Raw genomic sequence first — 144,179 nt, forward strand, 5'->3', positions numbered from 1 at the left:
TTGAGTTGCCACCCTTCATAAGAATTGAATAACCACCCTTCATTGTTGTCTTTAAGAATAATAATTTATTTTAAAATTCATTCCTTATTCCTAATTTATTTATTCCTTAACTCACCAAGTTAATATATTTTTTTAAAAACCATCAATCAAGGTCAACATTGAAGGAATGTGTGCTTGCCTATGAACACCATTCCCTTGACAAATTTGGTGATTCCATAAGCAACACTTCTAGACAAAACAACACATCCAGATAATGAATTTAGATATTTTCTAGTAATTATACTTCTTACATTGCATGTAGATATATCTTAGCCTCCTAATTTCATAGCATATTACCACTAGCAACCTATAAGACACCATTGTAGCATGATAACATCAAGTTCTCTAACATTACGTTTACGCCACTATAATATGCATGTAGAGATTTCATATGCTCCGTTAGGCCCAAGAATCATCTCGTAAGGAGCCTAAAGACTTGAGGCACTTCTTTCCCTACCACCCTACATGCTCAACCATGATGAGACTCTAACATTTTGTCTACCACTTCATCTTCCTCATATTCTAAGTTAATAAGAAGCTCAAACTTGGCTCCAATCTTATTATTTTCCATTGCCACCTTAAGAATATGTTTGAACTCCACCAATATTGATCCCTATAACCACACATTATCATTATCACAAAAACTATGGAGACTCAAAACTATATTTATCGTCTTAAGGGTTCTAGAGATGAGCAACTAAAGATTATTATAGGTCCATAATCAAATGATCCTCATGTCAATGAGTAATCCTAGCAAAGCACTCCTTTGTCCCATTCTACCCCCCTATCATCCATTGATAAGAAACTAAAACACCTAAGCTAGGAGCTCCAAAGTTGTCATACCAACTATTGCCATCCTTCCATTTAACATGCATCTTGTTGTCTACATGTACCAATCACAAAACAAACAATACAGAAGATTCAATTGGTAATAAAATTCATACGCACAAGCAGTTTTTTTTGCCACGTTGAAAAGAAAACTATCTTACTATCTTGACACCTCATAAATGTCTTTGAAAAGGGGATTGATCATGAAAAATCGTGATGTACATTGGCCTAATCACAAAACAAGGCATATGGAGGATTCAATTGGCAATAAACATCATATACACAAGTAGGATTTTTGTCATGTTGTAAATAAAACTATCTTACCATCTTGACACCTCATAAGTGCCTTTACAAAAGGGGGAGAGCTCATGAAGAATCGTGATCTAAATTGACCCAATCATTAACTACATTCCTTTCTATAGAGCTGAAATTATCAGTGTAAGCCCCTTGATTAGGAAGATAGTCAACAACTACATCACATTTTCTAAGGCATTATGAAATATACTTCTTTTTTTAGTTCCTTTACCCACCTCAATATTTTTTCTATTGTCCCTCTAAATCTACAATTCACATAATATTTCTCATTTATCATTTAAAAAGAAAATGAATCCCTTCTCTTATTCAAAACACGACATGATTGTTACCTTAATGCTTACTAAGAGAACGTCTCATGATGCTTCAATGATGGCTTTCTTAGCAAGATGTTTTCATTCGGCCTCTAGCATATAGCAAAAACCATGGAAATATCACATTTCTAATCACTACCATTCATGAGATGTATAAGTGTTAAAAGGTTGAATTGAAAAGATAAAAGGCTTGAATACTAATATTAGTAATATTGATAATCCATCTTTGAGGAATTTCTTAATAATTATACATAACATATAATATATGTAATTAGTGGATAAGTTTTTTTATTGTAGAATTGTCTTTTCACATTTTAAACAACTCCTGTCTCACGTCTCTATATCATTGTCTCACGCTATTTTCACGTGCTGCTAAACCATTTTCAATCACTAATTTTTTTAATCACTGTTTTTACACATATTCACCAACCCGTCCAAATAAAGCCACCTTTTAATTACTTTACTTGTTTCTGCTTTCTTTTTGGAGAACACAAAGTTTCTTGAAAAAGATATTCAAATAACTCTCCTATCAAAATCATCCGCCACTGAATGCGGAAGAAATTTAATTTATAAAAAATAAAATTAGAAAACGAAATTCGAATTCTAAACAAAGACTTCTAAAAACTATGGAACTTCTGGAAAAGTCAAGGTTTTCGTCCCTCCGGAAAGGTCGGAATAATAAAAGCAAAACTTTAGAGAATTGCCACCTGTCCATTTTAATTTATAGCGCACTCCACATCACTGTTTCGGGCATGTTATAATGTAGAGATGATATAACCAGTGTGGAAAATATGTCACCGTAACTTTCACGAAGGAAAATCTTTAAAGATTTAGTGAAACCTCTAGATTTTTGTAGAATAAAGCTTTGCAATTTTTTTTTAAATGAAATATTCTTTTCTTATATATTAAGCATTCTTTTTGGACATTATTAGTTCCTGCCGTGTCGGCAGGATACTATAACATCCGTTAGAAATTTTAACATTTTACATGTCTTTCTTTTGAAATTTTTATTTTGTTTTTTCATTTAAGATTATATATTTAGTTTTTGAATTTTTATATTATTTATTGAAGTTTTCATATAATCTATAATTAAGTTAGTTTAAGATGTATATATTAAATGAAAATTTATTAGTATTATTATTTAACTTTTAAAAAATATACAAAAGTAAATAATATAAAGTTTTTAATAATTCTAATTTTTTTTATTATATATTTCAATTTTCTTATAATAGATATAAGTTTTTTTTTCTTTTTTTTTTTCTTATTTATTTAAAAAATTATTAATTTACCAAAAAAATGTATTTATTAATTATTTTTGACATTATATTTATAGTTGAAAATTTCTCAACTCTATTGCAAACTCTAACACAATGGAATCCAAAAATTGTGAATTATGAACATAATGAATTGTGGAAATGTGATGTCATTAAATATATATTTTTATTTTTTAATAATAGTAAATTTTTAATAAATATGATTATTTTTAATAGTAAATATTAATAAGTTTTTAATAAATATAATTATATTTGACATTATATATTTATAGTTTTTTATATGTTTATTTTTAATTACTTTTTATAATTATATTAATTTTCTCTAGTTGATGTGATTGTCCATTATATATTGATTTAATTAATTAACATATTTCACATTAATTATATATAATTTTGTATAGTTTTAATTTTATAGATTATGTAATTTACAATAATAAATTATGTGCTTGAATTTTTAATTTTTTATCCTTTTATAGTTTAATAATTATTATATTATATCATCTATAATATATGGTTAACTGAATCTAAGATATATATTATATTAAAATTTTAATAATATTATTATTGAACTTTTACAAATAGAGATATATAAGTAAATAATAGTAGGTTTTTAATAAATATAATTATTTTTGATATTATATATTTAAATTTTTATAATAAATTATATGTTTATTTTTAAATATTGGTACACATATAATCACATTACTAAAAAATTATATATATATAAAATAATTTTTTCAATAAATAAGAAAACTTAAAAAAACAAAAATAAACAAATAATTTATTATTAAAAATTGAAATATATAATTTTATATATATATATATATATATATATATATATATATATATATATAAAGGTTTATATTATTTACTTGTATATATATTTTTAAAAGTTAATAGTAATACTAATAAAATTTTCATTTAATATATATATCTTAAACTAAAAACGGTTTTAATTTTCCTCATTAATTTCCAAATTAAAGTAAATCAAATACTTTTATCATTCTCATAACATCTAAACAACAACTTAAAATCTATCAGCAGGAACTTGACGCTTTGCGTCTCTTGTTTTATAAGAAAGAAAGGATTTCGAAGAGATTATAATTTATTGATATTAATTATTATTTACAAATATATTCGAAAGTGGTATTTTCAAAATAGTAATCATGATAAAAGCAACAAATTCATAAATATCTTTTAAGATTTATTTTTCGAATAATATTATAATTATTTCAATGATGCATTATGTAAAAATGTACTTTAAAAATATATAATTACTACAAAATAAAAGAGTTATAGATTTGGACCTTTCCTCTCCTATACACATTGATATCCATACATAATCACTTCTTGAATTCAATGTGTTGGTATAATAAATTATTAATATTGAAAACTGTTTTTTGTTAAGTCATTGACCACATATTATGATTGTCTTATAAGTAATTAGAATTTACCCATTGAATTTGTAAGAATAAGGCTTTGACTTAGCCATTATAAGTAATTAGAGTTGATTGTCTTATAAGTAATTAGAATACGGATTTGACTTTCAATATATATTCACTTGATTTTCAATATATATTTGGAATGTGACTTTAGAATGTGGCCTTAACTATAAAAGAAATTCGATTAATTATTAAATTTATTTATTTATTAAATCAATTATTTAATATTAGCTTTAATACCTCAACTTCAATAAATCAACTTCAATAGATTAAATAACTTTGATAATTAACCTTGATAGATGTTATTTAATAACTAATTTAAATTTTATTACTTCAATAAATTAACTTTCATAAATTTATTAACTTCTTTACCCTTAAATTTTAATTAATTTAAAACATTAATAAATGTTTAAAATCAATATTATTATGTTGTAACAATTAAGTTTAACCAATCAAAAAAAACAATTAAGTTAGCTTAATAGTTTTCACTATATGAATTGCTTTACATGAATCTAACTTAATAGTTTTCACTGTATGAATTGCTTTACATGAATTAGCTTAATAGTTTTCACTGTATGAATCGCTTTACATGAATTAGCTTAATAGTTTTCACTGTATGAATTGCTTTACATGAATCTAACTTTAAAATTATAAACAAATTGAACTAGATGCACCTTTTGTGGATTTGTCCTTGCACTAAAATTTACAAGTTTTAAGTGACTTTCAATCAACTTCATTTATATTTAAGATAATGTTTAGTCTTTATTAAAAAATTCATTGATTTAAGGTGCTAGAATCATTGCATTCTATTTTAATCTATTTTAAACCTTCTCGTTAATATCTTTTTAATCCATTGTATAACATCTTTTAATTATAAAAAAATCTTCATTACCAATAATTATAAACTATTTTCCATTATCATGCTCATGCAATTATTCAATTATCCAACCCTAACATATTACATTTCTTTATATACATATTTTCTTTACATAATGGCAATAAAACCAGCTTCAAATCATTCCAATTTATATGTTACCTTTTAATATCCTATCGGCTATCCCTTCTAACCTCCTAAGTGCAAATGCTAGAATATCTAAATAGAGCCTGAGGAAGGCCCTTCAGGCATGGTACCACAATGGGTAAAGTTCATTTCAGATAAGAGTGGGATCCTATGAAACTATAGTGATGAGATTTGGGTTATAGGCTTGGTCAGGCACGATTTTTTATGAGGCATAGGCCTTTGTGTAGGAGAGGTGCAGGGATCATTCACCAAGGTTGTCATCCTATAAAAATTCAACAAATCACTCCGTCTGAAGGGCAACAAATTACACGCTCTAATATATTCTATTTGATTCTTAACTAAACATGAAGTTGCGTATCTGAATTTTTCACTCTTACAACTTTCATAAGATGAATTTTAAGAAAATGTATTATGGATTTTGTGCATGCTTTGTGCAACAACTGGCCTCAATATCTACACTAACGATTACCCAGATAAGGATTCTTGAACGCCTTAAAAAGACCAACAACAAAAGCCAAAATATTGTTGGATGAACACATTAGTAAAACATGAGGACCTACTCACATTAGAAAATTGGCCAGCTAAATATAATGCATTAAGCCAGCTAAGGAGTATCGTTGCACTAAAACAATGCATTGCCAAAGAAGCTTTATTTCTTTATATTCATAACTGAAACAGAAAACAAAGGCCAAAACATTTATTGAATGAAATAAGAATTAACATAAAAAGTTGCTCTCGTTGAAAGTTGCTCTCGTTGAAGAATTAGACTGCCGTAATACCAAATTACATTTTGAATGCCCAATGACAAATATCAGTGCTTGAATAGTTTGTAACATTAAAGCACCCTTGATGGAGGAATAAAATATTAGATCAAGCCAGCCGAAGAAGCTTTCTGCCCAAAATATAGCACATTCTACAAGTAACTTTGTCCAAACCTTTCTATTCAAAACTGCTCTCCACTGTGAATAGCATTAATAAGGACCAAAAATTATTTCAACGCTTCACCTGTAAAAACACAAGAACTCGCCACTTAGATACCAGAGTAACAGATGTTGTAAGAAACTATTAGTTCAATATAACATATATGCTTCAGGGCCGAATTTTCTAATCTTAATTTATAAAATTGTTCCAAACTCTTAGAAAAACATCTCCATTAATTCTCTAGTGACAGTCGGCAGGCATACAATAATAGCTACTCAATCTTTGAATAGTCCTTGGCTATTGATCTTCTGCCCTATGTTGAACAGCATTGTATAATTCTTATCCTGTCTAGACCAACGCTTGGGATATCAAACACCCTTTTTAATAGAATTCTGAACCTTTTTGAAAATATATAACATCTTATAGCTTCAAATTAACTTCTGCATTCTTGGAAAGCAAAATGCAAATCACAAATATCATTAAGATATAAGAACTGCTCTTAAGCTAGATCCATAATAATCAACTACAATTTATAATTGACATACACTGCACCAGTAAGAAAGCCAAACTGGTAGGACAAAGAACAGAAAGAGATCATGATACTGCTAACTAGATAATAGAAGTTTTCAATAATGAATTCTTCATGACATACAGATGTACGTGACTTTAAATGCACTAACATATAGGGTCATACTTATTTCTCTTTAAATCAAACAATAAAATAAACGCTAATTTTTAATTCGTAACTCAAAATTCTTCAAATTCAATTAAAAACTTCAGCTGTGCAAGCAAGCAAATCAAAATGTAATAATAAAAGTAGATGCAACTAAAACTAGTTTTACACCAAGAGCAACGAAGTAAAAACAGTAACACAAAATTACTCTTCTGTGCAGGAAAACAAGAAACAAAAAGTTGAGAGAAACAAAAAGTTGAGAGAAACAAAAAAAAGTCGCACAAGAAGTCATCCCACCTAATCTTTACACTGAAATCTACAGGGAAACTGTTCTAAGCAAACCACTTAAATAAGAATACATGCAAAAAAAAATAGTTCCTGCTAATATTCAGTGTTCCCAAGGACACATCCCCAGGGTTTTTCATGCCATTCTGGGTACAGATGACAATCTGGTGATGTAGGGATTGGGATATCCATTTTTTCTGTTTTTTGGGGTCATAACAGGAATGCCCCCTCAATATGGGGGATGTGTCCCCAGGGTTTTTCATGCTATTCTGGGTACAGATGACAATCTGGTGATGTAGGGATTGGGATATCCATTTTTTCTGTTTTTGGGGTCATAACAGGAATGCCCCCTCAATATGGGGGTCTCCCAGGACATTCCCCATAGAGGGCCCCCAGGGGGGATGCCAAGGTGTCCCTGACATCTCAAGAAAGTCCTGTCATCCCCCACAGCATCCCTGTTGAGGTGCCACAAGGCCCCCAGTTTACGAAACTTATATTTTCTTCCTGTTTTCCTTAGCCCACTATCATTTTCTTGTTTCCATTTGCATTTTCAGATTTTTGGCATGCAATAAGAGAACTCAAGAAACTGAAAGTTAGAGGAAGGTGAAGGAAACGAAAGAATCTACATTTGCTGCAGATCTCTCCACAGCTTTCTGTGTATTCTATGCTTTATGGGGAGAGTAAACTTATTGTGCTTGCCAAATCACAATATTGACAGCAACTCCTCATCCTGCATATAGTGCACATTCTGCAATAGCTCCGGAAACAGTTGTTGCAATAAACAACCATGTTGCCTCTCTTGCTGATAATCATGAAAATCATCAATAAGTCAACACCAGAAGTGGTCTAAAACATCTTTTCTCTCAACCTTTCTAGGAACACGTCCCCTGTCTAAGCCTTATTGTTAATTATTTGTTTTCTACATCCCCCTGCAGTCCCCAGATTATAGCATTTTTTTTGCTATTCCTCAAACCTTGCCTACCCAACCTGGAAACTTGGAGAACCAAATACAAAAAAATGAAATTGTGATCATCAAAATGCAAAATAAACAATGGAAATGTAGACCTGATAAATAAATATCTTCAAAGAATATCTTCAAAGATGAGCTTGTTCATAAAATGCATACCCTCAATACACATTCCTAGTGGAGACGGAAACATCTCGTAGTTCTATCTTTTAGGTATAAGAGAACACTAGAAACATATCCAACCCATTTATACCTGAAACATGGGATTAACACAAACACCTGGGGTATGCATCATAATTACAAGACTCGCCAAGACTCAAGCAAACTTGGCGAGTCCCAAGGCAAGTACAGTAAACCGAAGTTTAGAAACTCAAAACCCAGGTACCCAATGAGTTTGGTCAAACTCACCAAACCTGGCAAATCTCAGCTGGAAAATTCAGCCATGAGAGTCGAGTGGAAATCTAGAAAAAGAGTAAAAAGTCAAAATGTTCAAACCTCAAACACATAAAATGATCTTTAAAATTCAAAATGATGTTCATTTTATTTGGAAGCAGAGGCAAAGAGAAAAAAAAAAGAATCGAAGCTAAGAATACAATCCATTAAAATAAAAAGTTAAAACCAACAAACATATTTGCAGCAAACATAGTTAGCGCTCAATTACTACTCTCTATTGCTTCAACACTTGCATTTTTTGGAGTTGTGGAAGACTCTTGGAGATTGGTTAAAAGCAATTAAATTATTAAAAATGGCTCAAAGAAATCAATTTGGGCTCAATGAAGTTCATTTCAGATAATCCTAGATGAAAGTCATTTCAAATAACGCTAAGACCACATTGTTAGACATTGTCATTGATGTCAAGTGCTTTTGTCAAGCCTGTGCTATTCAAGTTGGAAGATTACTCAATAATATTTGACTAAGTTTGAAGTGCTTTTCGAGCTACTGTTTATTCTTTATTTTTTCTCGATTTTGCTTGAGCTGCTTGAGCTGCCTGGTTGGCTGCTTCAGGTTTCTGGCTGTCAGCTTCAGCTAGTTGGATGATTACTTGTCTTTTCATCAGCTGCTTAGTAATATCATATGCCATGTCATCCTTTGAATAGTCAAAAAGGTCGTTAATATCTTTTTTCAATCGAAGTATGTCCAAAGCTTTTGGGTGTTATGTGAAGAGGCTGACTTTTCTTCAAGATTCGATTGTTGGCTACAGCTGGCACTTTTAATTCTTTACCAACTCCGTGAAACTCCTTTATACATGCTATGTTTAGGACTGACAGCAGCTGGCGGCAGCTACAGATTTGGGAAATGTTTCAATAGTGCTGTTCATGTAGACCTGAAAATATTTTGATGCTCATCTTTCAAGTGGGTCAGAATCTGTTCTTTGTAAACATTTATCAGTATATGAGAGTTGGCGCTCTCAAGAGGTTGGAGCCTCTTTCTCAAGAATCCTAGCTGATCAGAGATTGGTGTCTCATTTTCACTGAGTTGGTGCTCAGTTTGAAACTTGGGTTGTAGCCCATTGGGTTTTTGTTTTTTTTAAATAGGAGAAACTTTGAACTGTGATTTTTTGACCCGAAAGGGTTTTTCCACGTGATATATTATGTGTTCTTGTTGCGTGTTATGCTGTTATTTCTATATCTCTATGTTTGATAATCTCTGAGTTTGCTGCAAGTATTGAAAAATTTATAACACTGATCCCCACCCACCCCCCCCCCAGTGTTATCTGTGTGACTTTCACACATGGGGAGTGCTGCCTCTCAACCCTGCTGAGGACTACTGCCCCCAAATACACACACTAATTTTAGAGACCAAAAACTAAAGACCAGTTTCCCCCATACTAGATGGTAAAAGCAAGATTTTTTAGCCATTCGACTTTTTCCCAGTTAAATCCAAAGTAACAAATTTATATTTCTGCTTTTGGTTTGCCAAGTCGATCCCTATCCTAAGTAATGCTCCTATGTTTGTAGCAACATTTGCAGACTTGTCCAAGATACAAATGTAGGACCCCGCATAGAGCTAGTGATGCTAAGTCAAGTGATACAAGCTCCTCTCTACCATAGATCACAACTACGTGTTGTGATTTTTGCTTTTGACGCCTGGGATAACATAATCATGAATGTTGTACACCTGAAACACTTGAGACTATTTATATATTAAAAAAAGTGTTGTTTCCTTCAACTCAAATCCGCTTTTGTACTTGTTCAATCAATGTATACTTATGCATGCAATCAAAGTAGCTTCTAATTGATAAGTTCATTATATCTTAAGGTTGATTTATTTTATAGGGTGAATAATAAAAGCTTTAGATCCTTAAAAATATCTATATTTCATGGATATTCAATTTATGGAGTCAAAGTGCTCCACCTCCCTCATAAATGCATATAACAACTAATATCAAGATTCTAGGACAATCTAATTTACAAATTATTTCTCCACTTACACTCTAGGTGTCCAAGTACACCTTCCAAGACTGTTGGAGATGCAAAATATACATAGGATTGCAAAGTTAATTAAACTTTAGGCTTCCTCCTGAAGCATTTGTGACTTAGTTTCCCTTCCTGTTACATCAAGTAGAGTCGTGCTTTTAATTTGAAAGATTTGGTATCCAACAAATTTATAATTTATTAGCATAATTTTCTAGCTCACTTTAATATGACAACTGATTTGCTCTATTTTAGTCATCTCAATCTTCCGATCTCCACAATAAGTGTGCTCTCCTAGATAATGGTGTTTTATGGGAAGATTCGATCTAGAAATTGATTTATGTATTGATTTCCTTTTTCTCCTAAAGATGTATTCAAATTCCAAAACCCTTCCTATCTAGGTTAGGTTCTGTGATAGGGGCAGAAGTTTCTTAAGGTATGGCATGTTGCTCCAAATCTTAGCTGCCTAGGTTGGCTTTGTTGTGCCATGGTCCTCTTTGACTAAACTTATACCTAACATCTGATTTATATTCTCCTAGTCATAAGCACTCTCTATGTGCCCTTGACTATGGCATTTGTAGCATCTAATGGAATTAATTCCAAAATCCAATTTCCAATTGCAACTGAATTTTCTTGGTATTACACTTAATAGGCATGTGTTTACACATAACCAAGTGATGAAATGAAAGAATATTACAAGGTAGACTTAGCCCTACAAATAAATGTCCTTATACCTATACACTAAACTTTGAAGAACGTGAGGTTTCCAGTATTCTAAGATCTTGCATATTTCAATCAAAGGTAAGTGTCCAGAATCTGCAGTAAGGCCTGTGCTTAGTAAAAATAAGGTCCAATGCTGAAACTCACCTCTCTCTTCCACTAAGTTGAAAATGGCAAAGAAGAGACCCTTGATTAGGTGCATGATGCAAACCAAACCCTTATTTTCCAATTTCAAATAATCTAGGATTGAAGAAACTTTACAGAAGGCAATATTCCAGTGAACTTACAGATCACAACTTGTTTTTCCAATTGCTTGAAATATGACTTGTCCTTTTATGTAGGATCCATTGTCTTCTTGCCACTAAGGAGAAACTTTTCCTCATTTAACTATCATTAGGGATTCGCCCTTTCTCTTTATTAAGTGCTCTTCTTATGTTTTCCTTGGTTATCCTCAATCCAGGTACCTTGTACAATATTCTAGAATTGTAATGAAACAACTTTCACAAGAGAAAAATATAATAGGAAATATGCTACAAATACTTGAGAATGAGTGAGCAGACATCCAAAAATCTCAAAGAACACAATTCAAAATATGATGCCCATAAACTAATTACTACCTGATATATATGCTATACTTCTACCTTGGATGCCACCCAAGCCAACTTAACTACCTATATAAGACTATCTTAATCATCATATATATTGATTAAGAGTTAAAGTAACCAGAATTCGACTACTCATAACCCTACACACACTATAAGATTAAGGGTATAGCATGTCCCTCGTCTTCAAAGAAACATTGTCCTCAACACTAATCAACAGTGGATGCTTCTAAAAAATCCTCATTTCCCCATGTAGCCTCTTCAACTAGAGAGTTCTTCCACTTGTTCAAATACTTTGTGATTGCCCTTGTCAGCAACCTATTAAGTGTGTTTGAATAATTGCCTCTAGACCCAGAACTATATTGCTCTCCTCATCAAACTTAGGTAACAAATTTGTGCTAGAACTTTTTGCCCAATAACCTTCTTCAAACATGAAACATAGAAAAGTCAATGTATTTTTCTTGACATAGGTAACTCCAATTTGCGTGCCACACTTCCATTCTTCTACAATACCTTACAAGGGCCATAATACTTGGGTGCACAACGACCCAATCTCCCACTTCAAAAGTCTTTTCACTACAATGTTGATTGACATGTTTCATTATGTTTTGTCATTGCCAAGTCCTCTCTTAGACTAGCAAGTAACCACAAAGAAGAGGCAAATGATGGTGGCCAATACCCATATAGTGCCAAAAATGAAGACATCTTGGAGTAAGCATGGAAGGAAGTGTTATATCACCATTCTACTATAGGTAGCCATTGCACCCATCTCTTTTATTTACCTAAAGCAAAACATCGGACATAACCTTGCAAGCATTTGTTGACCACCTCAATTTGTCAATTTGATTAGGGATGTATGATGAGCTATGAACATGTTGAGTGTGCAAACATCAATCCAAGAATTACTTGCAAATAAAGGATCATGATCACTTACTATAACTTTTGGAATCCCATGTAATTTCTGAATAGTATTCATACACGGTCTGTCTTTACCATCAAATGTGTTCTCATTAGAAGGTCTTCAATGTTTGGCTGCATGCAAGATAGCCTACATTTCCTTCTCTTAAACTAGCTTCAACAATTTCTTACCTGAGTTGGTAGCAGTAAAATGTTATGGGCTTTCCTTCTTGCATTCCTCTAATGCCATCTCTTAAAACATCGAATTACATGATGAATGGTTTAGAAAAATCTAGAGTACCTTAGACTGGACTTATAAATGTGACTTCCTTTCATTACTCAAAAGCCTAAGTAGCCACCTCATTCCACTAGAAGGAATCCTTCTTCAACAAGGCTATGAGAGATGATGCTATGATACCATAATTCTTCACAAGTCAGCAAGAATAACCTATATGCCGTAAAAAACCCTATAGGTTCTTAAGGATCTTAAGCATTTGCCATTCTACAATGGCCTTGATCTTGTGAGGATCCACCTTAACTCCCTCATGTGAAACAATATGACCTAGGTACTTGTTGTGACCATTTCACACATCCCCCCATTAAAATGGGGACCCCCTCTTTTTGCTCGTTTTTCTCGCCTTTCTCTCCGCTTTTTAGGGTTTTGGTTTAGTATGTCAGTTGTCTGGATTAGGGTCAAGCCTTAGGGTTCCTGTTTTAGTGTTTTTAGGCCAAAGTCCAGTCAGTCTTGAGAGCCTTTTGAGCTTCCTTCCGTAGGATGCAATTTTGGAAATAAAGTGAATTCGTCAGAGGTCAAGTGAATCTATCTAGTTTCAGTCGGAATTTTGAATGCAAGTCCAAATTTGTCTGAGTGTTAATGATGAGATTTTGATTTTTGTCTGATTGAATGATTTTTGAGAATTTTGATAATTGATTCCGGGCATTGGAAATGACTTGTTTTTGCCTTGTGAAGTGATTGAAGTCCTGAAACCTTGATATTTTGACCTGTGGAAGCAAAATCGCTCCTGTCCCTCACTGAAGGACCGGAGCTTGTTTTTCAAAATTTTACTGTCTTTGCAGGATCAAGACGAATTTCGGATTGGAAGTGATAAAGGGAGGCATGTTCTTTCCGTTGAATATAATTTGAAGAAGTTCACAAGCATGGAAATGTGCCAGGAGCAAAAATCGCTCCTGTCCCTCACTGAAGGACCGAAGCTTAAAATCCAACATTACCTTGTCCTTGCAAGATTTGAACGATTTGACGATTTGAGGAGAACCAAGGAAGTGCATTTTATTAGTTGAATATAATTTGAAAGCGCAAACATAAGGAAAACTAGACCTAGAAGCTAAATCGCTCCTGTCCCTCAGCCAGGGACCAGGGCGAACTTTAATGGTAGCTCCCATCCCTCTCCCAGGGACCAGAGCGAATTTCCTTATAAGGTATGATTTGGACAAAAAATCAAGTAAGTTTTGAGTTTGAGGCAAGTAAAGGTAGCATAACGGACCCATTGAAGATAAATTGAAGATTGCAAAACGCCAGGTGAACTCCATATTGTCCTAGGCGCTCCTGTCCCTTAGCCAGGGACCAGAGCGATTCCTTCTTTAGATGAATTTCTCACTAAGTTCAAGCGAATTTCATGCCAAGAATACGTGAAAGGGAGCACAACGAGTCCATTGAAGACAAATTTGGGAGTTAGCAAAACATAATTGAGCCTACAAGTGCAAGTTCGCTCCTGTCCCTCAGCCAGGGACCAGGGCGAAATGTTAGTTATGTTGCCTTTCTTTCAAGTTTAAGGTCACTCTAAGTCAGGATACAAGGAAGCAATGATGTTTGAGGTGTCTCGAAGAAGAATGAAGTTGCAAAGACCGCCAAAGATGAAGGATTTATACTATATGCCCAAATTCGCTCCTGTCCCTCAGCCAGGGACCAAAGCGAAATCTCTATAAAGGCTTAAGTTTTGGATGTTAATCGCATTTCATACGTTCAAGAAGGATCAAAGGACCTTATTTTTCATTGTGAAGGCGATGGCGAGTTGATAGGAACAAGAACGAGCCCAAGACACAAAGGATCGCTCCTGTCCTTCAGGCAAGGACCAGGGCGATTTTCATTAAATCACTCATTTTCCTTCAAAAATCACGTCAAAGCAAGATTATACAAGGTTGAAAATATCATTTGGAAGATGATGAACGAGAAGTTAAGGTTAAGAAATGCCGAGTTTTGGCTAGAACACAGAGTTCGCTCCTGTCCCTCACCAAGGGACCAGGGCGAAAATCATTCAAACATCAAAGTGCCTTGTTAAGGACGAATAAAGTAAGCGTGGAATGGAAGGATGACGTTGTTGCTTGCCTCATGATGAAGATTGGTGATCGAAGAGACAAAGGTCAAGGAGAAAATGCAAGTTCGCTCCTGTCCCTCAGTCAAGGACCAGGGCGATAATGATCACAAGGGGCATTCGTCTACGAAATCAAGTCAATCAAGCCCAAGATTCTTGTTAAAGATGTCAGTTTCAACGTGAAGAAGGTGATTTTGAACGTAAAAGGCGAGAGATTCAAGACTAAAATGTTAATTCGCTCCTGTCCCTCTCCCAGGGACCAGAGCGATAGGGTTTGTACCCTTACTTCTCCCAAATTTTGGCGCTAACACATTTTTTTTGAATTTTATTAAATGCTAAAAAATCGATAAATTTGAATATTCAATTAATAGCATTTAAAAAATAGCGCATAAGCATTTATTAATTATTTATTGCCTTAAAAAAAAAAAATCGAATTAATTAAAAACGGAGGCATTAAATGAATTAATTATTATTTTAAATTAAAAATTGGGGCGCTTGGGTTTTATTTGTTTTATTTTACAAAGTCGGCCCTTAATTTTATTTAAAATTTGTTTTTTAAATTGCTTTATTTACAAAGTCGGCCTATGGGAATTGATGAGGTAAGCGCCTATAAAGGGGAGAGGTGATATTGCATTTCAAATCACCATTTTATCATCTTTTCATATGCGATTTTGGAGAATAAAGTAAGTGCGAATTTCATAAAGGAGAAGTGTGAAACATCATCAAGGAGAGTGCGAGTTTGGTTGAAGTTGAGCGAACTTGCCAAGATCACGTCAAAGACCCCCCAAAGGTGGCGAAGTTGCTAAGGGGAACGTTCGTTTGAAGGGAATCACGTTGAAATCTTCCAAGCTTCGATTTTTGCCTAGACGAATTTCTCAATTTTGCATTTTAAAGTTTAGCTCTCAAGAGAGGTATGAGGATGTGATTCCTTGTCTTTAATTTTGAATTTTGATCGTCATAGCCTAAAATTTTGAATTTTGAAATTTTGAATTTCAGTAGCTCAATCATATTTAGGAAATGATAACTCAAGGACTTATCATGAAGTTTCCTAAAATTAATCTTTAATCTAATCTAGTTATACATTGCAAAATCTGTTACTTATTATGAAATGTTGTGTAGGTGTTACAATGGCGAACCCGAAGGCGAGAGCATCCACCAGTCGTCCAGCTCTCATGAAGGAAGATCAAAAGAACGAAGAACTGGAGACCAAGATCGTGTCTAAGTGGAGCAACATTGGAGATACCAACTTGGGCAACTTCAGTACGAAGAAGTTTCGAGAGGTCCCTTACATTGGCAAGCCATCACCTGTCGCCAGGAGGATAATTGAAAGTGGCATCATTAAGGCAACCGGCTTCCCTCCAGCAGTACAGTGCCATGAGTTGATGATCGAATGTGCTCGTCATTATGATCCACAGTCCAGAACGATCGTATCCAATGAGGGAAACACTTTAGCTTATCTTTCAGAGGAAGCTATAAGTGAGGCTTTCCATCTTCCAGAACACAGAGATATGGTCTACAAAAGCATAGAAGGAGCCAGATCCATGTACGAAGATGATCCAGATGCTTGCCTAAGCATCATCAACAAGAATTGGCTACTCAAGAGTTGTCCTCGCCTGAGCAAGATACCGAACACACCACATAGGATCGATTTCCAAGAGGAGTACAGAGATTTGATAACGATGCTCAACCGAGTCACAGGAGCTCCTCAAGCCTTCTACTTTGAGAAGTGGATGTTCTACTTCATCCAGGTGATAGTTCAGGGAAAAGGAATAATTCATTGGGCTAGAATGATTAGCCATTGCTTGGATGTACAGTTGAGGAGACTGAAGGCTACCAAGTCCTTCCACATGAGTTCATACGTCATATATGCCTTGATCAGGAGCTTTGAGTACGCGGGACTACCTCACAGAGGAGTGATTGGAAGAGGACCCGACGAGGTCAGAGTTTGTGATTCCTATGTTCACTTGCATCATCCACCAGGAAGTAACTACAAGCTAGTAAATGATACCTTCACGATGAACATCACGAGGACGTTGCAAGGTGGGATTCACAATAGATTATCTCAGGATGCACAAGAACTAGTAAAGAGGTACGGTGCTTGGTTTATCCAATTTCCGAAGTTTACTTATATTAGAGTTCATGGATGTCCTTCACCTCCATACATGTTGCCGAGATATCCGACAAACAGAATTGTGTTACTTGAGGTAACAAGACAGTTAGCAGCTTATGCGAAGGCATTCAGACACAGACATGGAAATGGAGTTCCTGTACCTATCATCTTAGGCAATTCAGTTGAGGTATGTCATAATGCTTTAGCCATGGATGACGTAGAGAAGGAGTTAGCTTTGTATTCATTTTCATTCTTTGCTTTGAGAGAAAGCTTTGACCCACATGGATATATAGAGGAGACCGTTGGTAGGAAATTTAAGCATGAATTTCAGATAGAAGATTTTATGATGAATCTCTTAGACGATCTCGAAGTGAAAATAAAGATGCGCTCTAAATTCTCTTTGGATTTCATCAGGAAATGCAAGATTTACAGAGTGGCCGACCAAGCTCAGGACAGTGGCAGACATCTCCAGTCATCCTATGATCGAGAAAGCAAATCAGTAAGGTTAGATTGGAATGAGCCCGAGATTGTGGATCTAGATGCTTTGATGGCTCCAGTTTTGTCTTGTACTCGCAGATGGGTTGATGTGCAGCATCAGAAGTTGAGAGAGCAAGGCATAGCTATGACTTTCACTTTGGAAGAGAAACCAGCTGAAGGTGGAGCTAGTGTAAGCGAAGGTAATCCTAATCCCAGAAATACAAGTGAGGGCAACCTTCGAAGTGCAAGTGAAGGCAATCTCCATCCAAGAGGCTCGAAGAGGAAAGAAAGACCTGAGAAGAGAGAATCTTCCAAGAAGAAGCAAGGGGCCAACCGAGATCGCTCATCCGGCACATCTTCTCGACAAGAGAAGAGGACACTTGAAGTGGAAGAGTCTATGGAGTCGATGGTACAGAATGATAGACAGGAAGAGGGACAGGCACCTCAAAAGTCACCAAGTGGATCTCTCCAAGATTATGAGCTACATGAAGACAAGAACAATGACGAGGTAACATCTCCTCCCAGAGAAGAAGAAACATTGCATAAGGAGATACAGGTTAAAGAAACAAGATCTGCCATCCCAGATTGGTTGAAGGAAAGATTAACTAAGGTGATCGTGATTGAGGACGAAGACAATGTAATTGATTTGGAGAGCCTTGTTGGACATTCCCAGGAAGTGACAGAGAAGAGGAAGGCTACCAAGATGTCCAAGATGATTAGAGATGAGACTGGATCCAGGAAATTGCAGATAGCTACACCGGCCGTGGACAAGTATGAAGGTGAGATCCTTGCAGAAGAATATGATGTAGAAACATTTGAGCTAGGTCCATCCACAGCCGAACAGACAATGGATGATGCCACCGATTCATTTGAGGCCTTGAAAGACAAGCTTAGAGAAGAAATGGAGAAGAATAGAAAGCTTGAGAGAGAGGTCGGTGCATGGAGAACATATTTCAGCCATCTCAATCAGCCTTTGGGACGTCAGGATCTAGCAAGATCACCCGTACAGGCACTTCCCCTGCAATCAATTAGTGAGGCAGAGAGATTCAGGAGTTTGGTCCAGCGTATGAGCACTTGGATGGACAAATCTCATACAGTTGCCGTAGAATTTGCAACAAGGATGATGAAGACCATTCACCGAGCTATCCAGGTTCTTGAGATCATCCACAACTTGATGATAACAGTAGCTGCTTTTGCTCATACCAAAGAGGTTATCATTCCTGTCTTGCGAGTAATCAGACAAACATCGAGGAAGGTCTTAGCGCAGGAAAAGATCATGGATGGAGGACCTCACAGTTTACTTCAGTGGTCAACCTTACTCCAGATGAAGGAAGTTCTCTTCGAGGACATCAGTACTAGGTGCAATCATGTTGAGGAGGTTATCCACCGGATCCAGGACAGAGTATTTGAGGTACTACGTACCATTCTTGGCAGGAGGATCGAGATTGAGACAGATGTGGATTTGCAGGAATTGGAGGATAGAATCAAGGTCATCTTTTGCAAGGATGCAAATGTTATCACAGATGAGCATCAGGACCAGATGTTTGCTACCATGCTCCTGATTGAAAAGACTAAGGAACTTGAACCTGAATGGGATGCTGCTCTTCTCGAGGCATTTGATCAGGTCATCCACTTAGAAAAAGAATGAGGAATCTTCCCGAGATTCCAATTGCTGAGATCGAAGGAATCGTATCAAGATTCATTGCATATGCTAAAAAGGAGCATTGGAAAGGGAATAAGATTCTAGATGAGAGGTTGTTATAGATGACATGGCACCTTAATTGTCATTGGTCTATGTCTCCTAGATTTTTGTGCCAAATTTAATATTTGGCTATGCATTTAATATTGTTCAGTAAAAAGGAGGCTATTTGTGACAAACCCTAATTAGGGTTTAGGTGTCATAATCTTGGCCATTGATCTTCTTTTCGATCTGGACCGTTCATTGTAATTGAGGATGCTATTTATACCCTCATTTCTTTCATTTTTGTAACTAGAAAATCAGAGAGAGTTAGAAATCATTGATTAGAGAAATTAGAATTTAGAAGCAATTTACTTTTGTAGCAAGATTGAGCTTTGAGAAAGGAATTTAAACAATTGTTGTACATGATGGCTTTGAGATCAATGAAATATTGAAGTTATGGTGTGTTGTTGCAATCCTCTTGGTTATCTTCATGGTTGTTCATTTTTCTTGAATCATTCTCAATCAAAGTAGTGTGTTAATTCGAAGGACAAAGTGTTGGACTTGATCTTTGGTAGGATTCGCTTTCCAAACCACTAGCTTCTTGCTGATTGTAGGAACGCCTTGCGTGGTCGACTGGAGATATTTGAATCACTTATACCTTCAATCGTTGTTGTATCTTGGATATGTACCTTCGTGGTAATGTCCTTGATCTTTGATGTATTGAAAAATCATTTGTTACCTTAGAAGATCACATCAATTTCAATTGAGTTGTTAATTTATGGCAATATTGAAGTTGGTAGAATCTCACCAAGTCTTGTCCACATTGAGTCATTCTTAGGGTTAGACTAGATTAGACCTCTTGCAAACCCTATCCTTTTGATATTTTTTGAAAAAGCTTGTTTAGTTTAGAAGAAATCTTTGGCAACGTAAGGCCCCTTGATGACACAGCAATCACAACGACCACTGGTGCTTATCCACACGTAGAGACCCTACTAAAAAGAACATTGGAGTCATCCTAACTGATCCTTCTTGCGATATCTTCAGCAGTTAGCGACTTTATTCAAGAGAGGATAAGATGCCTTTGGGTATTTTATTCTGTGTATGATTGCGTACAAAATACACGTCAACAGTACTCCACCTCTTTGACTCCAAACACACACTTGGATGACTAAAATAAAATTTAGTCAAGAATGTCCAAAACCTAATTTACATGTTGCAAGCTTTCCTCCCATGTTTTGTTGTATATTAAGATTTCAACAAAAAATATGAAAACAAATTTTCAAAGAAATTGCTTGAGATAGAGTACATCAAACTTTAAAACGTAGATGGCACATTAGTGATACCCAAAGGCATTACCAAAAACTCATAGCAGCTCTCATGGGTTTGAAAAGTTGTCTTATGTACATCCTCATCTCTAATTCTAATTTGATGATAATCAAAATGAAAATCAAGTTTGGTAAAATAAACATCATTAAGCTAATCTAAAAAATCATCGATTATTGAAATGCAAAATTTATCTTTTATGTTGCACTTATTGAGCTCTTTGTAACTAGGGCACATCCTTCAAATGACATTTTTCTTTCGGACAATTATCATTGAAGAGGAGTATGCACTCTAACTATGTCTGATAATACCTACCTCTCGAATCTCTTGAACCACCCTCTCAATCTCACTTTTGCATACATATGGAAACCTGTAAGGAGTTATATTTAGTTGACTCCTTGATTCTAGTTAAATGGCATAATCATGATCTCTTTTAGGAGACAATACTTTTGGCATCTCAGCAAAAACTAATTAGAGCTTATCTACAATCGATTGTAGATCAAATGGAATAGAAGTCTTTAATTGATACGCTTCTAATGAAAACAATTGGACCACAAACCCATCTACCCTCATATTAAACATCTTTTGCATTTGATGAGAGCTTACCATCTATGCAGACTTTAACACATGACCTGAAATTCTAGAGCCATATATATATAACAATTCAAACAATTTTTTGTTGATGAAGTTGTGAGTACTTCCTAAGTCCAACAACACTATCACTATCTCTATCTTCAAGAAACCTACTACCTTGAGAAATTTGTGGAGTGCTAATGCTAGAAAAATGCATGACAGGAAATCCCTTTTTTTCTTCAATTTGTTGAGTTAATCGAGTGTGTTGATGCAATGGTTGTGAGCCATTGAACCCTTGCCTTCTTGGAATTATAAACATATATTCTAACTGCCATGCCAGAACAAAAGACTCAAATATAGAAGTACAACTAAACATCCATACCTCACATGTTGGATGTGATCCTTGAGACCACCTAGAAATAAGGCATTTGAGTTCTCTTCTAGAAGTATATCTACTCTCAAGGATAGCATCTAGAATTGTTGAATATATAACAAAATACGGGTAGAGGCAGACGATTTTGTACACAATAATAATATATTGCTTCTATTACACTCTTCAAATCTATCATTCAATGCACTACATACTTATAGGAGTTTTGATTCCTACATTATAGGAACCACTCCTAATTATATGAGTTGTTTTAACAACTCAAACAAACACACACGTACAACAAAATAATTCTATATTCCTAACATTCATAAATACTACGTGACTTACTACTTTAACTCACTTTACCTCACACACTATATCCCATGTGAAAACTAACATGAATTCCTAACACCCATGTGAACACTAATTACCAACAAAGTATAGTCATCGACGAATCTTGTTTGTAGTTTATCTAACTAGTTGAAGTGGCTGTCTGACACACTATTGCTATAGTGTGACTATAGATCTTCTATAAAAACCAATCATGTGACAATGAGAACCTTTTTCTTCCTTTGTGCACACAAACAACAATACCAAATGAATTGTCACTTTTAGCCCACTTGGAATTTGATACACTTCACAAAATTCTCCGTCTGATTCATCCACGTCAATGGATCCTTCGCATCAAACTTGCACATATCCACCTTTGCTATCAAGCTCCTAGATCCCATATAAATGTTAGCATTTGGATCCAAATTCACTAGCTTGGATGATCCACCTTGGTTGCTTGAAGCATCTGATTGTAAGCCTGATCAATTCTAGATATAAGCATTGATATTTGCCAATGCGCTATGGATGCTAGATACATCTAATATCTCCTTGTACATAATCCAATTTCTCTTGCAAGTGTTAAATATTCTCCTTCATCTTCTTGGTTTCTTCCTTTCCCCTCTTCCATGGCTATGGTATCCATCTCCTCTATTGATAAATCACCTTTGTCAAAAGTCTTTACCAAAAGTGTAGGAATTCCCACGCTTGCCTCTAGTCTATGGTCCAGCCATATAGCATAAAATCTAACTTTTTTGTTGACCAAAACTTTATATCGGATTGTTTTAGAATTTTTTCAGATCCAAAAATTCAAATTTCAAAGTCTACCCCAAATGATTTTTTCCAACCTTTCCAAAAATGTGATGAAAAAACTGCAAAATTCCACAAATTGCATTCTATAGAGTGAATTTATAACCCTAAAATTCCAATAACTTACTGAAAATGACTCCAAATGCCTTAAAATCAAAACTATGCTTGAATCAATGCGCCATAATTCAACCCTCTATAATTCAAAAAAAATCATTGATTTGCTTGCTTGGGAGCAAAATTGGTGGAAGCCCTAATTTTGAATAATTCACACAAATTTGTTCCATGACATTAAATCTGGACTGTAGCCACTTCAATTTGAACTTGCAAAACCCTTTTAAAATCAGAAAAAATTGCCAATTTGAGAAACATAAGTTATTCCCAATTTGACCTCTTGAACTAAGAAAAATTGTCACACTTCTTGCCCTCCAAGCGAAGACCATTCTTGATACCACATGTGATGATAAAAGCTTGCATGACAGAAGAACATAATAGAAAATATGTTGCAAGCACTTGATAATACTTGAGAATAATAAACCACTTCGAGGTGGCTAGCCTCCAAAAGTCTCCAAGAAGAACACACTTCACAATATGATGCCCATAAACTAACCATTACCTCATATTAATACTATACTTATGCCTTGGATGCTGCTCAAGAGACTGAACTACCTAAATAAGACTATAAACTAACCACTATCTACTATTCATACCATACTTATGCCTTGGATGCCATCTAGGCTGACTTAACTACAATAAAAGACTTTATTGATGATCATATAACTTAATTAAGAGTTAAGGTAGTATTGATGGTGTTTTTATGCACTATGCAACATAGAATAAAACACTAAGTATTCTATCCTCTCTTGAACAAAATCTCCTCTTATGCTAAGCTGCGTGATCATAGGAGGTGACTCCAAGGTTCCAAATGTCAGGTCTTGGCGTGCTCTTGGATAGACACAATTGTTTGATGTGATATTGCTGGAATCACAAGGTGGACTTACGTTGAATCTTGAATGCTCGAGTGTTGCTGGAACATGGAATTTCATGCTTCAACTTCTTCTAGTTTAAAACAATTGAAATTTGATAAAATAAAAGGTTATACTATTGGGACAAATAAAAATAAAGGAAAGACTCTTTGTGCTTCTACAGGTCATGGCTTCTAGATTCCAAAGCTTCACATCATATGTCATCTTCATAGTCCATGTTCTCTTCTTTTAAGTCTTGTGTTATGTTACCTATTTTGATGGGAAAAATGAATGTAACCAAGAGGGAATTAGGTAACATTAGGGATGATTAACTTAAAAAAAAAGAGAGAAAAAGAGATAGGGTTGGGGAAATTAATCTAATCCTAGGATTGTAAGATCAATGGACAATCTTTGATGAAACTCAACTAAGTTTTGCTTTGACATCCAACGAACATCTCCACAAGGCTAGTGCGATCTTCTAGGGATAGCTAATGATTTTCAAATCACCACTACAAGCATACATACCTTCAATATGAAGCATATCAATGAAGGAGTGATAATTGAAGTTAAGCTAGGCTAAGATAAATCCAGTTGACTAAAAAAACACACTTTACAATCAGCAAGGTCAGCAAGGTCAGCAAGGTGTTTGTAGTATGGATGTACATTGATCATGCACAAAGTTCTTCCATTCATCTAAACAACATGAAAGTTAAATAAGAAGTAGAGACCATGTAAATTGCTGAATCAACATATGAATTTCACCATATCTTCAATGAAATTTACATGTTTCTTACAACAATGTCTTAGCAGCAATCTTTGCTTTCTCCTCCTACTCTACTCTAACTATTTGCTTGCTATCTAACTTCTATCTACTATCTATTAACTATTCACTATTATCCTTTACAAATGAGAGCATAAAAATGAGAGAGTGGAGCCTTGTATAGTGCTCTCATTACAATGAGTGGCTCAAATTGATTCACAATCAATGGCCAAGATTGAAAGATAGAAACCCTAATTAGTGTTTGTTACACCCATTAAGAAAGCAGCTTGACCAATGATAAAATTATATTTTATGGGACACATGCCCGCCCTTGAATAATTGACCAAAGATGACGACAGTAGGTGCATTAGACTTTGTGCCCACATGTGGTAGTTATCTCTTTGATGGATGAATCAAGTACATTGAATATGGACGCCTTATCTTGGAATGATGTGATTGGATAAGTGATGACTGAATGCCACCTTAGCTTGCTTGATCTTTGTAACTCATCACAAGTGTGTGATTGTTAATTCTTCATGATCTTCTCAATTTTCATCTTCTTGTGATGCTTATGCTTATGCTTGATCCTTCCTTCTTGCCTTAAATGCATTAATCTTACTCCATCACAACTTATGCATTCTTATGAAGTCCTCTATCTTCATGTGAAGCTCGCTTGCTTACTTCCATCCTTCTATGACCAATTGCTCCTGTCTCCCAGGTCTGAGTGCATACCAAAGGGCTCCTTGTAATCATTCCTCTTGTGAACCTGAAAAAGAAGCATTGTGAATCAAGAGGGAGGTACTAATGAATTCAATCTTCCACAGAGTCGTAAAACAACAACCTCTACCAATAAAATCTGGAAATGAACAAGTAAGGTCTGGAAATGAAGATTTTTGACTTAAAATCTAATTAAACTGTGAACAAATCTGCTCAGATCAGAATGCTTTGACTCCGTGTTGGAAATCAGAATCAGGTCCTGCCCACTTTGCACTAGGGACTGCTGGCATTTTCTCCAAAAATCTTCACTCTGCTCCTCTACTTGTCAATGCTTGAAGTCGATGGAGGAAAATGATTTTTTTTCTCTTAAATTTCATTTTTCGTTTTGGGTCTAGGTCAGAAGATGTTTCAATTTGCCTTTTGCCAGGTCTGCCCTGCTTATTATTCGCTGCCTTGAAGGTAAATTTGCCTTGATATGAAGGAGATCGCTGCTGATTATCAAAACAAATCACTAGATATTGATGGTTGATCAAATGGAATGATCAACCATCCTTTAAATGCATCGATCCTAAAGGATGTGTTTCTTGGGTTTTTTTCTTTCCAATTAGGCCAACTTGACTTTTAAATTTTATTTCACATGAAACGTTCCTTCTTCCTACGTTGGCCCCTTCTTACAAGCTGGCACTAATGTTTAAATGTCTCTCCCTTTATCATGGGTGATAGCCAACACAATAATTTCGCACTTTTTCATAAGTAAAGGAAATGCTCAGTTCGCTGATTTGGCTAGGCATCGGAAGTAACAAGGCTTAGATCGCACTTTAAAGGCATCAAAGGAAGTCTTAGTTTGTGTTTTGAAGGGGCAATCGGAAGTCCCATTACTTAGTTCGTGCTTTGGAGTGATCAAAGGAAATGCCAATGCTTAGTTTGTGCTTTTTGGTGATCAAAGGAAGTGATGATGTGGTAGTTCGCTCTTTTGGATAGGCAAAGGAAATGCCCAATTGGAAGGTCACTGTTTTGACTAGGGATAGTTAGTGTTAGTTCGTGCCTTTTGGGGGCAATTGACCGAAGGTGATCTGACTTCCAAGGTGGCATTGTTAATGCCTTAAAAACTTTTATCTCCATCTTAGTGTTCGTGGAGCCCAAGCATGTGGCACGGTAGTGGAGGGGGTCGAAGGTGGTGAGTTGGAGAGGATGCGGTGAAGAAGAGGGAGTGAAAAGGAAGGTGTCGGGAGATGGGGAGGCATAAGGGATAAAGGAATGTCGTGGCACAGGGAAGAGATTAAGGGGGGTAGATTAGGATAGGATCGGGGTTATGAAGGGTGGGAAGTGGAAGAGTATGCTAAGGGAAGTAAGGAGGTAAGGAATGAAGTAAGGATGGAAGGGGAAAAAAAGATAAGGATGGAAAGAAGGAAGTGAGGGTGAATGGAAGGAGGTGAGGAGAAGTGGAAATGAAAGGTGATTGGGGAGAAGGTGAAGTGGAAGGGTAGGAAGGAAAGATGGATAGGTGATGAATGTGGTGAAGGCATAAGGGATGAAAGGAAGGAAGTGGAAGGTGGCGAAGGGAAGGAAGAGAAGAAGGATGGCTAGGAGGATGGAGGGAGACGGAAAGATGGAAGGAGATGGAAATGGAAGGTAAGGGTGATAGAAGGGTGGAAAGGATAGGGGATGGAAGTGAGAGCGATCGGGTTTAAGCACCTACTGGCAGTGCTGGGAGAGGCAAGAAGTGATTATGCCTTAGGTCACACATTTGGGGAGGGGGGTTATAGGAAGTTGAAATCCTTAGTTCATGGATTTGGGTCATCAAAGGAAGTGATCATCCTTAGGCCGTGCTTTTGATGCCTCACTAGAAGTCTTAGTTCATGCTTTTGAGGCCTCATCCGAAGTCTTAGTTCATGCTTTTGGAGCCTCACCAGAAGTTACCTCAAGGTGTCAACTTTGTTAACTTAATCATTTCCTTGAGCCTTTTCATGATGATTTAGACTTCTAGCCTATCCCTCTTAAGGTATCGACTCTCTAAAACGAATTTGCCTTAGCCAAATTTTAGTACTTCAACTCTGATTTTGCAAGTAAATGATGATGATCAAATGGAATGATCATCAAGAAAACATTCATTTCTCAAGCCTTGAGAACAAACTGACCTCGTTCTCACCTAAAGAGAGAGAGACATTACTTGATTACCTCCTAGCCACTTAGGATACTACATCTCTTCCAAGTGAAAGGCTAATAGCTAAAGACTCCACAACTAACCTAGAAAGCAAAAAAAAATTGGGGTCCCCATTAGAAATGGGGCAATGTGTGAAATGGTCACAATAGTTAGCCACAAGTCAACTACTCATAACCCTATGCACAATGAAAGATTAAGCACATAACAGCAATCCCACTCTTTATTTGGTCCTCAATTAAGGACATAACAGGAATCCACTCTTCATTTGGTCCTCCTTATCCAAACTTAATTGGGAATTCTCTTGAACACTAGGTTGCATATTCTAGCTATCTGAAATTTTGTTTTAGTATCGTAGGTCCTCTTTGCCTCTCCCATTGATGTTCCTACAATGCATACTCTTGATCTTATTTCACTCAGCTTTCATATCACCCCTGCCTTTTGTTTTCCCTTGTCATTAAGTTAAAAGGTTTCCTTTTTCACTTAAAAACTCAAGAGCCTTCTATTTTTCTTTTTTAGTTCTATACAAATTTCAGTAGTAAGAGAGAACATTCATTACTTAAACACTTCTACTGTGGGAAACAGTTTATATATTAGGGGCAAACGGATGTTTGTCATCAAAATCATATATATACAGAACAAATCACCAGACTCCAATTGTCATTTAAAGAGTCAAACAATTTCAACATCTCTAAACCCTTGAGGTCATTTGAAAGTAAAGCCTAAAATTTGCCACTCATTAGCTTTGGACTCAAAACCAACGAACATTTTGATTTTACTATATAAAGTGAAGAACTAGATATATCCAAGAAATGCCTTTAAGACAAATGTACCTTGCGTTTTTTGAACTTTTTTCTCCCTTCTGTCTGTCGACGAGAATGGTTGTCACTCCCATCATTTTTTTCCATTGCAATCAAACCAGATATATCATCATTAAAGTCATCCATAAGCCCCAACAATCTGTTAAATTAAATAGTTTGTTGAAACTGTGATCAGAACATTATATTATAGTAAACACAATACATACTAATGAGAACATAGTAATTCCTTACCCATATTTATGAGATACAAAAAGCAATAAATTATATAAAAAATTAAAAATCAAATGATATTCAGGCTACAGTTACCCACCCATTCCTTGACCGCTTAAGATGTTTAATCTTCTTCTTCTCAATCCTTGAAAGTGGAACGCGAGTAAACAGTTCCTCTTCTTGACGGGCACGTTCTACAAGCTTTGACTGTTCTCTCAGCATCTCTTTACTTTCAGCTCCAACAATTTCTCTTACCTATCCAAGTAAGGAAATAATTACAACAATGGCCATTCATAATTTACATCAAGAAGAGAAAATTTTGAGTTATATACCTCATCTGGCTTTCCTTCTAGCTTATTAGCAAGCTCTTTCACAAAAGCACTGCGTGACGCTTTGTGTAGCATCTCCTTCTGCTTCCGCATTTGTAATTTTTTATCTTTTGCATTTTTTTCCTCATCCATAACTGTTGGAGCAAACATTGGAGGCCGATAGATACCCTCACCATCCTAATCATGGGATCATAGAAATACAAGTTAAAACAGGAAAAATGGGAGCCAACAGAAACAATATTAGATAGCTCATATTTTTCATTCCATTCAATCAAACAGCTCCTACTATCAATTACCTGAGCTACTGGATCCAGTTTAGAGACGAGCATATCTGGATTTGGCCTATATTTTAATGCATCTTCTTGATGAACATTAAAATTGCCTTCACTTTTACTAGCAGTTCCTTGTGCAGAAACATTAGCATCCACCCTTGAAAGCTTCTCAATTAGATACTGATGCTTTTTATCAATTGGTCGTATCTATTTAAGCACAGAAATAATGAAACTTATATAATCAATGATAAGAAAAACACATTAAATCTATTAGATTTACAACCAACAACAAAAACACCACAAAATCTCAAAAAGAAGTTAGAGAAGAACCAAGAATCAAACCTTCTCCAGGAATAACCTGATTTCAACAAGATAGTTAGTCACTGGGTGTCCTTGAATGGAAGAACCTTCTGCTTTCCGAAGCAAATAGTATACAATTGATTGACAATAGCTCAGAAGCAACATATACTTCACATCTAGGTAGCTTATCCCATCTTTCGTGCAATAATAGTTTTCTTTCACCTAAACAAGGTCACAGTTTGAAATAAATTAGCGCAAGCAGTCTCTTTCTGTGGGAAGTCCTTTCTCCTTGTCAAAGTCACCCCCCATGAAATTTAACTCTTATCACATTCCCTACCTTCTGAACTAGCTGCTGCACTTTACTTCTGACCAGATCAAGTCCCTCCTTCATCTCCACCAGCAGAGTTGCTAACCGTAGGCTGTCACTGCTTGGTCACAATAGAAGTTACCAGTTTAAAAATGGAATTAATATCATTCATTTGAAAACCTGAAAAAAGTTCGTAATGCTCCAATTTACACAATCAACAAAAAGGAAATAAAGTCAAACAAGCAGAATTCAAGTACATCATAATTGACACCCCTCTCCCATCAGTTTAAATCTTAAATTTGTTTGACCCTGCAATAGGAGAATGGCGGTGTGAATGGTGTTAATGCTAACCTGGCAGTCAGTGTTGGTTCCTTACGGTTGTTTCACTAATGATCTTTGACCTTCCAAGCTGATAAATCTAAAACCCTTGGCATTGTTCTAGAAATGGCACCTAGATCAACAAACCCTAGGTGCAACTCCAACAAATGCTCTTGAATATTGATAAATCATAAAACCATCTCCACCTTTGGCACTTAGTTAATTAGACCCTAACAATTGCAGCCAACAAAATTCAGATCCACAGCTAGGCAAACAAGATAAAACCCTACAATCCGTAAAGGCAACTACGGAAGGAAGAATTGATAAGATAAGGTCAGGGGTCTCGTCCCAACCTTGATGTTAGCTCACGTTTGCATCCCAAAGCCAACCTTGGAAAAATGATTTGAAAATCATATCAAACTTCCAACTCTTAGGACCCAACACCCCAAAACAAAACATACCTGTTTGGAAAGAGCACTGGGGGCCAAAATTTAGCACCAGTCCGTGAAATTCAAATTTAAATTTAACTTTATTTTATATTTATTTATATTTTATTTTTCAATATTTATTAATTAATATAGTGTTAAAAAAACATCTTTTATTTCTCTGTTGGCTGACCTAGCCAAGAAGGGACAAGACAGTCCTCCCTTCCCCAAATTGTTTACACTCAAACAATTTCTAGAATGTTAATCTTGTTAGGATAAGATCCCGATTCATTCTTGAGAGTTTATATGTCCATTTGCCCAATTTCTTTGACTATGGAATGACTTCATTTTCCTTTTGAATCTTGATAGTTTCATATTGCTTGTACACTTCTTGCTCAACAATGGAGGCTTGTTGGTTTCAAAGGGTTAAACCTTTTCAACAGCTGGAGAGAATTCCGGCTTGGCAACCTCCGGACCCGTGGTGGATCAAAATCAATTTTGATGGTTCGGCTCTTGGCAACCCTGGACCGTCAAGCGCAAGATGTGTTGCCAAAGCTAGTAATGGTTTGGTGATAGCTAAATGTAAACAGCAGCTAGATTCAGGATCCAACAATGTCGTCAAAGCAAAAGCTGCTTTACTAGCGGTGCAGTTGGCAGGGAGGCTAGGTGTGGAGAGATTACATCTAGAAGGTGACTTCAAAATCATTACATATGCTATCATCAAGGGCGAAGCCCAGAATTGAAAGATAGATAGAGAGATACATTGCATCAAAAATCTCCTTACATCCTTTCAAAGTTTCAAAGAGTCTCATGTTTTAAGGGAGGGAAATAAGGATGCTGACTTGTGTGCCAACCAAGCTTTTGATTTACAGGTTGGGGAACTTAGCCTAGATATATACTCCCCTAACGGTAACATTTATGATTGAGTGGAAGAGAGTGGTTGGTAGGTCAACTTTTAACGGTGGGTGGCATAGGTTTTGGAGATAAGGACTGAGATTAAATGAAGCAAGAGTGCGTCCTCAAAACATATATTGCTTGCTAGAAGAGATATAGCGAAATACCTTTAAACTCATGCCGTTTGATGGGGATCTTGTCCACATCTTTTGTTTACACAGTCGATAGGGAATGTTTCCGTCGATTGAAAAAGGTGGTGGTGTATATCCATAGCTCCGTACCAACTTCGAGTTGTATTATGGCACATTCATTAAGAATTTGCACCACCCATTTTTGAAAGGCTATGTGCATTTATGGCAACTTAGCATTTATGGAGACTTTGTTGTGGGTGTTTGTTGGCGTATGAATTAAGATAAGTGTTTGTAGTTTCTGAGTTGAAGAAAGAGAGTGTGCTTGTCATTCATCAATTCCCTTGCTGCTGGTAACGAGAGACTATTCAGCGAAGAGCCATTGAGACAGGGGCTATGGAACCAAACTTCTCCCTGCAAGCGGCAAGACCCAGGGTGGCATTTTTGTGTCAAATATCTGACAAGAGATTGACAAATGTATTCAAGTTTGACGCCAAGGATTTCTTAACCCGAGTCAAGATTGTGCTTGGTGAGGAATACTTGAGGGCTCATTTCAAATATCGCACCAATGTCGACGTTGCATCCATGTTTGTAGCTTGGTGCTTTGAATTGGAGAATAAAGAGAATGTGAGGTGGATAGTTAGCAGCTGTGTTAAAGAAGAATGGTGTGGGGGGTTCGAAAGCTTCATGAGGATGATGAGAGATGGGAAGGGTATCGTGTGTCCTGATGGTCATTGGCTACATGTAAGTGAATTTTGCACTCCTCTGTGCCCATATCTCATACGGAGTGCAAATTGTAACAAGGAGGTAAGTAGGGCCTCTGCACAAATTGGGATGCATGGCATAAAGGAGTATTTGAAGGCACGGGAGAGGCGAGATGCCAGGCGGGAGTTCGAGAAATCGGGTCCCTATGAATTGAGGTCCTCACGATCGGCGCTCATGATGAAACCGTAAATTGTCTCATATTTAACCCATTAAAATCGTCTGTTTCTTCTTAATGTATTGTTGTAAAAGTGGATTTGAGTAATAATCGAAAGTTCTTTAGCTTGTTTAAGGTAAAATATAAAGTAGATATTTGATTTATTTTTAGTAAATAAATGTGATCCCAAATGCTTCTAATATATCCATGAGTATGCAAGATATTACAATGCAGATGAATGAGTTATTAAATAACTCATGAGAAGAAGAAGCTTCAAAAATACTTGCAGCAAAGAGCTCCAGACATTAACTCCAAACAGCTCCAAACATTGTAGAAGGCTTTGAAGACATTAAGAGAAGATAGAGAAGACTCTTGAAAACTCTCAACACACTCCAACATTCATGCAAAATCATGGAGCATCAATTATTCCTAAACAATGGGCAAAGCATCTGTTTCATGCATATTGCAGTTGCACACTGCACTACGTTATCTTTCTCCAACAAAGATAACTCAAGTTAACAAAGAACTCCAATGTAATTGCATGATTGTAGAATATTCTTCATGATGATCAATAGTGATTTGGTCAACTGAACTGAAGAATAATTCCTTCATTCACGTTGAGAACTTGAGACTTACTAAAGACAGGCACCCAGAAATTGTGAAAAACGTAGTCTCGGTAAAACGGTGATATCTCCCTCGTTTCTTAACGAAATTCAAAAATTCAAAATGATCTGGAAAGTAGACTTTCAAGGGCTAAAACCCCTTTTGAAGGTTTGGCAAGATTCGCAATAGATAAGGAGCAGTTCATGACAGAAAATGACTAAGATAGATTGGTGGGATAAAAGACAGCAGTGTTAGTTTTCTCAAAGTTTTGTAAAAGACCCCTCAAAAATAGTATCTTGGATCCACATTCTTAGTGGATCGGTTGGGTAGATATGGAATGATAATTTTATAAATCCATTGTAATCATTTGGGTAAAGGGGGGGATCAGAAAGGCTTGTTTCAACCTGAGGAAATAGGATAGACTAGTTTCATTTCCAGCAATGTATTTTTCAGAATTTCTTGAGTAAATTTGAATTCAAGCAATCATTTTTAATTTTAGCAAGTGTCAATTAGATTAGCCTCTTTCCGTTCATGCAAGTGTGAGATAGTTTAGTCTTTTCAATTCATGCAAGTGTGTCTTAAATTAGCTTTCATTTCTTGCAAGTTAGAAGAGAATGTCAAACAGTTTTCTTCATTCTCTTTTGCATACAGCCATGGACACCACCTTCGATTGATAAATTAAACGATGAGGATTACAACGACCCCATCAGCTTGTATCGTCATCGAGACGAAAAATAGGTCACCCACGAGGTTTGAAGAAGAAGAAGGCAAGGAGAAAGTTGTGTATAGGTTTCCCACCAAGACATAAGGATGTTGCAGATGCTTTTGAGGAGGCGATAGGAGATGTCATGGCGTCGAGCAATAAAGCCAAGGAAATTGTCATTGCTGAATAGTATAGGTTTGGGTTTTTAGTTTTGTTATGATATATGCTAGCTTTTGTGGACTCGTTTTTTGTATTGCTATGTAAATGCTTATCAGTGGATTAGGGTGGAGGTCTGGGCTATGGGTAGTGGAGTCAACTTGAACACTCGGGGGATGTTTTTTTTTTGCAATAGATTATTATAGTATTCATATTGAGGATATGGACAATACTTATGTTGATATTTTGAAGACATTGTAAATTTTTGGAAATATTAATAGAAGTAACATCTACCGATCAAAAAAAAACAATAGGGACTTGTTCCATAAGGAACCTGATTTCTTTCTTGTAAAAGATACATCAGCTCCTCAAGGGCTATAATTTGATTCCCCTATGCAATGAAGAATTCATGTTAAAAATATGCAAATCATTAACTTCAGTTTTGAGTTCAACAGCATACAGTTCTACACCTGCAAGCTTATTCTACAATAATTGGACACTCCCAATCTTCTTGCAGAAACTCTTGAAAACTTTGAATGCCATCTTTGGAGTTAAATGCCTCTCCAAATCAAAATTTGGATCACCAAGAGTCAAACCAAAATTAAGGTCAATGAGGATTTTAAGATCATCAAAATCTCTTAGCTTAGGCAATGAGGGTTTTAAGAAAACATGAGGAATGAGAATGAAAGTTTGTCCCAACTACGTTGAAATGTCAAGAATTAGTGCAAATGAACCTCTGATGGCCGATTCAGTGAAGAAGGTTTTGACAACAAAGGATGAAGTTTTTGAATGATATAATGACCGATTTGCCTTTGAGAATAAAATTTGGTGAACTTAGTTTCAAAATCTTGTCAAAACTTTGGAATACAAATGGATTACAAAGCTAGCTAATTGGGCCAATTAAGTAATGAGATACAAAGGTCTTCAATTTGGCCGATTAAGTAATAAATAGCAAAGGTCTTCAATTTGGCTGCCCAAGTCGAGTGCAAACAAGGCTCAAAATCATGCCAAATCGTTAAGTGCAAACGAAGTTTGGAAAGCTGCCATGATGATGGATTGCAAACAAAGTCCAAAAGGCTGATCAAGTCTTAAGGTGCAAATGAAGGAGAAGAAAGGGCGCCGATATAAGTAAGATGCAAAACAAATCAAATTGACAGATCATGCCATTAAGTGCAAAGGTACCTCAAAGGGCCGCCTCCAATCAAATGTTGCAAAGGTACCTCAAAAGGCCACTTAAACCAAATGTTGCAAAGGGATCTCAAAAATCCAACCAGCAAAGCCCAAAAGACAAGTTGGCCAGCATGATGAATGGCGCCCAAAGGGAAAAATTGAAACGTTTTATTAAATCCAAACAGGTCGGCCTATGGGAAGGTGAAATGAAAAGACACATCCTTAACCCTCATACACCTATATAAGAAGGCATTCCATTTATTTTTCAAAGCATCATTCAAGACAATTTCGATCTACAAGTTCAGGAGACCAGATAACTACATCTTCTAAGAGCAATTTTATTCTGATTTGCATCTCTAAATAAATGATTTTGAAGGGCGAATTCTATCTATATCAGCGATTTTAACAACAGATTTTGATAATTTCATTGATCAAAATACATTTCCAAGAAAGGAGTGATTGATTTGAGAAGTTTTATTCTGACTTAGAAGCATTTTCAGTTCAATTTGAAAGCAGCCTGGGCAAGGATTGGTGAAAATCTGTACACCATCGCATCTACATCAGCATATAAAAGGTGAGAAATAAGATCAAATTAGACCTTGACATTTGGCAAATCAACATTTGTAAGATTGCATCTTATTGCCAAAACCACTTTTTATAAACCCTAAGGTTTTGATAATTAGCTATAAAAGTTTGAAAATTTAAGTTTATTTTCTCATTTCCAGGTCTGATTTTTATTAAATCAAAGAGTTGCTGCCTTCAATTTTCTTAAGGAAAGATTTTCTTTGCCTTAGCTAAGGCATGATAAGCTGTTGATCAGGTTGAATATCACTAGCATTCTTATCTATCACATCTCATTCCTTAAAACTTCAAAAACCACATCTATTTGGTGACAAAATTATCTTGTTTGCAGGCCAATGACTGAAACGAAGACACGAGAAAATAAGAGGCAAGTCCTAATAAAGAATGAATTCAAAGACACTCTTTGAAACTAAACTCACCTCCAAATAGCGTAAGATTAGCGACACCAACTTCGGGCACGCTGATAAGGAGGATTTTCAAGATCGAGTGTTTGGTAGAGGCAAATACACCGCTTTGAAGATGGCAAAGAAACTCACAAGGAATGGCATTGCTCACATTGCAAGCTTCCCACCAGCAGTACAATGTAGCGAATTGGTTCTAGAATGTGCAAAGCATTATGACCCGGAGAGGAGGATTATAGTAGCACCAGATGGAAGCAAGATAGAATACCTCACGGAGATATCTATAGCAGAAGTATTCAATGTGCCTATATACGACAAACTCATTTACAAGAGTAAGCATGATGCATTAGCACTATACCAAAGCAAACCAGAGATATGTGATGACATCCTCAACAAGAATTGGATCATAGAACCATGGAGTAGTCATAAGAGAGTACCCAAGAAGACACTCCTCAAATCAGATTTTGAGGAAGGACTGGCCGAGCTTGTAATGATGCTGAACAGAGTTATGGGATCCCCACAAACTGCAACATACGAAACTTGAATGTGGTACTACATAGAGGAAGTGACTAAAGGTGTTAACATAATCAATTGGGCCAGGATAGTGAGTGATAATCTACATGAGCAATTGAAGAATGTAGAACAAACTAAAACATTTAATATGAGTTTATACTTAATCCACATTTTGGCAAGATTTGGGAAGTACAAAGGTTTGAATTGTAGAGCACCCGTTGGACTGGCAGAAGGACAAATGCTATCATATGATGCATATCCACAGTTGCACTTGAACAATAGTATTGAGCTCAGGAGGGTGAATGATGCATTCACCATGCATATCGTGAGAACATTGAAAGGGGGCACTCATATTAGACTATCTAAGGAGTCAATGAAGCTGATAAAGAAGTATGAATGTTGGTATACTCAGTTTCCAAAATTCACATATTTAAGGATACAAGGATGCTCTTCATATGCCTACCATCTACTAAGATATCCTACTGACAGAATGGTGTTGTTAGAAGTATCCAGGCAACTGTTAGAATATGATGCAATCAAGAAGAGAAGGAAGAAAGCTAAAACCACCTTCCCAGTCATGGTGGGAAAATCACTTGACACATGCCCCACACTTTCAACAGCACAAGGATTGGAAGAAGAGTTACAACACTACAATCTCAGGATTCATACCTCAAGGAGCAACTCTGATCCCTATCATAACATTGGAACAGTGAATAAAGAGAAGTTTCACCACTTCATGCATATTGAAGACCATTGGGCAAATGCAGCTGATGATTTTGAAGTAAGAGAAACAGCATACTCAAGATTATCTCTTAAATTGATCAGGCACACAAGAGTATTGTGGGTACCAGATCAGATCGAAGGAGATGAAGATGTGATATTACCACACTATAGAAAAGAAAAGGACAAGCCTCTTTCTTCAATAGATTGGTATGTTCCCGAGGTCACCCAACCAGAAGTCGTAAATCAAATAGTGTTAGACAACACTTAAGAAGTGGATATTGTATCAAGCTGATAAATTGAGAGCAAAAGGCATCACTCCAACATATGATCGGATGGATAATGAGGATTCATCATCTAAACAATATGAAAATTCAGAAGAATCTGAGGATGAAAGCACAGGAAATGAAGTAAACACACAGGAAATGAGTAGTCAACAAGACATTCCTGAAAACACACAAGCCCAAGCAAAGAAGAGAAAAAGGGTGAATGATAATTCAGCTCAGCAAAAGAAGCAAAGGTCAGCAAGAACTCCATCTACCACTAGTACTCCTCCTAGGAGAGAAGTGAATATCTTTGTAGACATGGATGCAGCTTTGACAAGAAATAACATCTCACAAGAAGGTGAAGGAGTTATTCAAAACACACAAGATAGGAGAAGTGTCAATGAATCTAGTAATACCAATCAGCGAGAGGATCAAGAAATTAATTCACCACCCCATGATGGAGAACCTATTTATGATCAGCAAATCAATACAAATGAAGAAGTACAAAGTATGGATGTTGATAATCATAATCAAAAACATAATGAAGAAACACTCATAGCCCCCGAGAGTAATCAGCAGCAATCTGGTTTAGAGGAAGTGGATGATCAAGCACCCAAATGGTTGACAGAAAGAATGAAGAAATCAGTGACAATAGTAGATGAGGTTAGAGATTTGGATACTTTGCTTGCAAGAGTAGAACAAAATAGAGAAGAGAAGCCTAAGAAATATTCTAGAACTGTGAATAATGCTTCTGATTCTCGAGTAGTGCAAATGGCTATTCCCAAATTTGATAAACCAAGAGATCAAACTATGGCAGAAGATTGTGATGTAAGGGAGATGGACATTGATCCTATCACTCGCACTCAAGTTGTTGACGAATTTAGAGGATAAGCCTCTAACATAGAAGAACAATTGGAGATTGGCATAAAGAAAAAAGATGCAATTGAAGGAGGAAAACAAGCAATTGATAGACTACATCCACCATATGTCGTCCCAACAGGAGGAAGATACACCTCTCCCACCTCAAATACTCTCCAAAGAAGCAGTTGAAAAAGTAGAAGAAACAAGAATAGCCCAAACCACTGAGGCATGGATTGAAAATGCTTTCCAACAAGCTAGTACATTCACCCATGAGTATATACAAACCTATGACAGAGTCACCACATTGTTGTGTGGAATTCAAAACATTATGGAAATATGGGAAGAGTTTTAGTTTATCCGAGACAAAACAATACCACGTCTACAGACACTAAAATAAGTTCCTAAACAAATACTAATAAATGGTGGAGTGATTGGTGCAAAAGCAGTTTATGACTTCAACAAGTGGTATTGCGTTTTGGTGACTAAGAAAGAAACTATTGATAAGACAAAGGATGATTGCATCAAGATGGAACCAACACTTAAAGGAATTCAAGAACAATAAATCATCTCAACCAGAGAAATGTTTCTTCAAGATATGCTTGATGAAGATGGTTTTAGCGTTGATGAATCACATAATAAGATAAAGTCTATCTTCTTTCCAACCACAGCTTTCTCAGATGTTGTTTTGATTGGAGCATGTTCATTCATGGTCTTCATGGGAATATTTCGGAAACAAGAAATGGAATGGCAAAGGATCTTTGCTACTTGTGTTGATGCATTGGAAGTGATCGAGTTCAAACTTTATAATTTGCCTAACTTGTCAATGGAAGAGCTCAATGCAATAATGACCGGATTCGTTGCATTTGCCATCAAAGAGAAGGACCAAGGAAATGAGCTTCTAGAAGAAAGTTTGTTATGAGCTTCATGTGGTGTTCATTTTCTCAGAAATTTCATCAAAGTTCATGCCAAAAACATGCCTGATTTCTATTAGTTGATTATGGAATTAGTTAGTTGGCTGCAACTAACCCTAATTAGGGTTTTAATCTCAGCCATTCATTTCAGGGTAATCTTGGCCCTCTATTTCATTTTGGAGCTTTATATAAACTGCTTTTTTTTTATTTTGGAGTATGAGAGAGAGACTTGAAGAATTGTTGTTGTTTTGCTGCTGGGATTAATAACGACATTGAAGTGTGATGTTTCTATTTAATCTTTGAATCAATTGCATGGTTATTCCTCTTCTCAGATCTAAGCTTTAGAATTTTGTTTAAGTATTTAAGTTGAATATTAGATTATTGTGTATGATTTATGGTGAAACTCCTAATCCATACCACTAGCAATTTGTTGATTGCAAATTCGCCTTGTGTGGTCAACTGGAATTCATAAATATGCTTAAGTTCCATTGTTATTCAATCATTGATATGCATTCAATTAATGGTGTTTATGCTTGGTAATAATTGGAAAATTCATTTGATCTCCTTAGAAGATTGCATTAGCCTTAGTGGAGTTGTTCTTGTATGGCAATACTAAGACGAATTGAGTTTCACTAGTAATCATCCTTCATCCTTGCATTCCTAGGCATAGCTTGGTATTTCTCAACCCTCACCTTTTGCAATTTTTTGATAAACATCTAGTAGTAGTTGTTGAAAATTGTAGCTAGCTCGGATACCAAGCTATTGGATTTTAATGTTGTCAATGACAATTAAAATTCCTATGTATTATCTCATGCAATCCGAACCACTTAGGGTTGGGCCCAAACACATGTAACGTGAAGGCAAATGATGTAACTTAGGGCTGGGATCAAATACATGTAACTTGTAATTATATCTTGCTATGGATAGGACAAGACCTATGTATAATGTAACTTGTAGATAGGGTAGGCCCAATTTGGGCGGTAAAATCAAAGATGTATTTGAGCGATTATGTAATTGGGTTGGGCCCAAACTCATGTAGTTTGTGGTAAAGGCAATCAAGCAATAACATCTTAAAAGGTCAGGACCTATTTGGACGATATGTTGATGTTAATTAGGAAATGGCAGTTAATTAGAGAATGGCAGATTTCAATTGCCTTGGGCAACATTGGAATCCACCCAAAAGGGCTGGCCCCTTTCCTCAAACGTGTAGGGCAGAGCCCTATACCTCACGGCAACATTAAACCTCACGCCGCACAACTTAAACCTCACACTCAACGTGTTGATAAATAGGGCCGACCCTATTCACAAGGCAATTGCTAAAAAGGAAAAATATAATTAAAGTTAATTATAAGGAAAGCTGACCTATCTAAAGGTTTCGCTCCACATATAAGTAAATGTAAAACCTCATTGTTATTCACTCATTCAGTTTTCATTCATGCGAAATATACATGCCTGCCTAATGCGAACTTCAGGGAGACATATTACATCTGCACTTACAGCAATTTACATCTGCCATTGGAGGTGTGAAATCCATCATTAGGAGTCAGCGAACTCAATGAATACACAGCGAATTCCTTGAAGGTCTGCAATCTAGGTTAAAGGAGCAGCAGAATGGCAGCAACCATCACTCATGTGACAGCAAGCTAATGTTGAAGGCAGCCACCTCAATCTGCCATACTTCTTGTGACAGCAAGCTAATGTTGAAGGCAGCCACCTCAATCTGCCATACTTCTTGTGACAGCAACATCTGAACCTACAAATACATGGAGATAAGTGTTGTAATGATTGCATAACTATAATCTCTAATCAGATCTGAGGATCTTTTATGGCTGGGTTTTTCTTCCTACGAGGTTTTCCCAGGGTAACTGTGTCTTGTTCTCAATTTATTCATTTCTATGTTATCATTAATTCCAATTTCTTTCAGTTAATCAAACTAATTAGAAACTAAATATAAATTCTGAGTTTATATCAATCTGAAAGTGTTAAAATTAACATGGTATCAGAGCTATAGGCTAGATCAACTTTCAGATTTCAGAATTTAGTACTCCTTTATTTCCAGATTTTTGTCTCATTTGCAGGGTAGGTCAATGGGGCTGAAAGTTGAAGATAGGCTTGATGGAAATACCAATTTTGCTGCATGGAAGGTTCGAATCATGTTGGCTCTAAAAGAAGATCTTCTCCACTTTATAGAAATGAAAGAGCTAACTGAACCTACAGATGCTGTTGAGCTAAAACAATTAAAGAAGGATGTTGTCAAAGCCAGAAAGCTCATCATTGATTCAATTAAAGACCACCTTGTCACCTCCATTGCCTCATTTACTTCTGCAAGGGAAATGTTCAGTCATCTACAAGGTACATATGAAATTAACAATCCCCGTAGGGCAATCACCTGAAAACAACAACTACTTAATATCAAAATGTCAAAAGAAGATTCTGTTGTTTCCTATTTTATGAGAATTTCAGAACTAAAGAATCAGCTAGGTACAATTGGTCATAACATGGAAGATAAGGACCTTGTCATGATTGCCCTGAATGGTTTACCACACTCATGGGAGTCATTTATTCAAACCATAAGTGGTAGAATTGAGTTACCTACCCTTGATCGCCTTAAGAATGATTGCATCCAAGAAGAGTCTCGCCTCATCACAAGAGGGCAAACCAAAAGTCCTCATGTAGATGATCAACATATGCTTGCAGCCCAATGCAAAAGAGGTGGAAATTGGAAGAAGCCGTATCCAAAGAGAAATAGGGAATTCAGCTCATCTAGTTCCTAGAACTCTTGGAAGAAACCAAGAGATACCTCGCATGTTCGATGTTTCAGATGTGACAAGCTTGGTCACTATGCTAAAGAATGTCAAAATAACCCTACTCAAAGAGAAGCCAACCTAAATGAAGTCTCAGAACAAAACGATGACTTCTTATTCATCTCTGCTCTGTCTAGCAGCATTCCTACAGATAGTAATGCATGGTTGATTGACAGTGGTGCTTCCAGACATATCACAAGCTACCGTGATCATCTTTCAGACTTAGTAGAAAAGGATACCAACCTTCACGTGGTAATTGGTGATGATGCTCGTTATTCGGTAAGAGGTTCTGGCACTACTTCTTTAAATTTAAACTCTGGTATTTCACTGCATCTTAATGACATCTTGTTTGTTCCTGGAATTAAAAGAAACCTAATTTCTATTTCTACTCTAGAAGATAAAGGTTATCAAATTGCATTTTCTCTCAGGGAAAAGTGTTTGCTTGGCCTAAAAAATCTAGTTTTAAATATGCTCGTGTAATTGGTAATAGATATGACAGTCTTTATAAGCTCTCTACTAACCCTGTTCAAACCCTCATTAATGAGGCTCTCGAATCCTGTGAGCTATGGCATAGAAGACTTGGACACTTCCACTATCAAGCACTTCCCTCTCTTGAAAAGTTTGTCAAAGGTATGCCTAAACTCAGTCAAATTCATGATAAAACTTGCAAAGGTTGTGCTATAGGTAAAAATGTTAAAAGTCCCTTTCATAAAAGTGAAAATAGAGCTAAAGATAAACTAGAACTTGTTCACTCTGATTTATGTGGTCCTATGTCTATAGCATCTCCTAGTGGATTTCTTTATCACGTAATCTTCATAGATGATTTCTCTAGGAAAACTTTGATCTACTTCTTGAAATCTAAAGAATCTGATGAAGTCTTAAGTAAATTTAAAGAGTTTAAAGCATTAACTGAAAACTCCTCTAGTAAAAGAACTAAATGTTTAAGATCTGACAACGGAGGTGAGTACACCTCTGGTAGCTTTTATGATTTTTGTGTTGAGTCAAGAATTAAGAAGGAGTTTTGTGTTCCATACAATCCTCAGCAAAACGGAGTTGCTAAAAGGAAGAATAGAACTATTGTTGAGGCTACAAAGGCTATGATTCATGATCAAGATTTGCAGACCTTCCTATGGGCTGAGGCTTCTAGAACAGCAGTATACATCCAGAATAGATGTCCTCACCGTGTTCTAAAGAACATGACCCCTGAAGAAGCCTTCACAGGAACCAAACCAGACATCGGTCACCTCAGAATCTTTGGAAGTCCTGTTTATGTTCATGTGCCCAAGGAAAAACGAACCAAGTTGGAACCCTCCGGGAAGAAAGGCATGCTAGTCGGATACAGTCCAAGGCATTCAGGATATACATCCCTAGTCAAAGGTATGTTGAGGTAAGTAGGGATGTTACCTTTGAAGAAGATATTGCTTTTAAGAAATCAAAAGGTTCTTTTGTTATTGATAAAGCTAATGACAATCACGACATAAATGTTGATACTAACCCTGAGATTCAGAGGGAGCCTGTTGAACCTCCACCTCAAGAAGAACATGATGATCCACCAGAGCCCATGAATCCCACTGACATTCCTAGTGACATTGTTGTTACCAAAAAGAGGCCATTTTGGGTAAGAAACACCATTCAAGAAGTTGAAAGATTTGGTGCTCCCAATGGCACCTTCCGTGAAATCAAGAGACCTCGAGTATTCTCCAACTACGTTGCATTGATGAACAATCTCATTGAATCTGAACCTTGCAATGTTGAAGAAGCCTTGAACCATCATGCCTGGAAGCTTTCTATGGATGAAGAGTATCAATCAAACATCAAGAATGATGTTTGGGATATTGTGCCCAGACCCAAAAGTAAATCTGTTGTTTCCTCTAAATGGTTATTTAAAATTAAACATAATGCTGATGGTAGTATTGAAAAGTATAAGGCTAGATTTGTAGCTCGTGTTTTTTCTCAAAGGGAAGGCATAGACTATGAAGAAACATTTGCTCTTGTTGCTAGATATACTTCTATTAGAACTATAATAGCTATTGTTGCTGCTAGAGGTTGGAAGCTACATCAAATGGATGTTAAGACTGCCTTCCTTAATGGTGTCATTGAGGAAGACGTCTATATTGAACAACCTGAGGGTTATGAGATTCAGGATAGAATAACTCATGTGTGCAGGTTGAAGAAAGCTCTGTATGGCCTCAAACAAGCTCCTCGTGCTTGGTATGAAAGAATTGATAAATACTTGTTAAGTCTAGGTTTTTGTAAGAATGATGCTGACTCTAACATCTACTTTAAGTTATCCAATAATGAAATGCTAATTCTAGTTCTATATGTGGATGATTTATTTTTTACTGGTAAAGATGAACTTATCACTAGATGTAAGAAAGAACTAGCTTCAGAATTTGAAATGAAAGACCTAGGTCTAATGCATTATTTTCTAAGTCTAGAAGTATGGCAAAGATCTAATGAAATTTTTCTAAGTCAAGGGAAGTACACTATTGATATCTTGAAAAGATTTAGAATGATGGATTGTAAACCTATGTCTACTCCTATGGAATCTAACTTAAAGAAGTTAAGTGTTTCTGCAGCTAACTCTGATTTTGCAAATCCATCAAAGTACAGGCAGTTGATTGGATCACTAATGTATCTAGTTAACACTAGACCAAACATATGTTTTGCAGTGAATGCTCTCAGCCAGTTTATGAGCATGCCCAAACATGTTCATCTTGTTGCAGCCAAGCACATTCTAAGATACTTGCGAGGCATAGTTCGCTATGGGCTGAAGTATCCACTTAACACTTCAATAACCTTGGAAGGTTATTCAAATGCAGATTGGGCTGGAAGCGTCAAAGACAGGAAAAGCACTTCCGGCATTTGCTTCAGCTTAGGATCCGCAGTGATCTCTTGGGCTTGCAGAAAACAATCCTCAGTGGCACTAAGTACTACTGAAGCTGAATATATTGCAACAAGTGTATCTTCTAGGGAAGCAGTATGGCTTCGCAAGCTTCTTGTTGCGCTATTTGGTCAGCCTTGGGATCCTACAGTTATTCATTGTGATAATCAAAGTTGTATCAAAATGTCTATCAATCCAATGTTTCATGATAGTTCAAAATATGTGGAAACTCATTATCATTTCATTCGGGATATGGTGCAAAGAGGCGCCATTCAACTGAAGTATATCAACACTGATGAGCAGGTTGCAGATATTCTTACCAAGCCTTTGTCCAAAGTGAAGTTTGTGTACTTCAGGGTTAGACGCAGTGCTGTGGAAAATAAAATCCTGATTGAGAGGGAGTCTCAACCTCAGTGATACATTGCGTTGTATCAAACCACCCTCTGCGGGCAATGTAAGATGGTATTGTAATCTTCTCAGGGAGAAGAGTAATTGTTAACCATCCTCTGTGGGCAATGTAAGATGGTATTGTAATCTTCTCAGGGAGAAGAGTAATTGTTAACCATCCTTTGCAGGCAATGTAAGATGGTAGAAAAGATCCTCTCCACCCTCTGTGGGCAATGTAAGGTGGATCCAGTCTATGCTTGTGAGCGAGCTGGAAGATTATATTATGTAGTTCCATTGTATGCATGTGTGCAAGATGGAAGACAACAATATTATGATTATGTAATCCATTCCTTGCTTGTGTGCAAGATGGAAGATTATAGTTATGTTTCTCCTCCCTAATTAAGAGGGAGTGTTGATGTTAATTAGGGAATGGCGGTTAATTAGGGAATGGCGGATTCCAATTGCCTTGGGCAACATTGGAATCCACCCAAAAGGGCTGGCCCCTTTCCTCAAACGTGTAGGGCAGAGCCCTATACCTCACGGCAACATTAAACCTCACGCCGCACAACTTAAACCTCACACTCAACGTGTTGATAAATAGGGCCGACCCTATTCACAAGGCAATTGCTAAAAAGGAAAAATATAATTAAAGTTAATTATAAGGAAAGCTGACCTATCTAAAGGTTTCGCTCCACATATAAGTAAATGTAAAACCTCATTGTTATTCACTCATTCAGTTTTCATTCATGCGAAATATACATGCCTGCCTAATGCGAACTTCAGGGAGACATATTACATCTGCACTTACAACAATTTACATCTGCCATTGGAGGTGCGAAATCCATCATTAGGAGTCAGCGAACTCAGTGAATACACAGCGAATTCCTTGAAGGTCTGCAATCTAGGTTAAAGGAGCAGCAGAATGGTAGCAACCATCACTCATGTGACAGCAAGCTAATGTTGAAGGCAGCCACCTCAATCTGCCATACTTCTTGTGACAGCAACATCTGAACCTACAAATACATGAGATAAGTGTTGTAATGATTGCATAACTATAATCCATAATCAGATCTGAGGATCTTTTCTGGCTGGGTTTTTCCTCCTAGGAGGTTTTCCCAAGGTAACTGTGTCTTGTTCTCAATTTGTTCATTTCTATGTTGTCATTAATTCCAATTTCTTTCAGTTAATCAAACTAATTAGAAACTAAATATAAATTCTGAGTTTATATCAATCTGAAAGTGTCAAAATTGACACGATATACATAATATTATTATTAAATTAACAAGGCAGGCCGACTTGAGACTTGACACCACAAGTCAAGTATATAAGCAAGTCATTTGCATGGCATAATTAATCAATCAATATACAAGGCGAATCATTCTTAAGGCTGTCAACACATTCAGCGAACTTCTACATCAAGCATAAGACCTTCGGTGGATCACTTCTAATCATCAGCAAACTATCTCTGATTAGAAATGAATTTCTCCAACAGAGATTAGCGAAATATCTCCTCTAATTAGGCGAGCCATCTAGAGGTGGTTTCGAATCTGCTTGTGGACTGGCAAATATACCTAAGGATTGCCGAATATACATAACAAACTGAGCCTTTAGTCAAGCGAATTCTACGAACTAGTCATTGTTTGAACGAACTTCATTCTGGGACAGCATACTCCATTCTCAATGGTTCTGGTCTGATCTTCAAGGCAGATTGACATATATCAGATAAGTTGTGTTGTGCCCTAGCTGGGTGAAGATGTATTAAGCTACTGTGAATGATCTAATCAAATCTGCATTTATTGTTGCTGGGTTTTTCCTCCAAGAGGGAGGTTTTTCCAGGGTATCTGTGTGTGATTTGTGTTTGTTCTTCATTGCATTCTGATTTCTGTTGTTCATTATTTAATCTGATTCCTAAAATTAACATGGTATCAGAGCAGGTTCCTTCTATAAAGCCTAACAGCTTGAAGGTAGATCTTGTATGACTTCTTTTGCAGGACTAGGGCTAACATGAATCAGCAACGAATCTAGACTATATACCTACTGGCAAATTGAGGGCATCGATGGTATGATAGCAAGAAAAAGATTTCAGGTGTTCTCATTCCTCTATTCTCAATTGTAGGGTCCTCTTGGTTTGGAGATTTGCATCGGATTGCCTTATTGTTATTGGTGTCTTATCTAGTGCACAAAGTTCTCTTGCTTGTTAACTACTTCATCTAAGGGTGCTTTCATATGTCGGTTTGTGCACTTGTTTTCAGATCTTAGTATTCCTTTAAGGGTTGCATAACTATCTTCTTAGGGTTTGTAACAATCACCCTAGTTCATGCTTTGTTCTTGTGTTAAGAATTTGTTCTAATCTAGTTTGAATTATTGAATTTAGTTATGCCCTACTCTCTATTTTGAGTATGTTTATCTCTCAACCTATTTGATGTGGTTTGTAATGATCTGAATTGATGCTTTGGCACTTAAGACTTCAGCATGTGTATTCAGATATAAATCTAGGAGTATTATGATGGATATAACAGCAAGCACAAATAGGAAGATGAATAAATTTATAGGAGATTCAGAAACATGGAACCTTAGTCATTGGTGTGGTAGGCATGTAAAGGTAAGATGTCTTAGTCATCCTATTTAGTATCTATGCCCAATGATGACCTTATTATCTTCATATTATGATCTGATCATTTATGATACTTGTTGCATAGTTCTGATACACCGTATTCTATCTAAGTCTTGAAATGCTCAATAGTCTTGCTGCTCTGGAATTATATACTCTTATGGTGTGTCTCTTGATTTGCATCAAATCTTTTATGGGTTGTATCTTTTGTTCTATGAGTGTTTTATGTTTGGATAAGGTTGTCATGCAGGGTTGTGATTGTGCAACGCTTGGTTCTCTTCAGCTCTTTGTAAAGCTCTCATGATCCTTATTATACTTTTATTATAACCTTCCTTTGCTCCTCTTCTGTAGAGGATTGCCTTTAGCTCTAATGCATTTTCTGTCATGGCTTTCACCATCCTCACATAATATTCATTGTGATATTCTCTCTTCAATTTGAGCACACTGCCTATTACATTCTTTGAAGTAAGTATTCTCTTGATGATGAAACCTAAGATGAATGAGGTATCTAGCTTATTGAAGTTGCCTTTTGGTCATACGCTTGTGCTCAACTACAATGTGTATCCTCTTGAGTGGTTGATAATCATATCTGATTTTACGCATTGGTTGGAAAGACAATTTGGCTTATATACCTTGCTTATGGATTTTGTAAAATGTTTTCTGAAGTCATACACTTGCCTTAGTTTTCTGATATGATCAGGCACAACTAACTCTCTGTTATTCAACTATGGAAAAACAATTTTACATTTAAAGAATGTTGTGTAGCTTTACACTATGATTGAAGTTGATCATAGACTGGCAACATCCTTTTGAGCAATCTTGGCATATGTTGTCAATGGTGGAAGTCTAGTCAATAAAGAGATAAGTTATTTTACATGTTAATTCATTCTATTGGGATATTTAATCATGTTGATGCTTCTCTTCAAGATATTCTTGAATTACCATGCCTTCAAGCTTAAGAGGGAGCTTGGTTTCTTCACTTGAAGGTATGCCTTGATCATAATGGTTGTGCTATGGGTCCATTTCGTAAAAGTGAAGTAAGGAAAGATTGGCATTTCTCATCTTTGATTTATGGCTGCCTTCCTTGATTGATTCTTATATTATGCAATCTTCATGAGACTTGATTACCACAATTTTTATATTAGGAATCAAGAGGGAGTTCCATATGGAAGTTCTTTTGAAAATATGAAGCTAGATGTGTAGCTCATAGTTAGAAGGAAACATTTGCTCTTGTTGCTAGATATACTAATATTAGAACCATTATAGCTAATATTGCAGGCTGGAAGTTAGATATAAAGACTGTTTTCTTAATGTTGTCTATATTGAATAACTAGAAAGTTATGAGAATCAAGATAGAGAATCTCATGTGTGCAGATTAAAGAAAAGCTCTTTACGGCCTCAAGCAAACTTCTTGAGCTTGGTATGAAAAGATTGACAAGTATTTGATTAGTTTAGAATCTTGCAAGAATGATGCTGTTTCTAATCTTCACTTTAAAAGTAGTCAATAGTGAACTACTAATTATGTTTCTTATATATATGTGAATGATTTATTTCTAACTGTTGGAGATAAGTCTCATCATTAGATGTAAGAAAGAATTAGCCATTGAATTTAGAATGAAGGATCTAGGCCTAATGAATTACTGTCTAGGACTAGAAGTATAGCAAAGATCTTATCCTTAGTCAAGAAAACATGCCATTGACATGATGGATTGTAAATCTATGTCTACTCCTATGGAAACTAACTTAGAGAAGTTGAGTATTTTTGCTGCTAATTCTGATTTTGTAGATCCTTCAGAGTACAAGCAGTTGATTGGATCCTTGATGTTTCTAGTTAACACTAGACCAGATATTTGCTATGCAGTGAGTGCACTTAGCCAATTCATGAACCAGCCAAAGCATGTTCACTTGGTGGCAACCAAGCACATCCTAAGATACTTGCGTGGAACAGTTGGCTATGGGCTGAAGTATCCAATCAACACAATGATCAATTTGGAAGGCTACTCTGATTCTAATTGGGCTGGAAGTGTTATTGACAAGAAAAGCACTTCGAGAATTTGTTTCAGCTTGGGTTCCGCTATGATCTCTTGGGTCAGTAATAAACAGTCCTCAGTTGCATTGAGTACTGCAAAAGCTGAATACATTGCTTCAAGTGTGGCAACAAGAGAAGCAGTTTGGCTTCACAAACTTCTTGCTAGGTTGTTTGGACAACCTTGGGAATCCACTGTTATTTATTGTAATAATCAGAGTTGTATTAAAATGTCTAATAATCCTGTGTTTCATGACAGGTCAAAACACGTGGAAACTCATGATCACAATGTTCATGATATGGCAGAAAGAGGTGCCATCCAATTGAAATATATCAGCACTGATGAACAGGTTTCAAATGTTCTCACCAAGCTTCTAGCTCAAGTGAAGTTTGAGTACTTCAGAGAGAAGCTTGGAATTGTGGAGAACACAGCATTGATTGAGAGGGAGTCTCAATCTTAGTGATGCAATTTAGTTTGCATCTTACACCCTCTGCGGGTAATGCAAGGTGACATTGTATCCTTCTCTGGGAGAAGGATGAGGTGTAAGACCTCTTCCACCCTCTGCGGGCAATGCATCATGAAATGAGTTCATGATATTTATGTGTTTTATTGCAGGTATACTCTATAGAGCTTATACATTCATCCGTGTGGGCAATGCAAAATGAAGGTCATGAATGGATCGTGACAAGTGGCAGCTATCCTCCCTAGCTAAGAGGGAGTGTTGAAAATTGTAGCCAGCTCGAATACCTGACTATTGGATTTTAATGTTGTCAATGACAATTAAAATTCCTATGTATTATCTCCTACAATCCGAACCAGTTAGGGCTGGGCCCAAACACATGTAACGTGAAGGCAAATGATGCAACTTAGGGCTGGGATCAAATACATGTAACTTGTAATTATATCTTGCTATGGATAGGACAAGACCTATGTATAATGTAACTTGTAGACAGGGTAGGCCCAATTTGGGCTGTAAAATCAAATATGTATTTGAGCGATTATGTAATTGGGTTGGGCTCAAACTCATGTAGCTTGTGGTAAAGGCAATCAAGCAATAACGTCTTAATAGGTCAAGACCTATTTGGACGATATACATAATATTATTATTAAATTAACAAGGCAGGCCGACTTGAGACTTGACACCACAAGTCAAGTATATAACCAAGTCATTTGCATGGCATAATTAATCAATCGATATACAAGGCGAATCATTCTTAAGGCTGTCAACACATTCAGAGAACTTCTACATTAAGCATAAGACCTTCGGTGGATCACTTCTGATCATCAGCAAACTATCTCTGATTAGCAGCGAATTTCTCCAACAGAGATTAGCGAATTATCCCCTCTGATTAGGCGAGCCATCTAGAGGTTTTGAATCTGCTTGTGGACTGGCAAATATACCTAAGGACTGCCGAATATACATAACAAACTGAGTCTTTAGTCAAGTGAACTTTGCGAACTAGTCATTGTCTGAATGAACGTCATTCTGGGACAGCATACTCCATTCTCAGTGGTTCTGGTCTGATCTTCAAGGCAGATTGACATATATCAGATAAGTTATGTGTTGTGCCCTAGCTGGGTGAAGATGTATTTAGCTACCATGAATGATCTAATCAAATCTGCATTCATTGTTGCTGGGTTTTTCCTCCAAGAGGGAGGTTTTCCCAGGGTATCTGTGTGTGATTTGTGTTTGCTCTTCATTGCATTCTGATTTCTGCTGTTCATTATTTAATCTGATTCCTAAAATTAACAGTAGTAAGTGAGCCTCATCGCATATCATTCGAAAAAAATCATTCCTTGAAAATTAAGCATTCATATCCTAAAAAATTACATAAGGCCCCTTGAAGAAACAGCAATCACAATGACTAAGCATGCTTATCCACAAGTCATGACCTGACATCAAAGAACCTTGGAGTCTTCCAATTGATCATGAAGTTTAGCATTTGGGAAGATTTTGATCAAGAGAGGATAAGATACATTGGGTATTTTATTTTGTGTTTGGTTGTGCATTAAAAAACACATCAACAGTTCCCTTGCTGCCACCTACAAAGGAATTAAATCAAACATTGGATAGGCTGTGCAGATGTTTCCATCCAAACATTTTGAATTTGATATCCAGCAATCCTTCTAGGCTGTTCCACAAAGGCTAAGCATGTTGAAGCCTCATGTTCAACATGCATAGTCAATATGCAATGTCTATTATTATGTTTCAATAATATCAGTTATCTGACTATGTATTAATTATTCATATTAACAGGTTGGCTTTAGGTAGTTATAAGCTTTGGTTGGTTGACGGTTGTGTTCCTCTTGGCAACTGTCGAGCCCGTTAAATAGATTGTGTTTCGTCAAAGAAAGTAATATGATCTAGTGGGATCAACTACAATCCTTGGCTGACCATCTCTGGTCTTCTTTTGTAATAATTTCACATGCAAATAAAGATATATTTACTCCTATATCTGGTATGCATTGTCATCTCTATTACTAATCATGTAATTATTTTATCTGATAGAGCAATAAACAACAAGCTTCACTAAACATTGATTTCTAGTATCTAGAAGTTTAGTTGAAATTACTAGTCTGACTTCCAAGATACTTAGCTCAAGCACATGATTAGCAACAATGACATGTTGGTAACACATGCCTTTGAACTTAGTTTTTGTACCATAATTTCAGTATTGCCAACTAAAAGCTTTGCTTTAGGAGACCTTGATTTCAAATCTAAAACATCTTGAAGCTTCAATGTATGAAACCATATCTTGTCATGTGTCCTTTCAAATCCAAAGAGTAAGGATTCATGTGTACAAGTTGTTCATGTTTACTATAGCTCGTGTCAATTTCACTATACGAAAGTGACTTAGGCAAAGGATGCAAAATTCCAAAAAATGTTGTTCCATGTAGAAATTCTACCATATAACACTTGTATATTGACTCTTCCCTCAAATCTTTTTTTTTGAATAATGAGCCATTCCATACTCAACATGTTAATTTATTGTCCAACTTTGTTGCTTTGTCATTTGTACTAAAATTTCCAAACCTTGAAGAGCATCCATCATACTCCCATGCATTTTTTATTGAAAGAAGTTCTCATATTGTAAATAAAGTGAAACACCCATCAATAGGCATTGGAATGTTGGCATTTGGAAACATTTTTGTGCCTACCATGTTACTTCTCTTAATATTAGTATTTAGTTTATGTCTAACATTAATTTGTCTTCCATTTTCCTAATATAACCTGGTCTTGACTTCACACTTTTCTTCTTGTTGTTTATGAACATATAGTGTACCTTCGTTGACCAGTTCACTCTCATCATAATATGTAAGAACATGCTTGGAATCCATAGCCTGTATAGATTTCACATCAAAGCTCTTATCGGTCTTTGTCAATGTTCAATCGAGTGAATAATGCACCATCATTTGTAGTTCCAACCACTATGCTCTATCTTGCAATGTGACTATTAAAATCTTTCTCAACAACTAGGAAAGATTTATCCTCTTGTTCAAACTCACCATTTTTTCTGCCTATAGTTGTCTTGACCTTTTCGATCAGGTACATGTCATTCTCCATGCTTCTCTTGAAATTGCTATTACTAAGACTCTGTCCAGGCAATTAAATCAGTTTATCTCTTTGGAAGTGACTCATTTGTGGCACATACTACATCCATCCATGTTTATCTATCTTCTCTTGTCTCTATACAAAAATGTAATGTTTTTATTCCATTAAAAATATAAAATTACCTTTTATTTGATTTACTTGATTTAGCTAAAGATGGTGTTGTAGTTACTTCATATTCATGACAAACTCTATTCCATAAACTAGTTGACAAACTTTCAATAGCAATGAATAAAGCACTAAGCTAACAAATTTCTACCAAAAGCATAGGTTGAGTCCTCTTTCAATGTAGCAAGGGATAAGGGGTCAAAATCAAACTTTTGAATATCCTTCATCAAAGATGAACAAAAAACTACTAAATCCCATATTAAAATTTATAGGTAGTTTGGATTAAAACAATTTTTGTAACCCCCCCCACCTTCCCAACAGTTTCCATATAAAGATCCTTTTCATGACAGCAAAACTAAAATAGATGTCTTACTATTCCCATACCTTGAGCTGAAACATTAGGGAAAATTGAGATCTTACCTTCTTTAGGGTTAGATCCCTTTGAGAGATTCACTCCAACACAATCACTCTTGTGACTTAGAATCTCAGCATTAGAATCAACTAAGGCATCTTCCACACTTGAATGCTCCTCAACATGGTAACTCTGAAAATTAATTACTTGCTGAAATGGCTCTCCTACTAGTAGAGCAATGGATAGTTCATAGGTTGGAAAACCTATTTCTATTTTGTCCTCTTCATGTTCAATAGGCAATGCAATTTCCACCTTAATTTCATCAATCATTAGCTTTTGTATTTGATTGTTCTTCCAAGTTCTTGGACCCATGCTCATTAATCTCCTTCTTAACAACTTCTTTTTGTTTTGATTCTGGCCTTTCCTCTTTCTTCACCAACTCTCTTCTTCTTCTTCCTCTTCTTGAGCTCCTCCTCGTCTTTAATTCATAGAACTCATCAAAGATAAATCATTACTAATTGCATGACTTAAAGCATTATATTCTTCATGATTTCTTGCTATTTTCTATGCAAAGTAATAATTGTTGCTCCTTCTCAACTAGACCTTATTCTTCCCTTTGCAAATTTGGCTTGGAATGTCTTTATAGGAGGATTGGTTGAGACCCTATTATTGCTTGAATTGCTCCCTTTTGCCATATTCTGATTTGGTCTGGAAACATTCCATTGATGATTCATTTCCCTCAAGATCCGAACTATTTCTGCCCTGGACTCTCTAATGGAGGACTGGAACTCTCTAGCAAACTCCCCATTTTCATGGCTAATGACATCCAAAAGGTTTGCCTCTTCACCCCTACTACTCAAGATTACTTCTTTCCTTTGTCTTTTCCCTTCTTGCATGAATCTACATCACACACAAACCCCCAAGCTAACAAAAAACTAACATTATAAACTCCACAAAACTGAACTAGTTGAGCTAGATAGAGATGAATAATATGTTTTTCATGCACTCCACATTACAAGATTACGAGGTTAGATATTATTACTCAGTCACCCATTTTAAATTTTGATACCTTTGATTGTTTTGAAATTTAAGCAATCAAAAACTTTTCAAGTAATATCAATGAGGTTTGTCCAATTGACCTTAATGGGACTGGTCTCATTCAAGATGGAATGTGCCCAACATGATGGACTTTTTTTCCCAAATGAGGAATTCACCTTGGATGAAGAATTGGTAGAATTATAGGACATAGGTTTACTACTGAGAGGGCGGGATGGGTGAATCGGTAGTAAATAAGTTTTCAAACTTTATCTAATTAATTGTTAATCAATTTAAACTTTTAAACTTTTTTCATTCTGAAAAACTGAAAGGATGAAAAGAGACGCACAATAAAGACAATGCAAAAGATTTATGTGGAAACCCAGGATGGGAAAACCACGGTGAGAATACTGTTAGGATCTATTGTCCTAATCCAACCTCGCAATCAAAACTTCAACTACAATCTTTTAGGGCACCAACACAAGGAATCTCCTAATCCTTGAGAGCACCAACTCTCTACAATATCATAACTTGCCAAACTGAACACCAATTCAGTACTCTGAAATATCAAATGTAAAGTTAAAACATTTATCGGATTTTCTGATCTGAATCATTACATGAACAGTATGAAACAACCAAAATATCACAACATTGAACGAAACACCATTAAAGTTTGCACCATAAGGTATCTCCAATCTGTAACTTTCAAAACTCCTATCAAAATCAATTTAGAATTCAAAATTTCAAAACCTATGTCACTGCTTTTGTGGGCACTTAACAGCCTGTGTCTGCAACCAAGAATAGTTCAGAATAATTCTAAAAAGTTCCACATAAATTCCTCAAATGATTTCACAAATCAAACATGAAAGCACAATGATCAATCAACTCAATGTTATGTCACCCCTGTTCTTATCGCTGCCATCTGAAAAGAATATCTTCTGCCTTCTTAAATCAAACTTCCATTTGCTGACATCAGAAGGAAAACTTCTGTCTTCTTGGATCGAACTTCTGTAGCATATGCATCGACAGAGACTCCATTAAATACAACAGGAATTCTTTTTAAGAATCACGACTTCTCTTGACTCAAATCTTATTATGCCCTACACAACTTATCTGATACATGTTTATCATTTTTCAACACCTTTATTGACACCAACAAATATATATTATATAGCCTTCGCTATCGACAGTAAGCTTTTACCCATATCCGGTTATAAAGAAGTTACAACTGTCATGTCGGTTAGAACCAAAAGCCAGTTAGACAACTTATCACAAACTGAATATGAACAAATACTATCGATACAAAATATACACTTTAAGAGCCAATTCAATCAAACTTCCGGATAACCATATTCTTCTAGCACCTCTGTCAGATATCTTTTAACTTTGTCAAGCCACGTCTGTAGGGTATCGTTAATGGCACTTCTTCTGATGTGAACATACATTTGCCAAAATAAAAGTCTTTCACACAGCGATTATCGATATCATATGGAACACCATCATGTTACCAACAAAAACACAACATCTTCTTTGTTTGAAGAAGCCAGACACCATTGTTATGAGGAATAACCTTCAAAATAAGAGAACACGTGCAGACATTCATGTGTCTTCAAATTACTAGAACAAATACAAAGCATTCTAAACAAATCGGAAGTTCAAGTGCAATCATTCATGTGCCTTCAGAATACAAGAATAGATACGAAGCATTCTGAAAAGATCTTGTAAGAATTTGTCAAATATAGCCAAGACCTAGAGCACAATGAATAGCACAAAGAGAGACAATAGATTTGATAAGAATAAACTGTATTCTAATCAAGATGCAAAATACTACCAACTGGTTCATTAAAATTAAATACAATGAAGATGAGTCTGCTTATAAAGGCAAGGCCATATGGATATGTGAGCACACAATCATGACATATGGCTCAATGAGAAACAAGGGTAGGTGAGGGTAGGTAGGAGAAATAATAAAATATTCCACAAGAGGTGGATCACCCACCAAAGGTGAAATGTAACAACAAGATAAAACCACAAAAGGTGGAATTTCTCCGACATGCATCATCCCTATGTGCACACTTCCCTAAATGTCTCATATCCAAAACTACCATGAAATGCATTACCCTAAGTCAACTTAAGTAAAGTTTAATTATGAGGCATAATTTACACCAAGACCCCACCTTAAGTGCAACTTAGGGAAATGTAGACTCAAGTTAACAATGCAAGATGGATCTTGGCTTCTAGGCCATGTTAGGTACCATGTACAAATGCAAATGCACACAAACCAATGCAATGCAATCTCTCACAAACGGAGAAAGGGAGAAAAACCCAATGGGAAAAAACTCCCCCCCAAAAGAGAGATGAAAACTATACAAAAGAACTCTCAAAGAAGTAGGAGAAGGACAAAACCCCATGTGAGGAAAAGGTCCCCCTCATAAGAGAGAAGAAGAGAGACCAAGTAGCCCCCCCTCAATGTACAATCTGCACCAATGGTAGAAGCTCGAAACTGAATGAAGAAACTGCTCCACAATCGTCGAACAACGTTCCTCTCCTTGGGAAGAAACAAAACCAAAGGTGTATCCATGAAGTCTACCCAATCATGAAGGGAAAGAGGTAGGAAAAGAACTCAAGATGTATGGAGTCTCAAAAAACTGCTCAAGTGTCTCCATGTCAATGCTGAAAGTTGCCCCCTCCAAATCAAGTGTACTGATCCACATTGCTAAAAAAGTAACTCTAAGATCTAGCGGAGATGAATGTAGAACATGGTCAAAAGACTCACATGTCTCCTCTAAGGATAAAGAGACCTCCTCCAAATGTTGTACATAAGAATCCACAATCATGTCAACCTCATGATCATGTAGAGAATGAACAAGAGAGTCAAAGTGTTCCCTCGCAACAACTGAAGAAGGATCATCTTCATCAAAGAGAAGATGAATATCATCAATGATGCCTCTCAAATCTGCAATGTAGGACTCCACAAACCAACCTGTAATGTCTGTAAAGTAATCATCCCAAGAAACTAAATCTGGAAGACAAGGTATATCCTGCTGCACTGAATCACAAGAAGGCAAAACTATTGCAATATCTGCATCATCAAGTGCAATAGGAGATGTGATATCAATAGGAGGAGATGAAATTCAAGGCTCAAGAATGGGTTGACATGTGAGAATACCAAAGTTCAAGTACCCAAAGTTCTCAAAATCTGAATCAACACAAGAAGTGTGATCAACATATGAAGAATCAACCTCATCAATAGGACCAAAATGTGAAAAGGAGTACAACCGAGATGCATGATTAACCACCCCAATTGCAATGATAGCTCTACTCTCCAAGTCTCTAATGATAACTGAATCAAGTGCAAATACACAGTTTTCCTTGTTGCCCCATGAGTGATCTGATAGATGGAAAGAAGATTGTTTGTCAAATGGGGTACACACAACACATCATTGAAGGAGTTATCCCCAATGGCAATAGATCATTTCCCAATCACATTCATATATGTATGATTGCCCATCAAAATTGGTGGCATGTTACAAAGCTCAAAAGGAGAGAACATAGACTGCGAAGATGCCATATGATGAGAAGCCCCTAAATCTAGAAGCCATCTCCTTGAATCATGACTTGTAGTAGCACAAAGAGCTTGTCCCTTTCTTTTTTACTATGGGGAAGGGGAAGGAGATGAATCCTTCTTCTTGTAAGTGGATGGCAAATCAATGTTATTCTTCTTGATGATGTTGGTCAACTCATCAATCTGCTTGGTATGGCAACGATGCTCAACATGACCATTTTTCTTGCAATATAAACAAGAAAGCCTCTCCTTATATGATTTTCTCTTAGGTGAGGATGTAGAATCCTTTTGTTGTGGAGAGTAAGATTGTGCTCTATCTTGTTGTGTCTTAGACTTGAACTGCTTCTGCTTCTTGTTGGAATCCTTTCCTTGATTCTCTTGATTAGCCACCAAAGCCATGGACTTTGAAGACTTAAGAATCCCCATACTCAACAACTTAGATTGCTCTAAAATCAGCATTTATGTGAATGCATCAAATGTGGGCATAGTGAATGAACTACCCACTGTCAAGAGATGGGTTTGAAAGTTAGAAACAAATGTTGCATATTCTGATGGAAGCTTTCCCAATAGGTTGTAGACCAACTGTGCATCCTTCTTATCAATGCCACAATCCTTCAGCTACGCTCTTAGCTCATTTGCCTTGGTAACATAATCTTGGATTGTATCAAAGTTCTTGGGATCCAACATGGTGAGATCATTATCAAGTTGATAGGCCCTAATCTCATCAATTTGGCAATACAATTTTCCCAAGACATCCCATGCATCCTTAAATATTGTACACTTATCAATGTGAAAGATAAGATCCTTTGATATATATTTCCTCAATGTCCCTATTGCCATGACAATTTTAGTGAGCCATTCCATGTGAGCATTAGGATCAGCTGGTGCAATGATAGTTCCATCAATATAATGAGTTAATCCCTTTTCCATTAGCTTACTCCATACATCAATTTCCATGAAAGATAGTTATATGGAGTTAAAAGTGGAAATTTAGGAGAACCCATAGCAACAAAATGAAAGAGCACAAGGAAAAGAGAGGCACAATCACACAAGACACCCCCCCCAAATTCACTCAATCGCCCCCCCCCCTCCCCCACCAAAAAACAAATGATGATTTGGCACTTTATATGTATTGCGTGTATGATGGGCCACTTGCAAAAAATGGCAAAGTGGACTTCTGATTTCAACTTTACAACTACCTTAAATAGGCTATGAGAGACTCCAACAAATACTGCAAGTGATCTAGACTAAGATCTAAGCAAATTACAAGTACCAAATAGGCCAAAAATGACCAAATAATAAAAGTACAATTTCTACTCAAAATGGTGAAAATTTGATAGCACCATGTAAAAGTAAACGAAAAATTATGCACTTTCAAAAAAATGGCATCGAAAAGAAGGTTGTATGAGCCTGAACAAAGCCTCTGAAGTTGCGAAATCAAGGATTGGACAGGTATGATTGTGAAAAACTGAAAATTCTGAAAAATCTGTCCACCAAAATCAGAAAATACCACCACCGCTGCGGAGAGCACAAAAAATTAGCCCAAATCAAAAACAATTGCACTCAAAAAGGAGCTAAAATGACTGAGATATGGGCATTCAAAGTCAACCTCCAAAACCAAAAAGCTCAATGAGAGGGGGTCTGAAAAATTTTCAAAAAGGTGTTGACGCAGGCTGACATCAGCACTTCACTGCATTAAAATTAACGATCATCTAGCCGTCGAAATAAATTCACCTCTATGCTTGGTATGTATGTACAGTATGGATTAGACACGTGGCAGAATGTGATTGGCTCCGTACGGGTGACGTGTTTGTACGAATGACTGACGTGGCACGATGACTGTGTGATGACGTGGCAATACATGTGTTAGTACGGATTGTACGAAAGATTGACATGGCGCGGTGACCGGTCGACTGAGTTGGCAAGTGACGGTGCAAATCTGTACTCCTGCTTGGACTGTTGACTGGATCGCTAACTGGTTGATGCATGGCAATTCACACTGTGCCATGTGTCAATGTGAGGGCGCCCACTTGGTGCTTGCGTGGGGGAGTCCGATGTCTCCATGTGTCAAGTGTGGACCAATGTGAAAAGGCCACAAGGCGGCTATGTGACAGAGGTTGGCTAATGTAGGGCCGCCAAGTGGCACAGACTGGTCTCGAGCGACAGTGACACTGTTGGGTGGAGGGGTGCCAGTGAAGGGTGGTTGTTGGTGAAGGGTGGCCAACAGCCGTAACTGAGAAGCGCTGCCAAGAAGTGCTGCCGAGAAGTGTTGCCGGTGATGGGAGAGAATTCGATCGAGGCGGGAGCTTGTCAATGGCATTTAACAAGCATCATCCCTATGTGCACACTTCTCTAAGTGTCTCATATCCAAACTACTATGAAATGCATTACCTTAAGTCAACTTAAGTAAAATGTAACAACAAGATAAGACCACAGAGGTGGAATTTATCCTACATGCATCATCCCTATGTGCACACTTCCCTAAGTGTCTCATATCCAAACTACTATGAAATGCATTACCTTAAGTCAACTTAAGTAAAATGTAATTATGAGGCATAATTTGTTAAAATAATATTAATATCTTCTATAATGGTCATCTTCTATTTTAAGTTGTCGACTTATTTAGCTTGTTAAGTTAGCTTTTTATTATGTAATTAGCTTTTAAGATTTAATTAGCATTTAGCTTTTTAGTTAATTAGCTTTTAAGCTTTATTTAGCATTTAGCATTTTGTTTTTAGTTAATTAGCTTTTAAGCTTTATTTAGCTTTTAAGCTTAATTTAGCTTTCATGCTTAATTTAGCGTTTAGCTCTTTAATCTTTTACTTTAACGTTATGTTCTAATTATAGAACATCGTCTTGTAACCTCTATATACGTGTGTATATAGTTCAATGTAATTATCTGATTATTGAATCATTCATTCAATTTATTTTTCATGGTATCAGAGCATGGAAATTAAAAATTTCGAAAGGTTTTGTTATTAAAATTTTTCGAAGTTTTTATTGAAGAGATTTTTTTTAAAACTGTTTTTTTTTTTTTTGGCAGGTTCTTTTTCTCTTCCTGGGCTGATTTTTTTTTTGCAGGTTGAAAATTTTCCTAGGGTTTCTACAATTTTCGACTAGGGTTTTAACCCTTCAATTCAAGTCAAAATTTTATTTTGGTTGCAGATTCTTGGTGGGTTTTTCGAGACTTCAACTGGGTCGTCATTAGATTTTTTAGGGTGCATCGTTTTCCGTGCCTCAATTTTTGAGCCGTTAGATCTACATTCTATTTTCAAATTCTTGGTGGGTTTTTTGAGAGCTTTTTTGGGTTGGTCTCAGATTTTTGGAGGTGCCTCATTTTTCATGCCTCGAATTTTGTGCCAGCGAATTTGCCTTGGAATTTAAAAACAGTTCGCAATTTTTGCTAATTCTATAGACATCGGGAATTTTGATGTCTTCTGGACACTATTTATGTTCTTTTAAGTTTGCAAAAAATTTTAATTTTTGGGTTTCTTCCAAACCTCGAAATTCGCACCTTGGAATTCGTGCCAGAATTCCCTATAGGATTTCAATTTTTTCAGCAACTGCTTCTATTCTGATTTTAAATCAAAATCTTCTGTCTCATTCTTTGTGCCTTCACTAGGTTGACCACATTCAACCTCAGTTTCTGTGATGGCATCTTTGACCAACATCATGTTGGAACACAATCAGAAGTTCAACGGCCTCAACTACAACACCTGGAAACAGCGCATGTTATCGATCTTTGAGTATTGTTGCCTTGATCAGCTTGTTTTGGGCAAGGAATCTCGCCCTACAACAACAGGTGATGATCAAGAAAAACATGATGTGAAGAATCGAGAGGCTGTCATGCTTATCAAACTCTCTGTCACAAATGATCAACTCCCATAGGTGCCTTCAGGTAAAATAGCAAAAGAGATCTGGGATCTCTTGAAAGATCTTCATGAAACGTCTGACAAGAGCCGAGCTTTCTTTCTGAAGAATATGTTGTTTTCTATCATGATGGATGAGAAGTCATCTATCCAAGCACATCTCACAAAGATCAAGAAGATCCGTGACCAATTGGAAGCTATAGGCCGAACCATGGTGAAAGAGGATATGGTAGTGATCACGCTGAAAAGCCTTCCCAGATCCTACGAGCATTTCATTGATACCCTCAATATCTCATCTACTAGTGTTGATCTGAAGTTTCCTGATCTCTGCAACAAGCTTCTACAGCAGGATAGATGGAAGTAGCAGTTTGGAAGCAACGCTAGTTCGTCCACTGAACAAGCCTTCACAGCTAAAGTTTTGGATAAGAACAAGGGTAAAGGTCAGTCCTTCCAGCAGAAGGGGCAAGGTCAATATACGCAGTCTTCGAAGAAGAAAACTAAAAGTGTACAGTGTAACTTTTGTCACCAATTTGGCCATATGAAGAAAGATTGCAGGATATTGTTGGCATCTGTGCAATCTAGGCTGGGAGGGTCTCAGGAACAAGATAAGGCTTATGTTGCAGAGCATTCAGGAGAGGAGTCAGCCTTCCATGCTTTGTGATAAGCAAATTTCCTGTTTGGTTGGTTTTCACATTTTTTTCCTCAAAAATTGTTCGCAGGGTTTCGAACTTTTTTCCTTAAAAATTATTATCTGTCATCCGCAAAGCTTGCGTGGGATTTCTAGGTTTTCACGATTTTTTCTTCAAAAATTGTTTGCTGGTTTTTACAATTTTTTCCTCAAAAATCATCTGTAATAGGCGAAGTTGGCGTGGGATATGTGATACGCGAAGCTCTGGTTTTGATTGATTTTTCTCCTCAAAAATCGAGCTTTGTTGCAGTCAAATTGGGTCGCACTTGCGAGGGCGAACATCTACAACCGTGGTATCTTGCAGTCAGTTTTGGAGTTGGTACTCTTCTACAAAAGGGTTTGCTGATTTTTTCCTCAAAATCATTGTTTTAGGCTTCAGTAATTCGTGTGTGCCAGATCTCTAATTCACGTGTGAAGGCTACATTCGCTTGGATGGCTTTTGGTACTCTTGGTCATTTACATTCTGCAGATCCTAGGAGGGTCTCCGTAGCAGCAGAGTGTTCTTTGCATCTATGATCATAACACCTACAGTGTTTTCTGTAGGGTATTGAGTACGATGACCATTAGAGGGTGTTAAAATAATATTAATATCTCTATAATGGTCATCTTCTATTTTTAGTGGTCATCTTCTTTAACTCGTTAAGTTAGCTTTTTATTATGTAATTAGCTTTTAAGCTTTATTTAGCATTTAGCTTTTTAGTTAATTAGCTTTTAAGCTTTATTTAGCATTTAGCTTTTTCTTTTTAGTTAATTAGCTTTTAAGCTTAATTTAGCTTTCACGCTTAATTTAGCTTTTAGCTCTTTAATCTTTTACTTTAACGTTATGTTCTAATTATAGAACATCGTCTTGTAACCTCTATATATATGTGTGTATATCGTTCAATGTAATTATCCAATTATTGAATCATTCATTCAATTTATTTTTCATAATTTACACCAACAGATCTAAAGTTATGAGAACAAGATCATTTATTATATGGTATAAATTTATGTGTCCACAAACCATCATTCATTCTAAAATGGATTTGCTAACATTTGACATCAATACCAAACTGATTTGTTAACAAGAATAAGAAGATTGACCAATAACAAAAATACAAGACCTTTGACTTCATAATTATAGCCTTTTAGCTTGATGTATTGTTGTGTACTTTCTGTTTAGTTTAAGGAAAACATTGATGATAATATTGAAATTTCAAAAATGAAAGAATAGAGGTAAAATTTTGGGAGTAGTGTTTAATGGTATTTAAAAATCTTGACCTATTTGCCAAAATTTTCAACATAACTGTTATCATTTTCATATCTAATACATATTCTTTGTTTTATTTTGATGTCTATGAACCATAATTGGCATGAATATCAATTTTTTGTTGCTATTTTCTGATCACTACATAGTTATTAATTTTTCATGTTTTTTTAAAAACAAATCTCATATTAAATCCATGTGACGGAAACATGCTTTGGCCTATCATTGTTGTGTAAGCATTACAATAATATGGTCGTACCATGGGGAAGTGGTCTTGCCCTATCATCCGAGCTATCTCTTGTTGGGGCAGGGGTTAGATGTAAACCTGGACGCATACTCTTACAGTGTTTATACATGCAATGTATCCTAATGGAATCACAATATCTATAAATCCATACTTATCAATATAATGCTAAGTTATCGGTTTCGCCTGTTTTGGTCCACGCACTCAAACCGGGTTTGTCCGAGTTCGGGTTCGTGTGGGGTTCGTTGTGGGTACGTACCCAAGTGTTTGGGTTCACCATGTATGAACCCAAGTACTAACCTAGGTGTATCCAAAGGCGTTGAGCGCCAAAACATAACAAAAACAGACATTTTTGCCCTTTTTTTGCATCCAAAAACCCTAAAAGCAACCCTTCAATCGTTGGGTTTTTGTCATGCATTTATCAATGATGAAGTAGCATACTATTAAATGTATTTAGTTTTATAATTCTGAATGGTGTATTTAGTATTTAGTTTTATAATCTTGATCTAGATCCTTTTGATGATTAATGAAGATAGAAGACAATTATTATTTTTGATTGTCAATTTTGTAATTGTAATGATTTTCATTTGAATCATGAACCTGGACATATATGAATCTATGATACATTAATATATATATTATATGGCATATGACATAATTGAAAAATAAATTGAATGAATGATTCAATAATCGGATAATGTATTCAACAATATACAAGCGTATATATAGAGATTACAAGAGGACGTTCTAAATTAAGAACAAGTCGTTTAAAGTGAACTACCAAAAAGCTAAACGCTAAATAAAGCTTAAAAGCTAATTGACTAAAAAGAAAAAGCTAAATGCTAAATAAAGCTTAAAAGCTAATTAACTAAAAAGCTAAATGACCATTAAACAAGAAACTAAATATAGGTGAATAAAATATAATTAAATATTCTAATATCCTCCCTTAATGGTCATTCTATCTACTAACTACCCTACAGAAGACACTGCAGGTCTTTTGATCACAAATGAAAAGAACACTCTGTTGTGGTGGAGACCCTCCCTAGATCTGAAAAGTGTTAATGACCAAGAATACCAAAATCCATCCAACTTGATGTTGGGTAACCAAACTAAAACCTGAAACCATGATTTTGAGGAAAAATCGGCAAACCCTCCAAAACTAAAGATACAAATCATCATTTTTGTGGAAAAAAATGGTAAAAACCCTTGAAACAATTTTTGTGGAAAAAATCGAACAAAACCCTGAAACTTTGCATGGCAAGACCCAAAACACCACGTGGTAAGACACCAAACATCACGCGGTAAAACATCGGACATCATGCAGGAAAACACCAGACAACATCACGTGGTAAAACAGCAAACCTTATGCGGCAAAATAGCAGACATCACGTGGTAAAACAACACTCCCTGATTTTTGAGGAAAAATCAAGCAAAACCCTCCCATGATTTTTTTTATGGAGAAAAATCAGAAAACCCAACCAATGACAAAATAAAAAAGCATAGAAAGTTGACTCCTCCTCTTCAGAATGCTCTGCAACATGAGCCTGTACCTACTCTTGAGACCCAACTTGGTTGGACTTTTGATCAACCAACCTCTTTCTGCAAAACTTTTGGATATGCCCAGATCTACCACAATAGTGACATGTGAATCCCTACGTGAACAACCCCTCCTTAGAGTTGTGCTACCCATTGAACTTCTAACTGCTCTCCAACATAACATTGGTCAAAGACGCCAATCTGGAAGTTGAGGTCAACTCTAGTCAACCCTGTGAAGGCACAAAATTTGAGTCACGGAAAACGAGGCACCCAGAAAAGCTCTCGAAAAACCCACTAAGAATCTTCTAAAATCAGAATGCAGATCCGACGACTCAAAAATCAAGGCACAGAAAACGATGCACCCAAAAGAATCTGATGACAACCCTATTGAGATCTTGAAAACCCCACCAAGAATCTACAACCAGAAAAAAAATTCGACTTGAACTGAAGGGTCAAAACCCTAGTCGAAAATTGCATAAACCCTAGGAAAATTTTCAATCTACAAGAAAAAAAACTCCAAGTTGCAGGCCCGAAAATCTCCAGAACCCTAAAAAAAACATGAACTACTGCCCAGCACAAAGAAATTTGCCCATGAACCAAAAACCCTCGAAACCCTCAAGAAGCCTTAAAAAAAGCAAAATCGTTTTTTATAAAAAAACAATTAAAAAAAATCTGGAAAATATTCTAGAAAGAAGGCCATGAATTTTTATTAAAAAATTCACCAAACTTTAAAGAATCCCATCGACCTGCTCTGATACCATGAAAAATAAATTGAATGAATGATTCAATAATCGGATAATGTATTCAACAATATACAAGCGTATATATAGAGATTACAAGACGACGTTCTAAATTAAGAACAAGTCGTTTAAAGTGAACTACCAAGAAGCTAAACGCTAAATAAAGCTTAAAAGCTAATTAACTAAAAAGATAAACCTAAATGCTAAATAAAGTTTAAAAGCTAATTAACTAAAAAGCTAAATGACCATTAAACAAAGAACTAAATATAGGTGACTAAAATATAATTAAATATTCTAATAATAATATGGCATTGATCAATGATGAGATAGCACACTATTAAATGTATATACATATATACATGTATATATGTGTATACAGACGAACCCGACCCACGAACCCAAAAGGCAAAAATGATTTTGCCTAAACCCACGAACCAGGTTCGCATCCCCAAATCAGTAACTTAGATATAATGTATTCAATAAATTCCTTCACAGCTATCTTTTCTTGATCCAGACACTGGCATCACCAGCAAAAAGAAGTACAGAATGAGATTCTCTCTTTTTTAATAAGGAAAAAAAATGATAATTCATAGAGTAACATGTCAAAAACAAAATAGGTCTCTTTGTTATGAATACACAAGAAGGAGCACATTTTCCTTGGACAGTTTTAAATTTAAACCAACAATGCCATAGATGAATCACTGATTACAACATGCAACTTGCAGTAATTATTTACTCCAGACCTTTTAATCTCCAAAATCAATGACAGATTTCAAATATCCAGGTGCATGAATAGACAGCTAAACTCACTATAGCAATTATCTACCACAATTCTTAGTGAGGTATATACATGTCGATTGACCGATCAACATATTGAGAGCTTTAAAGTTGTAAAATCACCAATAGCTGTAAATATATTACTTACAGGTCTTATCTATATTCATAGACAAAACATTCTAAGTGATGGTACTAGTAAATTCGCCTTACTTGATTGTACCAAGCATATCTGGTAGAAAGTGTCTTGAAACAACTCAGTTGATAAATACTGTGATTCTCAATGCCACGTACTCCTACCAAGACCATGTGGAATGCAACCCTGATAAATTACTTTTTTTAATCAATCAGTGTTGAAATATTTGTATACAAAATAACATAAAAATCTGGTTGCATATGCTGCCCAACTTTAACAATGTACCACAGTGAATTGCCCTCCTACCAGAAAGAAAACCTGCCTTTATTTGCTTTCAATTGTAATGCATTTTTGCATTTTGAGTGTTTCTGGCATTTTAATCTGTAATCCAATTCCTATGTTTGACTATAACATCTGTTGACTTATATAAGATCATCTTAGTTATAGAAAATTCAGTTCTGATGATCAGAACCAGCACAGCTCTGGCAATCAATTATCATTTGTCTTTCTGAAGTGTTATCAGCAGTCATTTTGTATTCTGAAGCATTTTCGACATCCTTGCAGATCCGCATTGCTCCACAATCTATTGATATATTGTGAAATATTGTGAAATTCATTACTTGAACCGTATCAATGTATCCATGACTCTGCAATTAGTTTGAACTGGTAATTCAAAGTACACGCTATACTGAAATCTGTGCAGGGTCACATCCACACTCCTAGGGTCTAATGTTCCCGTTCCCCTTGTCCTATCCCATCCCTTCAAATATCAATCTGTCATATCCCTGCCTGAGTACATAATTGCTGCCTTAAATAATAAACACATAGGTGAATAATTATGCAGGCCAACCCAAATAGTAATTAAAATAGGCTATTTTGACGAGGGCCAACCCAAAATAATTTGAGACAAATTTTTAATAATAATAATCTATTTAAAAAAGCCAACCCAAATTGGAATGATAACATTATATTTAAAAACTTTACAAGTGCAAAAAATAATAAATAATCAAACCTGAGCCGACCTGTTTAGAAGGGTTGCAACCTTTGAGGAAGCGGTGTTCTTTGAAAGTATAAATAAGAGTTGTTTTTGGATCATTCAAGCATCCAATCATGGCATATTATTCCTAGTCCAAGAGCAGATTCGCAGTAGAAAGAGAGAGGAACTTAATTGGAATATTATCAGCAGGCAGTGTGAGAAGAGGGGGAATAATCAAAGGCAGACTTCTAGCAGATCTAAGAGAAATATTATAGCAAATTGATAATCAGATCTATAAGCAGAAACGGAGTAGAACTAAGAGCAGATATAAGGCAGAAGTAGAGAAGACCTTCAAGCTGATTTGAAGCAGACCTTTAAAATAGATTTATAGCAGATCCTAACGGCTGCATCAGATTATCAATCAAGACAATTAGCACTGGGGCTCATAAGAGCACATCAGTTCATCAGACATCAGCAATCAGGCACATAGATGGATTGAACCAGAGATTACTATTTATTGCAGGCAATAGCATTCTTGTTCAACGGTGGTATGCATAAGATGTATGCTTAGTGCATGCATGATGAAGAAATTGTCTAACATATAATTTCTTATGTGATTGGTAAATAATGTGAAATACTAATCAATCAAGGAAGACAATCAATCATGGTAGGGTAAAGAAGGGAGTGCAAGGAGGGGGAACAGCTATGGGCTCACTAGGCACACCATCTCATATGAGATGGTGAAAGGCCACATGAAGCCAAGAGGGACAGGGTATCCACTCTTGGGCCTAGGGTAGAGGATTACTTTAGAGCACCCTATTGCAGCTCCTCCCTTTAACCACTACATTGATAGATTGTGGGGAAGAACTCAAGGGATCTTCAAACATAAGGGAGTGAAGAGGAATGGCATAATGAGGGGGAATGGCTATGGATGCCTCACTGGGTACACCACCTCATATGAAATAGTGGAAGGCCACATGAGGCCAAGAGGGATAGGAAATCCGCTCTTGGGCCTACGGTAGGTGATCTCTTTTTGGGCACCCTATCATGTCTTCTTGTCTCATACCCCGTTACGGTTGAACCCCACATAATAGACTGGGTTTGTTATATATTTATGAATATATGTTTTAACCTTAGTAATGGATTTATCTTATGGATTATATCTTCGGTATATATCTAACATGATTGCAGGTTTCCAATACAGACTTATTGTATATTACCCTTTGGTAAGGATTATCTCTCTAACTATATTATGTTCTTCGTTCCTTTTGAATTTCTGAATTTAGGGAAAAATATAAGGTGACCCCGAAAAGGGACATTACACAATCCTATAATTTTGCCATCCCTTTTGCTTGTCACTGACATAACCAAAAGGGTACATGACAGAACATAGCTTGAAAATAGGATTTCTGAAGCTATACAGCATCTCTATAAAGCAATAATTGCTACTGGCTATCCCAGGAGGTTGTGGTCTGAGGGTAATGCGCTACACTTGTTGCTACAATGTCCTAAGTTCCGACCTCAAAGAGCATGCGCTCTCCTCCAAAGGCTTGTAATATGAAGGATGAATTGACGTTGCTTAATTCATCTGAATTTATTGGATTTTCTCTCAGCTACAGAAAACTTATTTTTATTTTTGCGAGAGGAAGAGTACCCTTTAGCATATAGAAGGAAAGAAAAAGAAAAAATAAAAAGGAAAAACAACAGAGTACCGTACCTTGTACTCTCCGGAGCTGTCCTCTGAACTCTTTCGACAGATAGTTCTGACTGATGTTTCAACGCCAAATCTTCGTCCGACTATTTCGACATAGAGCATAAAATGAAAATGAATCAAAACCCTAAACCTAGCTCTGAGTAGATTAATTACAACAAAAACTAAGAAAATGAATACCAGGTCTTCATCATCCTTCTTGTCTTTGCTTTCTTTAGCCTCCTTGGAAAGAGAAAGAAATGCTCCCGCGTCACCATCGCCGGTGTGAGCAGGAGCCATTGCACTAGTATTTACCGAGCGCCGACAGCAGCTGAGAGAATTGAAATGAATAAATAACCACAAAACAGAGTAATGGAGCAATGGTTTCTCTTTGCTATGAATGTTGAAACCTTTTACTTTTTATTATTATTACCACAGTCACGATACTAATTTTTACTTTTTAATAAAAAATTTGTTTTCCGTTTACTTTCGATTTGCTGTGAGATGATATGTTTATTTTAATTCTGGGTCATTTAGGTGTCAAATTTCGAAAAGACCTCTCTGTTTGTTTATTATAATTTTATGGATTAAAGGTATTTTTATGTGAGTTTTACAAGTTCAATTCGATCAAGAGTTGATATCATTTTAGACTGGAAGATATTTAAAGCATTAGAAAAGAAACAAAAATCCTATTGATTATGGAAGAAATTTTCTATAAATTTATTTATCTAATTATTAAAAAAAATTGTTTTATTTTATTTTATTTGATGCAATTTTAGAGGCATATATAAAATCTAGAAAATTTTGTTGATTTTTATAAAAAAAAAATTAATTGTTAAAATAGAATTTTTTTTATAATTAGATATATACTTTTTTATTTAAAGTGATTTTCTAAATAAAAAATAGAATTTTTTTAATTAATTCTATTTTGTATTCAATTTTATATAATAAGTAGGAGGTATTTTCCACAGCAAGTCAAACTATGATATTGCTATCACGATTCAACTGTGTAGTTTTTGAGTCAAACTCATTGACCCATGTTTCACGACTAGTGGTTCACAAGAGCCCATCTCTCATGGGAATGAATGGTCCACTTAGCACTCATTGCATCTAGGTGATGCTCACAAGGGTGAAGCACTGGGACTTCCCGAGAGGTCACCCATCCCAGTACTACTCTAGCTCAAGCGTGCTTAACCACGGAGTTCCCTCCAAGGTTAAACCCACTTAGCTTGCAACCCCATTTGCAAAACCTTCAGCGAGTGTTGTATCTTATGGACCATTCATTATAGAGCCCCTTTAGCTCATCAACTGATAGGTTGGAGGAATTTTCCACAGCAAGTCAAACTATGATATTGCTATTAGGGTTCAATTGGTATTTTGAACTATGTAGCTTGATATCATAGTTTGACTTGCTATGGAAAATACCTCCTACTTATCAATTGATGAGCTAAAGGGACTCTATAATGAATGGCTCATAAGGCACAACACTTGTTGAAGGTTTTGCAATTGGGGTTGCAAGCTAAGTGGGTTTAACCTTGGAGAGAACTTTGTGGTTAAGCGCGCTTGAGGGGATGGGTGACCTCCTGAGAAGTCATAGTGCTTCACCCTTGTGAGCATCACCTAGATGCAATGAGTGCTAAGTGGACCATTCATTCTCATGAGAGATGGGTTCTTGTGAACCACTACTCGTGAAACATGGGTCAATGAGTTTGACTAAAAAACTACATAATCGAACCCTGATAGCAATATCATAGTTCAATTTTATATATTTTTCTAATCTTTTAAAAGATCTAATATGAAATGATACTGAAAAGAATAAGATAGAATAGAAATTTAATTTTAAATCTAGATTTAATCTTTAATTTATTTTTAAATAAAATTTTAATTTATTTTTAAATAAAATTTTAATTTATTTTTAAATAAAATTTTAATTTATTTTTAAATAAAATTTTAATTTATTTGTATAAAAAAAATACAATTTATTAGTACTTGCCAATATTATTGCATTAGTGAAGCTGCTTTATTCAATTAGTTTGCACCAATCAAAAGTTATTATTATTTTTTCTTAAAAAAAAACTTGGTTTTTGTAAAGTTAAGATTTATATTTTTTTTTAAAGTATCTACATTATGATTGGTTTAAAAATTTTGGTGTTATAGGCAAATTTTTAGGGATGATAGATTTTTTAGGTTTTTTTCTGGATTTCTTTGTATTTAAAAACCGAAATATCTATTTTGAATAGTTTTTTTCATTTTTTATCATTTATAATATTGTAAATAAAATATTTTTTTTAAATAAACATATAAATTTTAATAATTATTTTTTATCTGGCCTGTTAATGGCTTGTTGAGGGTTAATCTTCAGAGTAAGGGTGTATCAATTCCAGAGTGGACTCCACCAGATAAGGAGTGGATTAAGATAAATTTCGATGGCACTTCAAGGGGCAACCCAAGGGTCTCTGGAGTTGGGATAATTGCTCGAGATGATTGGGGCAATACTCTGGTCATTGGTGCTAAAAGATTGGTGGATGGATCGAACAATGTTGTTGAGTGTTAAGCGGCGTTAGAAGCCATTCTCATGGCTAAGAAATTGGGAGTGAAGAAACTCCATTTGGAGGGAGACTCTCAGATTGTGGTGAACGGGATAGCTTGAGGCCGAATGGAGGCGTGGCACTTAGACAAGCAGGTTTGAAGACTGCGTCTTTTGTTGGGCGGTTTTGAAGATTTTAAGGTGACTCATGTCCTTCGGGAAGCAAACTTGGAAGCTGACAAACTTTCAAATGTGGGAGCAAATGGCTCCTTGGAAAATAAGTTTAGATTGTTCGAGGACTTTAGAAATTTTAGTCCTCACGATTTTGATTTTGGTTAGATGGCTTATCTTAGAAAAGTGAACCCGAGCTTGTTTTTGAAATGACCATTTGTAGCCATGGACCTGTGGGAAGTTATGATCCTCGTGGTGTGTGATCTACAACGTTACTGCAAGTGTCCTAGCGGTGATGGATGATGATGGAGGCAATCGCTGTGAGTGACTGACGATGATGCTTAGTTTTCTACGATGCGTGTGGAGTAATCATGACATGTGATGGTGGTGGCTTTTAAAGGCCTTTGTGTTTCATTCCCTGGCATTTTGTAGTGGTTGTTTGGTGGTAGGCGATGTGTTCAGGTTTTGGAGCAGTAGCGAGTCAAGATGGAAGCAAACTTTTCTTTGATGTCGAACGGGCAAATGCCCGCGTTTTGTGGCCTGATCTCGAGGAATAGGTTGATGAACGTCTTCAAAGTGGAAGGAGAAGATTTTTGGAGGGCAGTGAGGTTGTTTTTTGGGGAGGAATTCCTGACGTTGAACTGACAGTCAAGAACTAACCTTGACATTTCGTCGTTGTTCGTTGCCTTGGCCTTGTAGGTGGGAAAGTCGGTGGAGGAAGTGCAACGGGTTACCTCTTTGGTGTTGAGACCCAAATGGGTGGGTGGTTTGTAGGAAGTGGTGGCTCGAGCCGCCATTAGCGAGGGGTTGAAGTCGATGGAAGGACCGTGGTGGAGGATTGGAGTGAATGTGGGGGCGCTACAGTTGTTTGTCATTTTGTCGGCTTCCCAACTTGTTGCATTGCAGGTGGAGGACGCAAGGAAAGGTTGGGGCGAGATTGTGGATTTTGTGTGTATATTGGGGCCGACTGAGCGAGTGAAAATTTGAGGGATGGTGACCCCAATTCGATCTGAGACCCCTCTAGATGAGGATGGGAGGCCTATGGTTAGACATCAACTTCCAAAGAAGCAGACGAAGGTGGTGGAGCGTGGGTCTCTGTGTGGTGGCAGGCCAGGAACGGTGCTAGGTGGAGGGAGCGTGATGCAGGAGGCAGGGCCCAACAGGGGTATCCCAAATTTCTCAAGGGAAGAGGCTTTGAGGTGGTTTGGTAGATAGGTATTATGGGTCAATTGAGGCCTCCTTTTGGTGGGGTTGGGTTTGTAAGTGGCCTTTTTTGTGGTTGTTGGCCTTGTTGGGGTGGTGTCTAGTCGGGTTCCTTTTTGTAGTAGGGGCGAGACCCCATGTTGTGGCAGACTATCTATTTGCTTTTTGGATGTAAACCTTTTCTATTTTAAGCAATATATTATACTGTTATTGATCCAAAAAAAAAAAAAATTATCTCAAAATATAGATAATAATAAAACCAATTATAAGGATTTAATTTAATTTAAATTAAATTAAATCAAAAATTAAATACAAATATTTTTATTAAAAAATAAACCTAATTATTATATGTATTCTTTATAATTATATTTTATATATTTTTTGAAATCATTCTATTTTTAATACTTTTTAAAAATCATAAATTTTTTAATCATTTTAATATATACAAAATAATTTAATAACTTTTAGTCATAAATTTGAATATTTTTCATTAAGTTATTTAAAAATGTCTATTTTCACTTTTATAATTATTAATAGTTATTTTATTAAAACTAATTATAATTAATATTACATAAATATAAAAAATAATATAATATTATACTATAAATTAGTAATTATTTGAGATTAATTTAATTATTATAATTATAATTATATAAAAATTTTAAATTATTTTTGCCTGCTAATGGGCTTTTGAGGGCTTATCCTCCTAGGGTTGTTGAAAAAAGTCATGTGTGGATGTCGCCAGACAGGGGATGGATCAAAATCAACTTTGACGGGGCATCCAGGGGGAATCCCGGGATCTCTGGTGCAGGGGTCATTGTTCGAGATGAGAAAGGTAGTATTTTAGCATTTGGATTAAAGAGATTGGTGGATGACACTAACAATGAAGTTGAGTGTTAGGCAGCAATTGAAGCAATTCTTATGGCGAAAAAATTGGAGGTGAAAAAACTACACCTTGAAGGGGACTCCTAGATAGTGGTGAATGGCATCGCTAGGAGTAGGATGGATGCTTGGCACCTGGATAAACATATTAGAAGAATACATGACCTCCTTAATGGGTTCAAGGATTTTAAAGTATCGCATGTTCTAAGGGAAGTGAATGCAGAAGCTGATGTGCTCTCGAATGTAGGTGCAAATGGTTCCTTGGCTGAACATTTTAATTTCTTTGAAGACTTAAGGGATTTGGATCCCTTAGAATTTGTATGAAGAAGCTTTGAGTATGAAAGGGAAATCCAAGAAGTTGTGAATAGCTATGTGTGAACCCATTTTAGATATGCATGTTGAGGGGTGGGGAAGGCTCATGTGGATCGAGTACACCACAATGGCAGCAAGTTGAGAAAATGGCGGCGTAGGTGCAATGATTACAGTGAATGGAACTTTGGATTTGTTGGCGATGTATGGTGTGAGGTGGTGCATGCAGTGCAATAAATGGATGGGGCAGCGGATTGTAACATTATGGTCCTCATTTTTGGCACTGAGAAGAGGGATTGCAATTTCCTTTGTGAGCATTGTTTCTTGGTTGTGTGGCAAGGGAACAATGGAAGCAAATTTCTCGCTACTCACTTTGGGGCAAATGCCCGCCTTTCGAGGCCCTATTTCAATCTATCATCTAAAGAATGTATTTAGGGTGGACGAGGAAGAATTTTGGAAGGTTGTTCGTTTGATGTTTGGGGATGAATTCCTAGACACTGATTGTCGCCCGCGAACTAATTTGGACGTATCGTCCCTATTTGTGGCACTGGCGATGATGGTGGGAAGTTCAAGGGAGGAGGTGATGCCAGTGGTGTCTCTAGTTCTGAGACCAAAATTGTCGGGTGGCATGGCGGAGTTGGTGGAATATGCGGAGATTGGTGTGGGTTTGCGAATGGAGCAAGGGTCGTGGAGGCGCTTAGGTGGGCGGAATGATGCAGTGCAGCCTCTGGTGGTGTGGTCAGCCTCTTGCTCGGTTGAAACTCGGTTGGGGGATGTAAGGAAAGGGTGGCGGGATCTGCTGGACTTTGTACGGAAGATGGGACTGATGGAGCGGGCGAAACTGCACGTCAAGCTGACCTCGGTGAAGTCGCAGGCTTCGATTGGTGAGGATGGGCGGTCGTTGGTGCATCATCAAATCCCACAAAAGACTACAAAGATCGTGGAATGTAGCGAGATGCGAGGTGGACGGTCGGGAACCACGACCAGTGTTGGGATGGCGCAGTCCAATGCAGGACCCAGTCATGCCATCCCCAACTTCTCCAGGGAGGAGACCCTTGGCTGGTTCCGGTAGGTTGGTTTCTTGAGTAGACCATTGGTTTTTTTTTGGGTGGTTTTTCACTGATGTAAGGAATGTAACCTTAGTGGTAGGCATAGCTGGTGTGGTTTTCTATCTCGGGTTTCATTTTGAGTTTTGTAGGGGCAAAACCCCATATAGTCTTGTGATAGTGGAAAGCTACAGAGCAACTGAAGGCATGTAATTTTCTCCTTTCAAGAAATACAAATATTAAACTTGTTACCGAACAAAAATAAATAAAAATATATTTTTTCACTATAAATTTTGTATTATATTATAATTATTATGTCGAAGCATTCCCTATATGAAGTGAACAATCTGCTTATTGAAATCAATGGTTTAAAATTGGGGAGAAGAATGAAGACTATAAAATTAATCACTTAAATTATATTAATTTTAAAAAAAAGATATTTTATAATAAAAAATAAAAAATATACACTTTAATATTATTTATAAGGAGTTAATTTTTCACTAAGTTAAAATCTATTTTAATTATTTATGTCTTTTTATAATAATTAAAAATTATTATAATTTAATCTATAATTATTTGTCTTATTAAAATTTTAATTATGATAGAATAATTATATTTTGAATTAAAATCTTTATTTCCTTACTATTTTCTTTTAGTATTAGTTTTTTTATTAGATATTCTATTATTTTCTTATTTATTCTAATTCTTCCACTTCTTTTAAGGGTTGATTCTTAATTAAGTTAAAATTATATTCTAATTATTTGTATTTTTTAATGGAATTATAAATAATAATTAAAAGATATCAGAATTTATACATTTTTTCTTATTTAAATTTTATTTACTATAGAATAAGTATATTTGAATTTTATTCTAATTTATATAATAAAATAAATTTCAACTTAACACCTAAATTAAATGTTTAGAGCGAGAGATAAAGAAAGAGTAACTAACTTTGGATTACTCATTTCATGTCAATAATTTGAGGATATCATATGTCTTTGGGGAGTTATGTTGATGGTAGCGTGTCATTTGATTATTATATCCATCTCCCTCTCTCTCCTTTGTCTGTATCTCCTTACCTCTCCCTATATCTCTTTCTTTTCCCCTTTTGTCCTTCCCACTCTATTTAGCTCTCCATCTTTCCCTCTCTCCATCGATCTCTATCTCTCTCTCTCCTTCTCTCTCTCCCTCTTTTTATATCTCTCTACTCCTATATCATTTCTCTTCCTCCCCCTTTCTCTGTTTTGTGTATATCTTTCTTCCTCTTTATATATATGTCTATGTATTTTTTACTCGCACACATTTTGTCTTACTCCCTCCTTATTTTTATATCTATATCTTTCTCACTCACACAAACACACACTCCAACCTATTTCTCCCTCCCTATCTCCATTCTATCTCACTATCTCTAGATATTATCTCTCTCCATATCCATCTCTATCTCTTCATATATCACTTCCTATATCTTTATCTTTCTATCTCTCTATCTCCCTCTCTCTAATTCTCACTATTTTTCTATCTATATTTCTTCCTCTCCCCCTTTTTCTCTCCTTCTATCTACTTCTGCTCTCTAATGAATGTATGCACACTCCATATTTCTCCCTCGCCCTCTATATCTCTCTATCTCTATCATTTGCCCTCTTTATCTCTCTCCCTCTCTCTAAATTCTAAACCTTTATCTATTACTTTTCTTTGTTATCTCCTTTCTCTCAATCTTGCCCCCCCTCTCTCTCATTTTAACCATATCTCTTGCATAGTATATATTTTTCTATATTTATCTCCATCTCTTTTTGGGTCATCTATCTATCACTTTCTATACATATATCTATCTATCTATCTATATCCCTCTCTATCTATCTATATTTTCCCCTATCTATATCAATTTTTCTCAATCTCTCTCTCTTTGGGTCATCCCTCTTTTTATCTTACCCTCTTCTTTATTTCTCCCCATCTCTCCCTCCCCCATTCCCTCCCTATCCCCCTATTTATCTCTTTATCTCTACCTCTCTTCCTTTTTCTTTGTGTATATCTCTATATCTCTCTCTTTCTCTTCAAATATATATCTATGTCCCTTATTTCTCTCACCCTCTCCCTAGCTCCATTTGTCCATTTATTTATCTCTCTCCCTCTTTCCTCTCTCTCTCTCTCTCTCTCTCTCTCTCTCTCTCTCTCTCTCTCTCTCTCTATATATATATATATATATATATATATATATATATCATCTCTCCCTCTTCCTTTATATCTCTCTCTATCTCTTCCTCCTTGTATCTCCCTCTTTATCTCCTATCTTTCCATCTCTATTTCCCCCTCTCCCTTGCTCTATCTTTTTGCCCTCTCATTTTGATCTATCTTCATCTCTCCCCCTAATCTCTAGACATGTCTCCTTCTATCCATCCATCTCTCTCTCATTCTCCCTCTTTTTGGACCTGTATACCCATATCTCTTTTCCTCTCTATATCTATCTCTCCCTATCACTTCTTTCATTTATCTCTCTATCTAAATCTTTGTGTACCACTATATCTCTACCTCTCTCTATATATATATCACTTCCTATCTCTATCTTTATCTTTCTATATTTTCACCTCTCTCCAACTATTTAATTTTCTCTTCCATGTCTATATATTTCTCTTCCCTGTCTCTTTGTCTCTCTCATATCTCTCTCCTTCTCTCCATCTTCCTCTCCCCATTCTCCATCTCTATCAATGACTCCAACTATAACTTCATCTTCTTCTCTATCTCTGTTTCTATATCTTTACCAATCTCTCCCTCACTCTTACCCCTCTATATATCCCTCTTTCTAGCCTTATCTCAACCTCACTCTTGCGCTCACCCTATTGCAAAGATAATATGAGCCTATTGCTAATAAAACTTGATTATCTTCTCAATTCAAAGGTTTCATTTCAGTTATGATTGAATCCTTGTAAGTGGATGCAAAGTTGATTTTAAGTTATCACCTCGCAGTTAAGTCCTTTGTTGTACAAACAACATCATGACCACAAATTGACCTCATGCACTACACAAATTTATCGAAAAAATAGATCTATTTTTTCCTAATTGACCTTCCACACCTCTTTGGCATACCCATTGCAAAGTGCAATTACAAGTTTATATTATTTTATTAGAATAAGAGTTGTAGTTAATATTACATAAATATAATTATTCTAATATAATTTTAAAATAACAATGAAAAAAATTATAATAATTAAAAATTCAAATATTTTAATTAGGATTCAAAATTATATAAAATAAAAAATAAAACAATATTTTTATTACAATACTATGATGGCAAGTACTCGCCACTACATGGCACTGTAGACACTCAAAATTGTCATGTCTAATTAAATAAATATTTTATTTATTTAATTATCTAAGCCTAATTCTTCTATTAATTAAATAAATCTTTATTTATTTAATTAATTCATTTATCCTCTTCTAGCCTTATTTCTCATTTAAATAAATACATTTATTTATTTAAATTATCCCTTTCCTAAATTAAATAAATATTTTATTTATTTAATTGTCTTACTTCTTCTATTAATTAAATAAATCTTTATTTATTTAATTAATTCATTATCTTTTTCTACCCATGACACATGTCATTCATCTCTTAATTCCTACACTACCTACCTCTTTCATTATTTTGGTATTTCTTATACCTACCCTCTAATCCTAGCCAACCTCTCTTTTTACACCTCTCAATCTTAACCCTCCATTTCTTATGGTGTCTTCTATTTAAGGAGATGCTTTCTTCATTGTCAAACCCTAATGACACATCCTAATGACTGATTTTGGAGTACTTGGCTACACTAAGATCCTACTTGCAACCACGTTCCATTCTTTGTTGAGCTCTTGTGCATACAAAAATCTGAGAGCAAGCATATCAAACAAGATCAATGGAGATAGGAAGAATGAAGATCAAAACCCTATTGGACATGTGATGGTATAATCTTTGTGATTTTGAGTTATTTTGCATTGTCTTAGGTTATCTTCATATGTTATGGTGGATCTTTGTTGTTGTTAGGCTAGGGTTTGGTGGTTGAATTCATTTAGCCTTTCAATTTTGTTATTATTGTTATCCATTTTCACCATATACATTTTGGCACGCTCGGTGGGACTCTTGTCCCTTTGCATTTAACATTTTTGTTGCAGATTTTGCATTTTTGAAGTTGCAGATCGGACGATTTCGACGACATTTTAGGTTTTTTCCGCGTCTGCGAGTGTTCGGATCGCGTTTTTGTGTTTCAGAAGCGTCTGTGATATCGTGAATCGCGCCTGTGTTTTTGCCAGATTTTTATTTTTGCAGGTTTCTGGAATCGCGTCTGAGAATTTTAATCGCGTCTGTGACTGATATTATCGCGTCTGCGTTCGGGAGTCGCGTCTGTGACCTTTGATCGCGTCTGTGAATTACAGAACCGCGTCTGTGTAGTTCAGACGCGTCTGTGTCTGGTATAAAGGCGTCTGTGCTTTCTGTTTTGCAAATTTTTCAAGTTTCTTTGATTCGGGTTTTCGGATTTTGTACTTAGGGTTTCAGATCTGGTTTATTTTCGGCTAACCTTTGCAGATCTAGCTAACCTGGTTTGTGCAGCTTGCTTTGGAGGCAAATACGTTTTTGTTGAAGGCCCCTTTTCACAAAGTCTTTTGGGTTTTCTAAAATTTACCTAACTTGTGTGCTTGCAGGAAGGGGTGATCATTTGAAACAACCCAAACTACTAACAAATTTTGTTGCAGGGCCTTAGCTAGGGTTTTTGAATTTTTGTTGTGTGCCTTATTTTCATAGACTAGCAAACACTTCCATTGGTGCACTAGAATTGAATCATTGTCTTTTGTGTCTTGAGCAATAGGCTCTTTTTGTTTAATATTTAGAGGGTCTGTCTTCCCGTGTGGTCATTAGGACTACTAGTGAGAAGAGAACGACCCAAGTGGTAGCGAGGAAAACCCACCTCATCCAAACCACTATAATCAAATGTATTCATGGTGAAAACTATGGATAACGTGTGCTGATTAGTTCATACCGACACTATGTCTCCCCATAAACCCGTTTGATCAAATTTATTTGATCATTTGTAGGGCGTAACCCCTACCGGCTGGGAGCCTTCTGTATTTACAGAGCTGAAAGTGCCGCATGTATGGCCACACGAGCGGATGCCCTTACTAGCACCATTTTGTTTTAGATGCCCAAATCCTTCTAGTTGTTGAGGCAGGAGGTCGAACCTCTGGTAGCGGCCCACACACATACGGTTCTTAGTAGAGATACAAAGTTCGCCATGGGGAGTTTTCATGGGGACTGATGCTTGGCTGACCCGAGAAGTGAGTGCCGAGGGTGGAGCCAGTGAGGTCAAGCATCTAAGTATCCGCTCTGAATAGCGTAGCCTCGGGGGTAAAACCCCATGTGGGATCAACAACTATTGTCTTGGCCAGCCATAAGAATTGTGCTTGACTTATGTTAAACATTCAAACACTCAAAACAAAACAGCAAAACATTGTGTCTTTTGTGTCTTCAAGTGTATGCAAAACAATTTCACATCAAACAACACACTTTCTTGGAGTCATTTTGGAGTCTAAACACTAGCAAACATTGAGTTCTCATCAACATTGTGTCCTCTTGTCACGAAAAACAGTCGAACAATCAGATTTGGTCACAGCAAAACAAATTCACAGATAGGAAATATTGCACTAAGGTTACAGAAACGCGTCTGTGTCTGTTCAAACCGCGTCTGTGAAGTACAGAATAGCGTCTGTGTTTTTATCAGCGTCTGTGTCGAACAGAGACACGTCTGTGTCTGGGAATCGCGTCTGTGAAGTATACAGGCGCGTCTGTGTCCACAATTGCAAAAAACTGTTACAGTCCCAGCAAACATCAACAGGAAAATCTCAGAATCACGTCTGCATCAAACAGAGTAGCGTCTGTGTCTTAAAACCGCGTCTGTGAAGTATACAGAGGCATCTGTGTCAGGATTTGAAAATTTTAACAGTCAGGCAAACAAAGAAAATCAGTTTCGGCATACTTGAGCTTCCTAGGTTGTCTCTTCAGGTTTCATCTAGCATTCAGCCTGTTCTAAGGTCTTACACAGTCCATCATTGCTTCATACCTTATTTTACATTCATACTTGTCTAAACTTGAGTCAAAAGGTCACTTGCTTGTCCTCATCATACGTGGTCAACACACTACATACTACTACACTTTGCTAAGTGATCCCTCATCAAGGTTTCTTACCTTTGGGTCTCATTTGGTCTTACTTAGAGTCAAGGTCAGCTTACCTCATCAAGAGAAACTATCCTCTCTTTGGAAGTCACACCTACTCTACTACTTACATACTTGGTCTTACACTCTGGACATTGCAAGATACCTCAAGATTCATTTACACTCCATACAACTCTTGGTCTTCCATACTCTTGTCATTTTCGTCTAGTTTCTCACATCTTGGTCTAACACCTAGTTCATGGTTGAAACCCGTCTTCAAAAATCTAGGAGAAAAGCTAAAGAAGCTCAAGAATCTGTAAACATGAGTTCTTATGAGTATGACAATGATGTATTCTACAATCCTGAGCACACTACGATCCTACTTGCAACCACATTCCGTTCTTTATTGAGCTCTTGTGCATATAAAAATCTGAGAGCAAGCATATCAAACAAGATCAATGGAGATAGGAAGAATGGAGATCAAAACCCTATTGGACATGTGATGGTATAATCTTTGTGATTTTGAGTTATTTTGCATTGTCTTAGGTTATCTTCATATGTTATGGTGGATCTTTGTTCATTGTTAGGCTAGGGTTTGGTGGTTGAATCCATTTTAGTCTTTCAATATTGTTGTTATTTGTTATCCATTTTCACCATATACATTTTGGCACGCCCGGTGGGACAATGATCCGTAAACATGAGTTCTTATGAGTATGACAATGATGTATTCTACAATCTTGAGCACACTACATTACCAGACATGAATGTTTATAGACACAATCCAAATGTGGAAAGCGCAAACGCTATAAACAACAATGCTACACACAATGACACAGTTGACAATTCTTCAATACTATCAGCAGACATACAAGAATCTATAATGGATCCTCAATTCAATAGATTGGTTGAAGAGATAATGAGGAGAGATCGTCAATACTTTTTAAACATGATGGCACAAAGTGGAGCCAAAATACCGCATGATTTTGACTTATCTCAATTTATGGAAAGTCGACCTTCACAACAAACTCAACCTAACATGGATCAAAGGAGACTAAATAGTGGAGGAAATAGAGGACCAAATAATATGATGCCGGAGTCACCATCAGTTTTGCTTCAAAAACCAGCAATCCCACATACACAAGCTCAAGCATATGATACTTACACTCAAAGACCTTCATGGAGGCCCTATGCTCAAACACATGCTCAAGGTATTGATCAATCAAAACAAGTGGATACACAAGGACATCCTCAAAATTTTGACACAAGGAGACCTCATGTCAAAATTGGGGGCAACACAATGGAAAATGAAAGGCCTATTGAATATGGTTTATATACGCAAAACAGATATGGGGTCCCCCAACAAGAAATTATGCCAAGTGCTCCATATATGTCACAACAATATAGACCTCCATATGGACATGTCTACGATCAGTATCATCCATATATGCAACAAGTTCCTCCTCAAATGGGTGTTTCAAACATGGGATATGCTACAAGAAATCCATCTCCTCCCAAAAATAATTTGGAGCAACAAATTAGAGATCTACAAAAGAAAGTGGAAGACATGGGCACATCAAAACCCACATATACTATGAGAGATATATGCCCTTATCCCTTCGATAAGAGCATTCCAATGCCTCCGTTTCCTCCGCACTTTGTAACACCAAAATTTGACAAATATAGAGGGAGAGGAGACCCCAAGGCACATATAAGACAATTCTTCACAGCTTGCATTGAGGTAGCCGCAGAAGAAACATACTTAATGAGGTTGTTCCCACAGAGCTTAGGAGATCAAGCGATGGAATGGTTTTCTCAATTACCTCCCGGTATTAAGTCATGGGGCGACTTGGCAGAGGCATTCATTCAACATTTCTCCTACAACATAGAAACAGATGTCTCAGTTACTACCTTGTGCAATACTAAACAAAAGGAAGGAGAATCTTTTGCGTCATTTTTACAGAGATGGAGAAACTTAGCTAGCAGATGCTCTTGTGAGATCCCGCAAAAACAAATGGTGGAGATGTTCACACAAAACGTTAATAAAGCTATTGGCTATGATCTCAGAAAAGCTTGTTTGTCTACATTCAAGGATGTCATTGAAAAGGGCCTAGCAACAGAAAAGGTCTTAATTGAACAAGGAGTTATCAAGCTATTCAAAGTAAAAAAAAGAACTTCAAAGGAAAGGACAAACCAAAATTTTGGAACAAGAACAAGAACACGGTTAATGATGGTGTTGTTGATGCCAACACAGTAAGACCAAAGTTCGTCTTTTCTGGATCAAGTTCTACCAACAATCAAGTGAACAATCAAACGGCTGCTAAACCACGAAGGAAGTATACTCCATTGGGAGAACCACTTGAATCAGTATTCAAAAAGCTTGTAGCAAATAAAGTGATCACGGTCCCAGACTTTCCTCCATATGAACCAAAGGTCAAACCGAATTGGTGGAATGATGATGAGTATTGTGAGTTTCATAAGAGCAAGGGTCATAAGACAAGTAATTGCCATTGATTGAAAAACATTGTGCAAGATCTCATTGATAGAGGCGACATTGAGATTGAGGGACATTCATCTAATCAAGAGCATGAGATGTTTAAGGAACCATTCCCAAAACATGACAAGGGAAAAGGCAAAGTCACAGATGATCAAGCCAATTACACTAGAGCATCTTACAATTATGATTCCACTATTAATCACATCTCAATGGACAATCATATTTCTACCATTACTATCAAAAACAAAAATCCTGAGAATCCTTCTCAAAGACCCAAAATTGTCCTAAAAGGTGTGGGATCTTCGTCTGCATCTACCTCTGAATGTCATGTTACAACCCGTCGAGGTAAGATCACATTGCCAGGTGCCTCTACTAAGAATACCAATCTTTCATCAACCAAACCTGAGTACGACCTTGTAGAGCAACTAGGGAAGACACCCGCACTCATATCTATTCTTGAACTATTACGTATATCTCCTGCACATAAAGCTATCCTTGATAAAACTTTGAGAGATACTGCTGTCCCTACTGATCTGAACGTGGACCAGTTTCAAGCCATGGTGGGATACCTATCCGTTCCACACTCCCTCACATTCACAGAAGCCGATGATGCCTCCATAAGTCAGCCTCATAATGCACCTCTACACATTGAAGCCTTCATACATAAACACCGAATAAAACGAGTCCTGATAGATGGAGGAGCAGGTCTTAATATTTGTACATTGAGCACCATCAGACAATTGGGATATTCTGACAAAGCTGTGAATTCTACAAACCAAATCACTATTAAGGCTTATGATGATGAAGAGCGTTCGTCCAAGGGCACGGTCATCTTACCACTAAGAATAGGGCCAGTCACAAAGGACGTGGTTTGTCAAGTCCTGGATCTAGACCTCACGTATAACATATTGCTAGGACGTCCGTGGATTCATGAAATGAGGGCAGTCCCATCAACATACCACCAATGCATTAAGTTTCCTCATAATGGAGTCGAGGTAACGGTCAATGGTGATCCAAATCCATTCATATATTGCAATAACTTGAGAACACATACTGAGACTATCATTCCCAGCAATCGTGAGGCTACTCCTTCTTCAGCATATATTGATCCTGAGTCATTAAGGCCCTCGACATCCAAACAAGGTGAACTTAGAGCCAAGTTTCAAGACAAAGGCATGGGAGAATACACTCTGAATCAAACAATGTTCTTACGACAAGTCATGAACTCCCCCAAGGAATATGGGAGGCCACATCCTAATAAGCAAATCTCCATCATGATGCTCAAATGGGATCCTACCGTCTTTCAAAAATGGGGTGAACTAGAGGAAGAAAATTTATATAAAATGCTATATAAGGACGCTGAAGATGATACACATGATCAAATTATAATACCCTGTGAGAACTATGGCAAAGGTTTCAAAATTTTGCAAAGATTCGGGTATGATGGAAAAAGTCCTCTTGGACTACGCAAAGAAGGTGTCATGGAGCCTTTACAACCTGAGCTAACTACAAGAAGGGAACGCTCCAAGGGGCTTGGTTTTCTAAATCCCAAGATTCACAACAAAAGAACAAAACAGATATGGCGAGTCAAAGTGGCTGAAGTTCAACAAGAAGATGACTATTCTACAGATTCCAACGAATGGGAATGGGGTTCAGACAAATCCTCCAGTGACTATGAGCTCAACGAGACATTTAGAGAGCCAGAGGAACCTACAGAGGAGGAGGAGTTTTACAAGAAATTCAGAGTTGGTCAAGAACCGACCCATAAGGATCCCGCACAAGATTCGTTTCAAGGCCCTAGGTCAAGATCACATAGGATGAGGACACCTGTCCCTGAGGGTGCTACTAGTGATGATAATTTGGACTCACTCACGATCGAAACTGATGAGGAGAGTGCCATTGACGACCTCGGTGACTATCTGGACATACCTGAATATAACCACATCTTCACTATTAGCCTTGCGAACTCTGAAAACACTAAAGACCTTCCCCTCGTTCACCCCCAACTCATTGACTGGGATCAGGATGGACCAGCACAGCTTGATACATTTCAAAATGACGAAGCTATTGTCGATTATCTTGGCATTCGCGATGATCTTCCTCTTGGAGACCATAAAGTAGGATACGCCATAGAGCTTAATAACATGGCATACTTTGGTGAGGGTGTCGGGCCTTCTAGTCGCAAAAATGTGAAAATAAAAACAAAACAAGGGTCTTATGGCGAAAACCACACTGTGGCGCTATCTGACTCTAAAAAAGTAAAAAGAAAGGACGTATCTGAGGGTGAAAACCTCTCTGAGGCGCCTGAAGATGGAAGGCTTGACATTCTCCCAACATCATACGAGGAAAAATCATCCATGTTGGTAGAGGAGACTATAAAGACAAACATTGGTACAGCAGAGGTTCCACATAACATATTTTTGGCTCAATCATTGACAGAGGCCGAGAAAGCAAGATTCATAAGCTTCTTTAAGGAACGACAAATCAACTTCGCATGGTCTTATGCTGATATGCCTGGGCTAGACCCCGATTTAGTAATGCATCATTTAACAGTCAAACCGGGGACAAAACCAGTAAAACAGAAATTGAGGAAAATGCACCCACAAGTGGCATTATTAGTCAAGGCAGAGCTGGAGAAATTACTGGATGTCGGATTCATATGCCCAATTGATTATCCCGAATGGATTTCCAACTTAGTACCTGTTAGCAAACCAGATCGCAGCATCCGAATATGTACAGACTTCAGGGATATCAACAAGGCTTGTCCGAAGGACGATTTCCCATTACCAAACATTGATTCAATTGTTGATCTCACAGCAGGCCATGAGATGTTATCTTTAATGGACGGATTCTCTGGATATAATCAGATCAGGATTGCACCTGAAGATCAACATAAAACATCATTCACTTGTCCATGGGGAACCTTCTTCTGGAATGTCATGCCCTTTGGGCTGAAAAATGCAGGTGCCACGTATCAACGAGCTATGACTACTATCTTCCATGATCTCATGCATGTAACGGTGGAAGATTATGTTGACGACCTTTTGGTTAAATCAATAGATAGAAATACACACTTGGACATACTTTCAGTTGCTTTTGATCGGTTGGAAAAGTACAAGGTAAGATTAAACCCAAAGAAATGCGTCTTTGGAGTAACCTCCGGGAAGCTCCTAGGATTCATTGTGTCTAAAAGAGGAATAGAGGCTGATCCAGCTAAGGTCAAGGCTATCTTGGACATGCCGCCACCCAAGAATATCAGTCAACTTCGGTCTTTACAAGGGAGACTCCAGTCCATACGAAGATTCATAGCACAACTTGCAGATAAGTGCAATCCTTTCCAGCACCTGCTACACAAAAATATCAAGTTCAAATGGGATGAGAACTGTCAACAGGCTTTTCAGGCACTCAAAGACTATCTTTTGAACCCGCCAGTTTTGATGCCACCAATTCCAGATCAACCATTGCTACTTTACATATCAGCTACTCCAACAGCACTGGGGGCACTCTTAGCACAGCAAATACCTGACGGCAAGGAAAAAGCGGTCTACTATATCAGTCGCACATTGGTGGGATATGAGCTAAACTACACACCAATTGAGCGTGCATGTCTCGCTGTGGTCTTTGCTTCACAAAAATTACGACATTATATGCTTACTCACAAGACTAAGTTGATTGCCATAATTGATCCACTAAAATATCTTCTCAACAAAGCTACACTTACTGGGTGGCTAGCCAAGTGGGTAATGATCTTGAGTGAATTCGACATTGAATACGTGGACAGAAAAGCCATAAAAGGACAAGCCATCGCAGATCAACTGGCAGATGCTCCCATGATAGATGATGCTCCTCTACAGTCAGAATTTCCAGATGAGTCCATTCTGACAATATCACCTGCAAAGCCATGGCAATTATATTTTGACGGCTCATACACACAGCACGGGGCAGGAGCGGGTATACTCTTTATAACTCCCCAAGGCGATTCTATACCAAAGTCATACCGCTTATCATTTCCTTGCACCAACAATATAGCGGAATACGAGGCATTAACAACTGGGCTAAGAATTGCAGTTCAGTGGAAGATCCAAGAGCTTCGTGTTTTTGGCGATTCTCAACTTGTCATCCGTCAAACAACTGATGATTATCAAACAAAAGATGAAAAGCTAATGCCTTACAAACAACTGGTAGATGATCTGAAACAGCACTTTGCAAAGATAGAGTTTGAGCAGATACCAAGAGAACAGAATCGCGCTGCTGATGCCATGGCTACAATTGCTTCGCTCATTGATCTACCGCAAAATGAGACTCGCTATGAGTTCCTGGTTGACAACCTACTGATTCCGTCATATGAGATCACTCCTACGAAAATGATATGTGTTGTTGGTCCTGAATCCCAGTTATATGGTTCCATATTCACATACCTTCGCGACAATATCTTACCTCCCGATCTATCGAACAACCAATGCCGCACTTTCATTCGCCAATCCTCCCGATACGTTATCCTAGCTGATATCCTATACCGACGAGGTCTAGATGGCACCCTCCTTAGATGTTTAGAGAGTGATGAAGCTCAGATTGCATTACGAGAAGTGCACGAAGGGATATGTGGTCCGCATACTAGTGGTCCTACCTTGGCTAAGAAACTCATCAGGACTGGATACTACTGGCCTACTATGGAAAAAGATGCATATCAGTTTGTCAAAAAGTGTAAGCAGTGTCAAATTCATGGAGACCTTATACATGCACCAGCACAGGAACTACAACCACTTGCATCTCCTTGGCCCTTTTGTCAATGGGGACTCGATCTCATAGGCAAGATTCACCCTCCTTCTTCCAATGGACATAAATTCATTATCACAGCTACAGAGTATTTCACAAAGTGGATTGAAGTCGTGCCTCTCACACAAGTTACTGGGAAACAAATCGCTACTTTCATCCTGAACTACATCATTTGCCGATACGGGATCCCTACTTCCATTATTACTGATAATGAGCGTCCCTTCAAGAATCAGGATGTTCGTGAACTCTGTGAGCGCTTCCATATCTCTCATCGTTTCTCCACACCATATTATCCCTAAGGTAATGGCCAAGCTGAGGCGTCTAATAAAACAATTCTCAAAATCCTTAAAAAGACAGTCAACGACGCTGGCCGTAACTGGCATGTCCAACTCAATCCTGCACTTTGGGCCCACCGAACAAGTGTCCGCACACCTACAGGAGCTACACCCTACTCACTTGTTTACGGCTCTGAAGCCATCTTGCCTATTGAGGTCGAGTTACCTTCTTTACGGGTTTCCTTGAGAAACATAATCAACGATGAAGACTACAGGGTCTCTCGCTTACAAGAACTAGAACTGCTGGAGGAACGACGACACACTGCTTTTAATCATCTCAAGGCTTACCAACAACGAATGAGTCGCAGTTACAATCACAAGGTCAAGCCTCGCACATTTGAGGTAGGTGACTTAGTCCTCAGAGAGAACCCCAAGAATCAGCAAGACAGAGATAAGAAGGGCAAATTTGAACCCAACTGGCTTGGTCCTTACATCATCACAGCAGTATATGGATCTGGGGCATATCAGCTCTCAACTACAGAGGGTGAACCCTTGGAGGATCCTATCAACAGCATGCACCTTCGCAGGTTCTACACATAGCTTTTCAGAGCATCTTAATGCAAAAATACAAAAAAATCAAAAATTTCAAAAATACAAAAAAATTATAAAACAAAAAAAATCGTTACATGGTGAAAACCTGGCCAACAGGCGCCTTGTGACAACAAAAAAATTGAAAAATCCAAAAAAGTAAAGAGAAATAATTTCGTCCAACGGTGAAAACCACTTCGGTGGTGCCCTGGGCAAGTACCATGGTGAAAACTGGGTCACCAGCGCCATGCGTAGAGAGACTTTGCTCCTCCCTCTTTCAGGATTCACTTTCATCCTTTCACTTTGCACACACTCACAACCTATTCGTTCACAATAAACTTACCCATTCCCATCATGGCTTGTTATTGATCTACCTAAGATTGGTTAGCCATCCATAACCCTCCCTTTTCACTCCCTTTCCATCCATAATAAATCAGATCCTATCTGTGGCTAAGGCAAAATCCTACGTCTAGTGATGGGTGTGGAACTGAGAACATCACATGTTTCGAGGAGTACAGTTTCTTCCAGCTTTCTCCAGTCTATTCGCGCACAATCCGCAATAAAGCAGTATTTGCATCACAGATCCGCAATAAAGTTCCATCTTCTCCACAATAAAGTATCAGTTTCATGGATTCAGCCAGTTTCAAATGAGACACAGCAGCAACAATGGGCTTCAACAAATCAAATCTTTCAACAGACTCAGACAACATATGGTTCAGTGCTATCTATCCTTTTTGTGAAAGTGAACATTGTGACCACAATCGAATAAGACTTAAACAAGTGACAAGAGACACTAAACTTGAGGACTACAGTGGATGTTGGTGTCGAGTCTTGGTTTTTTTTTTTGATTTTATCTTTTTGGTGACATGTCTTTTAGCTTTTCCAGGATGTCTTTGATTAGAGATTCTATCTCCAGGATGTCTTTGACTAGAAAGGCGAGGATGGGGTATCGTCACCTATTTGCATTTGCTGTCTGTGGATTGTCTTTTAGTAATGCTATGACTTGTCCAAGGATATGAGGACACTGTGAGTCTAGTATGAACTGGGGCATTCCTTGTTTGTGACTGTCTTATCTCCATGCAAACAGGTACAATGACTTTCTGGGCCGAACAAATGCCTCGATTGTCATAACCTATTCTGCCATAATAAAGCTCAATGATGATAACGCACAAGAAGCTCTTTCACGTTCATATCTTCTATCTTCCATCCCCTTTTCTTGATTGACTTCCATTGTCCTTTTTGAGTCCGCGTAGCCCGCTATCACATGACTAAGTATAATGACACACCAAAAACATTTGCATTTCATATAGTTACACTTGCATCACCACATATAAGCATTCCATACATACATATAGATATCACAATTGCATCACATCCTGCATACAACACATGTTAGCACATCTCACATTTTCATTATGTAAATAATCATTTGCATTATCATATTCATTTGCATCACATACATTCACATTTGCATCATGCATCACATATACAACATAAAAGAACAAAAATATATTGCATTGCATCATATAAGCATCCATATCATAAAACATGCATCACATAAGAACATTTCATCACATAAGGTACACATGCATATAGCTGCCGCAAAATGAATCATCTCTCATATATAATCAAAAGTGTCATGATACAATGATGTCAAAAGAATCATATGGCTACAAAAGAATCACCCGCAGGTGTCTACAATATAACAATGGTACATATACTGATACAATGGGAGCCCAATATAGCTATGAGGAACTCCCTCCTTCGGAGCCGCCTGGCCTCGACGGAGTCTGAGCTATAGATGGACCCGCTCCAGGATCCCCCTGTCTCTCTGGTGGTGGTGGAGGCCCCATGACTCCACCGCTGGATGCCTGTCTCCTGCGACTCCCTCCCGTAGCCGTTGCTGTGCACGATGACCTATGGAAGCTCCTAGCTCGCTGATCTGCTGGCACGGCTGCATAGTATAGATCCCTCCAGTAGGCGATCTCCTCTCTGGCTCGCAAGACATATGCGTAGCCTGCCCCTGCATCCTCTACTGCCCGCCTCCCTGCCCTCAGAGCTGTCTCGGCCTCTGTGTATCTCTGGATGGCCTGATCCCTCTCCCGCTCTGTGTCTCTGACCTTGATCCTGAGGTGATCTCTCTCCCGCACCAAATCCTCAATCTCATCTGCCTGGCCCTGACAGATCTCCCGCAGCCTCAACACCTCGTCCTCCTCAGAATCCCCGCTCTCAGCCTCTGCCTGTGGCTCCTCCCCTACAGGTGCCTGTCCCTCGGCCTCTGCCTGCACCTGTCCCTGTGCCTGTATAGGTACCTGTGGCTGTACCTGTCTCTGTCCCTCTGCCTGCACCTGTCTCGGTCCCTGTCTAGGACCCTGTGCTGCTGGTACCTGTAGGGGCTGTCCACCCCGACCCCTCACCACCGGAGCTGCTCTTTCCTGTCCTCCCTCCCTCCGAGGTGCCACCCGCCTCTCTCCCACCACTCCCCTCCGCCTCCGCCGGCCCCTACCTCCATCCCCTCCACCATCATCATCATCTCCTCCCCCCTCTCCCTCCAGTGGCTCTGCCGGATCTGTCAACCTGGGAAATGGATGCTCTGCCCAATACGCAGAGTACTCTGCGTCCATCCCTGCATCATCTACCTCTGGCCACATGTCCCAGGGCATCGGCATCATCTCTGCTAGCTGTGTCACCGCCTGATCATATGATAATAGCGGCCCAAACTACACCTGATCTCTGACCGTACGGGCATACATGCCCGAGCCCCGTGGCATCCGCTGGATCCGCCCAAACTACCTGCATACCCTATCAACAAGCTGCCTCTCCAAAATATAGGGCGTCCGCCCCATCAGATACCTGCTCCTGAATACATAGGGTAGCTCCAATGCGTCGTCATCCCACTCCTCGCACCCCAGGTACGACCTCCAGATGACCATGTCTATGTCATCTATGACGCGCCTCCAATGCTCCAACCGGTCAATCTGAGGCTGGGAAGTAATCATGTCGTACAGGTGCACGAAGCTCCGCCCCTGTCCTCTGCCTCTGAAATGAATGGGTCGTGTGATGGGAAGGTGCTCATAAGCCCATACCTGCAAGAGAGTCACGTCGCAGCCCAAGCCTACTGATCCGTGGTACACAAACTGATGCAGCTCATAATATAAATGTGCCAGGACACATGGCCCCCATGCATACCTAGTGTGCTCTGCCATCAGCGTCTCCAATGCCCCTCCCCAGCCCACTGCCAATCCTCGTGTGGCCCTGTCTGGACACAAATACCCACTGATGACTCCCCCAATAACTGCCGGCAATGCTAAACCTGTGGCAGTCATGGTATCCCAGGCTACATGACCTGCTCGCATCTCCAAACCGGGATCCTGAAACACCCGTCTCAATGCCTCCCTGTCACCGTCACGGTCATAGGGAATCAACTCTCCATCAATAGGGACATGTAGTATCCTGTACACATCCTTCAATGTCACTGTCATCTCACCCATCGGCAGGTGAAACGTGCACGTCTCCGAGTGCCATCTCTCAGCTAACGCAGTCAGCAACCCCATGTTTGCTCGAAACTCAGGCACATAGAGCACATGTGTGAGACCCATCTCCTCAATGGATATCATGTCCTGAATCGACAACTCTGGTCGCAGTCTCTGAGTCGACGGGAATCTCTCCCGTGACTCCAACATCGGCAAATACTCCTGCAGTCACACAATCAATCTTGTCAGTTATCGTGGCATTCACTGTTTATCACAAAATGCTACTTGCTACCTAAATGCATCTGGTTATCTATCCTAGTGACACTCACTGTTCATCACAAAGTGTTGCTATCTACCCTAGTAGTGCTCCCTGTTCATCACAAAGTACTACGTGTGTGACATTCCCTGTTCATCACAAAGTGTCACTCACATTCGCACTCCCTGTTCATCACAAAGTGCTGCCTATCTTGGTGCTCCCTGTTCATCACAAAGTGCCTTGATCTATCCTAGTCTTCCTAGAGGACCTGCTTGAGTGTATCCTCTCAGCAGCTTATCCAATCGACAGCGTATGTTCATCACAGAACTGCCGATATGACCTAAAAGACTAAAACCATGCATTTAAACACACAAACACACTTTTAACACACACATGCGCTTTTAACTCATAAACACGCTTATAGATTGCACAAACGCGCTTCTGCGACACAGACGCGTTTTCTGAACACAAACGTGCCTATGCCAGACACAAACGCGACCAGGGAACACAGACGTCCCTACATGACATAAACGCTCCTAAAAAGCACAGACGTTGCTACATTTCACAAACGCGTCCGCATTCAACACAAACGCGGTTCCAGGCACAGACGCGCCTGGACCCGACACAGACGCACCTGTTGGACACAGACGCGCCTGGCACTGACACAGACGCGGTTCCGCGTTTTTGCATATTTAAACTATCCTATTCCTAGCGCATTTATTGCTCCTAAACATGCATTTATGACAAAACTTGAAATGCGTGAAAGTACGAGGAGGTTTTCGGGTACTTACCGGCTCTCCTGCATCGGCTGGTCGCTGGAATCAGCGAACACGGTCGAATCTATGAATGAATGCCATCGCTGCTGACTGCTGCTGCTCTTTTCTCGCTCTGCACTGTGATCTTCTAAGGGTGTGGATGACAATGAGGATGTCTTTTGCCCGTGGCCTATCTTATAGCCTACCCTAGCCCTCGCCTTCATTTCCCGAGTCAGTCTTCTTCATCCCGTGACTTTGTCACTTTATCCGGTCTATCCATTCTATCCCGTCTTTCTTGTCGAGAGATTGTCTGCAATCTTTTTAGACATTTTCATCCAATCTCTCGAGGGGGCATATAATTCCCATCTTGGGGCAACTCTGTATCAGTTCATCTTATCTTCTTTGAAACAACGCGACAAGCCGCATTGTCTCAAAGAGGGGCAAAATGTAGACACTCAAAATTGTCATGTCTAATTAAATAAATATTTTATTTATTTAATTATCTAAGCCTAATTCTTCTATTAATTAAATAAATCTTTATTTATTTAATTAATTCATTTATCCTCTTCTAGCCTTATTTCTCATTTAAATAAATACATTTATTTATTTAAATTATCCCTTTCCTAAATTAAATAAATATTTTATTTATTTAATTGTCTTACTTCTTCTATTAATTAAATAAATCTTTATTTATTTAATTAATTCATTATCTTTTTCTACCCATGACACATGTCATTCATCTCTTAATTCCTACACTACCTACCTCTTTCATTATTTTGGTATTTCTTATACCTACCCTCTAATCCTAGCCGACCTCTCTTTTTACACCTCTCAATCTTAACCCTCCATTTCTTATGGTGTCTTCTATTTAAGGAGATGCTTTCTTCATTGTCAAACCCTAATGACACATCCTAATGACTGATTTTGGAGTACTTGGCTACACTAAGATCCTACTTGCAACCACGTTCCATTCTTTGTTGAGCTCTTGTGCATACAAAAATCTGAGAGCAAGCATATCAAACAAGATCAATGGAGATAGGAAGAATGAAGATCAAAACCCTATTGGACATGTGATGGTATAATCTTTGTGATTTTGAGTTATTTTGCATTGTCTTAGGTTATCTTCATATGTTATGGTGGATCTTTGTTGTTGTTAGGCTAGGGTTTGGTGGTTGAATTCATTTAGCCTTTCAATTTTGTTATTATTGTTATCCATTTTCACCATATACAGGCACTTGTTACAAATTTAGAATTAATATTTTGCATTAAAAATATTGTTTGATTAATCATTATAAATCCAATAATACTTAATCCGAAATAGAATTGTACTTAAAAATACTTAATTTAAAAAAAAAAATTACTATAAATGTCAAATTTATAAATTGATATTAAAATATTAAAATTTTAACCATAACCTTTTTAATACTTAATTATGGTTTAATTATAGCCCAAGGCACACAAGAAATGGAAGAACCAATTGAAAAAGAAAAAAAAAATTATAGTTGAGTTATTAGACACGATACAATATGCAAAGATCTAATCTAAATAATGCAAGAACACACCCTAACTAACTACATGATACATCATTCAAGATGTAATAAATCTTAGGGTTTGGAATTGAATTATAATTCAACTAATGTTAATATTGTTTATAATCTATTCATTATTGTTTTAGGTACATATTTTATTAATATTTCAATTCTAATAAATTAAAAAAAGGGTTTAATATTTTATTTAATTATTTTTCAATTTAAAATATTTATTATTGATTATAAATTTTTTAAATTATTATTTTTAATTAAGATTTGTATTTTCATATATTTTGACTTTGCATTTAGTTTGTTCTGTTTTAATTTTTTAATTTAGATGTAAGCTTAAACTTTATTTTTAATTATTTATCTTTTTTATGAAATTGCAAATAATAATTAAAAGATAAGAATAAAATTAATTAATAATAATTTTATCTTATTAAGATTTTAATTTATTGTAAGGGCGCATGAGTAGCCGAGTTGGTGTGAAGACGAGTCGTGAGGCGTAGTGTTAGGCTAATGATCCCGATGCTACGCATCAACTCCAGTTCGATTCTCACTGGTTACCATAAACCCTTTTCAACCCGTTAATGAGTCCCTGCAGGTTAATCCCCCTTTAAAAAAAGAGGAGGTTAAATGGGAACCACCAACCAAGGAGTGGATAAAAATAAACTTTGATGGGGCATCTAGGGGAAACTCGAGAACCTCGGGAGTAGGAGTAGTCGTGAGAAATGATAAAGGGGTCATCCTTTTCAAGGGTGCACGACGACTACAGAATGGAACAAATAACGAAGCAGAGGTATAAGCGGCACTAATGGCAACTGAATTGGCTATAAACATGAAAATCCCAAAGTTGCACCTGGAAGGAGATTCCCAAGTGATCATCAACGCAATTGTTAAGGGTAACACCCCATCATGGAAATTATCCCATTGGGTGGAGATCATTCGAGAAAAACTCAACCTCTTTGAGGAGTTTCGGGTCTCCCACATCAGGCAAGGTGCCAATGCAGTGGCGGACCTCCTCTCCAACATCGGATGTGACATGACAAGCCAAATGGCCAAGTGGTGGAAGGGAGATGGCAGAGTGTGGAAGTGGAGTTAATGCAGTCCTAGAAGCATGAAATAATCAATAAGCACGCAAGGCAGCCCGTAATGACAAGTATGCCCTCTCAAAGGCACTGCAATTAATGAGGCAGTTACCGAGTGCAAAGTATCTGTTTGAGATAATGGCGGAGGACAGTAAATCTACTATGAAATCTTATTCCCTTTATATCATTGATTTTGCATTTATGACCCATCGCAAACAATGGCGAAGGAATTACTACTTTGGTTTATGAGCGAAGTATTATCAAATAATCGGATTAATGAGAGTTTTTATGTCATTTGCATGGTAGTGTTTGGAGTTAACAGTTTTTGTGCAGGTTCAATGGAGGCAAATTTTACTCTACGAACCGAGAAGAAATTGGTTCCTTTTTTGGGGACGGTGTTGGATAAAAGAATGTAGGGACTCTTCAAATATAAATAAGAGAAACTGTGGAATGCAACGTGTCTAATGTTGGGGGAGGAATTGGTGCACATTCACTTCCGGTATAGGATGAATATGGAGGTTTATTCCTTGATTATGGCCTGGGCATGCGAATTTGAACCAGAGGTGGAGAAAATAAAGCTCACGATGACAAAGTTGATTGACGAGGACTATCTGATCAACCTTGACTCCATTTTGGAGTGGGTTATCCCTCAGACTAGAATCCGCATTTGGGAAGGAGATGTCGAGGAGGAGATATTACCCTTTGTTCGAGGGCTAGAAAACTGAATAAAGGAGCAATGTCGTGAGCGAGCTCGCATAGGCTAGGAAGTCATGAAGCTCTGCATCAAACTAATAAGAACAAATGAAGTGTTGAAAGCCCTTAAGGTGGTGGCGTGTATGGAGGTGGGGAGAGAATTGCGAGACCGATTTGAGGAAGGGCGGACAGTCCAGTTTTTAGCAAGTCTAGAAGGAGACCCTGATTTCAGGAATTTGGATTGCATCCCGAAAATGAAGACCGAAGCAACAAAAGGAAAAGCACTGGCAGACATTGCAGATGAACTAGAGCGATACTGAATGAGCAGCAACGGGTCTATAAATTTGTTTTGCTTTACTTCTATTGTTGGCTTTAAAAAAAACAATATTTTATGGATGACTGTAATATTTTAGTGCAGAGATGCACAATACTGGTGTTTTATTTCCTTTTTAGCTTAAATGCTCTCCATAGTAGGTTAGGATTGTTAGTTTTTTGGGCCGATGTTGAAATCTGGTATGGCCTCAGATTATTGTATCTCTTTTTTGGAACTTAATATAACACAAAAATTACCGATAAAAAAATAAAAATTAATTTATTGTAGAATGGTTATATTTTGAATTTTTATGTTTATCTATATAATACATTTAGTTTATCTCTCCATCTCCACATCTCTCTCTATCACTCCCTCTTTCTATCTTTATATGTCCCTATCTCTTCCAGTCTCCCCCTCTCTCCATCTATCTATGTCACTCCTTTCTACGTCTCTTTATTTCTCCTATCATCTACCTATCTCTCTTTTGCTCACTCACACACTCCTTGTAACTCCTCCCCACCCCTATCTCACATTTTCAAACACATCCTTTGTTTCTCCCTATTGGTTCCCAAATCAACAAATCCTAAATCCTAGAGAAATAGCCACTAACTCATAAATAGATCTAGGATTGGGTTTGACCAATGAACAAGATTCAGCACAAAGGTTGTAACCTTCTGCTCTTTAGGCTCTGCAAGACCTAGGTAGGCACCCCTATTGCAATGTTTTACAATATTTTGACTTTATATAAACAGACATTACATCGTATAGGAGATGCTTTCAATGAATATACCAAGGAAAAGTATGATATACTAAAAATTTTGGCTTGAACCTTAGCTTGTATCACTTTGCTTGCATTGAAAATTGGCTCTAATCTATTCTACTCCTAATGCAGAAAAAATTGAGAAATGAAATATAAAAGGTGAAATAAGAATGTTGAAATGATCCTAAAACCTAGAAAAGTATGACCAGTGCATGTTCAAGGGAGATAGAAAGTCAAGTAATAGGTCTAAAGATAGACAATATCACAGTATCAACATTAAAATCCAATACTAAACATTCAAGACTTGCTTAAAATCCTTAGACTAAGAATATATTCACAACTTCCTCAAAATACCTCTCATAATGTTGTAGTACTCGAGACAAAATTTAATTCATTTACATGAAATGAAACCTATCAAGACATACACATTCTCCATTAGAGAAGACAAATTGAACATATCATTGACATAACAACTCATACAACACCATGCAAAAGATATGAGCAACCAAAATGTTTCATTATTGATTTCCAGAATAAAATTGATACATTCATAATAGATTGTTGTGCTCAATAAATCTGTAAAAGACTACCTGTCATAATATTGATTCAAAACTATCCTAGTACATACCAAGAAAAATTTTCAAGATCATTATTCTTGGCCCTAAATTCCCTTTTATAACACGAGGGAGCAAAAATAAGCTTCAGGCCAAGAAGACACATGTCAAAAGTACAAGGCATTACAATTCATCCTAAGGCCTCTTTGTCTTTGCTACCTTGTGTGCACTCTTCTCTATTGTATTAAAAGTGGAGGGGTGAGAATGTGTCATCTTGGAAGCTTTAGACTGCAAGTTTGCAAGATCGCCCCTTCACAAGTACCTAACACATATCGCTATCAAGATCTAAAGTACACCCTAGTGTCAAACAACAGGTAACCTGGAGAATAGTCTTTGATGATTGAATACTTCTGTCAGTCCTCCTCAAAATTAGCAACCTGCACAAAATTTAAAGTAACAAAGAAAAGGAAAAATACTGGTCTTCTCCCTCAGGCTGGTCTTCCTCCAAGGAGCAATACGTTTTATGTAGGGCTTCAATCTCATCCAATGGCCAAGTTAAACCCCTCAAACTCTACAACCCATTTATTGCTTCCTTTGTTTTATGGGTTGTCAATATTGCGGCCTCCAAAGTAAATCTATGGTACATGAAATCTACCTCCATGATCTTATCAATGATATTATAATATGAATCACTTTGGGCCGGATCAGTACCCAAGGAAGTTAAAACAACATTTATGGCATCTTGGAAGCTTTTCTTCCACTCTTCTAAGCTCCTGATTTGTCCTTCCATTGTCCAAATTGTGGGGATATCCCACTTTTTCAATCCTTGGAAAGAATCAAACATTTTAATCGATGCCTTTTTCTCCTCCTCGATGTAAGGCAATTATTTCATTAATAAATTATAATTCTTCCAAGTCACCCCTACAATTTAGGGTGGAGAGGCCACATTTTTTACTGCTAGCATGACTTCTTTTAAGTCCCGACGTTTTGGCATCCAAGTGGTCTTAGTAGGCTGAAAAAATGAAAGAATTTCATCCAATTGGCTATGGAGTTGTGAAGCCAAAGAATATGAGGTGTTCACCTCGCTCAATTTCTCAATAACTTTAGTTGGCACCTTCAAAATTGAAGCCTTTCTGATTTCAAAATAATTGTTCTCGGCTTCATCCTTGACCCTCTATAATTCTTTATTCATTTTTTCCAATTCTTCAGGCCCAATTCCTCCTGAAGAATATGTTGTTACCTTCTTTATTTGCTTCTTCAATGCATAATTTTCAATGAATAACTTATTATAATTTGCATTGAGAGCTAAATGCATATCCTTCAATCTTAGATGCTTTTGCTCAAGACCATCTACTACTAACTGAGAAAACTGGGTTGCATGTGAAGTAATGGCAACAGCCTCTGATGCAGCAGTGTCTTCAAGTGTCATTACTATTGCATCCCCTATTTTTTGTTGTCCACCTTACAAAACTATAGGCTTCTAGACATTTGGGGCCCTTGGCCATAGATAAAAAGCCTTTAGGCCTATGCTCACCTCAAACCCATGATCATCGAACTCCTTTGCAAAAATGGGGTCTTTCTGTCGCATAATCTGGTATAACAAAAAGATTTTTTCAAAGTCCCAACCGGGAACAAGAAGCATGCCACTATTTCTAATCATTTCCCTACCTTCCTTGGGGGTGCATATGAAATTGTTCCCATCAAAATTTCTAATCTCTTCATCATATAGATCCTTCAATTTTTTCCCAAGCCAAAAATATTTGAGCTCGGGAGAGTTCACAAAAGTGTCATCTGCAATGGAATTCTTTGAAGAAATAATTATTTCATCTTCCTCCTCTTCAACAGGGATTGTTCTTAGGATAATAGCTCTATTTGAGTCATTTAAGACCTCAGCAGCCTCATCCTCATGGAATGTTTCCTGACAGGGAGAAGGTGGTGGTACATCTGTATCAAAATCCTCCTAGACATCTACAAAATCAGACATCTTTTCCTTTCCCTTTTCAACCCTCATGACTTGTTCAGTTGCCTACCTAGAGGTGTTAGGAGATGTTTTTTCAATTGTTACTATATGCTCCTTCACCTTGTATATTGTAGGGGTAGGGTCAATAGGCCTTGTCTCAAATTTAACCCCTTTATCCCTGGCATCCCTTCTCTCCATTTAAATTTTTATTATCTCATCTGCCTTTCTAATCATGAAAGACATCCTGGCAAAATTATTTTGAAATTCTCTGTAAAAGCCCTCAAAATGGGGGCCCTTCTGCTTCCTTTCTCGCTCAAGCTTTTTCATGAGCTCCCATTTCTTCCTATGTTGATATGCCTTAGGAGGGTGATCATTTCTAATTAAATCCTTTCGTTCTTTGAATGAATGAAAATAACCCTTATCCTTTAGCTTGTACACTCTGAGATCATTTACACATCCCTTAGGGTCAAAATGCCTAGCTTGGGCAACCTTCAACCTATAATTCTTTACTAAGAAGTCCTGCACCTTTTCCAAGGTATCACATCCTACAATGAATTCTTCAAAATTGATCACCCTAGGGAGGAGTCTCCTTTTCTTATCTATTGTAACTTGTGCCCTCTCCATCCACATCAATTGCCAAATCAATTTAATGAATGCTAGCCTAGGAGAGACAACAAGCGGAAAACATGGTGTGCTTGCTCACACCCATATACCCTGATGATAGTGCAGTTACCATACAAAAAGAAATCCCCAAAATTGTGGATGAAGGCCCCCCTCTGGATAAACCATTTCTTCACCCCTACAACTCCTTATCCTGAAAAATTTAATAATATTCTTAGGCAGCCTGGGCAACTTAACTCCAAGCCTTGACAATACCTTCATGACCAAATGATCAAAGAAAACACAAAAACTGCCAAACCTGGATCCCTTGTCCCACACCTGAGTCCATCTTTGTACTGGCCATGGGAGACCTGTGTGTGGATCATTTGTCCTTATTGTTAATTATGGACCCTAATAAGCCATGTTTTAATAAAGAATCATATGACATAATAGAGAATAGTGTCTAAATTCCAGCTTCTCTTGTTTATTTCTTGCTCCCATTAACCCCTCATGAAGCTTATCATGAATAATAGCTACAAAGTCATACAACTCATTTATTGTGGGGTGCTGAATGTTGATGGCGATCATCATGAAATCTATGGGCATCTGAGTAATCCCGCAATTTAATAGGGTTCAAAGCACTTGGTGCAGGAGCCCCTGACATGAAGACAACTTGGAGGACACCATGGAGGCATGACAAGGAGGTGTATGGGTCTAATAGACTCAACTTTGATATTTTAAAGCCAATTATGGCATTTCAGTGTGATGATCCTAATGTAATGGTTAATTGTCCTAATGGGCCTAATAGGACCATAGGACCAAATATAGGATTTCATGGTTATAGGATTGGGAATGGTCTTAAGAGTGTTTAGATCTATTTGATAAAGTATTTTGATCATTTAGGAGTCATTAGCTTTGGCTAGAAGTCAATATAGGGTGTTTAATAAGAGTTTTTAATTCAAATATTTGAATATAACGGCTAGTGTCATTTTGGTGGGAAATAACCAAATATGCTTGTTTAAACATTTGTAATTACACATAACTATATGGATTGGTTGGGGAAGTTGTTGGAGGCCTACTTAAAATCCTGGGAGGCATTTGTACGAGAGAGAGCACAAGAAAGTACAATTGTACGTACTGCAACTCAATAGCAATAAAACTCATTTATTTTCCTACAAATCAGTGGTTTCATGTTTTCTTTGCACTAAAGTAGTTTAATATTGGTTTTTTGTAATGAATTTAGGGTGGTGTATGTGCATCCTTACATGTTTTTAATCTACTGAAGGTTCAATAAACTCTAGGAACACACATTGCACTGTTCATCCCTAAGTCTGCAGTCATTTATTCATTGTTTTGTTGGTTTTCATTTAGACAATGATCCAACCATAGATGTAAGACTTTGTTTCCTATGGATTGGATAATCCCTAACTTGTATCATACGTTCTTGAAAATTTAATGACAGGAAGGAGTGAAAGTTTGGTGTACACCGTGAAGGATTAACTAAAAATGCATGGTTTTTGTGTCACAGTTATAGCAGTAGTAGATCGGCCTTAAGGAGGGCTATTTTTAAGTTTGAAACAGTAATATTTTGTTGAGGACATGGTGAATCATCCCTAATTTGATTCTAGAAGTGATGTTTGGTGAGTTTTTGAGCAAGTCCTATGTTTAAGGGTGAATTGGTGAGGGTTTTGGGTTAGAGAATATAGAAGCCTTACCTAACCATACAACCTAGAAAATACTTGGTTTGGGATCATAACCAAATACTGTACAGAAGGATTCTTTCTGGAGATGAGTTTTGGGAGTACTTCCTTTGCAAATGTGGCCTAATTAGCCTACTGGGTACAAAGGACAATGAGTTTTTGAGATTGTTGGTCCAAAGTAATAGTACCTAAGTTTTGAATATGTTATTTTTGGCTGAAAAGGGTATCCTAATATGTTATTTTTTTGCCTGGTGTTTTGAAACCTTAGGGAGACATTCGCCTAAAACAGTGTTTGGAGGGCTAGTAGGAGCCTAGGCCTAGTTGAAGGCTGGTAATTGAGTTATCTTGATAAAGGAAGACTCAATGCATCGAGTACCTTAGATACGTGTTACTTGGTAGTTTTTAATGGTGTAGAGGCAGAGGAACCACTTCACTTAGTGGAAGATAAGTTATGAGCCTCTTAGAGGTATTAGATGCACTTGAAACACCTTAGGAGTGTGGGGTTTGGGTCCTTATCTCACATTTAACTACAAATTTTGCAATTAAACCTCTTACCTCGACATCAAATTGGTATCAGAGTAGTGAGTAGATCTTTAAGGGAAGGTTTTGATAAGATGGCACCTAAAAATCAAATGGCTAGGGAGATAGAGGAGTTGAGAGAAGCCCTTGAAAGAGAGAGGAGGGAAAAGAGGGGGTTGGAAGCAAAAAAGGATAGAGAGGATAGACAACAAAGGAGAGAGAGGTTAAAACTTCTAGAAAGGATTGAAGCCTTATAAAAAGAAAGGGGAGAACCTAGAAGAGAGGAGATGAGTGAAGAAGTGGGAGCACGCGATGAAGGGAAAAGGCATGAAGAGCCTATAAGGGGAGAAGAAGATCCCAAAGAGAAGAGATTGGTGAGATTGATAAAGGCAGTCCAAGGTGGAGGTAAGAGTAACATTGACCTACCTATTTACCAAGGGAGGATGGATGGTGAAGAAGTCTTAGGTTGGTTAGATGCCTTAGACAACTATTTCGAATTTGAGGAAATGGATGAAGAAAAGAAAGTCGAGTTTGCCAAAACTAAGTTGAGAGGTACAACCTTGACGTGGTGGTCTGATGTACAAAATGACAGGATGACTAGAGGATTGGAAAAGATCACAACATGGGCTAGAATGAAGGGTTTGATTAAGGCTCAGTTTCTACCATCTGATTATACAATTAATGTGAATAAAATGAGGCAAAAGGACATGGATGTGATGTGCTATACTGAGCAATTTCATAAGCTTAGTATCAGAGGGGGTCTAGAGGATGAAGAAGAGAAGATAGCAAGGTACTTGAATGGGTTAAGATTCAACCTTCAAGATGAAATAGGTTTGCAGATGCCTAGGACGTTGGGAGAATGTTTTCAGTTGGCCATTAGAGCAGAAGAGAAGTTGAAGAGGAAACATGAAAGATAAGGGAATACTGGAAGAGGAGGAAGAGGAAGAGGTGGTAGAAAAAATTACGAACAAGGAAAAAGCAATGACAAAGGAAAAGAGACAATTTGTGATTCAAGAGGATGATACAGAGGAGGTGGAAGATTTGGGGCAGGTAGAGGCACTTTCACAGGTAGATGCTTCAATTGTAATGAAGATGTTTCAACAATGGCCCCATGTGAAATGTCCAATAGGACATAGCCATCTGCAAATCTTACAGCTTTGCTTGGGGAATCATAAGAAACAACTAGCTCTCTTATTAACATTGGCTCTAAGAAAACATTTGGCACTACTAGCTTCCCCAAGTTTATTGTCCAAGGATTTGACACTGGGACAGGTTTGTCTCTATTTCCATAAAAGGAATAAAATATGTCCCACCCCCTCTCCTTTGTGAATGCATCTCTGCATGTTGCCTCTTTGTCATCGTAGGCAATTCTGATGCTCTCATTCATGGAGGATCCTTCAAAAAACTCTAACAGGTCCTAATGAAGGCTTCTTGTTTGTCTGGTTGGCCTCTTCATAGCTTCTTCTAATTTATTTTCAATTTCATGTTGCAATTCTTCGACAGTCATCTCAGCAGCCAGAGGGGTAACAGGTACTGCTTCTGGTTTCTCTTCTTGAGGTGATGACTCTCCTTTAGATACCTTTCTATGCCTCTTGGGAGCTTTGGGAGTTGGCCCTTTCACAGGAGCAGTTTCCTTGACTTGCTCCGGAGGGTTTTCCTTTTGTGGGGTTTGCTCTTGAGGAATTGGAGTTTCCTTAGTGGGAGGATTTTTAGCAGCAGGGGCATTTTTTGTAGGAAGAGGAAATTTCATGGTAGATGCATTAACAGAGGCCTTTTGGGCACCTTTTATCCTCTTTTGAATTGGTTTCCTAGCTTTAGGAGGTGTTTCACCCTCGCAAGATAAGGCCTTGCAACCCTTTCTTTATCGACACCCTTTAATCCTTATCCTGCAATGTATTTGTCAACATTGTCTCTTCTTATCGGATAAGGACTTTGTATATCCTCTAAGCATCCTCTTATCCCACGTTGCTCATAATTTCTCGTTTTCTCTCACTTGAAGGTGCTTTTCCTTGTATGTTTGATTCACGCGGGATATGCCTCTTGAGCGTGCCTTATCTTATCTCAAGACCCATCTCTTGTCCTCGGGGGAACACGTGGGATAAGAGATCCTCTTGATCTTGTCTTGCAACCCTTATCCCACACCATCTTTAGTCGGCCTAGGAACTTTGTGGGATAACATTCCTTTCAAATTGCTATGTCATTTCTTATCTCGTGACCACATCTTGGTACCACAAAAACACTACAGGATAAGACTTTCTCTCTGCTTCTTATCTTTTGTTATCCTGTGTAGGCACAGTGCATATCAAGAACTGCTACCACTCTTGTGAACATTTCTTATCCCGTGCAAGCTTTTTGTTGCTATAAAATTACTGCAAGATAAGGATCCCTTTGCTACCTTTGTTTCCTTCTTATCTTGTGGTGTCAAGACCTCCTATTGAAAAGCTTATGGGATAACATTTATTTGTTTCCTTTGGCACACTTATCCCGCACAACAATGACACCAATAAAAACATTTAAATGGATTCTTTTGAGCACATGGAAACCTATCAAGGGTAATATGATTGTGTGAGGGGGCCATCCTAGGGAATTTTTAAAAGGCCAAACCACAGGTACTTTGTAATACTTAGGAATATAATAAAATTAAAGCGATGATTCCTAGCATGCGGGGCCGGTGAACGAACGACAAAGGACCCTTCTGACGATGACTTAAAACTAGGTCACCGGTGATCATAAGTCAACTGCAAAACATAACATTATCTGGGAGTACAAAGGGAAACCTTGACAGACCTAAAACCCTTTGCAAAAACCATAAACCCTAAGTTCCAATACATAAACAAGGCATAAATAAAACCAATTTTAAACTCTTCTAATACTCCCTCCCTATCTCTATTTCTATTTTTATCTCTCCCTTTTTCTCTCTATTACCTATTTATCTCTCTCTTTCTCCATCTAGTTATATCTTCCCATCTCTCCCTCTCCCTCTGTATCTGCAACTCATTATCTCTATCTCTCTTTTATTATCTCCATCTCTCCTACTCTCTTTCCCTCTATATCCTTCTACCTCTCTCTATATATCACTTCTAGTATATTTATCTTTCTATGTCTCCATCTCCCTCTTTCTATCTCTATTTCTCCCTGTCTCTCTTCCTCTCTTCTTCCATCTCCTCCTTTTTGTATACTTATCCACCCTTCTCTCTCACACCCTCAATCTTTTCCAAGTTATATTTATTTCTCTATCTCTCCTTTATATCCCTATCTGTCCCTCTCTTTATACCTATTTCTCCCTCTCTCCCTCTCTTGCTACTCCCTCCTTTTATATTTCTCTACTTCTCTCTCCTCTCCACTTCTCTCTTTTCCTCTCCCCCTCTCTTTGTCTCCCTCTTCCTCTTCCTCTCTCCTTCCATCACTCCCTTTCTATATATTTCTCTCTCTCACCCTCAATCTTTTATAGGTTACATTTATTTCTCTATCTCTCCTTTCTATTCCTATCTCCCCCTCTCTTTATCCCTATTTTATCTTCTCTCCCTCTCTTTCTATCACTCCATCCTTTTATATCTATCTACTTCTCTCTTCTCTCCCCTCTCTATTTCTCTTGTTTCCTCCCCCTCCCTCTCTGACTATATCTCTCCACCTACTGTAGACATAACATGATGTTGTTGGTAACAGATTCTAGTTATCTTCGTGATTCAAAGTTTTATTTTAGTCATGTTTGGATCCCTCTAATAAGATTCACAATTGATTTTAAGCTATCACGTCTACATCCAAACCTTGGATACACACACAATGTCATTTTTTAAATAGCCTACTGACTGATCCTACACTCTAAATAATTACATACAAAATACACCAATTAAAAATTTCCTAATTGATCTTTCACACTTCTTAGGCGTACCTATGAGTAAGTGCACTAAGATGGTGTGCAAAAAGGGGGTATAAGTGGACACCTTTTTTTTGAAATCAACTAAACCTGAACTCGAAGGAGCAATTTGAGGCTCGTCCACTCAAAATATGAAGATACGCAAAGAACAAAGATTGTAGTACTCTGAATCTAGTTTCCAAACTACTAATTTTTTTAAAAATTGGATAGGATTAAGGGGGTCAAATCCTTTGCGCACAAAAAATAGATCCTATTTTTTTTTTTAAAAACATAACATAGTGTCTGACGTGCGCATCAAAAAATTCATAGTTAGATTTAGTATTTTGACAAATCCTGTGGTAGAAAGATAGTTAAGAGTGAGCACTAGAAGTTGTGTATTTTTTTGTAATTTTCTGTTGAGTTAAATTTTAATGATTTTTCGAAACGGGCACATTTTGAAAAATCAGGTACTTGTTCATGTGTGAAGCATAACTTGCACCAAAATAATCAATAATGTAGTTTTATTTATTTTAAAGTTTAAAGAACCAAGTGCACTACAATAATATATAAAGTTTTTTAAATTTGGATAAGTAGATCAAAAGTTATTAAAATAAATGGTACACATATGTCTCTAACAACTATGGAGACACTGGTAAAAGAAATTCAAGATTAATATGTTAATGTTGTTCAAATTTTTTTAAAAATATACGGTTAGAAATCTCAAAAGATGGGTGAAATTATGGTGGCAATTTTAGAAATACCCACTTGATAACATGTAAACCAGATGAGGATGAAGTTGAGAAACTAGACTAGACGAAGAAAACATGTAAAAAGGAGGGAAAAAAGACTCTCAAGCCTCAACCTTGTTATCCAAGCCTAAGTACAAGGCAAAACGCGTACGAGTTATTTAAATAAAAAACGCGTACGGGTTTTTTAAAACAAAAACATGATCGTGTTTTAAAAAAAAAAAAAATGCATTCGTATTTAAAAAAATACAAAATGCGTACATGTTATGTTTAGTAAGAAAAACACGTACATGTTTTGCTTACATAAAATTAGATTAGTAACATGGACTTGTATGCAATTCATTTAGCATTCCCTTAGTTTTTCCTAGTTTTTTTAGCATTCCCTTAGTTTTTTATGTATATATTGTCAGGATGTTTGAGAATGGTTTCAGATCTCTAGGAGTCAAAATGCAAATTCTAGATTTTAAGAGATCTTATGATTTTTTAGACAGTCAAATTTCAATAATCAGTGGGCTTATATCATCATTCACTTGTTATCTCTCTATCTCACAATCTTTGCCTCCCCTAAGCTCTAGACCTATTTATTTTCCTATCTCTCTCCTCTTCTCTTCACCTCTCTCTGTCTCACTCTCTCCTCTCTCCCTAAGCTTTAGATTTTATAATTTCTTAGACATAATCAAATTTCAGTAATCACTAAACTCTCTCTCTCTCTCTCTCTCTCTCTCTCTCTCTCTCTCTCTCTCTCTCTCTCATTCTCTTTATCTTCCTCCATCTCTAGACCTATATCTCTTCCTATCACTCCCCCTCTCCCCTTCTCTCCACCATCTCTCTATCTCACTCTCTCCTCTCCTCTGAGATTTAAACCTATCTCTCTCACCCTTCTTTATATCTCCCCTCTATTCTCTAAATACATGACTCTCTCTCTCTCTCATATGGTGTCTTAAGGGGTCGTATGGGGTCCTAAGGGGTCATATGGTGTCGTAAGGGGCCACACATGTTAGAAAACTATATGACCCCTTGGGATGCCATGTGACCCCTTAGAACATCATATTATCCTAAAGGGTCATATAGTGTCCCAAGTCTTTTTAGGACATCTCTCTCTCTCTCTCTCTCTCTCTCTCTCTCTCTCTCTCTCTCTCTCTCTCCCTTTGTCCCCTTTTAGTCTTTTTAATACTCTCTCTCTCATGGTGTCCTAAGGGTTCATATGGTGTTCTAACACATGTGCGGCCCTTTAGGAACCCATGTGACCCCTAACAACACCATGTGACCCATCAAGACACCATATAACCCCTTTTAACATCTCAATACACAACATGATCCCTTACAACGCCATATGAACCCTTTTAACATCTTAGTATATGCCATTACCTCCTAATGTGTCACATGGTGTCTTAAGGGTTCATATAGTATTCTAACACGTGTCACCCCTTAGGACCCCATATGGCTCCTAACAATACCATATGACCCCTTAGGACACCATATGACCCCTTTTAACATATTAGTACATGACATGACCCCTTGGGACAATATGATGGATCATAATGGGTCATATAGTATCTTGATGGGTCATGTGGTGCTCTAACACATGTGTGGCCCTTTAGGACCCAATATGACCCCTGACGAAACCATATGACCCCTTTTAACATCTTAGCACACAACATGACCCCTTAGGACACCATATGACCCTTAAGACAATATGATGTCCTAGTAGGTCATATGGTGTCCTAAGGGGTCATATGGTGTTCTAACACGTGTGGCCCCTTAGAACCCCATATGACCCCTAACGACACCATATGACCCCTTCGAGCACTATATGACCCTTAAGACACTATATGACCACTTAGGACACCATATGGCCCCATTTAACATCCCATGACTCCTTTTAACATCCTAGTACATGACATGACTCCTTAGGACACCATATGACCCCTTTTAACATCCTAGTGCACGACATGACCCCTTAGGACACCATATGACCCCTTAAGACAATATGATATCTTAATGAGTCATATGGAGCCCTAAGGGATCATATGATGTTCTAACATGTGTCACCTCTTAGGACCCCATATGACCCCTAACAATGCCATATGACCCCTTATGACACCATATGATCCCTTTTAACATCCTAGTACATGCCATGACCCTTTAGGATACCATACGATCCCTTGAGACAATATGATGGATCCTAATGGATCGTATGATGTTTTAACACGTGTGGCCCCTTAAGACCCCATATGACCCCTAACAACACCATGTGACCCCTTAGGACACCTTATGAACCCTTAGAACACCATATGATCCCTTTTAACGTCCTAGTACATGACATGACCCCTTAGGACACCATATGACCTCTCAAGACAATATTTTGTCCTAAGGGGTCATATATCCTCTCTCTCTCTCTCTCTCTCTCTCTCTCTCTTATTGTTTCATAAGGGGTTATATGGCGTTCTTACATGTGTGACCCCTTAAGATCCCATATGACTCCTAATGACACCATATGACCCCTTAGGACACCATATGACCCCTCACGACACCATGTGACCCATTTTAACATCCTAGTACATGACATGGCCCCTTAGGACACAATATGAATCCTTTTAACATCCCAGTACACGACATGACCCCTTAGGCCACCATATGACCCCTTAAGACAATATGATGTCCTTATGGGTTATATAGTGTCCCGAGGGGTCATATGGTGTTCTAACATGTGTCGCCCCTTAAGACCCCATATGACCCCTAACGACACCATACAACCCCTTAGGACACCATATGACCCCTCATGACACCATATGACCCCTTTTAACATCCTAGTACATGACATGACCCCTTAGGACACCATATGACAACTTAGTACAATATGATGGATCCTAATGGGTCATATGTTGTACTAAGGGGTCGTATGGTGTTCTAACACATGTGTGGCCCCTTAGGAGCCCATATGACCCCTAATGACACCATATGACCCCTTTTAACATCTTAGTACACAACATGACCCCTTACGACACCATATGACCCATTAGGACATCATAATGTCCTTACGAGTCATATGGTGTCCTAAGGGATCATATGGTGTTCTAACACATGTGGTCCCTTAGGAACCCATATGACCCCTGAAAACACCATATGACCCCTTAGGACACTATATGATCTCTGAGAACACCATATGACCCCTTACGACACTATATGACCCCTTGGGACACCATATGACCCCTTTTAACATCCTAATACACGACATGACTGCTTAAGACACCATATGACCCCTTTAACATCCCAGTGCACGAAATGACCCCTTAGGACACCATATGACCTCTTAGGAAAATATGATGTCTTAAGGGGTCATATGATTTTCTAACACATGTGTAGCCCCTTAGGACCCCATATGAACCCTAGTGACACCATATGACCCCAAAGGAACCCATATAACCCCTAACGATACCATATGACCCTTTTGGACACCACGTGACCCCTTAGGACAATATGATGTCCTAAGGGGTCATATAGTGTTCTAACACATGTGTGCCCCCTTATTTACCCTTGTGATCCCTAACAACATCGAATTATCAGTTATGGAAAATGCAGATGGAGGATTACCTATATCAAAAGGATTTGTGGCGGCCATTGGAAGGAAAGGCAAAGAAGATGACCACAATGTCAGATGAAGAGTGGGACATTTTAGATAGAAAGGCACTAGGATCCATTCGATTGTGCCTTGCACCATTTGTAGCTTTCAATATAATAGAAGCAAAAACGATTGTAGATTTGATGGCAACATTGGCTAAGTTGTATGAGAAACCCTCGGCTTTGAATAAGGTCTTTCTTATGAAGCGTTTGTTTAATTTGAAAATGAGTGAGGGAGGATCTGTAGCGGAGCACTTGAATGAATTTAATACAATTACCAGTCAATTGTGTTTAGTAAAAATTACTTTTGCAAAAGAGGTTAGGGCTCTCTTGATTTTATGTTCTTTGCCAGAAAGTTGGAATAGCTTGGTTATGGTTGTAAGTAACTCTGTCTCTGGTAAAAATACTTTGATATTTGATGATATTATTAGTGTTATCCTAAGTTAGGAAATGCGAAGGAAAAGCATAGGTGAGATTCCAACATCATCAAGTAGTGTTTTGAATGTAGAGAATGGAGGAAGATTAAAGGAAAGAGGAAAAGGTCCTGGGAATGAGAAGTCACGAGGGAAGTCAAAGAAAGGACGCTCTCAATCTAGAGGAAAGAAAGATTGATGGTACTGCGGAAAGCCTGGTCATTTAAAGAAAGACTGTTGGTCTCAGAAAAACAAAGAAGGAGACCAAAAAAAAATGATAGTAAGGAAGCTAATATTGCAAGTAATACTTTACAAGATGCTTTAATCTTATGTTTGGATAATGTTAATGATTCCAGGGTAATAGATTCTGGGGCTTCATTTCATGCTACACCCCATAGAAAATATTTTTTAGATTATGTTCAAGGTGATTTTGGATAGGTATATTTGGGTGATGATGAGCCCTATCAAATTGTTGGAAAAGGAAAGATAAAGATCAAGTTGCAAAATGGAAATGACTGGTTTCTGCAGGAGGTAAGACATATTCCTAATTTAAGAAGAAATTTAATTTATGCAGGGCAACTAGGCAGTGAAGGTTGCATAGTTACCTTCCCAGACAATATCTAGAAGGTCACTAAAGGATCATTAGTAGTAGCTAAAGGTGCGAAGGTAGGCACGTTATATCTGTGTGCTGGTAACACTTAATCTACCCTAGTTGCTACAAATAAAAGTTACTGCAGGGACAACAACAATAGATGTTGCAAGAACAGATTCGATGATGTGGCACCATAGGCTTGGGCACATGAGTGAGAAAGGGATGAAAATCCTTCACTCCAAAAATCTATTGCCAGGACTAAAGAAGATTGATTTAGAGTTATGTGAAAACTGTGTTTATGGTAAACAGAAAAGAGTCAGATTTCTCAAGGTTGGGAAAGAGAAGAAGAGTGAGAAGTTAGAGCTTGTGCATTCAGATGTATGGGGACCGACTGAGGTATCATCTCTCGGTGGCTCTTGTTATTATGTTATTTTTATTGATGACTCAACCAGTAAAACATGGGTATATTTCCTAAAACAAAAATCAGACGTTTTTGAAACTTTTAAGAAATGGAAATGTTTGGTTGAGAATGAGACATGAAAAAAGTTGAAGTGTCTCGAATCGGATAATGGAGGTGAGTATTGCAACAAAGCATTTGAAGATTACTGCTCCTTAAATGGGATTCGAAAGAGAAGACAGTTCCAGGAACTCCACAGGAAAATGGTGTGTCAGAGAGAATGAATAGGACTATCATGGAACGCGCGAGGAGCATGAGATTGCATACTGGATTGCCCTTACATTTTTGCGTAGTTGTTGTACATACTATTGTCTATTTGATAAATAGAGGACCTTCAACCCCTTTGGATGGTGGTATTCTAGAGGAAGCATGGACTAGTAAAAAGGTAAATTATTCTTTTCTAAAAACCTTTGGTTGTGAAGCTTTTGTCCACGTTGATAAAGAAAACAGAACCAAGCTTGATGCTAAATCTCATAATTGTACCTTCATTGGATATGGGATAGATGAATATGGCTATCGGTTATGGGATTTTGAAAATAAGAAAATAATTAGAAGTAGAGATGTTATATTCAATGAGAAGGTTATGTATAAAGAACAAATGCAGGAAAAGAAGCATGAACAGGACAAACAAGAATATGTAGTGTTGGATGAGATTCCTGAAAATGAAATGCCACAGGTACCTGATGCTCAACAACAACAGATTGTCCCACAAACTCTTGCAAGTGTTAGACATTCTACGAGGTCAAGTAGACCCCCTAAAATATTTTCTCCTTCTTTGTATTCTATTTTATTAACTGATTCTGGTGAACCAGAAGAATATGAAGAAGCAATGTAGGTGGATGCCAAACAACAGTGGGAGCTAGGCATGAAAGAGGAGATGGACTCCTTGATGAAAAATAAGATTTGGGACTTAGTCCCTCTCCCTATAGAAAAAAGAGCTTTGCCTAACAAATGGGTTTATAGGTTGAAGGAGGAGGAAGGAGGTTAGAAAAGATATAAGGCCAGACTTGTGGTAAAAGGTTTTGCATAGAAAAAGGGTATAGATTATGATGAAATATTTTTTCTAGTTGTAAAAATGACTTCAATTAAAATTGTACTTAGTCTTGTGGCTGCAGATGATTTACATCTTGAACAATTAGATGTCAAAACAACCTTTCTCCATGGAGATTTGGAGGAGGAAATTTACATGTTGCAACCACAGGGATATGAGGTCAAAGGTAAGGAGAACTTGGTGTGCAGGTTGAAGAAAAGTTTGTATGGCCTAAAGCAAGCACCCCGACAATGGTTTTTAAAATTTGATAGTTTCATGGCTGAACACGGTTATCATAGATGTTATTCTGATCATTGTGTATATTTTAAGAGATTGGATAATGGTAGTTATATTATCTTGTTGCTTTATGTTGATGACATGCTTGTTGTTGGGTCTAACATACAACATATAAATGATCTTAAACATAAATTAGCTAGGTCATTTTCTATGAAGGATTTGGGTGCAGCTAAGCAAATTCTCAGTATGAGGATTACACGGGACAGGAAAAATAGAACCTTGAATTTGTCCCAAAGTGAGTATATAAAGAAGGTGTTGAAAAGATTTAACATGTAGGATGCAAAAGCAACTGGTACACCTTTGGCTAGTCATTTCAAATTGACTAAGGAGATGTGCCCAAAGGTACAAGAAGAGGTAAATAAAATATCTAACATACCGTATTCATCAGCTGTTGGCAGTCTGATGTATGCAATGGTATGCACAAGGCCAGATATTACACATGCAGTGGGATTTGTGAGCAGGTTTATGAGTAATTCGGGTATGAAACATTGGATGTCGTGAAATGGATTCTTCGGTATTTGAAAGGAACTACTATGAAGGCATTATGTTTCAAAGGATCTAATACTGCTTTGAGTGGATTTGTTGACTCTTATTTGGCAGGTGATATTGATTCATAGAGGAGTACTGCAGGATATGTTTTTACTATAGGGGGAACTGCAGTCAGTTGGATTTCTAGGCTGCAAAAGGTTGTTGCACTTTCAACCACTGAAGCTGAGTATGTTGCTGCTACAGAAGCCAGCAAGGAGATGATTTGGTTACAATGTTTTCTGGAAGAATTGGGTCAGACACAGGAGGATCGCCCATTGTATACTGATAGCCAGAGTGTCATTCATCTTGCGAAGAACTCTGCTTTTCATTCAAGGACAAAGCACATTCAGCTCAGGTACCACTTCATCCGGACTATTTTGGAGGAGGGTCAGTTATAGCTTGAGAAGATTCACACACGTGAGAATCCTGTTGATATGTTCACGAAGGCAGTTCCACAGGAGAAGCTGATTTCTTCATCAGTTTCTGTTGGTCTTCTTGATTGATAATTGTTGAATTTATACCAGTCGAGTCCTAGTGTTTTTATCCAGTGGATGCTGCAAGTACAATGGTGTCGTCTAGTTTCAGTCTCCAAGTGGGAGATTGTTGATATGTGGTGACTAATCAACAAAGTACTATACACTCAGCACATATCCTCACCGGGGTTTGGGGTCGGGCCGGGCCTCAGGAAAGCGGGCAGTAGCCCACTGCGAGGGTTTGGGGGCGTCAACCCCCGAGAAATTTTTTTTGGGACGTTTTTGTTGATGAAAACCGACATTGTAATAACACCCTAAAAAGGACGACTTTGTTTGTTGCCCTAAAAATGCATGTTATAAGCGGCTGAGATACTTAAAGCATTGTAAGGTTGATGTACTATTTTTGCTGGATAATAAGAAAGATTGGACAACTGTGTATGGTGGACGTAACCCATTCTGGGTGAACCACGTTAAATCTTTGTGTTATCTGTGTCCTGTTTTATTCTTTTATCTTTTGTATTTAAATATGCATATAATTGTTAGTTCATATTTTCTTCGAATCTGCTAGAAACCCTAACAACCATATGACCCCTAACGATACCATATGACCCCTTTTAACATCCTAGTACATGGCATGACCCCTTAGGACACCATATGACCCCTTAGGAAAATATGAGGTCCTAATGGATCATATGGTGTTCTAAGGGGTCATATGGTTTCCTAACACACGTGTCACCCCTTAGGACCCCGTGTGACCTCTAGCAATACCATATGACCCCTTAGGACACTATATGACCCCTCATAACACCACATGACCCCTCATGACAATATATGACCCTTTTGGACACCATAAGACCCCTTAGGACACTATATGACCCCTTAGGACACCACATGACCCCTTTTAACATCCTAGTACATGACATGACCCCTTAGGACATCATATGACTCCTTTTAACATCCTAGTGCATGAAATGACCACTTATGACACCAAATGACCCTTTAGGACACCATATGACCCCTTAGGACAATATGATGTCTTAATGGACCAACGGTGTCCAAAGAGGTCAAATGGTGTTCTAACACATGTGTGGCCCCTTAGGACCTCATATGACACCCGATGACACCATATGACCCCTTAGGACCCCACATGACCCCTAACGACACCATATGACCCCTTTGGACACCATATGACCCCTTTTAGCATATAATATGGTGTCTTAAGGGGTCATATGGTGTCATAACATGTGTGTGGACCCTTAGTTACCTTTATGACCCCCAACGACCCCATATGACCCCTAAGGACACCATATGACTACTCTAAACACTATATGACCTCTTTTAACATCCCAGTACACGACATGACCCCTTAGGACACCACATGACCCATTACGACATCATGTTGTCCTAATGGGTCATATGGTGTCATGAGGGGTCATATGGTGTTCTAAAACATGTGTGGCCCCTTAGGACCCCACATGACCCCTAGGACCCCACATGACCCCTAACAATACCATATAACCCCTTAGGACACTATATGACCCCCCAAAATACTATATGACCCCTTAGGACACTATATGACCCTTCGACATGCCATATGACCCCTTAAGACACTATATGATCCCTTTAACATCCTAGTACAATATATGACCCCTTAGGACAACATATGACCTCTTTTAACATCCTAGTACAAGACATGACCCCTTAGGACACTGTGTGACCCCTTTTAACATCCTAGTACACAACTTGACCCCTTACGACATCGTATGACCCCTTATGAAAATACGAAGTCTTAAGGGGTCATATGGTGTTCTAACACATGTGTAGCCCCTTAGGGTCTCATATGACCCTAATGACATCATATGACCCCTTAGGACCCCATATGACCCCTAATGACACCATATGACACTTTTGGACACCATATGACCCCTTAGGACAATATGATGTCCTAAGGGCTCATACGGTGTCCTAAGGGGTCACATGTTGTTCTAACACATGTGTGGCCCCTTAGTTACCCTTATGACCAATAACAACACCATAGGACCCCTTTTAACATCTCAGTACACGACATGACCCCTTAGGACAATATGATGTCCTAATGGGTCATATGGTGTCTCGAGGGGTCATATGGTGTTCTAACACATGTGTTGCCCCTTGGGACCCCGTATGACACCCAATGACACCATATGACCCCTTAGGACACCACATGGTGTTCTAACACACGTGTGGCCCCTTATGACCTCATATTATCCCTAACGATATCATATGACCCTTTAGGACACCATATGACCCCTTAGGACAATATGATGTCCTAAGGGGTCATATGGTGTCCTAATGAGTCATATGGTATTCTAACACATGTGTGGTCCTTTAGGACCCCATAAGACCCCTAACGATACAATATGACCCCTTAGGACACCATATGACCTCTTGGGACACTAGGTGACCCCTTAGGACACCATATGACCCTTTAGGACAATATGATGTCCTAAGGGGTCATATGGTGTTCTAACACATGTGTGGCCCCTTAAGATCCCATATGATCCTTAATGACACCATATGACCCGTAACAACACCATATTACCCCTTAGGACACTATATGACCCCTCAGAACACCATATCACTCATTGGGACATCATATGGTATCCTACGGGGTCATACGAGGTCCTAAGGGGTCATATGGTATCGTTAGGGGTCATATGGGGTCCCAAGGGGCCACACGTGTTAGAACACCATATGACCCCTTAGGACACCATATGGCCCCTTAAAACATCACATAGTGTCCTTGGGGCTCATATGGTGTCCTAAGGGGTCATGCCATGTATTGTGATGTTAAAAGGGGTCATATGAGGTCTTAAAGGGTCATATGGTATCGTTAGGGGTCGTATGGGGTCCTAAGGGGTCATATGGTGTCATTAGGGGTCATATGGGGTACCAAAGGGCCACACATGTGTTATAACATCATATGACCCCTTAGGACATTAAATGGTGTCTTAAGGGGTCATATGTTATCCTAAGGGGTCATATCATGTTCTAGGATGTTAAAAGGGGTGATATGGTGTCGTTAGGGGTCATATGGTGTCATTAGGGGTCGTGTGGTGTCCTAATAGGTCATATGGTGTCTTGGGGGTCATATAGTGTCCTAAGGGGTCGTATGGTGTCGTTAGGGATCATATGGTGTCTTGAGGGGTCATATGGTATCATTAGGGGTCATATGGGGTCCTAAGGGACCATGCATGTGTTAGAACACCATTTGACCCCTTTATACACCATATGACCCCTCAGGACATTGTATTGTCTTAAGGGGTGATATGATGTCCTAAGGGGTCATAAGGTGTCCTAAGTGGTCATGTTGTGTACTTGGATGTTAAAAGGGGTCATATGGTGTCCTAAGGGGTCATATAGTGTCCTAAGGGGTCACATGGTGCCTTGAGGGGTCACATAGTGTCCTAAGGTGTCATATGGTGTCTTAAGGGGTCACAGATGTGTTAGAACACTATATGACTCCTTAGGACATCATATTGTCCTAAGGGTTGATATGGTGTTTTAAGGGGTCATATGTTTTCCTAAGGGGTTGTGTTGTGTACTAGGATGTTAAGAGGCGTCATATGGTGTCGTTAGGGGTCATATGGGGTCCTAAGGGACCACACTATTAGAACACCATACGACCTCTTTAGACACTATATGACCCCTCAGGACATTATATTGTCCTAAATAGTCATATGGTGTCCTAAGGGTTCATATGGTGTCTTAAGGGGTCATGTCGTGTACTAGGATGCTAAAGTGGGTCATATCATGTTCTAAGGGATCATATAGTTACCTAGGGGGTCATGTGGTGTCCTGAGGGGTCATATAGTGTCCTAAGGGGTCATATGGTGTCGTTAGGGGTCATATGTTGTCCTAAGGGGTCATATGGTGTTGTTAGGGGTCATATGGGGTCCCAAGGGGGGTCACATGTGTTAGAACAATATATGACCCCTTAAAACACCAGATGACCCATTAGGACATCATATGGTCCTAAGGGGTCATACGGGGTCCTAATGGGCCACACATGTGTTAGAACACCATATGACCCTTTAGGGTGTCATGTTGTGTCCTTGGGGCTCATATGGTGTGTTAAGGGGTCATGTCATACATACCAGAATGTTAAAAAGGGTCATATGGTGTCCTAAGGGGTCATGTCGTACATACTAGGATGTTAAAAAGGGTCATATTGTGTCTTGTGGGGTCATATGAGGCCATAAGGGGCCACGCATGTGTTAGAACACCATGTGACCCCATAGGACATCATATTATCACGAGGGGTCATATGGTGTCCTAAGGGGTCATGTTGTGTACTAGGATGTTAAAAGGGGTCATATGGTATCCTGAGAGGTAAGTAGAGAGGTGGAGAGAAGGAGGGAGGGATGTATGAATAAAGAGAGAGGGAGAGAGAGAGGAAGAGAGGATATAGTGATAAGTTTAGAGGGGGGAAATAGATAAAGAGAGGTGGAGAGGGAAGAAGATAGAGGCCAGTGAGATGTACAAAAGTGGAGTGGAGAGTTGGAGTGAGGGAGAGAAGGAGAGGTATTCAAAGAGAGGGAGGGAAGGAGAGGTACTATTTACTCCACCTCTTTATCAAGTACCCATCTATCTATACTCTCTATCTCACCTCTCTCTTTATGTATTTATCTCTTCTCTCTCTATGAGTATCTATCTTCCCTCCAGCTCTCTTTATCTTCCCTCTCCCTCTCTCTACCTACATCTCTTTCTATCCTTATCTACTTTTATCTCCCATTATTCTCTACCTCCTTCCCTCCATTCTACTATTTATCTCACCCCCCCCCTCTCTCTCTAGCTACTTATCTCTATCTACCCAGGACCTCTCTTTAAATACCTCTCCTTCTCTCCCCCACTCCAAGTCTCCCCTCCACTTTTGAATATATCACCTATCTATATCTATCTCTATCCCTCTCCACCTCTCTCTTGTTGGAAATATTGCATTATAACAAACAATAAAAGATTGTTGGAATTTCATAAGGATATTGAGAAGGTTGTTGATGATTATGGATATAACTAATTAAAGATGTTCTAGTGTCTTGATATTATTATTTTGTCATTGATGTCAAGAAATTGATTTTCTAATTCAGTATGATGTTGCCATATCTCGAGAAGTATGATATGAAGATTATAAAGATGTCGGTAAAAGACACAGGAAAGAATATGATGAATAAGGGGATGAATAAGGTATTCAATGGGTAACTACTACCGAGTTAGACAATGATGAGATCATGATGTTTTAGATTGTTTTAACATCATACATATGTTGTAAAATGTAAAGGTTAATACTATACTATGTTATCAAGCAAAGAACCTAGTCAGTAAACCCTAAGGAACCTAGTCGGTAAACCCTAAGGTTATCGCTATCGGTTAATGAAAGCGGAATGTCTACCGAGTGAAGTTTAGTATTCACCAAGTTGTTACTGAGTTGTAACCGAGCTATAACAGAATGCTTTAAATGTTTACATGCGGTATTTAATGAAGGAAGCTGATGAGCTGGAGCGGATTAAATGATTGGTAAGCCATGGAAGAAGTTTGTTAACGAATCTAAGGCAATGAAAGTCGGCATGAAGATCTACAACTCAGATTGAACTGCAATACCTTGGCTCAAGTTCCAAGACTATTATGCAAGTTCCAAGGCGGGGTAAAATGTTTTCAGATTGAAAGATGCATTGAACCTGGACAAGATTGAAGATTTAATGGCTATGATTGATCATGGGAAATGTGATCAAGGAGATTAGGCGGTTACCTAATTGTTTATAAATAGGAAACTGTTGATAAACAATGTATGCAGGCAAGTGTATGCACAGGGATGCTACATAGTGATTACCGAGCACAGAAGCTTGAAGACCTGTTAGAATAACAGAGTATAGAAGCCCAACAGATAGACAAGATTAGTTCTATGTCTAGATTGTATTGAACAAATAAGAATCTACTTTATCATTTTAGATGTGAAGTTGCAGACAGATTTTATTAATGTTATTTTGTGAAAGTGACAGAAAATCTCTTAATCGAGTGGACTTAACAGTCTTATATGTAAACCCTCTAGCAAGGTGACATTTTGATCGAGTGTTTGAAATCCTTTAACAAGGTCACTTCTAACAAAGTGAAGATCCTAACAGATCTGAGGGAAATCCCTTAACCAGGTCACATCTAGCAATGTGTTTGTAATCTTTAACAGGATTTTCTTTTAACCGAGCATACTCTAGAAGAGTATATTTCTTAGTGGGTCTGAAATCCCACAGTGGTTTTTCCCTATTTTGGTTTCCACATTAAATCTGGTGTTATGAGGTTTATATTGTTCATATGCTTTTGAGTTTGCATGTTTAACAATTTTGGTTATATTACTGATATATATGTTTCACCCCCCCCCCCCCCCCCCCCCCTCTCATCTTGTTGGCTATTGGATCTGTACTTATATTAAGTGTCAAAACTATCATCTCTATCTATTTCCCCCCTCTCAATCTATCACTATCTCCCATCTTCCTCTCTCCCTTTCTCTATATATATCTCCCTCCCTACAATACCTCTATTTCTATATTTTTTTCTATCTCCCAAACCTTCCCTTACCAATTCTATCATCACTATCTCCCCACTCTCTCACTCTGTTACCTTCTTCTCAACCTACATCTCTCTCCCTCCCTACCTATATCTCTACCTCTCTCTATTTTCATTTCTCTCTACTTATCTATATCTACCTACCTTTTTGCACTCCCCCCATAAAATATTTATCTCAATACCTAGATAGATAGATAGATAGAGGTGTAAAGAGAAGGAGAGAGATATAGAGAGGTTAGAAAATAGAAGTGGAGGCAATATTTAGAGAGATAGATTGGTATGAAGGGACGAAGGTAGAGAGTTAGGGGAGTTAAAAGTAGCGAGGGATGAAAAAAGAGGTAGGCAGAGAGAAGGAGAGGGAAGATAAAGAGTGTGAGATAAAGAAAAATAGATAGGAAGGAGGGAGGGAGGAAGCGAGAAAGACAAAAGTAGAAAGATTTATGAAGATGAATAGAGCTAGGGAGGAAGGGAAGAAGAGGTATGTAGAGAGAGGGGGGGAGATAGAGAAGTAAAGACAAAGCATGGGAGGGTGGGACAACGATAAGAGAGAGAGAGAGAGAGAGAGAGAGAGAGAGAGAGAGAGAGAGAGAGAGAGAGAGAGAGAGAGAGAGAGAGAGAGAGAGAGAGAGAGAGAGAGAGATTAGTGATTACTGAAATTTGATTATGTTTGAGAAATTATAAGATCTAAAGCTCGGGGAGAGATGAGAGAGTGAGATTGAGAGAGGTGAAGGGAGGATGAGAGAGATAGGAAAATAGATAGGTCTAGAGGTTAGTAGTGACAACGAGTGTGAGATAGAGATATAGCAAGTGAATGATGATATAAGCCCACTGATTACTGAAATTTGACTATCTGAAAAATTATCAGATCTCTTAAAATCTAGAATCTGCATTATGACTCCTAGAGATCTGAAACCACTCTCAAACATCTTGACAATATATACAGAAAATATAACTTAAAGTATAAGTTATATTTTCTATAACAGACAAAGATAAAATATAACATACTTAAATGTTATATTTTATGTATATATCTTGCTAAAAAGAGTAAGGCAATGCTAAATGAATTGCATACAAGTCCATATCACTAATCTAACTTTATGTAAGCAAAACACGTATGTGTTTTTCTTACTCGACATAACACGTATGTGTTTTGTATTTCCAAAAACCCGTATGTGTTTTGGCTTGGATTTAGGCCCAGTTATACGAGCCTTAACGTGAAAGGGTTATTTAAATTTAAAAATAACCCATTCGTGTTAGTAGTTTTTAGACGTTTTTTAGAGGGTGTCCACTTTTTTGCACACCATCTTGGTGCACTTACCCCATGTATGCTAGAAAAGTGGGTCAATGAAAATTAAAATGCAAAAAGTGAAGCTCAAAGAGACTTGTCTACACACCCACAGGACTTCTTGGTGCAAGTTATCGAGTCATGAAGAATGACTCAACTTCCCAAGGTTGGTTCCATGGTTCTCTATCCCACAAGGTCCCTCAAACCAATGCCTTTGCTCCTAAATCACCGAGCAAAGTGGTTTAGGGATAACAAATGCAAGAACGAGGGATGCTTTTGATTGATTCTAACATGAAAATGCATCCTATATATACATGATTCTAGAAAATGCAATAAACTAGATTATAAGATGACAAGATTAGTAACAATACTATCCTAACATGATATACTAGTTATATGATTTAAGCTATTGATAAAGGAAATAGTCTAAAATGATTATTGGATTAATTCCTATTGTAAAGAGAGATTAGATGTGCTAAAAATGAGCTTAAATGAGACACTTAAAAGCTTGCATGGATTGATAGATAGATAGTTTGCATGGATTCCTAGAGATGTTCAAAATGGAGGAAGGAGAGCTCTATTTATCGTGAAAATAGGGCAATGGATAGCCAGGATTGAAAGAGTTAATCAAGGGTCAAGTTTGAAAGTTGTCAACCCATGTTTACAATTTTCAGCAATGAAATGGTGACAATTGTCAACATAAGGCTGGTTGAGAGGAGAGGTAGGAAGCATTAAATGCTTGAGAAGACCTCATGGTTACCTTAGGAGGTAAGGGTTAAGGTTAGGTTAGGATTATCCAATGGATAAAGCTTTTATCCAAAGGATAAACTCTTGTGCAAGGGTTAAAGGAATAACCATGGTCCAACCAATAAATGTTTGATGAGACCCTTGGGCTATATGGAGGTTGAGTTGAGGGCTAACCATAAATGGTTGTGTAAGAGCCATTAATGGTCATGTAAGAGCCATTATTGGTTTGGAAGACTTTTAGAGGTTGGCTTTTTGAACACATAAAGCATTAAATGCTTTTCAAAGACTTTGGAGTCTTTGAGAAGTGACTTCAAGTTGCTTAGGAATGTGACGATATTTAGGAGATGGGTTAGGCTAATTGATTAGAACTAGATAGGTTCTAGAAGAATTTTAGAAAGGGGATTTAGGATGCAAGTGGGAGATGTAGGATTTTGCAACTGGATGAGGGAAAATAGAATTAATTAAAATAAATTACTTTATTTCAATTTGGTTGCAAATTGGGAAATTGAATAAATTAGATTTATTCAATTTGGGGTGAACTATTTAATTAAATGTAAATTTAATTAAAAGTAAAGAGAAGGGATTTAATTAAATAAAATGATTTATTCAATTAAATGATAAAAGGGGTTTTAGTGAATTTAACTAAATAAATTGAATATTATTTAATCAAATAGAGGAATGTGGGAGATTTAATTAAATTAGATTTAACTAAATAGAGGAATGAACATAAAATATTCATTTAGGAATATGGTCATTTTTATACGTCTACACCCCCATTGCACACCAAATTGCAATTGCTATTTATATTTTATTTGTACATATTGGATATGATTGTTAATCTAATTTGTTTTCTAGATAAATTGTTTGCATGATCAATTTATCTAGATTTAAATTCATGTATATAATAAGTTATTTTAATTTAAAATTTTATTTGTTGTCTATTGATTTACGCATCAAAATGTTTAAATTATCGTTTAAATTATCATATATAAAGACATGACCCCAGTCTCTAGTTTAAGGTAACTAAAATAATCACTTGAGAATATATATAATATAAGAGAAAGGATTCAAAGCATTATTGATCATAAGATTATACTAGCTACTACATCAATCTACATTTTAGGTAAATTGCAACACCGTATCCCTAAACATGTGAAAAATAACAATAACAAGAGACACATTATGTCAAGTTCTTGTCAATGACCTGTGATGATTTCGATGATGTTTAAGGATTTGATGCCTTGTTTTATTTTGTTTTTTAAAGGATGGGTTGGATTCAAACGGTTTGGGGCTAGGACAGTTGGACACATGTGAATTCATGTCTTTGAGTTATGAATCATAAAAGCAAAAGAGTACAAATTTGCATACTATTAGTATCTAGTATTTTCCAAAACAAAGTTGTGGAACATTGTAAGGCCAACCCTCCAAGCATAATGGTGAATTAGGCTTTGTTAGGTGTTGTAGCTGAATCGAGAAGTAATATATTCGCCAGTGCATTATATGCCACAAGATAGTGAATGGAAATTAGCTGAATGGTGACATGCCCAATTAGTTTGTAAACTATATAAACGTTGAACACTATCCATGTTGTTTCATTGCTCCAAGATAAATGAATATATTATAAGACAATTGACCATGGTGATAAAACTGCAAAGAATGAATGGAAATGCTATATGAGAGTATGTGCACTTTTTGTAGTCATCACAATATTTTTTGAAACAAAAATATTTGTGATGTTGCATTGATGTGAGCTCCCAATCAAGTTGTCTTAATTTATGTGGATGGATGTCTAAGAAGAAAATGAATAGTAGTGCAATTACCTAAGTTGGTAGTACATCTAATGCAATGAGTAGTCTATTCTTCAAGCATCTTGTAATTGTCAAATTTGTAATTACATTTTGGGCAAAATGTATGGAATGGATCTAAAAATGCATTTGCCACTTTTGAAATATCATCAACCTGGAACATATGTTTAAATATTATTGTAGTGTTTTGATCTATCCTTTTTATAATGCTTCTTAACTATATTATTGGAGTTTCATTTTTCTGTAGATACTCTTCAATTGTGAAGTATTATTGTTGAAAACTTGGTTGCAATTGTAGCTATTGATTAATAACAAATTTATTATTTTTTAAATAAAATAAAAATTGAAAACACAAAACAAAAAGAAGAAGATGTAAAGTAGATTAGGAGAGAAGGTTGAAGACATTCGTACATGTTCTTTGTTCGTGTTAATATGCCCACTTTTTATATGAATTATATATTGGGAACCTATTTTCTTGGTGCCAACTACCAATGCACCTATTGTTCCAATAGGACAATAATTTGTACTTATGAGTAGTTGTTTGATAGTTGTGTGTAGTATAAAGTTGTATTCCTGACAAAGGTGCAATAGCATTTCAATTGTGTTTAATTATTTCAAAATTAATATGTGATCATAGTCTCCTTGGTCATAATATGTTTTGGGAGCAATCTCAAAACCCTGATATACAAATTACTAATAGTGGGATTATTTTGTCTTCATACTGTTGCACAAGGTTACTAGTGACATTTAGTGTGATTGTCATTCCAACTTTAAAATACATCAAGTTGTCATGTAGTACTTCATTTATTTTTTTAATCTTGTCTAATGTGGCTTTGTAGACTAAAAGGACATCACCTTCAAAAGTGTTTTCAAGTTTTATGGCATTTAGGTCTTTGATGGATATGGAATTTAGATTTTTTACTTTTGATTTGCAAGAAATACAATAATACTATTTTAATATTGGTAAATTGAACTCGCAAATGTATGTTAAATGAAAATAAGGTAGCTTAATTACTTTTTTTATATTTGTTCTTGTTTCACCTATGTTTGTTTTCATGTTATTTTACTTCTTTCCATTGTTTTTTTGCAAAAAAATTATACATTGTTGAACTATGTGTTGTGAAATTCTAATAATTATTTTACATGGAAGAGTGCACTGCAATCATTTGTACTCATGTTTAGTTATTTGATAGTTGTGTCTAGGGTAAGTCCACAAAGATGGGGAACCAAAAGGGGTCTTAAGATGCCACCTTTTTTTTTTTTCTTCTGAAATCAACAAAGTTTGAACTTCGATGAGAAATTGAAGATAGCTACACTCAATATTTGAAGATGCAACAAGAACAAAAGTTGAAGTGCTCTAAATCTAATTTCTAAACTACTATTTTTTTTTTTTTGAAAATGGTGGATATTAAGGGTTTCAAAAAGGGACACCACATTTATTCGTCCTGTTTTTTCAGAAAAACATAACATAGCATGAAATGTGGTGCCCCTACAAGGTCAATTTTTTTTTAGAATTTTGCAAATCGCTCCAGTGAGAAAGTAGCCAACACATTAAAATTTATGCTGTATTTTTCAGCTAATTTTTTATGAATATTTGAATTTTTACGAATTTCCAAAGTGGACACATCTTGAAAAACAGAAATTTAAGCGTGCTCCCCCAAAAAATTTGTGATAATTAATCAAATATCAGATTTTTTTTAAATTGTGTAAAATGGAGTCTAGTTTCTGAAAAAATATTTTATTTCAAAATTCAATAAATGGGTAAAAATCTATTGTCGAAATATGACATGTTGGTTTTTGACAAAAAATAGACACACTAACAGAATAAATTATGGATCAAGACCTTTACATTATCAAATTTTGAAAAGAATTATACGGATGGATAGCTAAGAGAGAGATTGAAGATTGTATGGTGTTTTTTTTTGTTTGCATTGAAACACATACAAACCTAACAAAGAGAACAAACAAAAAAGAAAATTTTCAATATTTGCTAGAAAACATGTCTCGGGCCTGAGAAGGGCATCCAAGCCTTTGGCTTGGTGTTTTCCAAGGCAAAAAGTTTGGTGCATGCCAAATATGGTGCACACCAAATGGAAAAAATAAATAAAAATAGTTTGGCGTACGCCAAATATGGCGCACACAAAATGTATTCCATAGGAAGTTCCTTTTAGGGAAGCACAAATTGTCTTTCCCTTCTGAATTTATACATAAAATATAACATTTAAGTATTCTATTTATCATTTTTTATTTCTTATACTTTATGTTATATTTTATGTATATATTGGCAGGATGTTTGAGACTGGTTTCAAATTTCTATGAGTTATAATGCAGATTCTAGTTTTTAGAATATTCATATGAGTTTTAAACAGTGTGAAATTTCAATAATCAACATGCTCGTATCAAAATTCTCTCTTTGGTATCTTCCATGCATTCCCCCTCTCTCTTCCTCAACCCCTACCTCTCTCTCTGTTAGGTATCTCCCTCCCTCTCTTTCACTTGGACTTTCTCTCCCTCTAGTCTCTCCCTCAACCCCCACCTTCCTCTCTCTCTTTCTCACTCTCTCCCTCTCTCCCTCTCTTCACCTCTCTTTGGTATCTTACTCTATTTCCATCCATTCCTCCCTCTTACTTTAAGGCTATCTTTGTCTCTCACTCTCTCTTTCTCTCCCCCATCTCTCTCTCTCTCTCTCTCTCTCTCTCTCTCTCTCTCTCTCTCTCTCTCTCTCTCTCTCTCTCTCTCTCTCTCTCTCTCTCTCTCTCTCTCTCTCTCTCTCTCTCTCTCTCTCTCACACACACACACACACACACACACACACACACACACACACACACACACACACACACACACACACACACACACACACACAACCCCTCCCATCTCTACATCTCTTTTCCTTGAGGGGTTTGCCTATATTTTCCTCACCCTCTTAGGTATCTCTCCCTCTCTTTCCCTCTTTCACTTGGGCCCTTTGTTTCTCCCCCTCTCTCAAGTATCTTTCTCTCACCATCCCTCCCTCCACCTCTAAGGTCTCTCCAAGTATCTCACCTACTCCCTCCCTCTCTCTCACTTGGTCTCTCTCTCTTTCTCTCACCATCCTTCCATCAACCTCTTAGGTATGTCTATATCTCCCTCTCTCCCTCTCTCTCTCTCTCTTATTATTTCTCTCTCACATTCCACTCCATCTCTTCACATGCTTCCCTTAACTCTCTATCTCTCTCTGTCTATCTATCTCACACACACACTTTCTTCCTCCCTCCCCTCTCTATCCCTCCTTACTGCTCTCTCTCACACACACCCACACACACATCATCATCTTCCTTCCTCCCCCGCTTCCTCTCCCTCTCTCCCTCCCCCTTCCTTCGTCTCCCTCTCTATCTCCCCATCCCCCCCCCTCTCTCTCTCTCACACACACACACACACACACACATGCACACCCACCCACCTTCTCCATCCCTCTCCTCCTTCTCCTCTTTATCTCTCCATTGTTTCTCTCTCTCTCTCAAACACACACACCTTCTTCTCCCTCCCTCTCTCTCTCTCTGACACACACACAAACCTTCTTCTTTCCTCCCTTGTCTATCCCTCCTTACCACTCTCTCTCTCACCCACCCCCCACACACACATCATCTCCATCCCCCCCCCCCCCCCCCCCCCCCCCCCCCCCCCCCCCCCCCCCCCATCCCTCCCCTTCTCCCCCCTCCCTTCATCTCCCTCTCTATCTTCCCATCCCTTCTTACCTCTCTCTCTCTCTCTCTCTCTCTCTCTCTCTCTCTCTCTCTCTCTCTCTCTCTCTCTCTCTCACTCACACACACACACACACACACACACACACACACACACACACACACACACACACACACACACACACACCCTTATTCCTCCCTCATCCATCCATCCCTCCTTACCACTCTCTCTCTCTCACATACACACCCACACAAACACCCACACCCACACACATCATCTCCCTCCCTCCCATTCTTCCTCTCCCTCTCTTCCTTCCCCTCCCCCCTCTCTCTCTCTATATATATATATCCCACACACACACATACACCTTCTCTCTCTCTCTCTCTCTCTCTCACACACACACACACACACACACACACACCACACACACACACACACACACCTTCCTCCTCCCTCCCCTCCTATATCTCCCTATATCTATTCTTCCTCTCTCTCTCTCTCTCCCTCTCTCTCTCCCCCCTTTCCCTTTCTATTTCTCTATCCATTCTCTCCCCCCTCTCTCTCTCTCAAGTGTCTTTGTTCCAATATATCCATTCCCTCTCTCCCCCTCCCTTTCTCTCTCAAGTTTCTCCCTTTTTCCCTTTAACTCTCTTTCTCTCTCTCTTTATCTCTCTCATTATTTATCTCTTAACTTTATCTCTCTCCTCCATTCTCTCTCTCTAGTCTCTTACTCTCTTTCCATCCCTTCCTCACTCTCACTCTCTTTCTCTCTCTTTCACTCCCTCATCTCTCTATATTGGGCACTCTATTCTTCTCTCAAGTCTCTGTCTTGCACATGGGATTTCTCTCTCTAGTCTCTCCCTCAACCCTCACCTCTCTCTCTCTCTCTCTAATTTCTCTCCATCCCCCATCCTCTCTCTCTCTCTCTCTCTCTCTCTCTCTCTCTCTCTCTCTCTCTCTCTCTCTCTCTCTCTCTCCCCCCACTTTCTATTTTTCTCTCAAGTCTCTCTATTTCCCTCTCTCCCTCTCACTCCCTTTATCTTTCTTTCTCAAGTTTCTCTCTCTTTCCCTCTAACTCTATTTCCCTCTCACCCTATATCTCTCCATCTCTCCTCCTCTCTTGTGTGTGTCTCTCTCCCATTCCCTCCCTCTCCCTCCTTTCTCTTTTTCTTAGTTATTTCTCTCTCCTTCCCTCTAGCTCTCTTTCCCTCTCTCTCTCTCTCCCACTCACTTTCCCTTTCTCTGTCAAGTCTATCTCCCCCTCTCTCAGGTGTATCTATTCCTCTCTCCCTCTCCCTACTCCTTCCTTTCTCTTTTTCTCTCAATTCCATCTCTCTCTCTCTCTCTCATATGTGTCTCTCTTTCCTATTCTCTTCATCTTTCCCTCTCTCCCTCCTCCATCCTCTCTCTTCCCTCTCCATCTCTCCCTCTCATTCTCCCCCCCCCTCTCTCTATATCTCTCTTCCCCCCCTCTCAAGTGTCTCTCTCTCACACTCTCACCCTCTCCCCCTTTCTCTTTATCTCTCAAGTCTCTCTTCTTTCTCTCTAACACTCTTTCTCTCTCAAGTATCTCTCCCTCTCTTTCCCTCTCTCCCTCCCCCATCATCTCTCTTCCCTTTCCCTCTCTCCCTCCCAATCCTAACCTAAGAGAGAGAGAGAAACCTAAGCGAGAGAGAGATAGAGCCCGAGTGAGAGGGAGGAAGGGATGGAAAATGAGTAAGAGACCAGACAGAGAGCCCAAGTGAGAGATAGGGATGGAGGAAGGGAAGGGTTGAGAGAGAGAGAGAGGTTGATGGAAAGAGAGGAAGAGACTATTGATAGAGATAAAGAGAGCCCATGGGAGAGAGAGGGAGTGAGGAAGAGAGGGGTTGAGAGAGAGTTGAAGTAGGAGAGATGGAGGAAGGGAGGGGTTGAGGTAGCGAGAGAGAGAGAGAGATGGAGGGAGTAAGGTAGGGCTATCTCTCTCAAGTCTCTCCCTCTTTTTCTTAATCCCTATCTTCCCCCCTCACTCACTTAGGCTCTCTTTCTAGTATATCCCTCTCTTTCCATCAAATCCCCCCCCCCTCTCTCTCTCTCTCACATTTGGGCTCTCTCTTTGGTCTCTCCCTCTCTTTTCATCAAACTCTCTCTCTCTCTCTCTCTCTCTCTCTCCATCAACCCATATCCCCCTCCCTCCCTCCCTCCCTCAATCCCTCCATCTCTCTCACACTTGGGCTCTCTCTTTGCCTCAACCCTTCTCTCCCTCTCTCACTTAATCTCTCCCCCCCTTGGATCTCTCACTCTCTTTGCATCCCTTCCTCCCTCTCTTTCCATCAACCCCCCTCTCTCTTTCACTTTGGCTTTCTCTCTCTCATTTGGGATCTCTCTATCTTTGGTATTTTCCTTTCTTTCCATCAACCACTCCCTCCCCCCCTCCGTTCTCTCTCTCTGGTATTTGCCTTTCTTTCCATCAACCACATAGAGGGAGAGAGTGAGAAAGAGAAAGAGGGAGGAAGGTGGGGGTTGAGATCCATAGACTAGAGGGAGAGAATTCCCAAGTGCACGAGAGTGAGGGAGGAAAAGAGAGGTAGATACCCGAGAGAGAGAGAGAGAGGGGGGGAATGTAGGGAAAGAGAAGGAGAGACCAGAGCGAGAGAATGTTGATACGAGCATGCTGATTACTGAAATCTGACTAAGTCTAAAGTTTATATGAATACTCTAAAAACTAGAATCTTCATTATAACTCCTAGAGATTTGGAACCACTCTCAAACATCCTGAAAATATATATTTAGAGAGAGAGAAACTGAAAGAGAAGGATAATTATACTTAAATGTCATATTTTATGTATATATTCAAAGAGAGAGAAATTGAAAGAGAAGGATAATTTGCAATTTCCAATTTGAAAATGCACTTGTCAAAATGCAAATGCATTTGGTGCACACCAAATTCAACGCTCACCTTATTTGGCACGCGCCAAATAGATTTGGCATGCCCAAACCTTAGGTTTGACACACAAAGCCTATTTGGCACCAAATAGGGCACACACCTTATTTGGCATGCACCAAAGGGCCTGATGGGGGCCAAAAAAGTTTTTGGCACCTTTTTGTTCCCCCATCTTGGTGCACTCACCCTCTAGTATGAAATTGTATTCTTAACAAAGGAAGAATATGGTTTCAATTGTGCTTGATTCTCTTAAAAATAGTATGTGGTCATAGTCTCCACAATAATAATTTGTTCTAGGAATAATCTTAAAACTTGATATACAAATTGTCAATCCTCAAATTATTTTGTTTTCATATTGTTGCACAAAGTTACCAATGACATTTAGTGTGATTATCATTTTGACTTTCAAATCTATCAAGTTAGGGTGTAATACTTCATATGTTTTGTTGACATTGTTTAATGTGGCTTTGTAGACTACAATGACATTGCCTTCAAAAGTGTTTTCCAACTTTTCTGGCATTTAGGCCTTCAATTGATTTGAATTTTAGATTTTTTTGTTTTGATCTGAAAGAAATAGAATAAGTCTATTTTAATATTGGAAATTTGAGTAAATGTATGTTAAATGAAAATAAGGTAACCCAATTACCTTTTTGATATTTGTTCTTGCTTCACCTATGTTTGTTTTCTAGTTCTTTTATTTATTTCCATTGTTTTGTTGTGAGAAATTATACACTTTTGAACTATGTAGTGAAATTACAATAATTATTTTGTACGGAAGAATGCGCTAGTATTATGTTCTCTATTTGAATTAAATGTGATAATATTTTTTTGATATGTTTATTAGTAGTTCTAGGCCAGATTATTATGTTGAGTAAGATGAAACTTTATAAAAGTGGCAAGGTGGTCAATCAGATACGTCTCTAATTTGTAAATAGAGGATATACTTGTAGTTAAATTAGTCCAAACGTGATCAATTAATGGTTTGTTTATATTGTGTGATTGGTTTAACAAGAATTGTATTTTGTGGTCTTGCACATGACTTAAAAGGAATTTTTTTTGTACTTCTTCTTTAGTTTTATTTAACTATAAAGAATTGGTTGTTAGTGTTATCATCTTCAGAGTTTAGCTCATTAATAGTTTGTCAATGTCACCCATGTATAATTTGTGTTGTAATTGAGCTTTGCAAGATTCATTTGAATTGTTTTTCATGGTGTAAATAGGCTTTTTCCCATGATTTGAAACAATATTTCAATGCATTCTCATTTATTGTAAATTGTACATAGGGTAGTAATTGTTCTCTACAGTGATTCTCTAAATCAATATAATTATTGAACTTGATAGACTATATAACATTTGGTTTAGTTTTTGGTTCAATTTTACTAGCATTTTTGTTGTAATTAGAAACAAATTTTGTACAACCTACATATGCCTATAATAGTTCTAGGATGTTTTAAATAATAGTCTATTAGAGATTTATAAATTATGTTTTCTAATTTGTGCAGTTCCTTGTTTAATTGTTTAAATTTTTTTAATATAAATATGTGATCGTTGTCAGATCTTCTGTCAATGAATATACATTTTCTTGAGTTGTATTTTAGTGGAAGTGATAAAACGATGTGAGTAACTTGTTGTAATGAAATTTATTGTAAGTTCAATAAAACATTCTCAAGTTTGCTTATCATTTTTATTACATTAGGGTTATCTTGTTGGTGGTCTTTACATATTATTTTAAATGCACATGTCATTGACCCATCTACAATTGTCATGTAGGAGCTATAATACATTGTTGCAACATATGCGTTAAGCACAAATTGCAGGCATATATATTTTTTCTTTCAATAATTGTGGGTTTTTTTTGCAAAGCTATTGTTCCATATTTGTGATGCCTTTCTCTATAGGACAAGGGTAGGCCTATGGATTATGGCTTTGAAGCTATCATCTATTCATCCTTGGTGATGTTCACTTCATTTAAGAACATTTGAAAGGTGAATGATATATCATAGTTTTCTTTTTAGAATTTGACAAAGATATTGCTAGCCGTTGAAATTATGGTTTGGTTCTTCTCTGCTAATGATTCAAGTATTATTGTTTTTTGAATTGGTGGGAATGAGAAATTGTATCTACAAGTTTATTTTCTTGATCTACTACATTGCTTTGTATGACGATTCTTGTGTATTGTGGCTATAATAGGTTGCAAATGTTCAGTGTTACAAGTAATGTACTTGTCAACAAACTCTATAATATTTGTATAACTATATTTGTCGTAGATTGGTGTATTTTTTTACCCATATGAGGAAATGATCATGTTTCATTTCCTTATTTTGAAATCCAATAGAAATATAGTCCAAGATATTTATAAAGAAAGATTCATATGTAAATATCAAAATTTTCATTGCACTTATCCAATGTCTATTGTAGCATGCACAAGTGACTAGATCTTTTTTTATGAGTTGGAATTTATCACTTTGATTTTTGCTATAACATTCTTGTTGTTTGAGTGTTGATTGGTGTAAATTGTGTAACTTTTCAAGCATATTTGTATATGATAAGGACATTGTTGAACACACCACAACATTGAGAGGGCCCGATGAATAAGTCTTGAGCAAATCCTTAAAAAAAATTAATCACAAACACTTATCAATTATCTTTATCTATCCAAACACTAATGAAAGATGAAGCAATAAACACCAAACACATGAACACAAGATATTTATGTGGAAAAACCAATATAGGAAAAACCATAGTAAGAATCACACTCACTATATGAATAATAAAATACAATGTTTTAGGCACAAGGGCAAGGAAGCTCAATGCTCCTAATTTGGACTAGAAGTTTAAGGTGCGAAAACTTAGGGCAAGATACAATGGACTTGCAAGCCTATCAATGGCAGACAACCTTGATGAGCATCTTTTTTGATAAATCAAGCATATCAATATTATCATGTTAGCATTGGTCATATCCCGCTTCTTGGCCATATGGTTTAGAAGAGCGATCTGGCCGAGATCGCTATAATTCCCTACCCCTATAAGGGTGGGGGGGCTATAGGGCCTAGGTGTGGGGGGCTTAGCCTCCCACCCATCCCCACAATAGCATCCCACCCAACCCTATAGTCTAAGTCACACGATCCCATGGCAAGATACAAATCTGCATAAGTTGCCAAAAAGACTCACTGTCCTCTAGCAAATACAAAGGAATGATGAATTTAAATGAACAAGATCTCCTGATCATAAAACTAACATTGAACCTCTAATTCAAGTGACCAACATCATGACAAACATAACACACACATTTGTTGCCTCAAAACTCTATCATACTAAAAGATATGATCATTAAGGCTCATCACAAACTAATATTCACACTTTTGTTTTCCACATAAACTTCCACATCACTTTCAATTTGTAATGTCCCCCAGATAAAGATATAAACCGTGAAAATAAGGCTCACGATATTAATTATTTTTTATATTAATACTTTAATTTGAGATTAATATATATAATTAATATTATTAATTTGTATTGTTAATGCAATAAAAGCAGTTGATGAAACTACCTCGAGAAGAATAAAAAGGCATAGCGGGGATATTGAAGTACATGGTGGAGAAGAGAATTTACAGTCTGGTGTGATGAAGAATTATCCGAATTTATCCTCCTTTCGTCAGTGAGAAATTGGCCTATTGGTGGAAGCATAAACAATGGGTGTCAACATGCATTAGAAGGAGCATCGTGCAGGTGTATGATCGCGGAAGTCCAACATTGATCGAAGTTTCAAGCACACCTCTAGATTTATATTGCTTGTGCGGGAAGTGTTTCTGGATATATGAACCCAACGACATTATCCTTTCGGACTGGTTGTGGAGTCGGTTGATATTTGCAGTTCGCTCAGGGAAGCATAAGTCACTCTGTAGAAATAGCGGAAGAGCACGTTAATTCCCATTTTCATTGCATCGAAGAAAACCGAGAATAGCCATCACGCATGAGATCCTGCAGTTATGAATGAGAGTAACAAAAGATGGAGTGTCACGGGAGTTTCCATTGCCGTATTATGTAACATGGGCGTGAAACTATCCGATTAACTCAGATAAACCCAATATTGGGTCTATACTTGTATATTCGACATTCACGAAGGATATAGAAGTGTTATGTGGAACGTACAGTGTGGTTAATAGTACGTGATACATTAGAAAGGACAAAGTGTTTGTGTGTGGGACGTGATGTATGTTGGCTGTACATGGTGCGGGGTAGGAAGGATAAACTCTAGATCGATGCTGTGTATTAAACTGGAATAGCAGAAGTATCAAACCAAGGTGAAGTGACAAAGCTCCTAAAGGTTAGCACGAATATCAGGTGCACCAATAAATAAACTTGTATATTCCTTGAATTAAATAAATATTAATCTGCCAGTAAATGATTATATCCAATGGGAAAGAAGAATATCACTGTTTGAATATTGAACATTTTTCCAATCAATAATTCAATTGTTGTGTCAGTAAATGATTATATCCAATGGAAAAGAAGAATATCACTATTTGAATACTGTTCATTTTTCTAGTCAATAACTCAATACTTATGTCTTAAAACAACAAAATTTTTGATGAATTAGATATTTGACGAATAGACAATTAAGGGATTTTACAGTGGTATCAGAGATTTGAATCCCGCCAGCCTGTAGGGTAGTGAAATCTTATGAAAACTTAATGCACAGTCGAGTATGCACTAGGGAAATTATAATTTCCGAAGTACTAGGGCCCATCAGAACAAATTTACAAACTATCCTTTAACACAAAATAGTTCATCTATTCCGTTTGAAATTGAGGATAGCCACACAGAAACTGACGAAGAACTTATCTTTGAAACCAACATGGGAGACCCAGATAACAATAGGGATTTATTGGCTGCATTAATCAGAAGTCAGCAAGATATGCAGAATAACGTTAACAAAATGACCAATTTGATGACCCAGTTTATGGCCAATAATGTAAATCAGCACCAAAATAATGGAAGGCAGAATAATCAACATCAAAATAATGGGGGTAGAGATGAACAGTCAGTTAATAATCAGCCAGAGGGAACAAAAACAACTAGACCATTTATGCCTACATTTACCGCTAGAAACCAGCCACTTGAAAATGAACCTACAATAAGAGAAATACAAGAAGAAATACATCAAGACTGGTTAGGTTCCAGTGAAGAATTCAAGTCAGCAATGACATTTAGAGAATATTTAGATGTCAGAATGAAACATAGGCCAAGAGGACAACGAGGAAATAACAGTGAATTACAAAGAAAAACTGGGAAAATGTCCATTCCTTATTTTGATGGTTTAGGTAAGACAACTGCGTGAGCTTGGGTGCAAAAATTAGATACTTATTTCCAATTAAATCCTATGTTGGAAGAAGAGGCAATTAAATATGTTGCGTTACATCTTGACGGTGTAGCACATGAATGGTGGCATCATGGACAAATAACATTAGGTCATAATTTGATAGGCACTTATGTTGAATTCACTGAGAAACTTATTAATAGGTTTGATTCTAAAGATCTTGAATTACATCTTAAGGATTTGACTCAACTTAAGCAAACCAGAACTGTTGAACAATATATATCCGAATTTGAAAAATTGGCTGTCTTAGTTATTGATTTCCAAAAGACACAAGATTGTGATATTTATAGATGGATTGTCTGATTCCCTCAAAGGGTGGGTTAAATCTTTAAACCCCCTTACTTTACAAACAATTGTAAAAAGAGCAAGAGAATTAGAACCATCTTCAAAAGGAATTTTTTTTAACAAAGGACCACCTCCTAAGCCGGAAAAGGACAAACAACCTTTCAACAAAGATGATTTCCCTAAAAACAAGCTAGATAAAGAAGAAAGAGAAGAACTCAGAAGGAAAAAACTATGTTTTAGTTGTAGAGAAGCATGGCAACCTGGACACAGATGTTTAGGGAAGGGGAAAATTCATTATATTGAGGTTATGTTTGACAGTGAGGATGATGAGAATGTTGATCCTAACATAGAACGGGACCCACATAACATTGAATCAAAAATAGGTACCAAACAAAGAGAAGGGGTAATAGCATCCATGACAGGTGTAGCTAGGAATCTGGAAATCATCACACACAAGTCAAAATGCTAATCTAGCCCAATCACGAAAGCTTAAATGTAATGATCTATCCTAAGCACACTCAATAAAGACATGAAAACAAAGCATACAATACTAAAGATTATGCAAACCAATTGTAGATCTGAATGCTCCTTCATGCGGCTCCATTGTTCTTCTTTCTTCTCCAAATAGCCTTTGTTTGTGGATCTCACCTTCAAGTGCATACACCTAATGTGAAAGCAAGATTGATATTGGCACAAGAGTACTCAAAGCGTGATTGATTAGAAATTCGATGATTTGATTATTCTCATTCGATAATGTGATTAGTTGGGATTGAAGAAATTCATCCAATTTATAGAGAAATTGGAGAAAAAGATCAAATTAGCATGATTCAATTCAAATGGAAATTGCAAATCAAAAATGTCAATTATGACAAATTATGCACTTTCTATGCACAATTTGATTGATTGATAATTAATGACAATTTATGACAAATTTCTATGTCAAAATTGATTGACTGTCAATTATGACAAATTATGACAAATTGAATTGTCATTCCCATGAAATTAGGAGATGAAATAGGAGGGAATTGAAATTAGATGAATTAGAAATTAAGAAATTAGAAAAAGAGGAAAATTAGGAATTAAGAGATTAGGTAAATTGATTAATAATTTGTCATTTATTAATTAATTCACAAAAAGAGGAATAATTAGCCAATTAAATGAATATTTAATTGTGATGAGAAGACTTAGGATAAATAAATAATTTATTAATCCTAGAGAGAGAAAATGACAAACAAGGTTAAATGACTAAATCATGAAACCCTAGAAGATGAATTAGAAATGCGAGAATGACAATTAGGTCGTGATGAAGGATACATGACTTGATTTTGAATTTGAATTGATAAATGACCCATTTGATAAATGATTTGATTGATAAATGCATCAATTGACGAGGAACAATGACTAATTGATCCAAATTGACATAACTGAGAAAGACGACGATCGATGACAAATTGATTGCAAAATGACAAAATTGACAAGAGGACAAGGATCAATGACAAAATAGATTGCAAGACGACAAGATTGAAAATGACCACGATCGATGACAAATCGATCGCAAAATGACAAGATCGAACATGACAATGATCGATGACAAATCGATCGTAAAACAACAAGATTGATAAACCGATCGCCAGATGATAAGATTGAAAAGAGGACAAAACCCTAATTAGGATCGACGATGTCTAAAATGATGACAAATGAATACACACATTGATGCGACAGGATAAAATTGACCAAAATCATGACTGGAGATTGTTGTCAACAAGACCAAATTTGAGAGCGAGACAAATGAAGAATGTAGAAGAATGACTCGATGCTCGCAAATGATAAAGATCAAGTGCGAATCATAGGAGAAATGTTAATGCGACACAAAAACCTAAAATGAGGCAATGCGCAAATGTTAAAGTATGACTCCGCAAGCGTTGACCATTTTTAGACGTCTACAACAAGAACCCCACATTACAACATTTTCAGGGTTAGAGGAGTTTTGAATGGACAACGTGTAATTGTTATGCTTGATAGTGGTTCTACACATAATTTTATAGATGCAACACTTGTGGAAAAACGTGGTTTGCATACTGAAAAACATGAAGGATTTGATGTTAGAGTAGCAGGTGGAACTAATTTGTCTAGCACTTATAAAGTTCCTAAATTGAATATTACTCTTGGCAGTTACACTGTTACTGATGATTTCTACGTGATTGATTTGGCTGACACTAATGTTGTCTTGGGCATGTAGTGGATGGAAACATTAGATGAATATACACAGAGCTTTAAAAGAATGAAATTCTCTTTTAAAATTGATGATAAGAAGGTAGTCCTTCGTGGTATGTATAATAGTGGCCCCAGGATCATCAATGCAAAAAGAATGGAAGCTATTTTCAGACATGGAGATGTGGCATGGTCAACACAATGTTTAGTCTCCAACAAGGTATCAGATTTTGAATCTAAATCTTATCAAGCTGATTTGTTAACAGTATTAGATTCACATCATTTGGTTTTTAAGGATATTCCTCCAGGAGTCCTACCTGATAGAGGTTTTGAACATACTATTAAATTAGAAGAAGGTGCTAAACTAGTGATTACTACTCCCTATAGACACCCTAAAACATTCAGGGATGAAATAGAAAAGGCAATTAAGGAGTTATTGGATGTGGGACATATCAGACCTAGTTCTAGTCCTTTTGCTTCATCTGTAGTATTGGTCAAAAAGAAGGATGGAACTCTTCGAATGTGTATTGATTATAGAGCTCTTAACAAGAAAACAATCAAAAAATAGGTATCCAATTCCTCGAATTAATGAATTGTTAGATGAATTGCATGGTGCCATTTATTTTTCTAAAATTGATTTGAGATCAGGGTATCATCCGATTAAGTTAAGAGAACAAGATATTCATAAAACTGCCTTCCGTTGTCATCATCGTCACTATGAATTCCTGGATATGCCGTTTGGTCTAACAAATACTCCAACAATATTTTAGTCCTGTATGAATTATATTTTTAACAAGCAATTAAGGAATTTTTTGCTAGTATTCTTTGATGATATATTAATTTATAGTAAAACCTAGGAAGCTTGTTTGAAACATATTGATATAGTCCTTGGCATTATGGAATCACAATCCTTGTGTGCAAAGGCGTCTAAATGTGAATTTAGAATGACTAATATCTTGTATTTAGGTCATATGATCGATATACTAGTATGAAGTGTCTATCAACCCTAACCTCGAATGTCTAAATTTCACTTGCTTTTTCACATTAACTCCCACCTACCCCATGGAAAGTCTCGAAAATCGTGTTTGGATATTTCAATTCTCATAAAAGAAAATGTAACATACTACTTCAAATTGATGAGTCAATTTAGTGTTCAGAACATAAATACATAACCCAAAGAATCCTCTTAATTCTGTAAGGTTCCGAGGTGGTGGCCAATCCAAAATGGCTCTTATCTTTTCTTGACGAAACTCCACATTATTAGTCAAAGGTTTTTCGCAGCTTGGGGCACCCTTAACAGATCTTACCAAAAAGGGAGCATTATGGTAGACCGAGGAAGCCCAACAGGTATTTGAGAAACTTAAAGAGGTAACGAGTTCTTGTCCGGTACTTGCTCTTCCTGATTTTAATCAACCTTTTGTGATGGAATGTGATGCTTCGGGTGATGGAATAGGGGCAGCTTTAATGCAAAACAAGCATCCTATAGTTTATGAAAGCAGGAAACTTAATAAACTTGAGAAATTGTATTCTATCTATGATAAAGAAATGTTGGCAATCATGCATGTATTGACAAAATTTAGACAATATTTGGTTGGTAGCAGATTTGTGGTGAAAACTGACCATAACAGTCTAAAATATTTCTTGGGACAAAAAGATTTAAATGACATGCAACAGAAATGGATTATTAAGATCCAAGCTTATGATTTCGAGATTGAATATGTAAAGAGTAAAAATAATATTGTTGCAGATGCTTTATCTAGAAGGCCTGAACTCAATGCACTTTCTGTAGTAACAACATATTGGAAATCTTTATTGCTAGTAGAATACTCAAAGGATTCTTTTGCTTGTGATTTGCTAGATGGTAATGTACAAGATGACAAATATAAGGTTGTAAATGATATTATCTATTACAAAGACAAAATTTATTTGTCTTCAGGATCAAAGTTGAAAGAGAAAATCCTCCAGTCTATGCATGATGTTCCTTTAGCAGGGCACCCCGGCTACTTCAAAACTTACCGGCAGATAAGAGAAAGATTCACCTGGAAAGGACTTAAGAATGACGTTCTTTGTTATGTTAAAGAATGCATCACTTGTCAACAAAACAAAGCAGAGCATACGTATCCAGCAGGTCTATTACAACCGTTGCCTATACCGGAACAGAAATGGGAAAGTATATCTATGGATTTCATTACAGGCTTA

The 144,179-nt window shown here is 37.4% G+C and overlaps 1 protein-coding gene across 1 annotated transcript; it reads right to left on the bottom strand.

The window, feature by feature from the left end:
* Nucleotides 1–5,854: 5,854 nt before the first annotated feature.
* On the bottom strand, nucleotides 5,855–70,809 carry LOC131057624 (uncharacterized). The gene is made up of 9 exons (XM_057991772.2): nucleotides 70,603–70,809; nucleotides 70,429–70,508; nucleotides 29,580–29,667; nucleotides 29,285–29,464; nucleotides 28,967–29,149; nucleotides 28,674–28,847; nucleotides 28,442–28,596; nucleotides 28,144–28,270; nucleotides 5,855–6,235 (listed from the first exon to the last, which is right to left on the bottom strand). Exons 1-9 carry the CDS (start codon nucleotides 70,699–70,701, stop codon nucleotides 6,224–6,226), a joined length of 1,098 nt encoding a protein of 365 aa, XP_057847755.1. The 5' UTR covers nucleotides 70,702–70,809; the 3' UTR covers nucleotides 5,855–6,223.
* Between the last annotated feature and the right edge of the window lie 73,370 nt (nucleotides 70,810–144,179).

The sequence above is a fragment of the Cryptomeria japonica genome, chromosome 10 (assembly GCF_030272615.1).
Source record: "Cryptomeria japonica chromosome 10, Sugi_1.0, whole genome shotgun sequence".
Taxonomy (NCBI): domain Eukaryota; kingdom Viridiplantae; phylum Streptophyta; class Pinopsida; order Cupressales; family Cupressaceae; genus Cryptomeria; species Cryptomeria japonica.

What these genes read in the sequence shown, in the direction of transcription:
- LOC131057624 (XM_057991772.2), bottom strand. Translation starts at nt 70,701, where the DNA reads ATGGCTCCTGCTCACACCGGCGATGGTGACGCGGGAGCATTTCTTTCT. An exon ending in AGAAGGATGATGAAGACCTG is followed by an intron (nt 70,509 to 70,602) that starts GTATTCATTTTC and finishes ATGTCGAAATAG; the next exon opens with TCGGACGAAGATTTGGCGTT. An exon ending in TCAGGTTATTCCTGGAGAAG is followed by an intron (nt 29,150 to 29,284) that starts GTTTGATTCTTG and finishes GTGCTTAAATAG; the next exon opens with ATACGACCAATTGATAAAAA.